This window comes from Catharus ustulatus, chromosome 14, assembly GCF_009819885.2.
Source record: "Catharus ustulatus isolate bCatUst1 chromosome 14, bCatUst1.pri.v2, whole genome shotgun sequence".
Classification (NCBI taxonomy): Eukaryota; Metazoa; Chordata; class Aves; order Passeriformes; family Turdidae; genus Catharus; species Catharus ustulatus.
The window spans coordinates 12777683-12921861 of NC_046234.1; the positions used below are offsets into that span (position 1 = coordinate 12777683).

Below are 144179 nucleotides of genomic sequence, written 5' to 3' on the forward strand. Positions count from 1 at the left end.
TGAATCAATGTTGCCACAAGCAATGGAAACTTAGTAGAGCTTGCTTTCTCCTCCACCCAGTTCTGTGTTCTGCTTTGTAACAGATTCTGTTACAATTTATGGCAAATTCTTGGAATGAATTGTTTCCAGCTCAGGTGGTGATTTCTTTTGAGATAAAATCGAGTTGTGCAATTTCAGAACAGGAAATACTGTTGCTTAATGGATATTGCTCTCTCTAATCAGTGACATCAATGCAAAGTGATTGTGGGGTGGATCTAAACCTGCTCTGCCTGAACTGGTAACTGTTCATTTTTTATACCTTTCTTAGATGCTGAAAACATGTATTATCACACCAGATTATGTTCAGTATAATTATCAAATTGTATCAGATTTGTCGGCACAAATACTTAGAATGCTGTTTTGAAAAGAACTGTAAGTAGACTTATAAAGAAAATTTGTGAATACTGTCTTGCTGTAGTACAGTATGCAATGTATATTATAATTATGTATAACACTTACTTTGTAGATTGTTTTGTGTAAGTAATTTTGTGTATTGGTCTTGTGCAATGCATATTACAATTATGAATAAAACTTACTTTGTAAAGTGTTTTGTATTAACAATTTTGTGTATTTGTCTTGTGCTGTGTTTACACTTTGAGATGCCTGACAGAGAGTCTACAGTAAATTTCAGGTGGATTTCTTGCAGAGAAATACATAACAGGAATCAAAGCTTTGTAGAAAATTATGCTTAGAACAAGTTTTCTACTGACAATATATTATCTAAGCAACGCTAGTACGTGTATTTTCAAGAACAACTCCTTAGTGACAAAGCCCAGGTCTGCTGAACAGAGCTGTGCAGCCCTCCCTGCACAGCTGGGCTCCTGGGGGCTTCCAGAGGCATGCTGGAATGTGGTGCTGAGAGGTCCCAGGTAAAGACCACGAAAATTTGCCTGTTTTTTAAGGTGGAACACTGGAGCACTATGAGCACTCGATTGATTTGCCAAATCCTTAGTAAAAAAAAGCAAAATAAAATAAAATAAAATAAAAATTCAACTGTGAAATGAGAGGGAATCTGGATTGTAAAAATCCACCTTTTTCCAGGTAAATGAGCAAAGAGGATCAGAAAGTTGCTGTGCTGTTGGAAGTGTGGGCTTGAACTTGGGCAGAGCCCATGGAGATATTGCCTTGCCTTGGGATAAAAAAAAATGATCAGTAGGATAAAAAAATAATATCTGGAGTGGCATGGGTGTTATAGCTATGGTCCATCTAAGTGGCAAATTTTGCTTCCTTTTCCAGTAGAAAGAAAAAAGCAAAAAGGTGAAGAACTCACTGTTGCAACCTTCTTTTTGTGAAATATTGTGACTGATCACATTCCCATATTGGACTTATTCTATTTGGGAGCATTTGTGTAATATGCAGTGTGTCATTCTGTCCATAACTCTTATCAGCAGAGGTGAATTCTTCCTTAAGTTTTGTCAAGATAAGTCGAGACTGGCACTAACTCATGGAAGAGATCATTTTCGGGAACAGGAGTTGGAAAAATATACACAAAAAATGCTTTCTTCTGCAACTGAGATACTGATTTTCTTGACAGCTTCAGAGCAGAAGTGAATTTGCTTCAGTTACTCTCAATGATGTGAGGAGCATAGAAGTGAACCCAAAACTGCCCGTAGCAACTTCTGTTAGAGATTACTCAACCAGAATATCTTTTACTCTGAGATTGATGCTGCACTGGCTTTGATAAGCCAATGCAAAAAAAAAAAAAAAAAAAAAAAAAAAAAAAATGTCCAGATAAAAAAGAGCTCTAAAAGCAAGTGCTGTTAGACATACACAACTCTCAGATGGTGTGTTATGGTCTCAAAGGCTGTTCAGCCTTTCCTCCAGGGTTTAAAGAACGAGGAGCTGGCTGCAGTCTTGGCTGGAAGGTTGACTATGGCTTCATAATTAGTTTTGCATCAAGTTCTGCCCTCAATAACATTGCTAAAATTCCTATAACTTCATTAGGGTTGGCTGGGTTTAACTAAAGCATTATTTGCCCTAAGATTACCTGCAGTCAAAAATTTGCTGAATGTTGGTGGTTCAGTAATTAAAGGTGTTTACAGGAAACAGTACAGGCAGAACGGCAGAAGAATGGCAGCTCCCAAATCCAAGATGTGGCCACATGAAAAAGAAGAGAGAACTGTGAAGAATATTCAGGGTTAGCATCCTCCAGCATCATGGGAGCAGGTGAAGCAATTCTGAGCTTTCCAGGAGCAAGCACTGTGGTTGGGAGAGCAGCTTGGCCTTTCACTTGGCAATATTGTTGATCCCAGATGAATCCCCTGGAGAATACAAGATGTTTTTATGTATCTGTCACTCACATTCCCTAGGCCACAAAGGACTCGGTGAGTGTCTGAGAGGGGACTGCAAGGGAGATAGAGAGGGGCTCTTCATTGGGAACTGCAGTGATGAGACAGGGGGGAATGGCTTCAAACTGAGAGTAGGCTGAGATGAGATATCGGGAAGAACTTTGAGGGTTGTGAGGCACTGGCACAGAGAAGCTGTGGATGCCCAATTGCTGGAAACGTCCAAGACCAGGCTGGATGTGGCTTGGAGCAACCTGGTCTGGTGAAGGGTATCCCTGCCCATGGCGAGCGGGTTGGAGATAAATACCCTTTAAAGTCCCTTCTAACTCAAACCATTCTGTGATTTGATGACTGTTGCTGGTTCTTTCTGTCCTTCCTGCGGTTCCAGCAGCTCTCCTGGTGCACCAAACTAGAGGCGAGCTCTGCTGCAGACAGACAGACAGACAGACAGACATACAGACAGACAGACAGACAGACCGACTCTCCCTCTCCTCAGACCCCGCCCCTTTCCCGGCCCCGCCCCTTTCCCAGCCCCGCCCCTCTGCCCCGCGCACGCGCACGTGCCGGTGACGCGGGGCCGGGCGGGGCGGGCCGGGCGCGCGCGGGGAGCGGGGCCGCGCTCGGCACTTCGGGGACGCTCCGGAGCGGGGCCGCGGCCGGGGCCGGGCGGCCGCAGCCGCAGGTGAGGGCGAGGCGCGGGAGCCCGGCTCGGTTCTGTCCCGCTCGGGGGTCCGGCGGGGCCGGGAGCGCCGCGTCCTGCGGGCCCTCTGCGGCCGCGGGGGGAGCGGGGCCGCACTCGGAGCGCGGCGCGGGGGGGCTGCTCACACCGGAGGGGTTGCCCCGTTCCCCGGGGCTGCTCGGAGGCCGCGGGGCAGCGCCGAGGGCGGCGGGGCTCCCTGCGGGCGGGACGGGAGCGGGGTGTCCCGGCTGCGCTCGGGGTCGGCGGGCGGTGACCCCGAGCCGGGGCACGGCCGGGGCGGTGCGGGACCCCGCGGTGCGGGAGGCGGACGGGGCCGCCCCCACGGCAGCGACCCCCGCCACGGGCCGGTCAGAGCCCAGCTTGCCGTGCCCGACGGGGCAGCACGGGCTCGGGCAGCACGGGGGTCACCGCTGGGAGTGGCTGCGGACACCGCGGGATGTCCCGGCCGGGGTCGCGGCTGGCGGCGTGCGCGGACCGGGCTGCGGCGCTTGTGCCGCTCGCAAAAAGTATCTGTAACTCTCCTTTTCCAGGCTTTGTTGTGCAGCCATTGTACTCGTTCCTTCATCCGGCCCGTTCTGTTCGTCAGTGTTTATTGTTCCCTGGTATTTAATAGGCTGGATGAGGTCTGGGTGCAGGAAGGAGTTTTGGGGATTAGTTCTGGGATGCAGGCATTAGAAAGGGGGACGGAGCTGGTTGTAATGAACTTGTCAGCTTCCTCTTCCCCCTGTTCGCATAAAATTTAGGCCAAGCTCTGTTTTTAGTAGGTACTGTTCAGGACTTTTCGCCTCCGTACGAAAAGTGCGATGTTCGCTGAAGAACTCTAGGAGTCTTGGCTCGGCTCCTTTGTGTAATTCAGGAGACGCAAGGTGCACATCTTTTTCAGTTTTGTATGGCAAAGGGCTCTTCAGCTTGGATGTTCTGAGTTAATGAAACTGATGCTGTCTTGGACCTGCTGTGAAATCTGCATCAGAAATACTTCCCTCACTCATTTAAATACGCCTCATACATTTGAATAGAACGCCACAGAGGAGTTTTCCTTATTCTCTCCCCAGTGAGCGACACATAGAGATAATGCTAATGAATAACCTTCAGGGCGCTCTTCCCACTTCTCTGATTTCATGGTAGAGCTTGTTCTGCAGTCCTGTTTAATACCAGAATACGCTGCAGAGTGTTGATAGTAAAAAAATATTTGTGTAGTAACTTGGATTAAATGCTATCTTGAATGCACTTCTGATCTCTTTGATTCTATGATTTTCACAATTGTGCTTCTAAACATTTTCCTTCACTTTTAAAGTTCAAAAAATTGTAGCGAGGTGCCAGCACAAATTAGCATGCTGCTCTGCTTCAAAGAACCAAGACTGCTTCTAGTGAGCCACTGACAGTAGGTGTCAAAAATGAATTAAAGTGACTTTGCCCCAGACAGTTCTTTACTATCATTATTATTACTTTAAAGAATTTCCTCTGCTCTTCTGTGAAAGAATCACTAAACTGAGTGTCATCTGAGGCCGTAGTTCAACTGCACCTGATCTGTAGCAGTAATAGCGGCTTGGAGAATTCTGTGATTCATGGTATCATTGGCACAACCCCTGGTGATGTATGAAGCAGATCAGCAGCTGTACCTGGCCAGAAGAAAAGGGTTATGCCCACATTCCCTGATCTAGTTTGCAGTGGAGTCCCCAAATGGCAGGAGAGCATGTCCATGGGGCCATGAGGAGCACTGGGACAGCCTTGGGCAGCCGTGGGGCCAAGCAGGGGAGGCAGGACAAGCAGCTGGAGTCCTGCTGGGACAGCACATGAGGCTCAGAGGGAAGTGAGATGGAGCTACTGCAGAAAGGGCTCTTCTGCTGGCACATGACCTGTCTGAAGGCAGCGTGGGATTTGGCATAGAAAGTAAAGCCTTACCTTTGCCCCCTGAATTCCAGGCTAGGTTGGATGGGGCATTGAGCAACCTGGTCTAGTGGGAGATGTCCCTGTCCATGGGTAGGGGGGCTGGTAGGGATGGTCTTTGAGATCCCTACCGACCCAAATTGTCCTATGAATTCTAGTCACAAGTGGGGTTTTTTGTTTTGTTGTCTAACAGGCTAAGAAAAATGCTGGCTTTCTTTAAAAAAGCCAAAACCCCCCCACTACATTCAACAAGCTCTCTCATGTTGAATGTATTTCAGTGTAATGCACACTCGCATGTGTTTCTTCTTCGACAATGGTGATCAAGCCCAGGTTGTTCAGATCTAAGGGTATAATCTCTGTTGTTTGAAATAAGAGATCACTGAAGTTACCTCCAGGCTGTGTGTTCTTGGTGTGGACCAGCTGTTAGAAAGGGATAATTAATCAACACAACAAAGAAAGTGTTGGTAGCCGTTCCAAAGGATCTGCAGTGTGTTCTTCTGGGAGTGTTTCTGCTAGCACTGCTCTATCACCTCCACAAACACCACAAGCAAAGATGTCAGAAGTGCTTGTGTTTTTTCATGGTTGTTAGGTTGCCGAAATAGTTGTGATGCCTAGTATATGGCTTTTATTTTTCTTTACTCTTTTAGATGATATGTCTATGCTGGCAAAACTTACTGTGAAACTGCACTATAGCAAAAATTGAACAATTATGAAGTGTTTTTAGAGTAGCAGCCTCAGAACATATTCAGCGTTTGGCTGTTTCATTGTATCAATAGTGCACAACTTTTTTCTAATGACTCTTAATAGCTTATCAGAGTTGATTTTGACAGCCTGGGGCTGGGCTCACAGGGATGAGTGCTTTTATCACAGATCTGGGATAGTGTTTATGGATGTCAGCGCGAGTGGGAGGTAAAAACTTAAATAGATGGGGCAACATGTTCTGTTTTCCTTTCAATGTTCTCTACTTTCAGGGTTTTTAACTCTCACAGCTGTATTGCATTGCCAGAGTACCAACTGGAAACATTTTTATGATTTTCTTTTTAACTATTTGTGATGCAACAGGTTTACTAAAATCGTGAGATTAGAGCTTTGTGGATAAATTAGAAACACTGCAAGAAACTCTTCTCAGTATATTGGCTAGCCCTAAGCAAAGTGTCTTTGAAAAGCTACAAAGTAATTAAACAATGTTAGACTGTAGCCCCTGGGAGCAAAGGCATGCTCACAGTGGGCCTGAAGGGGAGCTGAAACATTTTCCAGTTTTATCTGAATTACTATGAATTATGACTATGAAATTATTCATGATTATGAAGGACGATGAATTATTTTCATAAAGCTTTGTCTCTGAGGCTTTACACAGTCAGAGGTGTTTTGGGGTGAAGTGTGCCTGTGCCATGCAGTGCAGACAGCCTGTATCCTGTGTCAGGATGTTCTCACCAGGGAACCAGGCTGTGAGTGCACTGGGGTGGGACATACAGAGACCTGGAATGTGTCACTTGGTACTGCTGACAGAAGTGTTTCAGAAGTGGATTTCCTGAAGATATCTTTTGGATTTTGAGCTAGGAAGGGATGTGTTTGAGCACAGGAGGAGCTTGCAACCTGCAACAAAATTTAAACCTGACTCCTTTAATTGGCTTATGTATTTCAGAGGATTAACTAAGAAAATTTGGTTTTCCATGTTCAGTGTCCTGTTATGAATTTGATGTCTTCGATGCCTGTTCTGAGAAACTGTTTTCAAGGAGTCAGCTGTACTACTTTTTGAAGAATGCCCCAGCTACTGATTTGTATTATTGATGTTTTTGCTTTAAACTTTCTGTAGGAAATACATGATTTGATTTATTTTTGTGGAAACAGTACTTTGTTAATACTAATGACAGTGGTCATATGATTCTCTGGGGCTTTTTTTTCCACCTCCTTTGTGATTGATGCAGCTGCTTGGTGGTGTGTTCTGTAGTTGGGAAATGTGAGATTTGTTTGGCAATGCCAACTATTCTGCTTAGTTTCTTTAATCTGAAATATTTAAAATATGATCAAGCTTATGTACAGGAGAAAGTACAAATGAAAACAGCTTGTGAACAGAAGTTTTGCTTTTAAATAAGCTCTTGGAGCTTTTGCCCAGACTTGTAGTTGCTTAAGTTTTGGGTGAAACTTCAGCCCTTTCTCCAATTTCTTATTAAAGAACATCAATCTCACCAGGTGCTCCATGCCTGCTTGAACTGTTCCATTGCATATTTTGCTCTCCTTTTCCAAGGGCCCTTTGTCTGGAGGGTGCCCAGACAGTGATGTTCATGGAAGGTCACTGCCAGAGCAAAACTGCTGCTGTTCTCTGGGCAGGTGTGGATGGGACCAGAGCAGAACTGGTTGTCAGTAGGCAAAGCAGCAGGAGTGTTTGCCCCTGATGTCAGACACTTGCTTTGGCTCCTGCCTCCTGGCACATGGACTTGTTTGTCCTGCCTCTCAGATGTCTCTTTATTTGCCTGAAGTGGGAGGTGTAAGCTGCTTTAGGACAGAGGTCCTGTCTAAGCTGTTCCACCTTGCAAGATGAAAAGTTGGCACAAAGCTTATGGGAATGTGTTGCATGGATCTCATGGTTAAAAACTAGGGATGGGGTGATTTAAGTGCCTGTCCTTGCTCTGATGACTTAAAATTTTGTGTTCTAACAGATATTGCAATAGTCAGTTACTCATCATGTGAGTCCTGTTATGAATGTTAATTTCCATCTTTGCAGGGCAGTGGGGGAAGAACTTTGTTCCTTTTTTCCTGGTGAGGAAAATGAGCTTATTCTATCAGTCTATCATAGTCTATCAGAAATTGCAGGCCAGGATTTAGCATCATGACAAGTGAAAATCATGGTGCATGGTAAATGAGCTTAGTTCACACCATAACCATCTGGTCAAGGGCAAATTGTTATAAGGAAGGTAAGGTGCCATGTAATGAAAAATTCAGCAGAATGAGTGTGAGTGATTATGATTAAATATTAGACAGAATTTTGTAGACTGAAAAAAGCAAGAATAAAAGTGGATTTCAACCCAGTTCCTTTTTCCTGGTTGTTCTTTGGCATCTCCATGTGAGTGGTGTGTTCTAGTTGCATGTGTTCCACATGCATTTAATTTAGCATTGTGAGAACTTTGATTCCTTTGAATAACTGACCTTATCTGATAATGCTAACTGGAGGTATCCAGCAGTGTGTTAATATGATGATCTGAAATACCCAGGAGGTTTTTATTGTGCTGGCTTTCTAAAGGTAAAGCTCTGGTTCTGTCCTATGATTGCAGTATGCTTTTTACATTTAAAAACAATTCTGTAAGAAAACAATGCAAAAGTTCTAAAGTTTTACAAGAAATTTTAAACTTCTCCATAAACTTGTTAAGGATTAAAAATTAAGCTGAAGGTTCACACTCAGACAGCAAAATTTGATGCCAGTGGCTTTAGGGACAGTTTGGTGCTGCAGGTACCTCAATACTTGTCCCTCTGGGTGGTCCTGCCTTGTGCCCTGATCTGCTGCAGCTCCATTGGCACAGCTAATGCTTGAGTGATTGCAGGGTGATTTCTTTCATGCTGCTCAGCTCGTGGGAAACTTACCCTCTCAGTAATGCTTTTATCAGTTTGCTAACTCACCCTGTGGCTACACCTTGCTATTGCTCTCACAGGTAAGAGGCAGGAATCGTGTTGGGAGGTGAGAGGAGGGAAAGCAGCATGGCTTCTGCCAGCACATGCTGGGGATGAACCATCAAACTCGGCTCAGCAGGACCAGGGCATTGCTCCCACTTCAAACTCATTAGGTTTCCAGATGCCTTTAAAGAGCTCTTCCTGGGATTGATGCTCTCCAATTAGCTTTCCATCTGTGAGCAAGCTGAATGATCCATGTAACGCTTAAATTCCTGTTTTCAGGTAAATATTACATCAAAGCAGAAATTCTACACTACATTAAGGAAGGAGCTAACCTTTTTCTCAGTTTTGGAGGATTCAAACACAGCCTTGTGTCCTGCTGACAGATACCTGGCTCTTGAAGGGAGTTAAGAGAGAGAAATGGGTTGATCTTCTGCCTTGTCAACTTTTGGCTTCTCACTGTCTGACTCTCAACAAGTTTCACTGCTACAAAACACATGGTTCTGGGCAAGTTTATGGCTGCCCACAGTTTTTGAATAGAATTGAGGAAGTGAGTAGCACATCCGTTATTTAAAGAAAGCTGCGAGTGGCACTAGAATCCTACACACGTGGGAATGTGTTCTGTATATATATTAGTGGTTTTTTTTTTTTAGAAGCTGATTATCCACCATGGTGGTGCCAGAATTGTAGAGTTGTGTTAATAGCTTGTGCCTACCACCACTCCCCCAACATCATCTTGCAGCTCAGTGTTAGTGAGTAACTTTTGAAGTAGTAGCAGCTACAAGTTACAAAATATATTACTTGTTTATGTTGGAAGTTTTTAACAGTAACAGTGTTACCAGTTTTGCCCTTTTAAAGGTAGACTGTACAATATAGCAATGATTTTATGGTTGGAAATTTAATCTGTGCTCTAGTGTTTACTGTTCTAAGCAAAGCTTGTTTTTATACAGTGGAATTAAAGTATTTCCACCAGGGTGTGTGTCCTATGAGACGTACAAACAAAAGACTTTGCAAGCTTACACATTGAAGCTGGAAATTAGGAATTAAAGGGATTGAACACAAAGGAATTGAAGGATATATCCAGATAAGTCAGCAGTATTGAATTTACCAGGTTGCTTGAGCTGCCTTATGCTGCTCCCTTGGTGGCTCTGCAAATCTGACCAGTCTCTTGTGGTTGCTCACATTTGTCTTGGGGAAGTAAATGTGCCAGCATTCACTGCCTCTGCTCCTTACTAGGCTTGGGCAGTACCAACCACTGACATCTGCAATGACAAAGGGGCTATTGTGTGCAGTTTTGTCATCCAAGTGAGGCTTGGTGTACCATATTTTACCCAAGTCTCAGAATTTTCTTCTTAATGTCCAAACAGTGCTCTGTTATTTAAAGGATAAGAGTAATGAGATGGTCATGTTCTCACCTGTCTTGGGGTTGGTAGAAGTGCTGTTAACTCATCACTTATCTCTGTATAACTTCTGCAAGAGAGCCCATCCTGTATCTTTGCTAACCTTTTCCAGGAATGGTTTAACACTTTGTCTCAATATAAATTTTGCTATGTGGAGGAGTTTGCAGTAAAGCTCTAAATTAACCATGGTACCCCCCCTCCTCCCATCCCCCCAGCACTTCCCTTTAGCAAGAAGATAGGGGCTCTGATATTTTGTGTCCCTACTCCAATTCCTTATTTTTCCCCATAGTTTTCTAGCTGGTGTGTCTATCTGATGAATTAAGAACCACAATGGGGCACCAAGACCTTGTTGTGATAGTGCCCCCCGTGTGCAGAACAAAAGGGCAGTTTCTGTTCCCAAATATTGCTATGCTGCTACAGTCTTTCTTCCACTGGTTACTTTTCTGGTATTTGGTGGCAGTGGGTGGGATTGGGTACAATGTATAAAAGAACAGTTATTGTTGGTAACACCTTAGTGAACAAGTAGTCTAGCCTGTGGTAACATTTTCCTCTTTCTTGTAGCCATGTGGTGGATTTTACCAGCATCTCTTGCCTTCCTCCAAGGACAGGAGTTTGTCTGAAGTGTTTTGTAGGTGCTCACAGGGCTGTTCTGGCTCATGGAGCTCCAAGTTACATCTTTTCTGAGAGAAGGGGCTGAGCAGATGTGCACTGGACTTGCCCTCCTCTTAAAATTGATTTCTTCGATGATGATGAGTGTGCCAAATGCCCTGACTTCTTTTGAGATGGCAGTAGGGATTTCTTGTCTGCTGCTGGCTTTCTCTTGTTTTTGGCTATCATTCCTAGTTTGTAGGAGGAGAACATATATCAGTAAGGGGTTTGTAAACCTTACCTCTGGCAGCTGAGACATTTATGCGAGCTCTTCTGCAGAATGCCAACCAAAATAAGCTGGAGTGGTTTAAACAGCCTAAATAATCACTCTTTGTATTGGCTGATCCTGAGTAAATAGGTTAGAAGGTACTTAAGAGCAGCTCAGCTGGAGCCTTATGGCAGAGAGCAGGGACAAGCAGCCAGCCAAGGGTGCTGAGCTCTTCCATGGCACAGCTGCTCCTAGAGGAGGAGATCCAAACCTAGGGCAGAGGTTCACAAGCTCAAGGACTGCTTGGAAGCAGAAATGTGGCTTCTCCCTGCAGATAACCCTGTGATTACAGCTGAAATAAGAAAATCCCACTTGATCATCCTCATGGGGAATGAGTGTACTTTCTGGTTAGGCTGTAATGATCTGCTGGTGTGGAGTGCAAGAAGTGGTTAAATTTAGACATGTTTCATGTGGAATCAAGGGATGGCAGTGCTGGCACCCTTCTGGTGGCACTGCCAGCTGCCAGGACACGTGGCAAGGGGCTGCTGTGCAGCAGGGTCTTGTCTTCCCCTTGAGAGTACAGAAGAGTCCACATCATGGTTGTAACCACCTCCCACTACTAGTTCAGATGATTTATTCATTAGTAAAATTAATGGTAGGAGGGATTTGGGCTGGAAAATGTGAATGTGCAAGGTAAGAGGTTGCACAACAGCACTTTACCATCCTAAACAAGGAGTCAGGAATAAATAATGGCAGAAAAATAAATGGGAGGAGGAAAAAAATGAATGGGCCAGAGGAGAAAATGCTGTCTTTGTACTGACTTTATTGTTTTAGTGCCATCCCAGATGTGTCTAACAAGTCTGACATTGTTTGAGATTTTCATTACGAAGAGCCTCTCACAAGGCCCTGCAGTGTAATGCTCGTGTGTGTCACTGGAGCAGCCTGACACAGCTCTGCCACCCTGCAGGTTGGGCAAAATGTGCTCACAGGGCGTGGGGGGCAGCTGGAGCTTACTCCTGGTTTTAAAGGGACTAAGAAACCGCCAGAAACTGGCCTTCTTCACCAAAACAAACTGTGTAAGAGGCTTCCTGGTGAATTGTGTGTGCCATTCCTGACCCAATGGTATTTTAGTTCTGGAACTCAAGTCATTCTGATTGCTGCCATCCTTAGCTGTGCATAGATAAAAGCAAAATAATTTGACACACTTTAAGGAGGAGTATCAATAGCTTCATGAAATAAGACTGCCATAGCCTCTCATCTTCAGGTAAACCCTTTGTTTTGGTTAAGAAGTTGAAATGTCCTGTAGTGCTTCTGATCCATTATTATTGGTTAACCTGCACTTTCTTGTGTGATTTTGTTTTTAGTATTGCTTTTTTGTTTTACCTGGATGAATGATTTGATTGGCAAGGGTTTGTAATTTTGAAAATACTGTTCACTCATTGAATTATAGAAGTGACCCTCACTTACTGGTGCTAACAGTGTGAGAATATGGATTGCCAAGTTCAATGTTTTCATTTTTTTTATGAGAGGAAATGCAGAGGAAACGAAAGGCAGCAGCATTATTGCCAGCATTTCTTCACTCTGCTTTATGCTAGAATGAATTTTAAAAAAAAAAAAGTCTGTGCAAATAACAGCACTGCTGATTGCTCCTTGTGTTTTGGGGTAACTGTCTGCTGTTTTCCTTTCAAAGTGGTTGTGCTATATTTTCAGCATTAAAAAGAAATGCAGGGTCTCTTCCTAAATCCCTATATCCCATTGTTCAGGACTGTACAGTGACTTTTCCCTGTAACTTTGTGCTAGTTCAGCTCTCTGTGACTGGTGCTCTCTGTGCAAGCCCAGCCAGAACTTCCTGCTGTGGTAACAGCTGCTGGGGGGAATTTGTGAGAGGGGGCTTGGTTGGAATCACAGTGCAAGGTATTACTTCTGGTAGGACTTTTGTACCTCTTGTGGCTTGTGTGCATTTCTGACATGTATGACTTGTATGTCATGACTGACATGAAATGGTGCCTGTGATTCTGAGACGGTGACTGCCTGAGTGGCTTCAAAGCAAAAATTAGACCAGACTTCTGTTTTCTTCTGTGCTGCTGTTGAAATTGATTTTTATGTGGAGCTGTGATCTTGTGGGCTTCTGTATGAAGTATTCCTTACATATGGAAAAGAGCAGGATGCCACAGATTTTTAGTGAGTTATGTGAACTTTCCCTTCAGGCAAGAAGCGGGGCTATCCAATTTTCCACTTACATTAGACAGAGCTCAAAGGGCTGCAGAAGATAGTTAACTCTGTTGGAGATGCTCTATCCTGCAGTTCTTTAATAAAACATCTACAGTGGATAATAGTGTGCAAACATGTGTGACAATTTTTTTCTCTTCCCAAACCTTGTTCTAGATGTCAAAATTTACCTGGACTACTTGGGAATGGCGAAACATAGCCCTGGGATCCTGCCATGAACAGTAAGAAAGCTGAGATACTTTGTGTATGCAAATAATTTTCTTTTAGTGACTAAACCCCACTGAAACTTTTCCTGCTCAATTAACACAACCAGGCAACACATTGTGTAGCTCAGTGTGGAGATGCTCCCAGCTCTTCAGACAGTAAAGAGGCAGCACAGTAGGTCAGAGTGGGGGTCAGCAGGAGAGCATCCTTTGGGAAACTGTAGTGGGGAAGTCCTGCAGTCAGTATGGCATTGGAGGTGGGAAACTGCCATGGGTGGTGCATTAGGAAATTATTGAGGTGGTAGCTGAAGGATTCTTTCCTGTAATATGTAATTATATTGTGAGATTCCATTGCTACCTGGTGTATAATTATATCAAGACTCCATTGTCATGGGATATCGTGAGTGCAAATTAGATTGAAATGTGATTAGACAAATTAATGGAAGAAAAAAGTTAATTTTGAAGTGTTCAAGGCTGCATTCCAGATGCTGTTTGTGGGAGGAAATCCCTAAAACCCTGGCAGAGGGAAGCTGCCAGAAGGCAGTGTCCTTTCACTGTCACTGCTCCTGAATTGACTGCTGTTAAACAGATAGCCTGGCTGATACCCTGGCTGATTTGGTCTTCAGTCTGAGCTTTCCTGTCTGACTTTGTGTGGTGCTTTTCTTTTATGAAATTTACTGTGTGACAGAGGTTGATTAAACAGTTCATGTAGCCAAGAAAACACAATAGCTTTCAAGATATTCTTGAGTGTTAATCAAAATATCCAAATATTTTTGTGTTATTGGTAGCCTGAGACTTCCTAGTTTGAAGGATATGTAAATATTCTCGTGTGTACATGCTCTGTATGCTTTACATAGCCTTTTCCAGATGTTGCAGTAGACATCCTTAAATTAACACATTGAAAATTATTCTGATTAATTTTCCCAGTACAAAATAGATGACTGGAGACACAGTGTGGGTGAGTAACACATTTGTGAAGTGTTAACAGCGTCTGTGGAAAACTTAGACAACTTGTCAGCCTTCACTGGGACAGAAATTAGAAGGCTTTTGTATTGTTACATACAATAATTTGGATAGAGTCCATTGAAATGTACATCTCTGGAAAATTCCTGTAATCTAAACTTTTCACAACAGTGTAAATACTTATGTGTTATGCAAATGTTCAAATGAAAAAAATATTTTATTTTCTTTTGTAGGACTTTTATAGGATCATGTCATGTTTAATTTTTCTGTGGGAGCAGTTTTTTCCCAAGGGCTTTCCAAAGCTGCTTTATATACTTGAGATGTTAGGCACTGCTAATATCTTGAAAATATCAGAACTCTCTTTTGATGAACAAACTAGAATTGGTAATTTCTTGTAGAGCAAATCAGAGCCTTATGTTCTTTATTAGGAGAGCTGATAAAGACACAGGAAGCTTAGTGCTTTGTACAAAGTAGGGTATGTAACTCAAGCAGATTCTGCTAAGACTGGTTACTTTTGGCTTTCTGAGAAGTTTGTTCAGCTTACCTGGAAAAGATAAATGTATATATTTGTAGAACATTAAATAGCTTTGAAATCTTTCCAGAATGCAGCTAAAGCTTTGGTTTACTTTTTCTGATCATGGATTGACTGAGCTAACAATTTAAGCAGCACAGAGGTAAAATATTCCTTCATTTTGAGCTGTCTTATTTAGCAAATTCACTGTTTGAGAGGTTGGGACATCTAGAATGACCTCTTTATTTTGTTCCCTGCCAATCAGTTATCTAAAGGTTCTGTGGCTTTTCTTCTGGTTTTTCTTTCAAGGTGGTTGTTGGAGCCGAAAAAGCTGGATTGTTGGTATGCTGGTATTCAAGGTCTTTGTGTTTGGGAGGTTCTTACTTGTGCTAGAAATGGACATTATCATCAGAAATCCAAATCTCATTTTGCTTTTAAAGCTGTTGTGTTAGAAAACATCCATGTGCCACTAACTAGAGCTGAATGACCAAACATATTAAGTGCATCTTACTCAGCTCCCATGTCATTTATGGAGGTTTATGATAAGGCAGGGAGTGGTGTGAGCTGTGTTGTGCTCTGGGTACCTTTCTGACCTGGTGTGTCCTGAATTGTCAGTTCAGGGTTTGTGCTGTTTCAAGGTCTGCTCAAAATAGATTTAGAAAGAAAATAAAGGAGAACTAGTGCCTGGTGTAGAGCTGTTCCCTTAGTCTTCCCCTTCATCCATAAACAGCACTGCAAAATTAGTAAGCTTGCTGACAGTGACTGGTGCTGGAAATCATACTGACTGACTTGACTTGATCTAGGAGCATTTTTCTCAGGTCTTTTATTTGCATGTGTAGATTTTTCCTCTCCCAAGGATGTAGGCAAAGGACATTGTTGATGCAAGTAACAGCAGGTGGGAAGGCTTGGAATTCAGTGGAAAAAGATTTCAAGGTGGCTTGTCATAAGGGCACTTGAAAGGTAGCAGTAAGGAAATACCGAGGATTCAATTTCTCAGTGATGCAGGTAGTGCATACTCTGGTATGTGATACAGAAGAAGGTGCCAAAAGGTTTTACAGCAGAAAATGGGAAAATGGGCTTTGATGTTCTGAGCTCTTTTCTTGCTTTTATTGCCAGGTAATGTATGCTGGCTATTGTGAAGACTGGAAGATTTCAGTCTGCTGAAGTGCATGTGCATTGTTTCACTAGGAAACTTCACAGGCTTTTGCTTCCTGTTTTTACCATTTGTTTCCAGTCTGATGTGAACTGGCCTTGTCATTAATGATTCCAGAGTAGTAGCTGGTAGCTCAATCTGTGACACAGCCCATCCAGAACAGAGTCCCTGGCAAATGGAAGCAATCCATGGAGGGTAAGACTCCTGGCTTTGTATTGTCAGCACTCTTGGGAGACAATGATTAAAAACCTTCCTCCAGTCATGCACAGAGGCAGAAGGTCACATTGCCTTTAGGAGAGGGGTGGCATGGAAGTTGTTCTGTTGTCCAGACATGGACAAATGGGAGTTATGGGCATTGTCACTGGTAGGGGACTGCTCTACTTTGTGGCTGTAGGAGCAGCAGTAGGAGGACAACAGCATTTTGGGCAGCTGCCACCATCCAGGAGCTGTGCACAGCTCCTGAACAATGCTTGGAGTTGCTGCTGGGGTGACAGGAAGGTACAGATGTTTGAGCCAAGGGCAGAAGAGGCAGAGCAGTGCTGCTGTCCAGGAACAGAGCTGATGTGACCCCAGGTGAGTCCTTAACCTGTCAGGTCATTGTGGCTCTGGCAGGGAGCTGCCTTGTCTCACGCTTGCCTTCTTGTGTTTTGGGCCACTGGTCCCTGCTGCATCCCTGTCCCCTCCCTGTGCTGACATCTTAGACTCGCTGTCACTCTAGTGTGTCACCTGCAGCCTATTCCTTGTCCCCCTTTCTTTGGTCCCAGGCTGGGGAGATGATCTCGTTTGGGCTCAAGGAAATGGGAGAGAAGTCCATTAATTCCTTGGGACTGAATTAAGCTATGCTGTAATTGCTGAAGCTCCCAGTGTTGAGAGTATAATATAAGGGTGTCCAACCTAGGTCTGTTGGCTTAGCACAGCTATTCAGTATAACACAGCATTCTCTTCTTGCCTATGGTGCCATTTTAAACTGCAGGTGTTTTACTTAGGTGTGATTTGTACATGGTGCATTAATGACTCGACCTGCTTCAGGGAACTGTTTTCTCTTTCTGTGTGAGTGAAATACTATACCAAGAAGCTTGGGGTTTTTTAATACTTGAAGTATTACTGAAGACTTCTAAGCTTGTGTGAGCATGCTGAAGCTTGTTTTATTTTGTGTTCCTTAAATAGGTTGAAAAGAATTTTTATCAAACATATTTTTAAAGTACATTAATGAAGGCCTTTCTGTAACTGCAGCTGACAAGCATGGTAGCACTGCTTTTGGTGGGTAAGATTTCTTTTGCAAAATTTCCATTAGAATAAGATTTGTTCTGCTCCCTAGAGTTGTATTTCAGCTGTTGACTTCCTTTATGACACTTGAGTTTTCAAAATTCAGGACTTTGCCTGACTGAAACTAGTTGGTAGCTTCAGCTCTGTTTTCTGTAATATGGGGTTTCTTTTGTGTCTGGACTCGATTTTTATGGAAAATGTTTAAGTACTTTTGGTCTGTGGGTGGAAGTTAGTAAATTATTCTACTTGGTTATGAATATCAGGTGATAGTTGATACAGGTTACTGCTGCTCTTGAGTAAAGCAACTCTGATGCTGTTATAAACACTGGGAGGCTGTGCTATTGTCCAGAAATATGTACAAAGTTCATGCTGAAAACTGCCTACATCAGGCTGGTCTGCATCCAACTGCTAAGATGATAATACTTCTTTAGGCATGTATTCTCTGTATTTAGAGAGAAATCATCTTGTTATTACTTCTTTAGAGATTAAAGCCACTGTTTTTTCAATGTCAGATTTAATCAGTTGCTGTTGAAGGGGCAGTGCTGCCTCCTCCTCCCTTTGCACAGTGGGTGCTGGGGGTCTGTGGCATCTCCCTGTCCTTCTGGTGGGAGGCAGCACTGGCTGTGCTGGCACTGCTGTCCCCTGACAGCTGTTTGCTGTTGGCTTGTGCAGCTGGCTGGTTTGATCCAGCTCAAGGTGGGCAAGTGGTAGTTGGGTGTAACCAAATAACATGGGACTGTGACCCTGATACCGAAATAACGAGAAAAAGAACTAATGTAGATATAGCAATAGCAGTAGTTATGCTAAGGCTTGGAAAGCAGCAGTTCACAAGCAGGCCCTGGGAATGTACTAAGAACCACAAACTAATAATTAAAGGATCTAGTAGAGCATGTAGAACACAGTGAAATAATAAATGATAAAGGTTAATGTATAATAAATGATAAAGGGTTCTGGTGGTGGAAAGACAAGCAAGGGGGATTAAAGGGGGGTAACCTATAGTTTTGAGTAGACAAGCGTGTAGAATTTATGACTTTTAGAAATAATATCTACGAGATTTATATAACTGTATTGTCTTGAAGAATGTGTACTTTTGTATGTAGATCACTTTGTAAAAGGATATAAAAACCTGACGAAAAAGGGGAACGGTGGGCTCTGACTTTGGACACTAGTCCTCAGACCCCAGGGCCCTCAATAAAGCACCGCACTAAACAACCTAGTTGTTTCGTGTCTCTCTGTACGTTCTCTCAGTAATGTTCCCAAGTGAGAATTCAGCCTCTTGCTCCCTTGGATTTCATGAGCACTCTGTTTTCCAGCAGTTGTTTTTTAGGTTGTCTGCTGTGCTGGAGGAAGGACTATGTTATCACTGTAGGTCAGACTCAATCCCAGCATCTGCTTTGTGATTTCTGGGAATCATTTAAAACTTGCCTGCTGTAGGAGTGATGTTTGCTGAGATCTGGCCTCTGACCTGATGAGTGTTTCTCATGTTCCCTGGGTGCTCATGTTTGTCCCTCAGGCTTGTCCATTCAATGGCTCCCTCACTGTGCCCTGCACACTTTGTCACTCCTTGGCATGTCTTGTGTCACTAATTTGCTGCTGTTTCTGAAGAGCTGGCTGTAACTGATACAAATAGCCTACATAAACAGTGTGCACTATCAACCCTGGATAATCTAGAGCTTCCTGACAGATGAATTACAGGCATAAAAATAAGTTTCACAGGGTGTCCACCACGTGAGTTGCATTCAGTGACAATGCATGTAGTGTGTTTGCCTTATGGACTTGAAATTAGAAGTAGTTTAATTTGTTAGGAATGCTCAACAATTTCACATGGGTCTCAACCACACCTCATTTAAATTGTCTTCCTGTATTTGGGCTGAAGATGGTTAGAATAAATGTAATGGTTTATATAGGAAATGAATCCTTATTCATTAATATAGCACTTCTTTTTGTGTTTCTGAAAGAATGATGGCAAAATATAGCAAAAACTATAAGAGCAAACCCTGCAAACCAAGGACCTCAGAACCTTGCACAGTAGTGAGAAATTCAGCTCCTGGCAGTGGGATGCAAGTTTATGCTGGTGATCAGATTTGTCCTTTCTGTGGCAGAGGTATAAACAGAAATGTGAATTTCTCATATTCTTAGAATTTATAGATATTTATAGAATCAACGCTGAGGATGATAGAATCTCTACTGTTAAAGATGAAAGTTAGCTAAAATTTTTCTGAGATTTTATATTTTTCTGAACTTTTAAGTTGAAAATTTCATATTCATATTAGAATATGAAACATTCTAATTTAATATGGATTTTTTTTTAATCTCTTCATACTGTTGTGCAATGTTTTGGTCTCGTTAGAGGAGCCTGTGTAATGTCCACAGCATGGTAAAACAAGGACTGAGACTTAAGCACCCATCCTAATTGCAGTAACCACACTGTACATCACACAGAACTTCACAAATAATGGAGTAATGATGGTAGGAGAACAACTCAGGTGATGTGGCACTTTCTGAATGCTAGTTTTGTGATGAAGGATGGATGAAACCCATCCCATTTACCCAGCAGACTTCTTTAACAGAGGAAAACCTAAAGTTTATTTGAAACAAGAGGATGTCCTGAGGTGTATCAACACCAAGAGTAAGAACCACTGTATTCTGCCAGCTGCTGTAGTGTCAGTGGGAGGGAGTGGGCAGGTTAGGTGCTGTTAAACCATTCTGTTTGATGCTGTCTCAGTTGTGGCACGTTTAAAGTATTGCAAAGCACACACTGAATTTATAATTCATGCTTACAAATACTGTGTGTTTTCTCCTTCCACTAAATGTCTAAGTCTGCTTTAGCAAAATAAGATTTTAGACAGGCTTTTTAATTAGGAGAACTTGTGTCTAGTCTCTGAAGTCAAAATTTTATTTGTCTTGGTACAAAGCAGTTGAAAAGAGAGGATGATTTGCAGAAGTTTTTATTTTCTGTTATATATAAATTACCACTGTGACCTTACCTAAAAATTTGATTTTGTATCTTAAAAGTACTGACTAAGAAAATGAATTTAGTCTTCAGGCTGTAAATTAATAGCAAACTGATTTAAAGAAATACTCAATGCATACAACTACTAGGTTTTTGTCATTCAGTTATGTTTATAAATGTAAAATATATAAAAGATCAAAAATCTGAAGTGTGGATCTTTTCAGGGGTACTGCATAGATTATATTTTTCAATGTTTACTAAGAAATAAATGTCAGCAAATAGAAATGTTACAACTTTTTCACTGTCCCTTCAAGTGGAGGTGTGATTTCACTCACCAGGATATAGTATGTAGTCTTTCATTTTGGTTAAAAGCTGTAAGATACCATACTCTTGAGACAGAAAAAAAGAGGAGTTTGTTTATCAACTGTATTAGATCTCAGAAATGGAAGTCATTAAGATTTTGGCCTCTTTTATACAAATTAATGTGATTACGTCTTGCTTAGAAATAATTTGAGCTGTTTCTCTCTCTTAAAAGGTGCCTTTAATGAGTCACAGCTTCCATTTTAGTAAATTGTTCATGGGATAGGCAGGCTCAGGAGCAACTGGGTTAAACCAAGAGATTATTTGAAAAATCTAGGGCATGTGCTCTCTGTTCACTTGATTAGTTTTCATAATTCATCCTTGTTTCCACAGCAAAGAGCAGCCTAATGCATGCAAACAAGAAGCACTTTTCTTGCTTTTGCGCTCCTTCATCTCTGTAATTTTACCAGAGAAAGTAAGTGAAATGGGGAAACAGATAGATTGTGCTTGAATGTTTGGAACAAATCTTGGTTTGTTTTGTGAAAATCCACGGGATTGGAGAGCCAGGTGCTATTTGGGGGTGTCTGTCTGTGACTCTGCTTCAGTTCTTTTCTGTTTGACTACAGGTGCATGAAGAACAGAGGAGATATTTCCGCTTGTCAGAGATGATGTGGAGAGACTCTTTGTGAGTAACTGTGTTTTCTAAAAACCCCAAAATGCTAATGTGGGAATGATTTTATTTTTTAAAATTATCTAACTTAAAATAACTGTGCCATTTATCTTACATATTTTCATTTGGGTCTGGAAAGCTGAGAGTGTAGAGCCCTTCGTGGGAACCGTGGACAAAGCTTGTTGGGAAAGAGCTGGAGGCCAGAGCAATGTATGGCTTCATGAGTGATTAACCACAGTGCTTTACTTGTCTGTACTGATCAGTCTGCAAAGGTTTTTACCATTGACTGCTGAAAGTGTTCTAGACAGCAGTAAAACCCCTGCCGTGGTGGGTATGGGGGAACTTCAGCAGGGTTAACTCGTTACTTACAGAAGCTTATTTTGCATGCCAGGCTCTTAACACTTTATTGTCCTTGTCCAGTTTTGGATTGCAAGTCTGCTATATCTGCTGTAAAGATGATGGGAATAGTAGCAATCTTAAATATTACAGGAAAGGAAGAACTTCCATGATGGAATGTAACCGTACCTAAATATGTACTTAAAGGATTTGCTTTTGTGGAGACAAGGTCATTTTTAGAGAGCACAATTAGGTGATGCAATGTCTTTATTTTTCAGATGGATTCCATAAAAATGCTGTGCTTTTACTGCTGTAAGCTCCTCAGCCAGCTCATTCCTTTGGAGTAATTAGTCCCAGTGTTTCCTATTTTTTGGCCAGATTTCCAGTAACAGTTGTGAATTAAAGCAGCATGTTATTTTAGGATTTTTCCATTATAGTCGTTGTGCACATTTTTTTTTGTTGTAAGTATAATATGAGCAGTGTGGTCTTGAGTGCTTTCTTTTAAACCATAAACTTTGATACTCTGGAGCTGCTGCTTTGTTCTGATGATAATTATCTAGGGGAACAGTGCCTTTGTGGACAACTTCAGTGCTTTTCTTGGCAAGGAAGAGCTCAAGTTAGAAGAACTGCTCTTACCTCAGGCACCTTTATTTCTAAGTTTTCTGATGTTTATAGCATTAAAGCTACACAGTGAAAATTTTTTCTTTATTCTTTTCTTAAATTGAAGAAAAATCCTTTTATTGCAATAAACTAGTAATTGCTTTAACTCCTAGGCAGGAACCAGTTTGGGTTTCTACATGTGATTTGCCTTTCCTGTTACCTAGATCTAAGAGAAAGGTTAAATGGTTTTTAGACTTCCCTCCCTGGAGCTTTTTGGATATTTTCATAGATATGGTTTTGTGATTTGTTTAATATAGAAGACATCACTATTGCTTAATGTCCTCATTCTGGTTTGGCATCTGCAAATAGTGCCTGATGTGAAAACCTGTCTTGCTTTCACTCAAGAGAAAATCAACTTAAAGATAATGTTGGCTTGCAGTCATCTTTGCCTTGGCTTCTTCCAGGCTCTGCTTGCTGGTTCAGGAAGGCTGTGTGAGGATTTCTTTATAACAATCTCCTGGCCAGATGCTGGAGTCTTGATAAAGTAGCAGAAGAAATCCTTGTCCTGATCCAGCTGACTTGCCCAGGAGATAGTGTTGATTTACTTCACTCTGTTATGTTGAGATCTCTTGTGGACAAAGTCTGTGAAATCTTAGCTGCAGTTGGCTGAGTAACAATAATAATATGCAATAATCTTCATTATTTAATTATTTAAAAATATCTAATATAAAAAAATCTCTTTACTATAATCTGCTTAATAAAATTGCAACTTGATCAATTTTTTAAAATGATTAAACAAGAGGTTTAGGTATAAATATTCCAATTATCAGTCTATGTATCTTGAAGTGTTCTTATGGTGATGCTACAGTTATTGTAATACATACATTTTTCCTGGAGCTTATTTACAGATGTTGACTATATCTTAGTGAGGTCATTTTCAGAAAAGACTTTTTATAAAATAGACAGCAGTTATTTTGTGGGGCTAGCATTTAATTTGTACAGATGGTTGCTGTTAAGGACCTTCCAGTTGCACAGCAGTCTGCTTTTCATGGTCTTCAGCACTGGGCTGGGTGAGGTTGTGCTCTGGTACTTGAGTGGATGAGGCTCAGAGCCAATGACACCCACCAAGAAAAGTATTTTGGGATTTGCCTGCATTAATACTGCTCTGTGTCAGCATTAGTAACTGCAATAACAGGTGATATCTTCGTGACAGTTCTGTTAGGTCTTATGGCATTATTGCAAGGGTGAATGTGTGTAAAATAGAATGGGATAAGTTGAGAATTGAATTAACTTTTTGGTGCAGGATGGAGCTGAAAGAACTGTTTCCTTTTTCAGTTCTACCTGATCATAACCTTGGCTTTAAGCTTTATGCTGTAATATCTTGAGAAGTATTTATCAAGTTTGTGAGCTGTATAAAGGAAATTGCTTTTTGCCTGTTGCCATTGTTCTTTTTGTGATTATTACCATGTACTTGATGTATAGAATTTCTGGTGAAAAATGGAAAAACATTTTGCCTTTTGAATGCTAAAAGGTTTTAAAGGGCTTGAAATATACCTTGCAGCTTAGTCTATTGAGTTAAAATGTAGCTTTGCTAATGAAGAACAAATGTCCAATAAAGCTTTTTCATTTTCATGTAGTATTGACTCCTAAATGAATAAACTTCAAAAATATTAATTCTTAAGTGCAGTGGATAATATTTAATATGAAGTTCAACCAAAACTCAGACATGCACAACATTCCTGGTGCTGATGTTTTTTCTGGACAGGCTGAATGAGGGTGCCTTGTTCAACTTGACATCTGCCCATTTCTGAGTGAGTCTAATTTGTACAATAGTGGAAGGTACTTGAGCTGTGCCCTTGGTAGTCAGTAGATCAGGGGTGTATGTGACAAGCTGGACACTGGAGGGACATGCTGTATCTAAGCTATTCAGTTTCCTGATGAATGGACTAATTAATATGTTCTGTTGGCCTTTCCTCTCTGTAACCACATAAAGCTTCATGCTCTTAAAGTAATTGACAGTCAGCAGCTGGTTTCATACCAGGATTTTTTTCACTTGGTAGTGAGGAAAAGGTGGGATCCAAATGTCATGGTCCTGTTGTCTTTGTGGAGACAATACAGGTTTTTCTTTCACTTTGCTGGATTTGTTATGTACAGTTTTTTTCTTATATGCAATACTTATCTAATCAACCTTTTGTCAGCAGAGTTTACTTCATCACTGTGAATTTATTAAGTATGGGTGATGATGAATGAGCTTTAATATGCTGAAATTGTAACCACAGGTGACTTATATCAGGGAAAGACTTTATGAGGTTTGGAAAATGCAGATGAAATGCACATCCTTTACAGAATACTGAAGAGATGGGAAATCTCTAAGTTCACAAGCATTTGAAGAACACTTCTAAATTAAATTGATTAGGTGCTGTTGGGCCAGCTAATAATAATTTGATTAATTTTACCCTAGATATGTGAGTTTAAATTTGGTTCATTATGCAAATCCAAGTTGATTATCTGATTTAAAATCCAGAAGAATATTTAAGACGGTGTTTTAATAGATAAACCTCAGCATCGTAAAAATTCTGCTTTCTACTACTTTATGTTCAGTGCAGTGGTTTAAATCTGTCCTTGCACAGAGCCCTGACCTGAGGTCATCTGCTACTTGTAGATATGGGGGAAGTTTCAGATGCCTGCCCTGTTTGAGGTGAGGTGTTGGTGGGAAGAGCTTCTGTCCCTGCTCTCTCTGAGGCTGCAGCAGGCTGAGCTGTTCACTGAGACACAAGGCAGAGGATGGAAGCAGTGCCATCTTCTAGGCCATTAATATGGGCAGAAAAGCTCATTTGGAACAGATAAACTTTAGAAGTCATGTACAAAGAGAGGCCTCAGATGACTTGTGGCAGACATGGGATAGTGGATTAAAATTTTGTAGAAGTGTGTTCCAGCTATGTATTCTTCTACATCTCCCTTAATGTGTTAACAGACAAATCTGATTTTAAGCTTAAGTTACATAAATCTTTATGTACAAGGCAACCCTGTTAGCTTTGGAATTCTACAATGACTCTGGTATTGTCAGACTAGTCCCTCTTGGAGTTGAATTTAGGAATTGGCCCCTAACTGCCAAGATGGGGATTGACTTGCGAGCCAAGATGCCAGTGTACTTAGGCAGTGAAATAATCCTGTTTAGCTTGGGAGCACAGAAGCACAGTTGTGTTCTTCCAAATGTTATGCAGAGGTTGAAATTGCTGAATGGTTTTGAGATTGTAGATTAGATTTCATTAAGACTGTAGGAGGGTTTTCCTTTCTTCAAGTACAGCACAAGAGGTTTATTTTTCTGCTCTACAAGGTCTCATTAAAGGTTGCAGTGGCTATGCAGTGAAGCAGCCTGTCTTCTGATTTGGTATAGGAGTCCTTCTGAGCTGTTTTGGGAAGTGTTTTAGGGAGGTGAGGGCAAAGCAATGTATCTTCTGGAGCTTTATCTCTGCACATTGGTAATGTGTCCTTTGCTGGTGTGCTTCCTGCTTGCCAGGGTGTATTTTTCACAAACCAGGTGTTTCTGCTGCTTTAGCAATGCTCTGTGTGCTGTAAAAGCTAATTTTGCAGTAGAATGGTTTGCATAAAACAAGAATTACTTGCACTGTTTTTAAATATGGTTTTGTATTATGGAGTTCATTGTAGTGAATCCTGTTCCATTAGTCTCACTTCCTTTTTAGTGCATGTGGCTTACCTGAAATTCACTGCTTGTAAATGGCATTTCAGGAAGTCTGAGCTGATCCAACACATGCTTGCTTTGCCTACAGCTGAATTTTGATGAACTCTTCAGTGCAATGTGAAGTATGTTGGTTTTTACATTAACAAAGCTTCCTTAAAATTTAGTCTTTGGACAATTTTGCACAACTTATTAAAAATTGCTTTTTCTTCAAGGAGCCAAACTGAATAGTATTGTTGTTGATTTTTACTTTTTTGTTTTTGTAATAAGGAACAGTGTTGTAGTATTTTGAGTTAAAGAGAAAAATGCATGGGAAATATTTTTTTAAATGTTGTCTGATGCTCCCTTCAATCCTTGCTCCTAAGCAGCCCTGACTCCACAGGTGTTGCATGTGGGTCTTTGCAGCTGGGTCAGAATAGCCTCTAATGGAAAGGTGTGAGTCTCTGCTGTTACTGTGCTAGCAGAGTGTTCTGCAGTCAGCTTGCACCCCTCATCAAAGACTTGGTGGCTTTTGGTCAGAGATAACTAAGTTTTTGTAATGGGATTGCAAGATTGCAAGTGTAACCTTAACAATTGCTGCTTAATTGCACTTTTAATGCTGTGCCTGTGCTGTGCCAGCCTGGAGCTCCCAATTCTTGCAGTAAGAGCTTGTGGATTGTCTGGGGATCTGTGGAAAATCAACTTGAGTGCCTAAGAAGTGTTAGTTGCCATACATCATCACTCTGACTGCTGAGTGTCATACTGGCAGCTGAATGTTGTTTTGATGGAGAAATTATCGTTGCTTCTTCTTTTCCAGTGCCTTTGTGTGTTAGGGGTCTCCTGGAAGAGAATACAGAAGTGTTTGTTGGATGCTTTGCCAAAGGTTGATCTAATTGAGGGGAAAAGGTGTTGCAAAACGAGCAAATCTGAGCCCTGAAGGGTATCAGAAAGCAGATTTTCATACTGGATGTGATGAGAGAAGCAGGAGGATTGGATGGTTGTGCTGTTGTGAATTAATGTGGCTGAAGAGACAAGGCAGGAAGGCAGTTGAGTCTTTCGAAGATTAGGAAATGTGGGGCTTGTTGGAAGCCAGAACAATTTAATTTTGTGAAAGATGGATTTTGCCTGACTAGATAACAAGGCAGAAAAGGCTGCATCTTGAAGATGTTGTAGAAGAAGTTTTGGAAAAATGGTTGTCTGTTTGCCAGTAAGACTTTACACCTGCAACTTGCACTTCTAGAAGATGGCTTTTCCCCAGTTTATCCTAACTGATTACATAAATTGATAAAAATAATTTAACAATGAAACTGCATTTATTTAAGGCCCTTCCTGGTCTCAATGTGTAAGTTTTTTAGAGAAACAGCACCTTTCATGTTTCCTATGTCTTCACTTTCATGCCAAGGGACAGGATCCTGCAAACAAAACACTCTTTCTTTAGTGCTCCCAGCAAACAAATCACCAGTCAGGCAAAACTGCACGTCCCTAGTGATGTACTACTGCAGGCAAGATAAAAGACATGAATAAAGATCTGTCCAGAGCTCAAGGTAGCATGTGGGTAGAAGAGAAGAAATTAGAAGATTATTTTGATATAAATGCTGTCACTTTCACCCAAGGCTTTATAATATTAAAATGTCTGAAAACCTAGTTCAGCCTGTGAATTCCATTTTAATTCTTCAAGTTCTGTTGGCAAAGAGAAACACTAGTAAAGTTCAGTAGATTTTTTTCCCCCCTTTTTTATAATACAGAATATTTTTATTGTCTGGAATGCTTTGTGGCAACAAAAATAAACTAATATTGATTTTCATTGGAAAGTAATTTGGTTCTTAACATGTTTTCAAGAGAGATTTTTGATGAAAGAATGAGATAAGTATGTCCTTGTGAAGGGAACAATTCCTATCTTTTCTACAAGTAAATTTTAGATACTGGAAACTTGTGATTAGATGTGATTCTGTGTTTTAGAATGTCTCATCTGTTTTGTGGCTTTCTGTGATGTAGGTTTTTTTGAAACCACAAGGCTTAATTTATTACAGTAAACAGGAGGTGGCCTCCACAGATCTTCAGCAGTTGTTAAATGCAGAGTTGATCCCCTTAACCCAACAGAAATTCCAGCAACCTTATTTCAGTATTTTTCTTGAAATTAAATCCTCATTTAAAACATAATTGTTCTTTATAGCATGAACATAAAAGCTATGGCATTGTTTATATTATATTGTGCTGTACTTTGCACACCCATAATGGTAGTTTGGCAGATCTGGTTAATTTATGTTGGAGTGACTGGGTTCATTCTTTCAAAGAAACAAGAAAAATAATTATTTTTGTAGTGCAGTATGTTTCTGTAGAAAATTTTTGAGCTACATGCTCAGATATAAATATCTATTAGTTTTCATGAATTTTGCAATTGAATAGGGACATCATACTTAAATGGAAAAGGTAAGTTTAGGGATCTTAAGTTTATTATGAAATGTGCTGCTGGCACAAGTTTCTGACACTACTTTGTAAAGGAACTTTACATCCTGACATCCTGTCAGGAATGGTAGTTTTGATTTAGTGTTTGCCTGAGAAAGTGACAGGGATCCATCACGTGCCTTTCTTCACCACTGTAAGAAATGTAACACGTTTCATGTGTTGGTAGGATTTATTTGCCTTTATAGGTGATTGAAAATACTACTACAGCAAGAGGCATCATTCATGACTAGTTTTTCTGTTCATGCCATTTAAGACTTCCACTTTTTTCCTTTGGATGCTAATGGCATTTTAAAACTTTCATTTAACTAGATTAATATAACTGTTTTGGCATTAATTTAAAGAATAAATGCTCAATTATTTCTGTTCCAAGGAGTGTATTGACATTATGCAACCTTCTTTTAGCAAATTTAGACTGAAGAGTCTTAATAGTTTCTGTATTTGACTGAATGACTGATTTTGTGAATTTTTGTCTCAGTCTAAACAGTTAATTCATAGGACAACAGTTTAAATTACTGAAGTTATGTTTTGGCAGTAGCTAAATCAGTCTTGAAGGATGACCAAACTCATTGGTATGCTGCTCGCTGCTTCCGGGGGGATTTTTCCTTACATGTTTGATCTTGGATTAGAAGCAATGAATTTTTTGCCCTTTTCCCCCCACCCAAAACAGGCATACAAGTGCCTTTTGTCTGCTGGATGCATTTATGGTGACTTGAGCATATTCAGTCTCAAGTTTCACTTTTCAGACTTGCACTCTGGGTGCACACAACCTCTTAGCAGTATTTTGGTCAGTCACTTTTCTGGTTAGCGGGAAAAATGTCTCATTAATGAGTAATTCTGTGAAACTCCAAAGAAAAAAGTTATAAAAGCTTTCCTTAGAGCAGAGTTCTTATGTATGTGTTCTCTCCATCTCTGAAAGCTTCCAGTCTCTAGTAATCCCAAGCAGTACTTAGTCCTATTTTCTTCAAGTTAATCTTTTGTATTTCATTTTATTTAGCAGTCATCTCTGTGTCCATAGCAGTGATGCTACAAGTGCTTTCAGTCCTCACTAGGTTCATGATTTTGTCCTTTGTTCCCAGACATGTGCACTTGAATACTTTAGAAGTCCATTGCCATTCAAAATGTGAATGTTGGCATTGCCATGTGAAGCCTTTTTTAATATATTCATGTAAGAATTAAAATTAAGAGATAAAGAACAAAATTTAGTGCATTTTTAAAGGAGTTTTAACTTCTTACCTTATTTATTGGATGCTTGTTTTTGTTACATCAGGTCTCAGTATGGTGTGTTGTGACAGTGTTCACGGTTGTTAAGGGGGAAAAGGTTTCTTAATCTCAGTGGAAGAATTAACCTCTTCAGTAAAAAGTTTTTCTCCTTTAAAATGCTTTTAGCTCTCCAAATAACCTTTGTTTTTAACCAACCACTAAAATGACCTAAGGATTAATAGAGTGAATACTCACAACTTTGACTTGAATTGAAAGAAAATATCTGCAATTTTTTTCAAGATTGGCTAGGTAAAAGTAATGCTTTCTTTGCAATGGAGTATTTGATAAAAAAGCAAAAGTTTCTCTTTTGTGACTAGAAATTAATATGCAGGCTTAATGAATATATTGAAACATGACACAGGTGTACTCCTGTTTATTTTTTTCATGCAGAAAGAACAGTGATTCAAAACGGAAACATTCTCTTGCATATTTAAGAGCTGGGGTTTGGTTTGGGTTTGTTTCTGGGTTAAATGCAGTTCAGTTTCCTCTAGACATGGCTGTGGGTCCTGCCATGTGTCCAAGTGCACCTTTAGTGGATGGTTTGGGAGCCAGTGCCTTTTGCACATCAACTGTTTGCAACTTGAACTTCATGTGGGAGACAGAGAGATGTGGATCTAAAATGGTTCATATTTCATTCAAAGGAGGTCAACTGCTGCTTTTAATGGGATGTATGAGCTTGCAAACTGCCCTGGAAGGTCTGCCTGGCTTGTAGGATGTTCAGCACACTGTAAGCAGATTTTTTCTGGAAAGCTCTGACTTTGGAAAGTTCTCCATCTGATGACACCTGTTAGCAGTGTAGTAATCTCAGGCTGTAATCTCATGAGTGTAATCTCATGCTGATTGTCACTTTCCCTTTTGTTTTCTCTCTCTGCCTTCTGTCACTTGGGAGGGTGTCTGCTAGTTATAGTTGTTCTCCTGATGAGTGGTGGTTGTAGGGTTATGAGTAATTCTTTCCCTGCTCTGTTTGCTGTTTATTTGAATGTTTTAACCAAAGCAACTTTATGCTCATTGGTAAGGTGCTTTAAAGTCCTAAATCTAAAATAATTTACTCACATAGTGTGTATAGCATTGTCCCTTTGACAGAGAGTATGTTATTTGTTTGTCTACATGTAATTCATTGATTGTGACCTTATATTTAAACGGTGCATATCACTTTTGGGTACAGACTGACATAGTTCTTAAATTGATAATGTAAAAAACATTCAGAAATTACCCCTGTCGTTTCAAAAGTGAATAATTTTAATACCCAGTTTAATCTACCTTAGCTAGCAGCTGATCTTCTAAATGAACACTTTTGAAATAAATTGTAATCTTGCAAAGTTATGATGCTGTCTAAATTTCTTACTCCCAGAAAATTCTTTTGGTGCTAAAGTTTAGCTGTGGTCAATGTTCCTCCATTTAGTCAAAATGGAACAATTAGGTTATCTGCTATCTGTAAAGGGAAGGGGAAAAAACAAAATAGAACTTTCTTTTGTATGTGTCTGATCTGCTTTATTTAATTTTGCTGTTAACAGAAGAAGCAACCTAATATTGAAAAGAGAAGTGTCCCTTTCTTCATGGTTACCAAATAGCTGATGCTTCCTGTATTTAAAACAACTGAAAGAAACCTCACCCCACCCCAAAACAACTGCAGGATGTGTATATTCTTGTGTTATTTGAACAGAACCACCCCCCGCCACCTGAATCCAAAAACCCCCTTGCACTATAGAACTCAACCAAACAAAAACCTCCTACATGTACATTGCATTTTTTTTTTTATGCTAGAGGTGTTCTGCCTGTGTTTGTTCCTCTGTGTAGCTTTATTCCATTGCCATTGGACATCTGGGATGTCTCTGACTCAGGTTGCCATTCAGTTGGATGCAGAACCAGTCATATCTTGGAAAACAATCACACAGTGGTGGAGACTGTACTGGAAAAACTGCCTTACTTGTGCTTGTTGTATAGGGAGATCAGTTTTGCATCTGAAACTGATCTGTTTTAATGAGCTGCACTTTAAGCTTGCTAAGTTGTTAAGGACATCTTGTAATAATGAGGAGTGTTGGGTTATATTTGCATTAATGTCCTGTCCTGGAGAATGAAAGTTGAAGCAACTATTAAGTTTTCATGTGATCTTCAGAGGTGTTATAGAGGTATCCTGCAGGACCAGTGAAGGCTGTTCAGGGAAACTGTTCAGTTTTTCAAACTGTGTTCTACAGCCTGGTGACTTCCAATCCCATAAATAAACACACACCAAAATCCAGACATCAGTATGATTCCTGTGGATAACAGCAAATTTAACAACTGAAGATAACAGTACATTGTTTAAATGTCCATGTCTGTCATGGAAAACCTTCAGCTATAACTACTGCTGCTCTGCCTTGTCACAGTACTGTGTGTATATTTATGCCTGACCTTCCTATGGCTTTGCTGAAACTTGAGCATCTTGCTAATCTCCTTCCATTTTCCCAAGCTGACTTATCACATCCACCTCCATCCTGTTGAATTCCAAACGTTTTCAGCATGCAGCTACCCTGTCCCAAATTCCTGAATTCTGCTTTCATTCTTCTGCTCCAGCTCACCTGTTACAGGGTGGTTGAATCCAAGCTGACAGCCGGGTGGGTGGGGGTGGATCAGCCAAGGATCTGGGAGGAAACTTAATTTGAAGTGAATGTGTTAAATCTTCAGATGGTCTCATTTTGCTTCTGTTGTCCCAAAGAGCACAGAGGTCACGTATTAACAAATCAGCAAGTCTCTCAGAAGCCCAGCTGGTCGAGGAGCAAAGCTGTGTCTGCTGCTTAAATCGATGTGACTTGAGTGAGTCAGAGCAATGTGGGAGTGAAGCGGAACATGAGAGCTGAAGCAGAGGAGTTTGCAGACTTTGTGAAGCTGCTCTCTCCCGGCTGGAGCAGCATCTTTGCCTTTGTCTGGGTTCCTCTTTGCCCTCACAGCCAGGTTTTCTCCTCTCTTGTTCTGTCTCCCGGTAATTAGAGTGCCAATGTGACTCTGTTCAGTTCTGTTTTCAGATAATTAGAGCTCAGCCCATACAGCAAAGTACATGGTTGTCTGTGTTGGGCTTTGCTCAGGGCCTTTGCCAGGGCATCCCTGGTCTGTCATTGGGAACAGGAAATCCTTTTCATTGCGGTTCTGCAGTGGGGTGTGGCAAAGGCTTTGGCTGCTGAGGAGTAATTATGTGATGCTGCTGGCTTGATGTGCAGTGGGAGCAACCACCCCTCTGCTGCACATGCTTCAGGAGTAATGGGCAGTGATGCTGGAGAACAGCAAGGGCCTTGTTCTCCAGCCTGTTAACTGGGTTAGGAGACTGATGCAGAACTTGGGAGCAAAGAGGGGGAGAAGAGTAAATGAGCTGAATCACATTGCTGTAATTTGCTGTGAGAAAGAATTGTTCACTCAACACCAGAAAGCTGAGGCTCAATAATTTTAGTTAATTTTACTTCTACCCTTTGGATTCTGTAGGCTTTTATCAGATTAGAGCCCTGAATAAAAGCTTAGTCACACTGTGCCTTGTACGTTGTTCTAGGGTGTTGATAAAAAACAATTATAAACAGGCTGCTTATCTACAAATTCTGTATTTAGTTATTTTACACCCAGGTGCATGATACAATGACTGAAAATTCTGAAAAACTTCTTAACTATTTATTGAATGTAAAATACAGTTGAATGTATTGAATTTATTGAATTTTAAATACTTAGTAATACTTAGTATTACTTAGTATTACTTAATACTTAAGTACCTACTACTAAGTTTTTTCCTTTTAATACATCAGTCTTTGATTAGTGCCACCTACACATCCCCTCTTCCCTAGCAAAAAAATAAATTCTTGAATGGACATTTATTTCAAGATCCAGCAAAATTTTGTCATGTTCTAGAAATTTCTCCCCAGCAGCTGCTTTTTGGACAACAAGGTGTTGGTAGTTTGCTTTCATTTCTACTTCAGTGAAAGACTCAAACAGGAGGTATGTTTATGCATGTTGTTGCTTGATTCAGGGTATGAGCCAGAACAGAAGTTCACAGCAATTTGCTGAGAAGCACTGAAGAAACAGCAGCCTTCTGTAACAGAGTTTATGTAAAACTCCTGGGTTTGTAGTTGCTGTAACTGTTGGTTTCCCTGCAGAGGTTTATTATTCAAGTTTATTATTTCATTTCAATGTTTACAGAAACCCTTGTGGCAAATGTTCATCTTATCTTAAGCTACCAACTGCATTTTGCTTTGAGTTCAGTACTGACCCTACTAAATAAATATCTGGTTTGCTGTTCTGCCTTCCTGCCTTCCTGCCTTCCTCCCTTCCTAATCTGGCTACTGTATCCTGTGCTTTTGGAGTAGTGTATGTTTGTCTCAGCAGAGATTTCCCACATGCCCCCACAATTAATCTTGCCTTCTTTTCATGTTTTCAGTATATGCTGTTCAAAGGCTTCAGCTCTCAAGGATTTCAGCGTCATGAAAGTACCAAGTTCCTTTGAGATTGCCTTTGAATCTCTAGACACCAATACTGCTTTCAGTATAAAGTTTGAAATTTAGAATCAGTGTTCCAAGTGAGTGAAGAAATGCTTTGGTGAATTGCAGAAATCTACTCAGTTCCAGTTCTAAAGGTCTGTAGATACATGGGGAGGTAGGAGCAGGTCAGGCGTGACTGATGTTAGTGCCTGGCTTTTTAAAAAAATTATTTTAACAGTTGGTGATGTGGGATTATGGCATTGCATTTTCCTGGCAATACTTCATGCAATATGCAGCAAAACTTTGTTCAGATGGTTGCAGTGACATTCTGACTGGTCTGAATTAATTCTCATGATTCTCCTGAAGTATTATTGTGCAACTTTGCTGTTATATTACTTATTTCAGAAGTTCTTGTAAAATCTTTCAGGCAAATAAGATGTTATTTGCAGCATGACTTACGGTACAGTTTAAGATGAAAATCATATTTTGTATTTCTTGTGGTGTGTGTATACCCTCCTGTCTATTATCATTCTGTCTTGTGTGAGCAAAATTGTAATTTCAGCACCTCCAGAAATGTGAAACTGCCAAACTTCAGAATGAGTAAAATATACTGTACTTGGAAGAACACCTCAAAGCAAAGCTTTGATTAATACAAGTTTTGCTTTGTTTAGATATCCAGAAAATTATTATACCGTGGGACACATACTGCAGAGAGCTGAGTAAACATGGCTGAAAGAATGTGCAGAGGTTTGTGGGAAAGTGATGAGCAAATGGGCATGCAAATAAATGTCCTTGTGTTTCAGCTGTCTTATGTTGTTTCTGCTGTTTGTGCATTAGTACCTGAGCATGGTCTTGAGTTTGTCTGATTCCTATATGAAACTTCCAAATTCTGTTTTAAATTAATGTTGTAGTTCAAAGTTACAGTGGAAAATGATAGTTAGAAATACCTGCTATCTGTGTCAGAAATTACCTAAGATTGGAGAATCACTAAAGGTTTGTTTGTCTTGTGAGGGATTGAGAGATATCAACTGACACTTTGGAGTCAGTTATCCACTTAATTTGTTAATGTTATTTCATACCTAATTCTATACCTTCTTTCTTCCTTAACTGAAGCTTTTTCTGCTTCAGAAACTGTTGCTGGGAATTTAACATCTAGAAGCAGTTGTATATTGAAGGCATATGTTAGAAATTATCAAAATTTTCTTGAAACCATAGCTTAAATTAATCTTTACTTGTGTTTTTATCAGTACAGAGCAAATTGCATAGATCCAGGTATAATACAGGAGGAAGGGGATTTATAGCTGTTTTTACATAACCGTGTGTGAGTCCCACTGCCATATTAAGGGTGCTTTGGTAGTGGGAGGTAAGGTGGGGAAATTTGATTCCTGGCCTTACATATGAGTGCTGGAGTCAGCTACAGAGCACTGGGTACAAACCACTTCTGTTTTAAACTGTTTTGCTCTCTTTGCTTCAGTGAATCTGTGTTGTAATAAATGGTTATTGGAAAGCTGGTGGGATAGCTGCAGCGTGTTACATGAAGACATTTCCTCTGTTTTGTTTTTTCCCCACCAAGCACCTGCTAGTATCATGCAGAACTTTCTTTTTACTGTGTTGGAGAGCTGATGAACAAGGGCCCCACATTTACCATGCTTTTTGTGACACTATACTCCCAATGTATTTCTTCTTTCCTCTCTGCTATCCGTGTTTTAAGTCCAATCTAAAAGTTGATTCTTGTACAGAGGCCATTCCACAGGTTTTCTCATCCTTTTCCCTCTCTGCCTTTCCCAGTTCTTTGCTGCAGCTGGTAAGATGTGGCAAAGAGCAGAATAGCTCATGTGTCCTACCAGGCAATGTGTGAGAAGGGTGCTGTGTTTGCCAGTAGCTATCAGAGAATATCCCAAGTTGGAAGTGATCCCTAAGGATCATCAAATCCATCTTCTGGGTAGTGCTGGCTTAGGAACTTCACAGCTGGGTACAAAGTAGTCCAAGCTAGCTAGTCCTAGCTATGATGTTGTACAGGGCTAAAAAACTAGTGTTTTTCACTGGCGTCATGGATAAAGTGAGTTTTCTATTTGTACTTTTATTTTTTTCGATTTAAAATGGGAATGTATTAAAATATTTGTCTTGTCGAGTAGTTCTTGTGAATACCAGAAGGTGGCAGAACTGGTTTTCCTAAAAGCCTTCTGATTGCAAGAAAGGCTCACAATGCTACTGTGCTGATTCTAAAGCTGTCAGTGAGATTTTGATCTAAAGAGAGCTGGATCAGCTTAGACCTTAGCATTTAAAAGAGTTATTTAAAGGTATACCCAGCTGCATTTTTTCCCCCTCCAAACTGCAAAATCCTTGTGTGATACTTTTTATAGGTAAAGTTTTTGAAGGTGGAAGTAGTTTACCTGAAAATGCAGGAGGGAAGAAGGGGGTCACCCAGTATGTGTGCAGTGAAATTCTTTCCTGAACTGTTTTATAGAATCCCAGTTTCCCATGAACATATTGTTTAAATAACTTTATCAGTTTGCAAAAATGAGACCAATTCCTGTTTATTTTAAACTCTTATCAAGCACTATAAAATATTAAGTTATTGTTATGTTAACATATAAATGATAGTTTTGCATGGTAGCACCTCTGACCACAGGCAGATTTTTAGGTGCATCAACATTAAGTGCTAGAAGCAGTATGTGAAAAGAGTGTGCAAAGAAGTCCAATGAGCCTTTTAATGACTGTCTATTTTCAAATAATTGTATCTTGTTCTAACTGGGAGCTAAGCCTCTGTGCAGTGTTGCCCTGCATTTTTTGACGAGCTGATATAAGAAGGTGTTGGACACATCTCATTTGATGCTTATTAGTCTGTCTGGGGAAGTCATCTCCACTATGGTGTTGATCAAAAAGAAGTTAAATACACTTTAAAGGCAGGTATTGTGTCCATTCAGAGTTGTCAAAGGACTCACTCCTGGAGTGAGTGGACTGGGCATGATGGGCAAGGTTTTGGTGGTGGGGTGTCAGTGCAGGGGTGCCCTGTGCCAGACACAGCTGGGGTTGGTTTCACATCAAACCCCCTTTTGGTTAGAATACTTACATTAGTTGGTGTAGGACAAGCCTGGAGCTTTTGAAGGAATGAGATGCCTAGGATTTTTTCCCTTTCCTTCAGCTCCCTCTGGCAGACAAAGCCCTGAATTGCAACTGCTTTACTTTAGACTATTTCAGAGAAGGGCTTGTCCCAGGTCAAAGTTATCGTGGTTGCTCAGTGCTCTCTATGTATGCTTCAAAAAGGTATCTTCAGCTGAAGAAAAGTACATTGCTGCAGCTGCAGAAGCTGCTGAAATACAGATATTTCTTGGTTTAGCTGACTCTTGCACTGTCTCTTCATGCATCACAGCTGTGCAATACTATTTCACCCCAAGGACCTCTACACCATTCACATCTATAGATTTTAAAATTTTTTTTCTAATGTGGTCTCTCCTGAGCCTGCTGTGATTCACTAGAGCAGCACAGATGAGAATGGTGTGGCTGTTTTGCGTAGGAGCCTAGAGTTATTTGCAGAATTTAGACCCTTTTTTTTCCTGACCAAAGGAGGTGGGTGGAATGAAGTGATGCAGCTGTGCTGCTGGTGGCTGTCACTGGGCTGAGCCTCCCCCCCACCTCTCTGCAGTCTTTTCCTCCTCTGAGCATCACTGATTTCCTTCCAATTCTGTGTTTCTGAAGGGGGATTTGCCTGGTGAAGGGATGTGGCCACATGTGCAATGCTATAAAGTTGTAGAAAACTGTCAGGAGTGTGTGGAGTGCTGGGAGCAGCAGAAGTTGCCACATGGACATTGGTAAAGACACTGACCTGCACTTTTGAATAGGAGTCAGATGTCTGAAGTTTTATGGAAGAAAGGTTTATAATCAGAAGACTTTAAAGTATTTGCTTTAAACAGTTCACAGTTTTAAAAAATGCAAGTAAGATTACCATTCTTCCATGGGCGTTTCTAAAATCAGCTTGTAATTTTCTTGCTATGTACAATTATTTTATGCAAAGCAGCATGTCCTCATTTGATCCTCAATTATCCAGATTGCCACTAAATAGGGGTATTGCAATTGCAGAGTTCTTCTGGTCTGCTCAGTGAATATCTTAATACTTTGGATTTGCTTTTGGAATTGAATTAATAACATGTGTATTTGCTCACCATAAATTTCAAATAACGAACTGGCATCTTTCAAAGCTTTGCCTAGGAAATGTGGAATTTTCCTTAAATTTATATTCTCTGAGCTGCTAAAGATGAGAACAGTTTGTAATTTTCTGCCTATAATTTAATTATTACAAAGGAGTTTGGACATTCAATGATTCTGTGCTGTATTTTAGAGAAATGGACCCCATTCACATGAAGAATTGTGATCATGTTTTTTTGTCTTCTGGAAAAATCTAAATGTTAGCAAGGTATGCCTTTTGAAAGTTTCAAGTGTTTTTAAAATGTTGATGACCACTAAGATGGGGCTAGTTCTGTGGCATGAACACACTCACTGATTGTACCATGAAAATTTAGTACAAGACTCTCTTTTCCCTGCACTGTCTGTTCAGCTGTTGTGGTTTTGGTACCAATTTTGCCTGTTCTTATGGCATTTATTTGAAATGACCTGTGGTCCTGAAACTCCTTTCCTAGTGTAGAGAAATTAGACTTTTTTTTTTTTTCTCTCACTGAATGAGATAAATGGGACACTACCAATAAACATCAGTGACAAATTTGAAACTAAGCTTTTTGCTGCTTAAAACTTCCACATGTCCCTGTATGAAGGCAAGCTGAATTTCAAGGCCAAATTGCTGTTTTGTAAAAATTTGTATTTAATATACATCAGAGTATCTGAAGGCAGGTAATTAAATGGATTGTGTCTGGGTGTCTCTTCTGTGACTCCTTGGAGGAATCCAGCCAGCTGCAGTGCAGTGACCATGGGCAGCAAGGTGCAGCAGGTTCGAGTCTCCTGGAAGATGCATGCCTGCAGGTTTTGTGGCTCTCAGGCTGCACACAATGACTTGAAGCATTGCAGGAACAAAGGAGTTCTGGGCAGTAAATTAATATGATTATGCAGAAGTCAATTTATTGTTTACTCCTATATATTTTAAAACTACTGTTCACATGATCACCTTTTTTTTGGTTGGTGTTTTTATCTTGTTTACGTGCCTTGCACGAGCCTTGTAGGTAAGATGATTGGTTGCAGTTTAGAGCATCACTGTTTACTTTTATCTTGGGTTTTTTAATCTTGTTATTTTGTTTTTCAGCTGCTTCTCTCCCAATTTAGCACAATTTATGTTTTAGTAGCTTTGAAGAGCTCCAGAAAGTTTGATAGACTGCAGAAAAACACCTAAAAATGGCTTATCTAGTGCACCTGTTATAAACAATGGTCTAAACTAAAACATGTAGAAAAACAGCTAAATATAGTTTGGCTGGTGCACTTGATACAGATTATGGCCTAGACTGTTTAGATGTATTGCTACAAAGCATCAGCATCTTTCTTGAAACCTTTTGGATAAAGATAGTAGGGTTTAGAGAATGCAAGAGGGCTAACAGATTCCATGTAAATAATGCAAGAATGAAATAAAAAGCCTACAAACTTTCATCTTAAGAATATTTCCAAAGAACTTTACCCAATACATGTCTTATGCAGTTTGCTGTCTGTGGTGCAGGAAATACTGAAGTTGTTCATGGCCAGTGCTCAGTCCTGGCTTCTGTTCCATAACTAAATTGTTTAATATATTTGCAGCATTTGAGTCTGATGTGTAAATGTGTTTAGGCATACTTTAGTAAAATAAATTGAGCAGCCAACAGACTATAACAGCTGTGGAGAAGTTGTTTAGAAAGAAATTCTTTGTAGTTCACAGTTTGACCTAATAAAAATAACTGTTGCTTCAGACAATTGTCTTCAGCAGGGTCAGTCTGGCTGCTGTGACTGTGCATTCAGTTTTCTGTGTTGATTTATTAAATGTAATCACCTGGGGAAGATGAGCCAAGTTCTCTGAATAAATTGGTGCTAATTCAAAAGCATTTCTTAGCAGTGTGTTGTCAGTAGAGTACATGGACTTAGATAAAAAATTGGAAACCTTCATTAGCTCACTTTGGTTTTACCTCCTACTAAGTGTTTCAAGACCTTATTTTACCTAATAACTTTTATATAACAGTAATTTACCCAAGCAAAACTGATTTAAAAAAAAAATTAACCTGTAACTTGCATTTAAGTTAACAGTTGCAGCTTGACAAATCTTACCTCAATTTCAGAAAAATCTCTTCAAGAATTCACACAGAAAAATGTAGGATATCCGTAAGTGGCATAAAATAAAACCCATTTGCATGGTCAGAAAGACACACTTGAAATATTTCTGAGACTGTGTGTAGTTACCAAATATACCTGAGACAGGCTTTAATATTTTGATAAATGTATGCTTCCACATACTGAAAGAGTGAACACTGCAGGGATTGAATTTGTGCTTTTCTTGTCTCCCTTTTCCTACTAGTTTTTGGGAACCAGACTTAATATTTAAGCAAAATTATTTTACTTAAATAGTTCTAAATATATTTGATTGTGACCTTATAGGAAATGGCATGAGTTAGCTGTTGCTGAATAATTTCAGAAATTTCAAACTTAAACTATTAAATTTAATTTTTTTTCTTTATGAATGATGCAAAGACCAGGATTGTAGACATTTAAAGAATGTGTGAAATGGGGAAACGAATTTCTCAACATGATTCCTTCTCAGCACCTTTAGTTTGTTGAAGAACACACAGTTATTTTGGTAGTCTCAAAATCATGTGAGAATTTGAATGTCTCCTTTCTGAGATATGTAGAAGTGGCTGTGCCAGATGCAGGGTAATGTGTATTTGTCAAATATACATAGAAATAATGTATATCCATATATAGTGTGTGTGTATATGTGTACACTATATGCACAATCCCATATATATAGTATGCATACGTATTTTTATGTATAAGAATTTTCACTGAAATAGTGCATTCTAAAATGTCACTGCAGCAATTTCCTCATTTATACAGGAAAAAGTGCTGAGTGAGTGGATAGAAAACTGTAGCACCTCTTGTTAAACACATAAGACATGCCCTGACTACTTAACTTAATATTTAAAGATTTGGGGATTTTTTTCCCCCCTTATTTGAGAAAAGGTCCCACATATTGCTTTAGAGACAGGAAGCTGCATGCTTGCAGCATTTTGACAGCAGGAGGAGTTGACTGCAAACCCAGTTTATCTCCCTGCTTTATGATTTATGATTGTTCCTTGTTCCATCAGCAGTCTGCCCAGTTTAAAAGGATTTTTGAGAGTAACCATTCTGTGAGCATCTCTGATCCATTTATGAGGTCACATGGACCTTGAGGTCTACAGCACACCTGCTTCTAACTTATGTCTGATGTCTGAATGCTTTTTTACCCCCAGTTATAAAAAAATTGGAGACAGCATAGCAGGTAACAAGTCAAAGTACAAAAATATTTCTCTGAACTATGTTTAGCAGTTTTAAAGCTAATTTCTTAATGAAATTTTAAAAAAATTAATTCAAATACTGTTTCTTAGTAAAATCTTTGATGTTTCTAGAAAAGTTGCTGTTTCAGTGAAAGCATTTCCAGGTGCATATTGCCAGTCTTTTTCTGTACTTCAGTGTTTGGGGAATGTTAGTGTTGCTGTGAGAAGACTACAAATGTGACTGCAGTGGTTTCCTTTGGCTTCCTCCTCAGGCAAAGATGTGTTTTCCCTTCATATGAATTTTGGTGTGAATATTTTGATGATATATGGTCAAAGAAATTGTGTTAGTTAACTGACTCATATATAGGGCAGTACTGTCAACACCATTTTTAATTATTCTCTTCCAGTAATTGGAACAGCTGCAGTTTAATAGACTGAAAAGCCAGAGGTAGAGGCATGAGAAGCAACCATGTGAAGTGGAAAGAGCTGAATAAGGAAGCCAATTAAATTATCACAAGTCAGTTTTTTAGGGACCATGTAGAGAAATGTAATCACCCTTATTTGCACCTCTTCAGTTTCTAGACTTGTGCATTTGCAGCCATATTTCAATAGCTGGAATGATTTTGATATTGAAATGATTACTGCATTTGAGCTCCACACCTTTGAGAATATTTTACTGGATTTTGGGGGTTCTGGTTTATTTTCTTGTGTAGTCTACGATGCATCAACTCAGCAGGCTGATGGTTTGAAGTTATAGAAAAGATGAGAACAATTCCTCCCTATGTGAAATTGATTTTCTGCATTCAGTTTGGAGTGAACTCTGCTAGTGCTAATATCATAAAACAGGGATTTTATCATATAAAAAATGTGCATTTTAAAAGGAAAACATGGTTTTGTATAGATGAATTTTTACAACACAGGTGTGGGGGAAAAGAATCTCAGAAATTTGAAAATGTTTACTGGTCTTACCACTACCATTTTAAGGTATTTTTCTTGTTGAGTCTGGCATATTTTCTTATATAAACACTGTATCAGCAGGAAATATTTTGTGACACAAATATTAGGACCTTTCTGTTGTCTCCATTTCTAGATGAAAATGGGAGATGTACATCATACTGTCACTGTAGCTTTGACTGTTTTACTGTCTGGAAAGCCTAAGAAGCCTGAGATTCTGGAAGTGAGAAGACTTTTCAGGTCATGCTAGAAAGGGTTTGAAGGACTTGAGAAAGTTCTAATATAGCATAACCCTGCTTTTCACCTAGTGCTTTTGGTTCCTCTGACACCTAAGAGATGCGTAAAAGGAGAGAGGTAACTAGCCTGTTAAAGTGGAACATCAACTTTTTTAAGCAAATCACTTGGACTGAGCAAGTATTTTTCCAGTTTTGTTTTCAACAGTTTAAAAACTGAGGGGAAAAAAGTTAAGCTCATTATCTGTGCAAACTGATGAAAATCCAACAATATCTCTAGAAGTTGACATGTATTCTGCTTTGTTTTCATAGAAAATTTCAGGTGGCATTCAAAGCCTAAGAATAAATACTTTCTGACTAGCACAATTTTATATTGCCTGGGCTCTGATACAGCTTTCTGCCTCTGCCTTTTTCTTCTTTTTGAACAACAGTGAAAGGGAAGTCTTATGGGAAATGCAGAGATAATTTGAAAGTTTTGTTGTATGCCGAGAAGCCCCAGAAATGGGAACTCAGTGGGCTGTAAGAGGACAGTGTGTTGGTAATTGGTATGTGTGACACAACGTGGTGGCAGCTTTGCATTCAGGTTGCACAAAGGAAGGAAGAGGATATCCCCAGAAAAGGAAGAGAGTCACAAGGGACATGATTTTAACTGCATTCCTGCTCTGAAGATCAGGGAGACCTTGCAGAGGAAAAGATGCTGTGCTCAGTGCCCTGTGTGTGATTTGGTCATGTGCTTGCTGAGTGTGATGCTGTGTGCCTGCTCTTCTCTTTTAGGGCCAAATTTTACTTGTTGGTCAATAGTGAAGCAAGATCTAGATGCAGGGATGGAGGAAGAGGGTTAGGAAATGCTTTCCTCTCTTAACACAAGCACTTCTCAGTGTTCCTTCTCTTGGTGGGATTGGAGCTGCACTGCTGTTCAGTCCAGGCAGGAGCCTCTGGCCTCCCTTAAGGTCTCAGGTCTGTAAAATGGCACCATGGGATCTTGCCTTTGGTGGCATTATTTACTTATTTTTTTTCCTTATGCCTTTCCTTTGTGTTCCTTTCCTTCATGGCCAAGTTCTGTGCAGAAGTTCATGATATTCTGTCAGTTATTTTGTCTGTGCTCAGTGCAGCTTTGGAAACACAAACAGGGAGATAGTTGCTTAAAACTCAAGCACTTTGTCATCTTTTGCACACATAATAAAGGATGTGTGGGAGACTTGGATACTGAGTAGAATATAACTTCAAACAAGTTATAAGTAATAGATACTTTTAATTTTGAATGTGAACTTGCTTATGAGAAAACTACAGAAAACAAGCCTCTCAAATGGTCCAAAAATTCTGTTTAATCTGTGCAGTTATCATGGGATTTTCAGCATTTATGAGTTTTAAATTTAAAGCACATCTCCAATTTGTTTGCCAAGTTGATATGTTTTCAGAGCACTTGTCTGGAAATAACTGTTTTCTCAGCAAGGAGGATTCTGCACAGAGCTGTAATGCTGCTTTTGGCCCTCAGAATCCTTCATTTGAGGATAAGTGGCAAAGCTATGTAATAAGAACAGAAAATGCATATTCAGTGAGTGCAATACACTCCAGGAGATCAGATTACTTTTCTCATATTTTAAAATGTGCAGCTAAACTGTTATTTTGAAGTCTTGATTAAAATATCAGAATTATAGACTGAGATCTTCTGTTGTCTTAAGAATAGTTTATGTAAAGCACAAAATACATGATAACAGTATTTTCTTTGTGAATGTGCAACCAATCTGTGACTGTTAGGAAGAAAATGGGATTTGATTTGTTTTTTCTTCTTATGTGCAGATAGGTGATTCATTTCTCACATGGTTGTTCTTCAGCAAGTGACAAACATTTCCCTATTTTTAGAGTACCTGGCACTGCTACTTTCTTCAATTCTGTGTTTTGTACATGGGCTATTTGGTGGAGTAGTTTCTGCTGGACTTTGGGAGGGGATTTCGTTGGCAGTGCTTGTATTTAAAAAAAAAAAAAAAAAAGTTTTTCTGCAAAGGTTTAATTTATGTTGTTTGTAGAGTAAGTGGAAAAGTAAATGGGACCAGGAGCACACAAAGGAGAGCAGGTATTTGAGGACTCATGGTGCCCTCTAGGGTGAATGGTTTCGTTGGGGTCAAAAGTGAGGAGTAACTCTGATTTCTGTGCCTGTGTGGATTCACTTAAATGTCAGTCAATGTTTGGGAATGAATGTGTGGCTTGAGTTGGCTTTTATTTTACTGATCAAAAGGGTATTTCAGGAGTTTTTTCTGAAAAAGGAGTCCACTGATTGTTTTTAGCCTCATTTGTATTTTAAAAATTAGTCATACTGCTCTTAATAAATAAACATGTGAAGATCTCCTTGGGGTGCAGAGCAGTGAGAGACTTTACAGGCAGTTACCAGTTGGCTGCACTGGCTGCACTCTGTGGGAGGAAGGAAGGAACTGTGGTTCTTATTTTAAGATACTTACTGTATAATGGTGAATGTAAAAGCTAAATTGAGTATGAATGCAAATTAATGATTTTTTTAAAAAACTTTGATTGTAATAGCTGCTATCTAACATCTTTCAACTTGATTTCTCAAGCTTCAATGCAGAACTGGCATGATGTAGCAGTCCAGTGTTGTGTGTGTGATAGACTCGACACAGTATTGACCAAGTGTGCAGCCAAGCATGCCTGTTGGCATGTAAATACTTGAATTATTTTGCTATAAATATGACTGTGCTAAAACTGCATAGACGTTTTTGCAGAACTAGTGTTTGTTAATAGCCACACCATATAAACCCTGCTGTCATACTCAGTGGTGTCTGTTCAGCATCCCAGTAACTGCTCCTGTGAAATTTCTTGCCTGGGTTAATGCTGCTCATTTGTAATTTAGAACTTCAGAGGAGTGGGAGAGAGGCTCTCAGTTGTTTGTCCAAGGGGTGCATCTGGTTTTCAGTGAGGTTGTGCTGTGTTATTTTAATTCCTTGCCTTTGGTTTCGGTAACAGCTTCAAATGCTCAAAACTATCTTGGGCAAACATTTTCAGTACTGGTGATCAGGAGCAGCAATTATTATTCCCTGGTGATTTCATCCCAAAATTGAACTTAATATTGTGAAACATTTTGTTTCACAACAGCGAGAGTTAAAATGTTAAAATGAGAGTTAGAGAGTTAAAATGTTTCACTGTTACAAAAAAAAAAAAAAAAAAAAAAAAAAACCCAAACAAAAAAACCCCCAAACCTATCAGAGTGTTGTTAATGTTACCAGAATAAATAATTTTGTAGAAATTTATAGAAATAGCTCCTGGTTCAATTCTTTATTGCAAAGTGGCATGACAGGGTGTTGGCTTTTTAATGAGAGGATTAAACTGTCCTGATGAATAGAAAAATTGTCATGTTGTACAGAGGCTATTCTTAAATCTGTAAACTAAATATCTTAGTGCTGATTTGATCTACTGTGGCAATACATTAGAGGTGATGCATTTCTCTTCCTGTAAGGTAATCAGTACAGCTGAATCTCTGCCTTCTTTTCCCTAGAAACCTGCTCTGCTTCTGCATAAGATGCTATTAAATTCCCCATTCCCTTTTTAATAGCTTGCCTTCCCTGCTCCCTGCTGCTGTGAGCCCCGGGAGGTCACTGAGCAGAGCCCAGAGTTGCAGAGTGGTCCCTGCTGGGGACCTGCGTGACCATCTGCTTCGTCAGCTCTGGAGGCAATTTGGGAGCTGCTGGGGGGGGCGTTGAGAATTAGATTGTTGATAGCGTTCCTACAAAGACTGCTATTAACAGCCTGCTAGTCTCTGCTTCTCTGCTGCAGAAGACAGAGTGATATTTGTGTTCCCATATCATGTTGTAAAATGCATGAGATTTTGCTCTTCCTCCTTGGAAATGAGAATAGGAAAATGAGAGCATCCTGAACCAGAAGCTATTAGAAGAGCATGCAGAAACCTGCAGTGATTTCTGCTTTATTTTTTTCTTCCTAGCTATGGATTAGAAGGACTGATTTTTGCAATGGGCTTTTTCCATAATGGCATTCTTGTATTGTTTGGTCAGAGCTTGCACAGGAGGAAAACAGGCTGCTGAATTTAGTCACTGATCTCTATTAGCCGTGGCCTAAGGCTATGCTGAGATTTATATCCCATTTGTATTGTTGCAGCTCAAAAGAAGAATGTTCAGAGGATGACAAGTGTATTCTGAGTAGGTATGTTGTTTCATTTTCATATGAAACCCATTTTTTTTTTTTCTGCTTCCATTGGTCAGAAATGAGGTTAATAGGAACAGAATACAGTGCAGTGCTGCAGTGTCCCTGTTAAGGTAGAACAATAGCATCAGAAACAGTTCTTTAAAAATTAGCTGCTTTTATTAAATAAAGCTGCATTATGCTGGTGTGCAGAGTGCAGTCTTTTCTTTTTTTTTCTTAACATATACTGCAGTCAGTGCTTCCCTAACGAGGTGGCACTATTGTTGAGTTAGAAGGATAGAATCATCATATTGCTTTAGGGGACAGCAGGATTTAAAAGGAGATGCCTTACAGCCCTGTTTTACAGATTGGAAGCATCGGTTTAAGGGCATTGGCAGAATCATTTCCTTGTTCTTAGCAGCAGCCACTGCTGTGTCAGTAGTGTGTGGAATGGAAGTCCTAGTTGGTAGTCTGTTATGGAAACGCTGTTTACTGTTATTGTAGTACCGTGGTGACAACATGCCATTGAAATGGAAAACGAGCTCTCCTGCTATCTGGAAATTCCCAGTTCCTGTGCTTAAAACATCCAGGTCATCGCCACTTTCTCCAGCATACATGTAAGTGAGAGAAATGAGGATAATAAGGTGGGAATTCTTTTCGTGAGACTACCCTGTGGCAAAATACCCTGTTACATATTAAATGACATTGGCACTCAGAATTTTATCTTGTTTGCTATGTAGACCTTCCCCCCCGTTTTATCCTGGATGTTTTTTATGATGGATGTTGTGTCAAGTCTTTCCCTTTTTGTTAAAACGTAGAGAAATTGTGCAGATTAAGCCCTATTCTTGATACTGTGTATATTCATTTGAAAAGTTTGTGGTGTGTTAATTTGTAGAGCTCATCTTGAAATGCCAAGTTAAGCTTTGAGGCTGGCAGGCTTTCTATATAGTTTATATGTGAACATTTCCTCCTCCTGACTATTTTATTTGGAAATTGAGCTTGAAATCACCTGCTGTATTGTACTGCACTTTTGTTCGTGTGAGTTCTTGTAGAGATGAAATCATCCTGCTTTGGTCTTGTTTTATTCTTTGAAGTCTTAGCCTTAACACAAATTGAATGTCTTCATAAAAAGTTTCAATAAAAGCTTAAAATATAAATTTGAATCATCCATATCTGAATACTTATATAGTTATACAAATTGTCAGTGTAAAGTAGCTTCACAATTTGCCTTTGTCTTGCCAAATCCTGATGCAGCTTTTGTTCACCTTTGTTGCTGTGAGTTCTGTGTTATCATATACAGGTGGCTTTTTTTTCCTTCTCTGAAATAAAACTACGGAGCTTAGGGTACTGAATTCCTTCTGCTTTTATTTAAGGAAGCAGCTCTTCCAAAAGGAGGAAGAGTTGCTTTAAAATGCACAGGTAGCAGTATAGGTGACTTTTCTATCTGGAAATTGCTGTAAAGGCTGCTGCTTTCCTGTAGTATTCCAGCCTAATACCTACAATATCAGTACTTTTAAGCTTGTATTGTCTGATTGCAGATAGGCTTTTGCTTCAGCTACACTAGGTATGTTCTGTAAGAGAGAGGTGCACAGGTTCTCTAAATGTCTTTTTTTTGTTGTTGCTGAGCATGGCATTGTTATGGTGGGGCTGAAAGGATCCAGCGCCATGTGCATGGTCACTATTGTTCTCGGGCAGAAAGGCTGAGGGAGCAAACCTGGCTGTACAAAACCTGTGCTGGGCACGCTCATGGTTAAGATTAATTTTATGACAAGATGTGGATGTTCTTCAGTCTTTTTACGGGAAGCATCAAATATACTTAAGGCTACCAAAAGAGAAGCTATTTCCAATAAATTGCTGCCTATTCTTGTTAAAAAATATGACTTACATATAAGGAAAGTACCGTGGTGATAAGAGTTGTGAGACATTAGAACCTGTTTCAGGGAAACATTGCTGTTAGTATTTTATCCTATGCTGTTGTTTTTACACTGTAGTAGTCTTAAATGCAAAAAAAAAATCAGAACTAGCCCGGTCTGATCTCTCTGCTGCTGAAACAGAGTATTCCTTTTGTGCGTCGCCTTTAAAGTGCTAATCTTAGCCCTGAGAATGCTCCAGCCTTTGTGATGGGGATGGTGTGGCTGATTAGCTCAGTGTGTTCAAAGTATGAACAGGTTTAGTGATCGTGTTTAAACTATATGATGCTGAGTTTATCTGGAGCATGAGAAATATGTGATCAGCAGCCTTGATCATCTCTTGATAATGAGTCAATGTATCTCAGTGTTTATGAAGACATCTCTTTATTGGCACACAGACCTGTCATTAGGGGGACTTGTGTATCTAACTCATGTATTTTATTATAAAGAATGAGAAACATTACAAAATGGCACCTATTTGCTTTGGCAGTATAAATCAACTAATTAAAAAATCCCTTGTAATTGAGGTTGGCCAGTAAAATAGATGTTGGGATTAATTACCTTCATTGTAGAGATAACAGTAAATTTGATACTGTTTTATATAATCTGATCTGTTTCATATTCATATTTATAAGTTTTCTGTCATAAGTAGTACTCTGCACACTGGTAAAGGGCTTATGTTTTGAGTAAAGGGTTGAGAATAAGTGGTGTGTGAAATGGAACACATATTGATATAAAATAAATGACCATAAAACTCTAGAATTCACAGATGAACACTTGGTTACTAAATATTTTGAATGTGGGGTACACAAAGGTATGATTGATCTTTTAATCCCTTTAACACTTGACATCTCAATCTTACAAACAGGGGGTTCAGTGTAGTTTGGAACACTAAGTAGGAAGGTCTTAAAAGTGGTTTTTCCCCCCCTTGTATCTAAAATGAAATTCCAGTTTTTCAGGTTTCTCTAGTAAAGTTGACCTTAGCTTTAAAAGCTTCATCCTGCTTATGATCTACAAGCAACTTATCTAGAGATTAAACCGATAATCAGGACATATAGATTTTATTTGAGTTTTTTTGGTCTGTGTACCCAATAGCTGAACTTTACCTTAGTTTCCCGATCTCAAAATGCTGAGACAGGTGGCTGTGAGCAGGTTTGTCTTCTTGGATGAAGCACCTATGAAATGCTGCTGCAAAATGTTGGCTGTCATGCAGTTGTGCAGGCTCAGCTCAGTCTCTGCTTGGGAAGTTTGTGGTAGTTGCTGATGAGGGAAAATGAGTGTGAGGAGCTTGTCTTGGAGAGTTCTGTGCTGTGGGGAACTTGTAGCTGGGTAGTACCTGAAATGAAGGACCAGAAGCTGAGGTGTGATGAGTTTGTAGGTGAGGAGTGGCTCTGTCACTGGGAAGTCTGGTTGGTTTGCAGGATCTGGTATCCCTTTCCTGGCAATGGGAAGGAGGAGCAGGGACTTGCTGCCTGTTGGGAGGTGGATTTCTATAATGCCAGTTATTTATTAGGGGTATTTTCAGGACATGCTGACTGCCAGAGGTAACTCTTCACTTTATACAGAGGGCCAAGGATCCCTTTGATGGGGAAGTCACCATCCCTGACTTCTGGTGAAACTGATTCAGAGTAACTTGAACTTTCTCCCAAGCTGGGGAGATCCAGTGACATTGCTTAGGGAAAGTTAGGCACTATCAGACTTGGAACACTGGCATGTGCCAGTGTATGTAGGTGTAATGCAGCTGGCTTAGTGCATGAGTTAGGAATGTGCAGCTGTGGGTACGTGCACATGCCTTTTCAGCCTGCATTTTCTTTCATGGCACTTGTTTTGCTGGGGTTTACAATATAGATGCTGTTTGTCAAACGTTGTGAAGGTTGTTACTGCGAGTTTATGCACCACTAGTCAAATCATATTCATATTTGTGGATGTGTTGACTATGTGGAGAGAGACCTGTGTGACTTCATATATTATGTGGACATTTCAGCAAGCAAATAAGAGGAAAGGAGAAAGTGAAAAACGTGGAGAGTGAATAACATTTGAAAAGTGGTATGCCATGGCATCATAGCTGGTATTTTATATGACTGCCAAATGCTTAAAAACAAAAACTGACATAAGCAGAGGTTAAGAATTAAAGCACTACTACAGTGAGGATGAAGAACAGCTCTGAATTGTATTTAGCAGCTTTGAGACATAAAGGAACATGAGTCCCAATTACTGTTCATGGGGCACGGCATCTCATACATTACAAACTAAGAGAATTCTTTCTTATTCACACTGGTAATGTCATATTGAAAAAATCATGCACGTCTTCCATTAATGCAAATGGAAGAGATGTTTGTAGAAACTCAAGAGATTAACATACTATGATGATCATCTACAAAGAATTCAATAATGCAAAAATCCTATTTGCAAAAACACCTTACAGAGGATTGTTCTGTTAAGGTTGTGTCATGCAAGTATATTCTTCGCTGCTTTTTAGAAAGTTAAATGTTCAATTAAGTGGTTTTAGTCACCTACATGCCAATTTTAAAGATAAGTAAAATAAAAGTTCTTGATTCAGAATCTTAGTGTCTTCTATCCTTTCACATGGAATAGAATATTAATATTAAATGGAAGCTATCCTTTGCATATGTTTTCATAAATAACTGACTAATGTTAGGAGAAATAAACTGATGTGGTATTCCAAATATATTGCTATCAGAGGGTTTGCAACACAGTCTATCCTGAGTCACATGGTTGTGAAGTGTCTGATAGGAAATGCTTTGCTCTAATGGAAATCAGTTACTGTACAGAAAAGTAGAATAAATTCTTAATACTCTGGAGTAAGCAGCATTAGTTTTAGCTGCTTATATTGGTATATGGATAATGCTTTTGTGTCTTCTTCCAACTATCTGCTTTGGTCTACAATGAGCTCTTTGAATTTATGCTATACAGTGATCTATACTTAAATGGGAAAAGATGTGTGTGTAATTCATCAGACCTGTATCAGCTCTTTGGTGAGACCACCCTATGTGTGTCTGCTGCCTTCAATGGTCATTTTTAGTAAATGAACCCTTTTGTTGGGCTCCTGAGCATTTGACAGACTACATGATATTCACACTACCTGTCTTTGGCAACATTTCCATTTTATGGCATTGCTTCCTATATATTTCAAATTTCAGCATGTTGAAAATCAATATGCAGCTCACTTCAAATACTTTTTAAACGGATCTGACAATAGATGCAAACAGATGAATTGGACGAGTGGGGCTTGTATTATACTAGTAGGAGACTGCTTTTAATCACAGAAATTTTGTGTATGGAGCTCTCCTTTGTGCCTGTTGATCTTTCTCCTGCACTTTATAGGATGGGTATTTCAATAGATTATTCTAAGTTTGTAATGTGAAATGTCATTGCTGTAAGAAACTGATAAAAATGAGAAAAAGCCTCCAATTTCTTTGTCATGAAGTCTCCCAGGGCTACTGTTTTTTCTGGGGAGACCTTATAGAGGATGATGTGGCCTACAGGTCCCCAAAATTACACACTTCTCCTCACACAGCAGGATGTTGCAATACTGACATTGTGTTGTGACATGGTAAAACATCTTTATTGAATTATCTAGAATATGTTACTCAACCTGTCCTGCCAGCATGTCAGTTCTGCCAGTTTGTTATTTTTGCCCTCATTTCATTGTTGCTGTGAAAATATCTTGTTCTCCAGTCACATTCTACTCATTGACTTTTCTAGTGTAAAGTGATATTTTCTGTTGACATTTAGATGGGGCTACCTATGGATCTTCAAAAGTGCCTGCTGAATATTTTGGTTTTGAAATAGTAGTTACTTGTTCTAAATAATGGCAATTGTAGTGTAATAATGTGTAGCTATCACAGTTAAGTGGAAGTGCACATCTATATTATTGCTGTGATATTTTGTCCAGCACTAAGATTGTATCAGTGTCTAAACTGCAAAAATGTGTTTTTTCATGGGATGAACAAGTCACATGTCCTTCTTATGCATAAATCTAAATGCTTTATCACATAAGGGAAAAACACTTTATAATTGCAAGTAATTAATGCCCCTCTACATCTCTCCGTCAGACCGCAATAAAGAAATGTGAAAACATCTGTGACAAGTGACAGAGCAGGAGGAATGGTAGACAAGAACCCAAACTCTAATGTCAGAATCTTACTGATTTAAAAGGTTTCAAAATTAATATGACCAGTACACAGGGGAAAAAACCTCTAACACTCTTGAAAGGAGTTTGGTTACAGGAATGCAGTGGGATGGATGTTCTATGACCAAACAGTGAATGTGCAGGTGCCTCCTCAAGCTGATATTTGTCTCTAAGGAGACATTCTGTTAACTTCCTAATTTTTGTGTGTAAAAACTAAGGGCACATGAGGTACAACTGTAATCTAGTGGTGCATGCAGAATGATTTTTGTAAGTGTTTTGTAATACATAGGAAATATATTGAGTACTTAAGACCAAATATAAAGAGCAGAAAATAGGTGCAGTGTTAGTCCAACCTAAATTGTGAAACTTCTGACTGTTCTATTTTACCTTTTTCAATGTTAAGGAAATAAAATAGTTCTCCTTATGTAGAAAAGCTACAAAATGTATATTTCCTTTGCTTTTTCTGTTTCTAATAGTAGGAATCAACAGACAAACACCAACTTTGGCAAAAAGTCATTAACGAACTGTTTCTAATTCAGCATCATTAAACAATGCGAGCCCGCAAATTTAAGCTACGAATGACTCAATGAATGCAAACCCTTTGTCAAGCAGATAAATGTGGATGTGATACTAAGGCTCCCAGAGAGATTAAATGCTGTTAGGAACAAAAGCTTTATAGCACTGACTGAGCCAAATATTGCTTTGTTTCTGTGGAAAACAAATTTGAATTAACCAGCAGGCTGTAATTATGCTGTAAACAGCTTGAGACCTGTGATTGTTTAGTTGTTTAAGAAGGAATTTTGAAGAGAATATTTTCTGTGTGCATATTCTTGGGAAATCATACTAAAACAGTTGATGTTGCTCAGTCCTCTTCTGCTGGCTTTGGTGGCAGTGTGGCCGTGCTAGAAAGTGATACAAAAAGGTTTAGGTGATGTTGGGAGTATCTTGGTTTCTGTGTTCTCCTACTTTCCATTGAGGTGCACTGGTGCTGGGAACAGTGACAATGTCTTCAATCCCCTGAGTGCTTGAAGTAACTTTCATAATTTCTTTTGATTGGGCTTGTGTGCTTGGACACAATATGGTAATTTTATGTTGAAGTCCAAAGAAACTTAACTGGACTGAAAAAGAAGGGGGGAAAAAAAAGGAAAGGTTAGGGCTTGACATTTAAGTACTAGTCTCTAAAACTTTGCTTCTTGAAATAGCTTCAGCTGGTCACCTGGAGCCTGGCTGTGGTTAAGCACTTGTCATTGTCCCTGCCCTTCAAGAGAGGTTGTGGCTGTTGTTCCCCTTGCTGCCTTCGGTGATGGTGCTGGCAGAGCTGCTCAGGCTGTGTTGCTTCTGTACTGACTTTCCCTTCACCTTCCTCAGCTGGTCACTGCAATGAGCATCTTGTGCTGTAACTGTGTCAGAACAGCAGGTAAAGCTGGTGCTCTGCCTGCCTCTGCCCATCAGTGTGTGCCCACAAGGGATCTCCGTCCTTCTCTGCTGATTTTGGAGAGTTTGCAAGTCCTGTATCCTCATCTCCTGCTTCCCTTGGTCAGACTTGTGAAAGTAAAAAGCCACTTCTCACTGCTTTGGTCTATTATATAGAGCCTGTTTTGATGCTCTCCTTTTACAGAATACTCTCAGTTTAGAGGAAAGGTGGAAAATGGGACATTTATTTGCTTTTTAATTCAAGAAAGAGTAAGCTTTACTTTGTGCCTTTCTCCTGGAGTGGAAATTTAGAAAAGCTCAGTCTGAAGTTACTAAGCAAATATTTTTAAATATTCTGCTGTTATTGCTGCCCTTCTAATGTATGAAAAAGGTCAGGTGTAAAAAGTGAAATACTAAAATATAAACATCAGGGCATTGTCCAAAGTGAGCACTATTCAGCACTAGCTGCCACAACTGTTTTAGGAGATTGCATTCACATAGTTACAGTGCAATGATTATTCACTTGAGCCAAAAGGTTTGTAAACTTCAGGTTTCAGGTTGTGGTGGCCCCTTCAAGAATGAAATTGCATTTTAAAGAAATTCAATAGCCTGACAAATACAAGGTGGTTTTTGGTTTCAGTGTCAGCATCAAGTTCATCTAATAAAAATATAGTCTTTAAACTGCCCAGTAAAAACAGTGACATCTGAAGCTGATAGCACAGGACAACTGGTGATAGTGATAAAGGAAAAAAAGGCCTAATTCCCACTCCTGCTGTACTGTGTGTGTCACAGAGGTGATCCATGCAAAGTCATTCAGCACTGCCTTCCAGTGCTGTTCTTGTGTCAAATGCTGCATTTGGCTCTTGAGCAGCAGCAGTGCCAGTTCCTGTGTGCCCCAAAGCAAGAGCTGAGGTTTGAACCTGCTCCTTGCTCTGTGCAGAGGAGTTAACTTGCCATGTCATCTAGCTGGAATCATGTATCTGTTCTATAATGAACTTGCATTTCCTATAGAAACTTTTTTCTTATAATAAGATATCATTAGCTGTTGATAAAACTGGTTAGTTTTACTGGGTTGCTGATACCATAGAAGTATTAAATTAGAAATTCTTGATAAAAAGTAGTAATAAAAGGAAGAGATGTTATTTTAGGGGAGGACAAGTATAAAAGTAAGATCTTCACATGAATAAAGGATTTCCTGAAATTGTATGAGTAGAAGATATGGAATGGAAATGTGAACTACCATGATTGCATAATTTTTTCATCTACATTATATGATTTGAATATCTTAAAAAAATATTACGATATTTTCTTTAATACAATGCTGCCATATCAGTTCTCCTTACTGGCTCCAAGGTGCTCTGTTGGGGAATTCCTAATTTCATTACTCATGAAGCTGGAACATCTATTCTTAATGGGAAGACAGCAATATAGTCAATAACTTTTTTTTTTGGAGGGGTGGAATTAGGCCTACTAAAATGCTCTTCAGCAGATTATGTATGCAGAGTAAAAAATTTGTGGTTTTAATAACAAATGAAAGCTTTGTTGTGTTGTACTGGCCTTTTAATTAATAGGTTCATTAGCAGATTACGTGCATAGGTGCATGCATAAGATAGCCCTGGAATGTACCAGGATTTGGTGGTTTTTTTGAGGATTTTTTTTTTTAATAGGTGATAAAATCATAAGGATTTGACCTGCAATAAGAATTACCTAATATGAAATTGAAATCTGTCCTTGTTACCTGTTAAATATCAGAGTGCTGGCACGTGCCAGGGGTGTTTGCATCAGAAGCCATTTTACCAGTGACCAGAACACTTGTGGTCATGGTTCATTGAACAGTGATTTGACAGAGAAAATAAGGTTATAGTCCTTTCAAAAATGAGCTATTGAGCTTCACCAAATTAACAACTCACTCTCTGGCAAATCTGGCTTTGGCAAAGCTTTTACTGAGTTATGTAAAGACTCGGTTTTAAATAAATTGGAGAACATGCACTCTAAAATATCTGTAGCTGTAGGCTGATCTCTTTACTTTGTTTTCAAAGAGTCTCTACAGAAGTCTGAGAAACAGATGCATGGTTTACTGATGGAAATGAACAAATCCTCAATAATATTCTTAGTTGCCTTGTTTCTGTTGCATCAGAATAAACTCTACTACTACTAAGGAAAACTTCACAACAGAATATTGGTTTATTTAATTTGTGCCACTAAGCTCTACAAAATGGCAACTCCATGATTTGAGTATTCTAGCTGAGAATAAAATCTGTCACAGTTTTCATGGATCTTTGCTTATCATGGGTCACCTGGATGCTTCTGAACTGTTTTAACACATTAATATTTGCTAAGTGGTTTAGAAAGCAATTTGATTCTGTGAATCATGTTGTGACTCCAACCAGTGAAATCTGTCAGTATTTGCTGGAAAGTTAAAGCATGTTAATATCCGTACAATGAACACTCCATATTTCAGCACTACAAAAATATCAGTTGGAAGTACTTGGAGGATTAACTTGGAGGCATGAAAAAAGCACATTTGGTTACAGCCTCTAGGAAAAAACTGTGCTGTACTTGAAAGAATCAACATGAGGGTAGAAAGAAAATTCTAATTCAACCTACTTTGTGATAGCAACTAATTAACCTCTGGCACCTTTCTCTGAACTGCAAGCCACTGCTTCCCAGAGGTTGCAGAAAGTCAGGCAGCCCCTCTGCCTGCCTCTTGCAGTGTTAATATTCATTTCACAGGCAACTCCAACATTCCCTTGTTCTTACCACTGAGATGTTTAACCCTCTCCAGACCAAGTGTGTGTGTGTGTTGAAGATGGTTTTAGCATCCACACATAGAGCAACTTGTTGTGAATTCTCACTATATGTTACTGTAGTTTTAACTTCTTTTAACTTTTTTTTCCTAACTTTTTAAAACCCTAGCTAAAAATGGTACTGCTGCACTTCTTGTTTAATGATTTCTATTGATCAGAACAATAGAATTAATTAGGAAGTGAATTAACTTTCTCCTTTGGTAGTATGCTTAATTGTGATATACTGTACTTAAACAAAAAAAAAAAAAATCAATGTTTACATTCATTACTATTGAGTTAATTATAGTGCTTAGTAGACCTATGTTAATAAATGTAAATAATGCCTTTGGTAATTGTCCAAACAAGACAGATGTAGTTGCTGTGATTTTGCTGGAAAGTCAGTTGGACATTCAGTGCATTTCCCATCTGTTCTGGGTGTGAATGGCAGAGTTATTTCTGAATCTTAATGTTACAGCCCCTGCAACAGAAGCTACATTCTGAATGCTTTAGGATTTTATTGCAAGGTATACGATGCAATGCTTGGATTTTGCTCTTTGTGTGCTGCTGTTAACACAGAGCTTAAGCGCTGCAGCTTCACTTTGTCTTACAAAGAAAGGTTCTTACGTTGTGTGGAGATAAATGCTGAACTGCTACAAAGCCAGTGACAGAGGCACAATTTGTGGTTGCTCTGGGAATGCTCTTTCCCTCTTGGTGAATGTCACAGGGCTGGAATTCAGGGGATCAGTGCCTTGTTTCCAGGTGTTATTGCTGACTTGCTTTGGAACTTCTGCCAGAGCCAGCTCCTGAATGTCACTTTCTGCAGAAGGGAGAGGATACTCAACCCTCCAGAACTGTTAAGTTGTAGGTTAGAAATCAAACAAAAATCCCCAAGTCCCCACAAACAAACAAAAAACCCTCATCACAATTTTTTTTTTTGTTTATAGTTGTTTAACCATATAGGATTAATATAACCTGCTTGTCTTTATTCACATGGAATCATACACAGCCAAGTTGATGTCTGGGACTACAATTATAACAGTTATACTCTGAAGTTTTATAGTGTGAAATTTGCAGTTTTTAATACCTCATTCACGTGTGCAAGTTTCTGTCTAAATGTAACAGCAAATGTGGAAGAGAAATAGAGAAAATCTTTTCTGCAAAAGATCTTCAGGTGGTGAGCTGCTGAGCTTATGTGTGTGGTATGGAGAACTGCTCATTATATATGGAAAATCAGGTAGAGGAAATAACTCCTTATAGCCACATGACATGTCAAATGTCTGCTTTTGTGTATTGCAAGCATTTTAAGATTTATTTTATCCTCTCTGTCAACTGTGTAGTTTTAACGAGTTCTATTAGAGGATAGCTAGGACCCATAGATAACAGAGCTATGGGAAGTTGTGTGTCATGTTCAGAAAAATGCTTCCATTTTCCTAGCTGTTCTTGGAATAAATGAATAATGCTCAAGGTCTCTGCCTTCATTTGTAAAACTTATGAATTCTGCTGTCTGTCAGAAAGTCAAGGAGTGATGTGGCAAACATGGTAAAAAGCCCACTCCAAACAGCCAAGAAGGTTGGTTTATTTGACTGATTCTTTTTGTTATGATTTTGAATGATGTGTTCACTTTCTATTTTCTTCTGAGTTCAGAGAAAGTATTTTAAATATTCCTTCATGTAACATTTATCTGATCTGACATTTTGGGAAGATGCTTCAAGAGAGGAGAGTCAGATTCATGCTTGTTGAATCTGTTGTTCTTCACACCCATGCTTGCAAGTCTCCCCAAATTATTTTGTATTTCTTCTTAGAAAGACATGTACAAATTTAGAGACTGGATGTCCTTTGAAATTATGTAAGACTTGCCTCTATGTGATTGTATGAAAACTAAAATAGACAAAACCCACCAAAACCAAAACACTGTAGAATTGAGTGAAAAAAAAGAAAAGGCTTGTGAGCCAGCAACTGCTTGCTGCTCTGTTGCAAGGTTGTATTTGCTGGATGCAGAGAGAGTCTGGAGAGCCCTTTTCTAAGGTATATCCTGTAAACTGTTTAAATGACTCTGGATTTGTTTTATAAAATAGAGATAATTGTGTTTCAAAAATAGCACAAATCTTGCATGCTGCAGTTCATCCACATTAGTTGATTCAGCTGAGTACATTAGAAGTCACAGCTGTTTAGATGTACCCTTGTTCCTACAATGTTATGTCTGTGTGCATAAAATCTCTGTTTCAAACCCATGTACGTTGTTGAATGGTGAATTTGTTTTGAATATGTTTTTGTACCTTTTGTACTCATGGGTTTGAACAAGGCACATGATGCCATGAGGGTAATATGTGAGTTTCAGAAAGTGCTCTACTTGATCTTTGTACCCGAAGAAGGTGGGGGTAAATATTTTTTTTAAAAAAGGAAATTATGAAAATTATGTTTCTTCCACAAATTACAAATTTGTCCTTACATCCTTACATAGTGACCACAATGAAAGCTGGGAAAAAGGAGGGGGATTTAAACACATTCTTGTTACTTAAAGTAATTTCTGAAACTAATTTGAAGGCCAATGTTTTAACCTGCATGTTTAAAATTTGGAAACCTTTTTGTATCTGAAATTTACTGTGATGGCATCAAACAGCTATAAATCTGTTTTGAGACAGTGAGTCTTGATTAACAGTGGAGATGCCCTCTTCTGTGGATTAATAACTAATGTTTGCTAATTAAAATTGTGTACATATTCATTATACCTCTATAAAGGCTCATAGGTAGAACCTTAGATCACAGAAATTACAGAAACTAGGTGTTGTGAATATTTCTGTAGAAGAATTTTATTTGCATTTGCAATAATTGCAGGTTAGCATAGTTAGACTCTTGTATGTAACCTAATTTACATCTCAAGATTAAAGTAGTAGGCTAATAATACTGCAGTAATTCTTTAACAATTCTACCTAAAATTAGCTCATTCTGTCTAGATTTGGACAGTAATTGCTTGAAATCAAATCTTAAATTAAAATTATGAAGTGTTTGCCTGCACAGTAGCAAAATAATGGATATCATGTCCTAAAGGAATTCTAATTGTGTGTTTCAAAAACAGGTTAAAGCTGCAGCTTGAAACTCTATGATGTATATTTTCTATTATGAATAGTCATGCATGAATGAGGTAATGCAAGCTGTAAGAATGAAAATACTTTCTTTCATATTACACTTGAAGTTTCAGTGTTTGACCAGTTTGCCAAGGAGAAGCTAAGATGCTTGATTTTAGAAACCAGATGAAACTTCTACAAACATCCTACAACACTGGGTCATAGAAATAACATAGTGTGCAAGTGTCTAAATCAGGGAGCTGGGGATGGAAGGAAAAGGAAAAACTTGCTAGCCAAAAAGCAATTCTGCCTTTGTAGAGACTGTTAATGCTTCACTTTCTTGAATTAGCTGAAGGGAACCACTAAGGACCGATTCTGTTGCCTGCTGATTTTCTTTTCCTGTAGCCTGTGTGCTGTTACATTTCATCCCAGAAGACTGTGGGCTTAGAACAAAAGATCACTGAATGAAAGTGAGTTTGGTCTTAAGATTTCTGTGTTCCAATTTTCTTAGATCTCTGGTGGAAGAGGAGGATCCTCATATGAAAGTATCTCTTGGGGGCAGCGATATGGGCGTCTCTGCCCATCTACAGTCTTCAAAGACAGGAACCACAAGATTTTTCACCAGCAATACTCACAGTTCTGTGGTATTACAGGTAATTCAATATTCTCATGTCTATATTGAGCTGTACTGAGAATTTGGCTGGTCTAAACAATGAGTCCACTCAGTAGATTTTATCAGTCTAGTAATTCCTATAAAGCCTCAAACAGTCTCATGTAAGCATTGCTTGGGACTTCTTTTCCTGTGAGATAGAGGTTCAACTTTTAGCATCCGCTTGGGGAAAACCCCATGCCTTTTCTAGGGGTCATATCCCAGTCCACTCTCAAGTTCTGAGAGGCCACAACATTTAAACTCTGACATGACAGCTGTATCCAAGAAGCTTGCTTAAATATTGTTATTTTGTTAAGGCATGTTCCCAAGACAGCAGAGCCCTGCCAGGTTTGGTGTAATGCCCTGTGCTGGGTCTGACTGTGGCACTACTGTGTGGTAGAACATCTACAGAGCCAATATTGGCATTCTTGCTAGTATTAGAAAAATACCTGTTTGTAGGAAAATGTTTAATGTTTGAGCTTCTGTTTGCTCCTCAGTGAATGAAGGAGGAGAGTATTTAATCCATTTTCCAGTATCCATAACTGGGCCCATCTTTGGAGGAAATCTTGCTCTAGGATGCTGCTGTAGATGACTTTATTTTTTATTGCAGTTAAATGTCATAAGTAATTCAGAGGAGATCAGATGTATAATGGGAGTTTACTTTGGAGTTTTTAATGTGTAGTTTGGTGACAAATTTGGTAGTTATAGAATCAGGTAACAGCTTTCCTTTCAGGCCACAGACTTTCACAGCTGCAAACCCCTTAAATTGCTGTGGAACAAAATTATATCTAGAATATATATGTGACCAGAAGGGGTAGGTCCGAAAAAGATAGAAGTTCCTACCTGAAACAACTGCTATTGTGAAAGCTTACAAAGGAAACTTCTTCCTGAAAATAACTAAATTATTTGAATAAAACCACTTTCTAAGTCCTGGTGTACTTTGAATAGAGACTATTCAGATTGTTTTCAAATGAAGAATAATAATTGAATATATTACTGATAATGGTTTTAAGACGAAATATTTCTTTGTCACTTTTTTGGACCTACAGTACACATGTATATAAAAGTAAAGATATATTTACATATGGGAATTAAGAGATTCCCACTCTGCTCCCAAATCAAAGGGCTGCTATGCATTGTGCTTTTCCTGCAGGGTTTTGACCAGCTGCGAGTGGAAGGTTTGCTCTGTGATGTGACGCTCGTGCCTGGAGATGGTGATGAGGTGTTTCCTGTCCACAGAGCAATGATGGCTTCTGCAAGTGATTACTTCAAGGCCATGTTCACAGGTGGTGTTTTTATTAAAGCCCTCTACTGCTGTCTCCAAATTGCTCTCATTCAGCCACTCAGACACAAGTTCAGGGCTCCGCATGAGTCAGTCCAGGATTGCAAACACTGTGGGCTAAACATCTCTCTACTGTTACATATGGGCTTTTAAAATTATATTTTAATTCTCTCTAAATTTATGAAATCATTTCAACCCCATCAAAATGATCACATACATTTGCCTGCATGTCTGTTTCAGGAGGAATGAAGGAACAAGATTTAATGTGCATTAAGCTTCATGGTGTGAACAAAATAGGCCTAAAGAAGATCATTGATTTCATCTATACTGCAAAACTTTCCCTTAACATGGACAACCTTCAGGACACTCTGGAAGCTGCCAGTTTTTTGCAGATTTTACCTGTTTTGGACTTCTGTAAAGTATTTCTTATCTCTGGGGTAAGAATGTGTTTCCCTTTTATAATGTAAGGTTTTGGTATAAAGTTTTGTTTGTTCTTCTGTAATGACACAGACTTATGAAATTGTCAGTTATGTCTAAAAATAGCTATTATTCATAGTTTGGAATCACAGACAACAAATGTGCTTTATTTGCTTGAAAAACTTGGTTTTCTTCTGATCATTATGTGCAGTATGAGTTTGATACAAGTGCTTTACCACATTAAAATTCTTCCCTTACATGTCTGGTATGGGATGCTTCATGTTCCCTGCATGGCTGCACTCACTCCAGCATTACTCTGCTTGCTGCATTCATCAGATGTGCTTCAGTTTCATTCACTTTATTCCTGTGGTTACAGCCCTTCCATCTCAATGGGGGTGCAGTTACCTGTTTTCTGACTCAAACACAAAAAAAGCAATATCCAGGTAGGATCCCTCAGTTCCTGTCCTGCCAGCAGTGAGGAGCACCTGCTCTGTGGGGCTGTGGAACAGCAGTGGTGCAAGAGCTGTGCTGTCAAAGCAGCTCTGCCTGGAGAGGCACCATGCAGTTATTTCTAATGTTGATGCTAAATGTGCAGATACCTCACTAGAACTTTAACAGGGAGACTGGTGCTCCACACAAATTGCAAAATTATTTGGAATTCAGCTTTTGGATTCTGGAATGAGAAATAAAGAAGCAGGTATTCCTGTTGCTCTGCAGAGTACAGGCTTAGAAATGTGACCTCCCTAACTGAAAATACGTACCAGGATTTGTGCGAAACAGAAGACTCCAAGCTGGTAATAACAGCAATCTGTTTCATATATGTGTTAGAGATATTTAGGCCTGATTTTTAATTTGCTTTTAATTTGGAAATATTTTCTAACTGACCAGTTCTCTGTTAATGATGTGATAAATGTTTCGTTACGCTTAATACACTTCAATCCTACTTCACCTATTTTATGTTGCTCAATTTTTTTTCTTTTACCATCCAAAATGATGTCTCTCCAGGTTTGGCATTACTATAAATGCCAGCTTGGAAAAAGGCCTTGGTGGTGTTTTGAGTCAGGCATTTGAAAAGGGCTCCCTCTGATGGGAGCTGAGCCCTGGGGACACTGTGTTGCCCTTTCCCCTTTCTGGGTAGGGCAGCTGCTTGTTTATTTTTTGTTAAGGAAAGAACTTTTTTAATGTTAAATCATGTTATTGTTTAAAATGCTCATTCTCTGAAGGTATGTTTACTTGTGATGTTGACTCAGTCGCTGCTTTTGTTCAAATAAGAAATCTGTTTTGATACTGCATTTTCAAAGAATGAGGAAGACTTTATTAATTCTCTTAATTTTATTAGGGTTTTTTTCAGGAATACTTTCATTTAGATCTGTGTGTAAGAGGACATAATCTCATTCATGGTATAGCTGTAGAGGAAGTACAAAATTGAGGTTGTTCTGTTAGGATGCTAAGAACATATCTAGGCTTATATAAAGAATTTTTGAGTGACCTTACTTCTAAATTTGTCGAAACGAGTTGGTGAGCAAATGAGCTTCTTTTTGAAGGAGTATTTCTATAATTTAAATTAATATTCTGAGGAAGTATTGAGCTTATTTCTACTGAAGTTAGCTGGCCTGAGAGCTGAGGTAGCCATTCCCAGACAAATGCTTAATTGTCTTTGAATTGTCTGGGGAGCCCATTATTAAAGAGATTATAGAAGTCAGTTTATGTAAGGCATAATGTAATTGTGTACTTCACAAGAGGGTATTGGAAATATTTATGAAGAAAAACCAAAGCTTAAGGTAACAGCTTAATTTGTGTAACAAAAATAATGAGAATAGCATCTGTTTTGGCTCACTTTAAAGTGTTGTATTATTTCCTCTGCATTTACACCCTGCCTGTCAAGCAGCCCATTGCCTAGATTATCTTTGCTCTGCAACCAATTAGGCTCTCAGAAAAATAATGGAATACTTCCTAAGATGTTTTCTGTCTTACTGTTACTATTACTTTTAAATATACAGCTGTACAATAGACTCATGTGAAAACATCTAACTGAATTAAAATGCATAAAAATGCTGTGGAAATTTTTCAGACTAGTGAGTTCTAGACACAATACTGATTTTGCAAAAGTGGCAGCAGTGTATAAAATGGAAAAAGATGAGAAATTTACCCAAGTGAATTACAGCACTTAGGAAAATCACAGGGTAGTGGGGGAAAGGTTTGTTACACTGTAATTAAAGAAAACATTCCCAAACACTGAAAATTAGTGTTGTAGATGTACCTGCAAAAAAAAAAAAAATTCCTTCTATAACTCGGTGCTTTATGCTTTTGTAACTACTAGGAACTAGTCAAATATTGAGGGCTTAATACTTGGAAGTTGCCTTGTCAAATGAACTTATCTGTCTGAGGATGGAGCAGGTTAATCTGTTTTGTGGGACCATGGGATTTAACCTTTGCACCAGCCCTGACAGCCACCAGAAATGTGACTGTGCTGCAGGAGTACAATGGAGTCTGTTTTCCGAGCTGGTCAGATTTCTGTGCTGTTTTTTCTGGGTTTCTGTCGATGGAAGCCCACAGGAAAATTGAGGTTTTCAGGAGTGAGTTTGCTCTTTCAAACTTTGACCCTTTGAAGCACTGCATTAAGTGCTTCAGTGTCTAACAGTCATTGAAACAAAACAAAGTCAGAGACCTGACTGGTCTGTGCTACCAGCCTTGGTTTTTGAGAGCATGTTACTTTTCCTGAGCTCTTCTCCAAGGCTCTCATACTTGCAAATATTTTGTTGTGTCCGGTTTTGTAGTATTTTATAATCCGTTAAGTTTTATAATCAGTCAAGTTTTTATGAGAGCTTGGGAAGTGGTTGCTTCAAAATTTCAAAGAATTAATGAACTGCTTTCTCAAGAAAGTATTTTGGTTTTTGCTTTGGGTTTTTCAGGCTGGCATAACACGGTGCTGTGCTTGACCTTTCTTTTTTGAAAAGCTTTTTAGTGTTTTCTGCAACTTCTGCTTAGTAATGAACAATGAGTAATGTGAGTGAGCAGCTCAGTTCAGTAGTCAAAATAGGATTTATTTAAATGAAATTCTCAGCTCCTTGTGGAGCTGCTTAGCTGTTTGAACGTTTATGGCTTTTAGCTCTTTTCTTGTGAGTATTTCTATTAGTTTTTGGATACACTGTACAGTCAGTCTTATATATTCACCTGACATTTCCATTCTTCCTGTTCACTTCAGTGGGATTTCCAGAGTAGCAGATCCTTTTCTTCGCTGAAGAGCTCCTGATTGACTGATCCACACAGAACCATAGCATAAGTCAAACTTCTAAAAAAACCAAAAAACCCAATGTTTGGGTAACTGAAGTATTTCTTTAAATAATATTATTGTACTGAACTCTGTCCAGTTTGGAATATTCAAATAGAAGTAGCTATAACATTTCTTTCTGTTGAAGGATTATTTTTTGGCTCAGGATTTAAGAATCTCTGGAATATATATTTTTATGACTTTTAAGTCTTTGCAATGCAATTTAGCTTGGTACATTGTTTATTATCTTAGAGTACAGTAAAGAGGGTAATAGCAATTTTGCAAGGAAAGTAACCTCTAAGACAATATTAAATATCACTCTGATTTGAGGTGAGTGGTGGAATTTTAGTGAGTCAAACATAGTGCACAATTTCATAAGCATAATGGGAAGTACTTGCAATCATATATGAAAAAACCCTGAGTGTAGCACAGTCCCAGTGGATTAAGAAAGGGAGCATAAAGTAAATTTTCCGAGAATCAGGGGTTGACTGGAAACTGCTGATGTCATGTTCATCAGTCATTAACAGTGTGTAATGCATCAATAAATTTCTCAAATGTAAGAAGTCCAGGAATCTGCTCAGTTGCACAGATTTACAGTGTAGCATAATTATGGTAATACATAACTCAGTGTACTCTGGGCACTTGATAAGTGGCAGCCAGTCAGCAATAGCTCCAAATACTTCATTGCATCCTGAACATGTGCCAGTGGTACAGAACCTGCACAGGTTTTGCTTTGATCTTTTCAGTTCAAGTGTGTCTTTCCTGTATACAATAAGGCCTGCCTGCCTACTTTGATGTGGAGGAAGTGCTGCATCTCTCGAATTTGGTGCCAGTCAAAGTATTCCAAAATGATTTTAAATACAGTAACTATATAGCATGATATAAGATTTTTGGGATACTGCAAGTCAGCTGTTTGTTAAGGTGATTTTTCCGTTGCTTTGTTTTGAAATATAACTTGAAAGAAATTTAGAAGTAACAATGTTCTGTTTCATTTACTTAATTTATGATATTTCCATTATGCAAGTAATTTATGTAAATTAAAATACCTAAAAGAAAGTGTACAGAAATTAGAATCATAGAATGGCCTGGGTCAGAAGGGAGCTTAAAGATCATCCAGTTCCAACCCCTGTGCTGTGGACAGGGAGCTTCCACTAGACCAAGAACCCCATCCAGCCTGGCCTTGAACACTTCAGCAATGAGCAGCCACAGCTTCTCTGGGCAATCCTCAAAACCAAGTCAGAGAGTATTTTATAGGCTATTGCTAGTTGGTGTGGTTATATTTTGATATAAACAGTGCTGTCCCTCTTGTAATACAAAAAATTATTTCCATGTATATGAAGCACAAATATTTTCATAATAGAACTCCTGACAGTCAGCTGCACATTCATTTTATAGACAGGACCTGATTACAGGATTAGTAGGCATTTCAAGATGTGTGAATGAAGACTTCAGATGACTGTAGATCTTAACTCTTGGGCAAGTTAGATCAGTTTGTAGTGAATTAAGAAAATCTCCTGTTCCTGCACTTTTTAGGCATTTGAATTGTCTGGTATTAAAGGACAATGATCAGTTTGAGTTATATAGCGTTGAAATCTTCTGATCTCTGTCATGATCAGAAGGTCATTTGTATATTTTAGAATTCTCAGGCTCCAGTCAGGTCACAGTCCTCAATCTTTATAATCTTTTGAAAAATAACCATGAAATTCATAAGCTTAAATTCTTCTGGCATTACAAATGTAATGAGAATCACAAAGCTGTGGAACTGGTTGACACTGAGTAGGACTGACGTGCACAGAGACTAGAACATGTGTAAATGAAGCATGGATTGGAATAAGGTTTGAATGCAAAAAAGCTGCAATTCTCAGCAAGAAGCATTTGAGTGACTTGCTGGGCACATATACCAGAGAGCTTTCTGAAATGAGCTGACTGGCTTCACTGAAAACCCACTAGAAGTTGTGCCGCATACCTGGCAGGTTTCTTCCTCCCTGTGCCTTGGGTCCCAAGTGACCATAGAAATTCAGAAGCCAAAGATATAAAGGTAGATGCAGCTACAGATGCAGTGTAAACCAGATGATTATCAAGATACAGTCACTCAAGTACTGAGTTAAATTAGGGCATAATCCACACTGATAAAGCATTTAATGAACTGAGTATTTTTAGGGGAAATCCTCCTAGGTTCATTCTTTAAAAAAAAATTATGTATAAACTAAAATCACTAACTTTGTTATTTTTGGCACGTGATTAATTTTGAACAGAGTCTGTAAGAACATTGCCTTGATTTATTAAAGATACATTTTTGTTTGTTTTGAGGGAATGTATTTAAGAGATTGAACACTGTAAATATAAGTTGTTCGAAATATGTGGCATGCAGGGGTTAACTGTGCCATTCTCTTTGGGTTTAAGTCAATACAACTTTAATAATGTCAGAAAATGTCCAATGGTGTGACTTTTGTTTTTGCTCTCTCTAACCTTGGGCTGATCACCTCTCCCTTTATTTTATACATGTCTTTCTTACAAAGATGTTTTCAGAGCTTTTCAAAGATGAAGTGCTATAACTGCTATGTCTCATCATTGTATGAGGTATTTGACATAATATATGCCATCTGCTTGTTACTTCTCATTTCTTTCTTCAAAATAAGGAATAAATTGGGTCTCCCCATGCAGTCATGAATATATATACTGCATTGAATATTTACTCACGTGTAAATCACCTTGAGCACTGCGAAATGCTGAAATATTGCTAATTCTACAGTATTCATTAACTTTTACATTATCATTTAGACATCAAATTAAGAAAGTGTTTTGATTCCTTCTTGTGTTTATTTAATAGGTTTCGTTGGAAAACTGTGTTGAGGTTGGGCGAATTGCCAACACATACAATCTCACAGAAGTGGATAAATATGTTAATAATTTCATCCTGAAGAACTTCCCTGCATTATTAAGTACTGGTGAATTTGTGAAACTCCCCTTTGAACGTCTTGCCTTTGTGCTTTCAAGTAATAGCCTTAAGCACTGCACTGAACTTGAACTCTTCAAGGCAGCGTGTCGCTGGCTGCGCTACGAGGAGCCTCGCATGGAGTACGCTGCAAAACTCATGAAAAACATCAGGTTCCCCCTGATGACACCCCAGGATCTTATTAACTACGTTCAGACAGTGGACTTCATGAGAACTGACAACACCTGTGTCAACTTGCTCCTGGAAGCCAGCAATTACCAAATGATGCCGTACATGCAGCCGGTGATGCAGTCGGAGCGGACGGCCATCCGCTCGGACAGCACGCACCTGGTGACCCTGGGGGGAGTGCTCAGGCAGCAGCTGGTGGTCAGCAAGGAGTTACGGATGTACGACGAGAAGGCTCACGAGTGGAGGTCCTTGGCTCCCATGGACGCGCCCAGGTACCAGCACGGCATCGCCGTCATCGGCAACTTCCTCTATGTGGTGGGGGGCCAGAGCAATTACGACACCAAGGGAAAGACGGCGGTGGACACCGTCTTCAGGTTTGATCCTCGCTACAACAAGTGGATGCAAGTGGCATCTTTAAACGAGAAAAGGACCTTCTTCCACCTAAGTGCCCTCAAAGGACATTTGTATGCAGTCGGAGGTCGGAATGCAGCGGGTGAGCTAGGTGAGTCCTCCTGGAGCCAGCCCCTTGCCTTTTGTTGGGCCTGGAAATGCCCTGCTGCCCAGGGAATGGGTGGAGAGAAATAAGTTCAAGTCATTGGAGTGCTGCTGCTTTCTGGAAATACTGCAGAGAGAAATTTGTCATGGTTACTATTTGAAGTTGATTTTAGAAGGGATCTCACAAAAACAAATTCCAAATATGTATATCTTGTGTATTGATGCATATGTCTTGGCCTTTACCAGGAAACATGAAGTAAGCATGTTTGTCTGCCTGTGTAAGTGTGGGAGAATATAAATGCAGTTTTAAAAAGAAAAAATTAATCATTACTTCAGCTGAAAAACAAAATCCATTCCTAACGGATACGTGGCTCTAGCTGAAATGCACTGTTCACTGTTGAATGAACAACAGATTTTAAAAGAAACAAATTTCCTGGAATAGTATTTGAAATGCCAAGGGTTTTTTGGATGTGGGTTTTTTTGGTTTTTGGCTTTGGTCTTTTTTTTATTTTGTTTTGTTTTAGTCTAATGAGTGTGATTGATTTCATTCACAGGTTAGTGAGATTCAGTTATTCTGATGTTCTGGGCTTTTTAATTATGAAAAATGTTATATTTCAATAATGGTCTTGTGAGTATGCAAGTAATTTATTTGTATGAAAGACTGAATTACTTGGTCCTGGTGCCTCATCTTTTCCCCTCTTTCAGTTGACATTTAATTTAGTTTGAGCAGCAAAAAATCCCAACCCAAATAGGAAGAAACCAACAAAAATAAAATAAAATAAAACCAACCATGCAAAACAAAATAAAAAACAAATAAAACCCGCAAAAACACAGAAGAAATCCCCCTCATATCCGTTCTCAGGCGTTAACAAAAATCTGAAGAGGTTGATCCCTATTCATCCACTGCATTGTGCAAAGCCATGGTGGTTAGCATTCAGTCAAGCCTGGAGTAGGAGACTCAGCTGTAAATTTGTCTGTGTTTTAAAATTGAAATGTCACAGATTATGCTTGAAAGTTTTTCGTAATATTATATCTAAACCAGATGTAACTTCTCATTTAGTTTGCTGCTTTCAGCCCAATACTCAGCTGTCCTGTGTCCCTTTGTGGCTTCTACCTCTTGCTACTGAAATTTCCTTTTCAGGAATGCACAGATATCTGTAAGTGCAGTGAGAAACATCAATTGAAGCAATGCAAAACTTGATTTTCTCCTGCAGGATCTGTGGCTTCTTAAAATTACTGCATCTCTGTTATTTACATACACAGGTTTAATTCATTGTCATGTTGCAAATTTTCATAGGAAGCATACAATACACTGCTTCCACCACACAAAAGTGGCCTGGCTTTGCTAAAAATTTAAAATCCATTCCAATGTTTGATGAAATGGGACCTTTAAAAATGCCTCCTTTTCCAAAAAGATGGGAAACTGCTTAGCAATAACTTGTTTTCCCTAGACAGCCATTTTCTGATGCAGATCCTGAGGTTTTCAGAATTTTTTACTATGTATCACTTTATTTACCTAAAAATACATCATAAATAATCTCTGTATCCTATAAAAGACTTAATGTACAAACTAACATATATTGATCTTTGAATATCAGAAAACCTGATATTTAGCTTCAGTGAACTATTGTCTAACTATTGTATGGATTAATAGCAAATAATCAGATTGCTGACCTTGTGCACTGTACAATCTGAACAGAGTAGGGTTATAAAAATGTCAGTGAAAAAGTTGCAAGTCTGACAAAATCAATATGAAATAATATTGCACTAAGCCAGTGCAGCCTGGAGTATGAAGGAGGCTTTGAGCACAGTTACCTCAAATTAGATCAAGCAATATTGTTCTGCTGACCTCAGCTCTTCTCCTTTCTTTAATTAAAATACAGAATTTATCACCTATCTAAAATTCTTTTGTAAAGATATCATTAAAATGCTGTAGCAATTTCCACAGACCTGAAAAATGCCACTGGATCAGTCTGTGGGAATAGCACTTTAAATGCTAAATGTTGTAGCTGTCTGATGCTTTGATTTGGGGCTTCAGGTTCTTTCCTTGTTAATTGTGAGGTGAGTCACTTTCCATTTTCATATTTCTTTCATAAACCTTGACAACTGGAAGATGCAATCCAGCTTAAACTTCCCATTCTGTTGAGAAGAGAAAATCTCTGTCTTTTCATAGAAGAAAAGGTCAAATGTGTGTTGGACAGATATTAAAGAAGTTGCCCTTGGGTTCAAACTAATTTCAGTCTGTTGTTAGAGAGGAAAAATCCCAAAACCTGACTTGAGCTTTCTGGAAGATTGGTTCTTATGGAAAAGGACCAAAGGATTAAAGTTACTAAAATGATTTTTTCTTTTTCCCCTGACATTCATGGGAATAAAAATTATACTTTTTAAGACTTTCTATCAAGCCTTCTCAAAACAGTTTTCAGATGTTTAATCTTCTGAGAACTTTGTGGACGCCACTTTCTACATCTGTAATACTTGCTTTGATAATAATGAGCTGCTGTTTTACCAGTGATGCCACTGAGAAAAGTTTGGTTCACTGGACTGGATCAGTGAATTTCCATGTAAATACTACGTGTGTTGGAATGTGGGAAATGTATCCTTTAAATTATGATATTATAAATTCGATTTTTCAACCCTGTGACAGCTTAGGGCTGTGTAGAATTAAGCACAACTCCTGGAAGGATTGTAGATAATTCTGGTTAGTTCCCTTTAAATGTCAAGGCAGGCACCTGCCAGAGGTATTCCCAGAAGGCAGGAGAACAGCACCTGGGCACAGGGAGGAACCTGGAGAAGGCAGGTGTGCAAAACACAAAACTTTTTGGACAAAGGGAAAACCAGGTGTGGCTGACAAAGACACTTGTGAAGCACAGCACGTTTCAGATTCCAGCTGAGCACTGGAGACTGTTCTCTCTCCTGACAGGTACATTTCTGTAGCTCATTTCAGTTGTGGTGCTTGATGGCAGAAACTGTGTGTGTAAGTAGTAGAAAACTTGTGCATTTAGGTATTTTCCAATTACTTCAGGCTCTTCTGTTGATAGGCTTGAGTAGAGTTTGGGGTTTTTGTCTATGGGCTTTTCCTAAGCACTTTCGGGGATGTTGGTTTGTGACTAAACCACAGATCATTCATCACACTGCAATAAAGACAGAGAGAAAACCTCCAGACCACTTACCTGTTCTTTTAACCCTCTGCCCATCAAGTTGGAAGGTATTTATTTTCCAGATGCCCTGTATGATGTTGAAGCCTCCTTGTTTATGTAAAACCTTCCCCTGTGAATGTGTGTGCACATATATATGTATGTATGTGTATAAAGATATAGCAGATATATTTTAAATGTTATTGATTCATGTGCACCAGTACCCACTTGGGCTGTTCACTGTCAGAGGAGTATTGTGAATATCACAGCAGAGTGTGATCTAGAGGACCTCTTGTGCAGAGGCTTGTTTTGGAGTGGCTCCTTGCTATGCTAGGACAAAATTAATGAGGACTATTTAATCAAGTCAACTTGAAATTGCACAGGAACAAGCTGTATTATAGAAATTACATAACAAAATTAAGAGCCTGAGATTTGGGACATCACAGAGTTGCTAAGTGCTGCTGTAACAGATCTCAAGACACTTTAGAAACTACTGACAGAGAAGTGTTAAATATCTGTAAACTCCTCAAATAGCATCACAGATGGCACAATAAAATGAGTGTAGGCTGAACATCCCTTGGGACTGCCAAAACTTTGTGTCTTTTTGAGATTGCTTAATTCTATTAAGATGAGGCCAGTCTTCCCTGGATTATGGTAATGAACACATCAAAAGTTCTGTGTTACACATAAATAAAGCCTGGTCTGAATCATTCATGGTGTTAGAAGAATGAATCCATCACTCTCCCTTAAGTGCATTAAAGCAGCAGTTTTAGAGTGTTTAGTGAACTCTGCTCTGTCTGGAGATTTTCTAGAGATGTCTGTCTTAAATTATGGGCACCTTAAATAGCTGGAATTTTGAACGTTTTTTTTTCTTTTCAGTGCAGAGGAATATCTTGCTAAAAGAGAGAAGTTGAATGACCTTGCAAGGTAACAGGGAAACAAATATACAGATAATCTAACAGAAGAGTAGGGTTTTTCAGCTGGAAAGTGATAAACTTTGTTTTTGAGCAGAGTGGATGTGAGATTTGAGTTGGAATAGTTTGTCTGAAATAGTGTCAGACAGTAGTTTTGCTGTACTAGGAATGTTTGAGACCGTTTTGAAGCCCCATCAGAAAGTGACAGGTTTTGGAATCAGCATCATCCTTTCTCAGATAAACATCTGTACAACATGGTGATAGTGATGGTGGTAACTGCTACCAATTCTGCATGATTTGTCTTCTCTTGCTAAGGGGATATTTTGGCTATGGCTTCTCTCTTAAATGCAGTTTGTAGTGCAGAGTGAGATTAAACTGTCCAGTGTTGAATGTCATATTTATTTGGGTGCTGCTGGCTCTGCAGTTGCTTTGCACATCCTCTGCTCTCCCTGTCCTTGGAGTGTGTTGGAAATCCAGGTTCCTCCCCTCGGTGCAGAGTGGGAGCACTTTGGGAAGGGGGATGCAGCTTTTGTGGAAGCAGCAGAGTTGTGGTTTCAGCACAGAGGAGCAGAGAAAGGGGATTGGATGGGGCTGCTCTAGGGTGGAACTGGGACAACTATCATTACTTCACATCAAATCTGTTCCTGATTTTGAAATTTCTGCACATCTTTGCTTCTGATTGCTAAATAGAGCAGAGTGGAAAGGAGCTTTCATTTTAAAAAAGAATATTGGAATGGATGTAGATATTCACAAGGGCAAACCTGGGTTTATTTGGGGATTGGGCAAAAACTGCATGTGATGTCAAGGTGGCACTGCACACAAACACAACTCACAGATTTAATTTTAGGTGTCATTTGTTGAATTAGTTCATTGTGCCTATACCTTTTTTTGGGCAAGAGAGTGTCTCCAGCATTCCCTGGATTTATGGCTAAGTTCTTGATGGGACACAGAAGGCCTGCAGCATATCAAATGGAAAGGAATACAATTTTTTTTAAGAGGAGATTCTTGTCTTAATAAAGACAACTCAAACAACCAAGGCAGATCTCTTAGAGTAGACTCTGGAACTTGTCCATATATTGGGCAGATTTTTTAAATCAAAAATTTGGAACATCACCAGTACTGCAGACATACATGACTTTCAGTTACTTTGTATTGGTTTGTTATTTTTTTGTCCATCTTACACATCCCTGAGATGGCAAAACTGGGAGTCCTTGTGTGAGGCTCTCTCACAGAACCAGATGCATTTCAAGATTTCATTAACTATTTTGAAACAGTTTCAAGAATTTGTAATTAATAATTTTATACATGCAAATCACCATATATAATTTGTTTAGAAAAAAAGCAGAAATTTAGTGTGTTTTGCCTTTTTAATGAACTTAATGTTCTGGACTGTCAGTTTTCGCATTTCATAAATTTGAGATTCACCTCCTGGGTGGAGAAAAGCTGAAGCAAATCCAGCATACTGTAACAATTTAACAACTCTTATGTGCAAAATAGATTTATTTTTCACTTCTAGCCTTAGATGATACTGAACTGACTGTAAAATAGTATTTCTGACATTGTAACTGGGAACTTCTATTTTCAGTGCATGTACTTGAGCCGCTAATTGCATGGAGTTATGCATTATCATCCCGTTTTGCAGCAATAAGGAGGTTATGCAGCAACTAAACGAGAATTCAGAAGGTCACTCTAATGTGCTCTGTACTAATTTTTTCATGACTACAGTTGGTTTTTTTTTTGTAGTCTGAGACCATAGCTATACTCTTCCAAAATGATCCAGAGGATCTTTCTAAAACAACTTTGGAGTTAGGGTGAGGTGCCTTTTGTTCACTATGTAAGTGTTACTGTCTGATGTTCTTTACTGGCCTGGTTTATAATTAGGCTTAAACTAACACTAACTACATTCTGCCTTTATAATGATGAGTTTCTCAGATTCTAAGGGTATTTTCTCTCTTGGTTGATGTGTAATCCTGCACTATTAAGTCACCAACACTGATTCCATAAAGCTGACTCAAATTTTCTACCCTTGATTCAACAAAAACCTTGTTCCAGAACAAGTAAAATGTCACTTTTAAAGACAGATTTGATTTTTCTGTGTATAGTTCATAAACAACCAATAGAGATTAAGCGGTCTTTAATTATTTAAAATGAGATTTAATTTATCTTTAATTATTGACAACTGTGCATCATAAAGCTATGGGGTTTTTGAGGATCTTGTGCCCCTCTGATCATACTGTAGTATTCAGGCTGCCCATACCTACAGCTTGCTCTATTATTGGCAATAATTGGCAATAATCTGCCTTCTATTTGTATTCCCTGTGCTTATTGCATGTCATTTTCCTGCAACCTGCATCTCTCCCATCTTACATCAGATAGAGATTTCCTTCTCAGGAATCCATTCTGTGCTGGGTTTCTTCTGAACTTGGCACTGTGCTCTGGGATTTCTGATGTGATAAAACCCTTGATCATTTCAGCATTTCAACTCACAGAGGAAACTGCACAAATAGAGTCATACACCAACACAGGCACTCCTTATCTCCTGTCCAGATTCAGGGATGGTTTGGGTTTTTTAAAAAACTTTTATTTTAAGCTTGGCTTTTGTAAATTGATGTAGTGACTTGCATATGCTGTGCTGTATGTTGCTGTGCAAATCCTTAATAAAACACTGCAATATAATAGAAAATTAGTCAGCAAGGAGCAGAGTGTTCTCTTGGCAAGTTTGCTGATGGTACAACCCAGCTGGACACAACCTGTTCTTGGTGACCCTGGTTTAGCAGAGGAGTTGGACTAGGTGATTTCCAGAGGCCCTTTCCAGCCCCATCTGCTCTGTGGCTCTGTGAGAGTGCTCAGTAATTCCCTTGAGACTCCCTCAGCTGAACAAGTGTTACTTGTTGGCACTTCCTCTGTGAATGTTTGTGCCACTGCACTGAGCTCAGCACCAAACTACCATGCTGGTTTCAACACTTTCATGCTCTCCTTTGTCTCCAACAGCCACTGTGGAATGTTACAACCCCAGAATGAACGAGTGGAGCTACGTGGCAAAAATGAATGAACCCCACTATGGTCACGCCGGCACCGTGTACGGGGGGTTAATGTACATTTCAGGTAAATCATACCTGTGTATCATCTCTGTGAAACAATTGCTTATCTAACTTTTCCTTCAGCAGAAGGCAGTACAATTTAGTCTGTGGTTGCAGTAGGATTGCCATGGTTTCTGTAGTGATGCAGTTTCACATGAAGCCAGTCAAACGCACATACGCTGCAGGCTCTGACAAAATTATTATAGATAATGTTATGCTTAGTAATTGAATAACTCTGAATTTCAAAGCAGTTACTCACTTTACCAATCAGAATAAAGTTTTCTGTATCCACATATACAAATTTATATAGCAATATGATTAAATGTAATATTGTCATAATATATCATTATAATTGTGTATAACATTATTAAATATTTATAACATATATTATGATATAATATGGCAACATAATTAAACACAATCTTGCTATAAATTTTGGAATACACTGGAAATATTATTACTTTAAAGAACAACTTTTGCCTTCATTGAGTTAATGGAAAGGGCTAAGTTCTCATGTTAATCATAGTATATAAGTGATATCTGTACTTTCACCAGTTTTTTATTGGAATGTACTTGGTCCTGTATGTCACTGAGGTTGTAGTTTCATTTTTTTTCCAAAGGGGTTGTCTGAAAATCTACTATTAGCTCAGTTTTTAAAGAAGGTTCAATCTGTCTGTTGGTGATCATGGCAGAGATCACAGGCCTGTGTTCTCCTGCTGAAATTTGAAAGGATGTCCTCTTAAGAACCAAGCTGAGATTGAGGGTGGGAGGTGGGACAAGGTTGCTTAGCTGACAAAAACTGGTGGGGAGATGTGCTGGAACAGCTTGATTTAGGGGCCCTTGTGCCAGTAGACTAGGAGGAATTTGCTTTAGAATTTACTGTAAGGTACAGGTGCTCATTTTCCTGTGAGCAAGTCCATTGAGCTCCTTATTGCTTGTGCTGTTGTCAGTTATGTTTTGTCCATTTTGCTTGTTTTAATGCAGGTGGCACATGCATATGCTGCCTGCTGTTTTTTTCATGTAGATCCCACAGATTTTTCTTTTCCTTTTGTCCTGAAACCTCTCCAAGTGCTTTTGCAGGGAGCTATGGAGAAGGTAAATGTAGAGGAAACCATAGGTAACTGTTAACTGAAGAATATTTGAAATGTGTCTCCTGTCTCTATTCACTTGTAGTTGATGAAAAAGGTTTTCTGATGAAAATTATACTATGTGCTATTTAAAACACATAGTATCAAAATTTGAAAGGGAAATGGATTCTTGATGGTAAGAAACAAAACTAGCAAACTGATTGAATGTAAGCAAAGAAATGATTTTGCAAAACAGAAGCATAGATAAATTTTTGTTCTTTTAATCTGCCAGTATCAAATGTGTAAGGAGGTGCAGTATGAGACATGGCTTCTGTCCATACTCCCATTTAAAGCAACAAATGGAATTTGAAATGGGGTATTTCTGTGACAGTAAACAAAGCTAGAGTGAAGAAGTTTTAAGGAAGATGGAATTCTTTCAGTAAAATGTATTTTTTAAATTTAATGCTTATTAGGATGAGCACTACTCTAACATGTGTCTTATTTCTTTAGGGGGAATTACCCATGATACTTTCCAAAAGGAACTCATGTGTTTTGACCCTGACACAGACAAATGGACTCAGAAAGCTCCGATGACGACAGTCAGAGGTCTGCATTGCATGTGTACTGTAGGAGACAAGCTGTATGTTATTGGTGGAAATCACTTTAGAGGAACAAGTGATTATGATGATGTTCTAAGCTGTGAATATTACTCACCAACTCTAGACCAGTGGACTCCAATTGCCGCCATGTTACGTGGGCAAAGTGATGTTGGGGTTGCTGTCTTTGAAAATAAAATCTATGTTGTTGGAGGATACTCTTGGAATAACCGCTGTATGGTGGAAATAGTTCAGAAGTATGATCCAGAAAAAGATGAGTGGCATAAAGTGTTTGACCTTCCAGAATCCCTTGGTGGCATCCGAGCCTGCACTCTCACTGTTTTCCCTCCGGAGGACAATACAGGGTCACCGTCTAGAGAGTCTCCTCTTTCAGCACCTTAGAACCAGCCCTTGACTCACAATGTTGTAGTAACACCTCTGCACTGCATCATGGGGTCTGTTGTTTTTCTTCAGTAGTTTCTGTTAGGCTTAGCCTACAGCATTTCATACAATTACTGGAAAAAAGAAAAGACTTGGACATGATTTGTGCTGTTTGTTTGGCCTGGAATGTCTCTCGAGTGGTTAACAAAAAAAGATGTACTTGCCCGAGCCAAATGTTTAACAAATGAGGGGGTATTGTCTATGAAATGTATGAACTAGGTATGTTATTAATGTTGTATGTTGGGTGTGAGGTACCTTATAGCTTACATTTGGGAACCCAGTGAGTCAAATTTGTACTGAACATGTCACAATTTCATGTTGAAATCCTTTTTCCTTTCATTTTCCACTGCAGATTACAAGGGTAGGTAGACCACATCAATGTGAACGTTCTAAAGGTTGCCAAGGGGCCTGAGCTACCTCCCTCTTTACACAGAGTATTTTTGACATATCTGTTTACCCACCTGACTTTGTGGGTGCTTTCAGAGCATATGAAGTTTCTTAGGCAGAGGGAAGAAATAAAATAATTTAAAAATATTAACACTGTACAGGAGCAAACCTTGTAGAGGCTGGGAGTTTTTTATTACATATATCGAGTGTTTTTCCTGAGTCAGTTGAATGATGCTTCAAACAAAACATCCTACACATGTTTGTGTTTTTTAATTTGGTTTTATTTTTCAGGAATTGGCTTCCGCTTCCCTGGGAGCACACACAATTAACAACAGGAATTCAGTGCAGTTGTGTATTCTGTATGGCTGTACTGAATAGGGGTAGTTAAGGGCTAGAAACAGTAACTTAAGCCACTGAATTTGACCAAACTGTTCCATCCAATCAAATTGAATCTACCTTTTCTCCATTGCTGTTGAGATAACTTGCATATTGTGTCCTCTGTATAGTCTCAGTTAATAAGGTTATTTAGCACAAAGTGCAGCTTCAGTAAGAGAGCTGCTTTTGCTCAGTGAACCTGGACTACCACGTTTTACCTTCTTTTGTTCAATAAAACTTTTAACTGCAGTTACCCAGTCTAAGCTACCTCATTAATGTATTTGGTTTTCCTCCTCTGCCTCACTGTCTCCAGGATACGCATTACGTATATCCATGCGGGTAGATGAATTTGCTAGGAAACCAATGCAGAAGTGATCATGAATGGGTACTTTTGACCTACTTTTAAGAAACTATTTTGGTCTGATGTGTTCATTTTATTGTTAGGGACTGATGAAAAAACAGTCTTAATGTTTTTTTTTCCTTGGAGAACTGCTTATGTGTGCAGCCGTGCAAATTCACAGGAATCTTTACCTGCTCCAAAATGCAGTGCCCTGCTGACAAACTGCAGCTCTGATTATGCCATTGTGCTTGTTCTGAACTTCCCATCATGTTACAAGTCATTTTGATAATGAATGCAGTCACAGGGGCATCCTCTGGGGAAAACTGTTTAAACCAGCTTATTGTGTTACCTATTAATAATAACCAAGTAAAGCTTAATAGGCTTTTGTTGGGAGTTTGCTATTTCTGTTTTGTCCCTGCTTGATGCATCAAGCAGCAGGATTACTGTGATGTCAGTTTTGGAAGTACTGATATTTATTCTTTGTACAGTTTACTAGTAATGGTCATTAGCAAAATCTACATGTAAGCTTTAGGTTTCATAATTGTTTTGGTTAAAATCAAAAGCAATTCTTCCTCTTTAAAAAATGAAGTCTCAATTCTACGTGGCTGTGCAAGGTTGTTGCAGATGGAATAGTGGCACCAGTGGATACTCCTGGAAACTGGTCAGTGAAGATAAATTGACTCATCACCCTTAGAATTATTTTAAGCATCTTATTTTAAGCATCTTCTTATGCTGTGCAAAGCACTGGATAGAGAAATGTTGCTCTGTCATTTAAGGACTTGTCAGTCATTTAAGTGTCACATGCTACTAATTTTTTTTCTAGCTCAGAGACCAGATTTTAGACCCTGCTTGAGTTTAAATTCCCCAAGATCCATATTCAGTGTCTCTTATTAATTAAACTGAAAAGCACTTGAAGGAGTTGCAATTCCTTTAGGATAATGTAAATATATCCTGCTCTTTGTATGCTGGGGATGAGGGATATGGTGTTTAAAAGTGGGTGTCTTCACTGGTGTTCTCTGTTTGGAAAAAGCTTAACATGGGTTCTGATCATTCTGAGGTGGTTTAAAGCCAGGATGTCAGTTTTGTGTCTGAGCCTTGAATAACCAGGAGCTGGTGTATGGCCACAACGCTGAGGGTGTTTTGTTTTAAGTGACTCATTATCTGCTATACATAAAGTGGAAGAATTATTTTTGAACATTTTGTCATCAGTGGATTAAATGTAGTGCTTCAATCAAATTAATCTTTGGTTCTTTTTTTTTTTTTTCTTTTTTAATCTCCCTCTGGATTAAAGTGTTTATAATGACATTAGTTAACATTTACTCACTAGGATTGAAAAGCAAACATCAAAGACTTGTCCAAAACTGCAAACTGGTTTCTTCTGTAATGTGGTATAAAATGGCTTGATGCTCATTGTGTCTTTCTTAACCATAGCATAAGAACCCCTTTCCATCTCTGAATCCACAGCTGTAGGCATACACATGGGTACAGCAAATACCCATCTCCATTTCCAGTCAGGCTGCCTCTTCATAAATCTTGGATTCTCTCATGTTGCAGTAGTACCTAAATCAGAAGGGCATCTGGATAAAAAGCAATTACAACCATTGGACTTGAATGAAATTTAGACTACGTGGTGTGCCAGCTGGGAGAGCCATGGGACCTGTCTGCCCTCTCCCAGAGATGCAGACACACACTGCAAAATTCATTCAGACTTTGCTGTTTTGGTGCCCAATGAGCAGCAAATGCCAAAAGTGCTCACTTCCATATACAATTTGCCCAAAGGCCCATCTGATGTCCCTGCAAAACCCAGCACTGACTCCAGACATCCAAAATGACATTTTCTTTGTTCTGTGTTTTGAGATAGGACAAGAGCAATGGGGAAGAAGACCTGGGAAAATCCAGGTTATGCAAAGTTTCTTTGCCCTGTTAGCATCAGAGAGTTCATAATCTGCAAATAGCCATTTTTCTGTGAGTCCCCTCCCCTTAGAAAGTTGATAAATTTATTCATAATTCAGCTTGTGTGTTCTTGGAAATATATAAACATTTTAAGCTAGTGAAAAGCATGTGCATGTTGCAGGAGTCATGTGTATCCCGTTTCCTCCTGGCTTGCACCTTATGTGGTGTGTGAAGGGTTGTGTGCAGTGGTTACCCAGAGACCTGGAGGCAGAGTCAGGCTCTCATGTGGCACTTTATGCTTTCCATGCTCTGTGAAAGTGTTCTTTACTTGCACACCATATGTAGCTTATCGGGTATTTTTTCTTTTGTATTTTAGTTTAAATGTGAATAATGATTCTTTGTGTACAAATGTGGTCAGAAAAAAAGTCTTAAAGGGCAGGGTTATACCTTGCTTAATTGATAAAGTTTTTATTCCCATGAGTATTGCAGGACCCATTCAGCTGTGAAAAGGTGATTGCAGCTTGAGAGCAAGCCAGGAAATCCTGATGGTTTTCCTGCCTGCCACCTGTTCACATGTTCTTGTTGCCAGTCTTTTACAGGTCATTAAATGAACTTTTCTCAGTCCTAGGCTCCATATTTTGATGTCCAGCTCTGCTGGACCTGCTGATTACCCACTCTGGGGGAAAGTGCTGGGGTGTGTTTTCCCAACCTGTCTTACTGAAACAGCATGGCTTGATTTGTTCAGGAGTTCCATCATCAGTGACACACAGGAGTCCTCCAGAGTTCTTTAATGACCTTTAATTTGTATAGACCATGTAGCCCAGATAAGCTGGGAGTGGTGCTACAGCAGGAGCCATGAGTGGCTGACATTCCTGAGGGGATGGTCTCCTACTATATATTACTTTGGCTCAAGTGCTGTTTTTTCCCCATCTTTGGGAGTATTTATTGCTGCTGTTTGAGTTTTTAACTTTTTATTCATGAAATGAGTAATGCCTCTCTGAGTCTGTAGTGGGAGTTAAGGGTTCAGATGGTTGGTTCAGAGCTTCCTGCTGTCAGGCTATCCACATGGTTATTAAACCTTTCTGTTTGGAGCTCTGTTTCCTAAATGTTTAGGAGAAATAATTTTGCAATGTGAAGACACCTTGGATGAAAATGTGGTTGGGACTGGAACAGAAATGCATACTGCTTTAGAATTTTTTTTGTCATGGTTTAGTGGTTAGTTTGGACTTTGAACTCTCACAAACTGAATAGGGAGTGATATATATGTATTTTATTTTTTTTTTAATAACTTATAGTTGGCTTAAGTGAGTCAAAGCTCAGTTTTTGTACCTGTTTGCACTCTTGGCTGGCCTGTTGCTGTGTTCTCCCTCAGACCACAGTATTCTGTGCTGTCTGGCATCTGTTTCCTCATGTAAGAGCACCCCTTGTCTTCTCTACTGCCTTTTGATTGAGTTCCAAAATGAATCTGAGCTTGGATTCTTACATCTAAAGTACCTGGGGAGCTTAAGACCATGTGGAGCTGTGGATTGAGGGCCATGGCTTTGGCATTTAATTCCCCACCAGCCCCTCACTGCTTTGCAAGATGTTCCCAAACCCAACTAAAATCTGTGTGCAGGAGGCAAATCTCTCAGGCTGAAAATTTTAGTTACCTGGGAATCTAAAGCCCATGAGAGTATCCTCGTCCCCTTTGCAAGGAGAGTTGTGCACATGAGCAGCTGAGTGCTCTGGAAGGGGGCAGACACAGGAACTCCTTGGGTAACCACACTTTTTGTTGACCTTTGATTGTGCTCTTTCCTCTGTGCCCAGATGGAGATCGTGGGAGGGAAGGTCAGGATTGGGTCACACTTTCCAGCTCTCAGTAGAGAGCAAGTTTGTTTATTCTGATCTGTCTTCACAACTCTGCAGGAAAAAGAACTGTAGGAACAGTTCAGATTTTAGACATTGTTTCACAGAACAGTATTCATTAATAAAGGAAAAACCAGTCTGTTTTAACCATTGTTCCTTATAACCAGGATTGTTCCAAAATACTTGGCTTCTGTTTCATTAACAACTTTGCCTTTACCTCCCTTGTTCAACATTACTGTAAAAAAAATTTGCTTGGTTTCTTTTCAATTTGTTTTTCATTGCTTGTAACCTTTTCTTAGAAATGTGGAAATAATTTTCCTTACATGTTTTATGCACCGAAATAAACACACCACTGATCACCCGAGTCCCCTCCCCATGTTTCTTGCTCAGTGCCTGCCAGTGTATCTTTGCATATTTTTACCCAAACGTTTGACAACTGTCAATAAATACCATCACAGAGTCCTAAAATTCCTGATGATGGGTACTGCATTGTTAGCTGGGGTAAAGAGGGGACATCTCTTTTCTTTAACACTCCTGGAGAAAAATTACTTTGAAGAACAGGCCTGCCCTGTTTAATATATTTAAATTCAGATTGTTTTGGCCTGTGCTTGTTAACTTTAGTTTTGAATATTTGTCTCTCAGAGATGTAATTGCAATGAGTGCCTACAATACAGGACAATGTATTGAGTGTGTGTTCCCTGCTCCTTCACGGGCAAGGCACTGAGGTGTCCTTGACCCCTGCCTGTGAGGTTCCCTTCCTACCCAGAAAGACTCATTGGGACTGATGTTCTTCCACCTTCAGGGGAACAACCTTGTGTGGCTAAAAAACCTCTACCAGGGTCGGGAGCAGTGAACTTGGAAGGAAAATCAAAGCAGCTTCCTAATTGCAGTTAAAGCACAACCCAAGCTTCCAAAAAGGGGAGAGAGAGCTGCTGTCCCTAAGGCAAGTTTTGTCAGGAGTTGAGGATATTAGCAATGAAAGAATTGTTGCTGTAAATAAAGACAATAAAATAAATCCCTACATCTGTCCCCAAAACAGAGAGATTGCTTCTGTTGATATACCACATTATTAATATTTGACTTTGTGTGTATATGGGATGTCTCAAGTGCTCATATCACATAAGTGATGCCCTAGTTCCCATAAGTCACAGTATTTTCTATCTAGTCAATTCTGAATAATGTTTTAAAATTGCATAGAATATTAGAGGATACACTTTTCTGGTTTTTTTCCTAAACCTTTTAAAAAGAGAGTTTATGTATCTAGTTATTTCAGCATTACTATATTTAGTCAACCCCAGGAAACATGAAATGTCAGGTTTTGGTTCATCATTCAGGTCTTTTTTAGTTCCTACATCTCCTTTTCACTTTACAGAGTTTTAAGGAGGGGATGTTTCTTCCTGTGGCAAGAAGAAACAAAGAAAGGAAACATCAGATGCAACTGAATAATAGTGTCTGCTGTCAGCAGCTCTGCCATTTGGGACAATTTTATGATTTAAAATACTGTCAAATTTATCTTGTGTAATAACCCAGGAGGTTTCCATTTGGCCTGCAGTGACACAGTGCTGGGAAAGTAAAAACCAAACATCTTTGCATTATTCCCTGCTCTGGGACTTCTGTCTTACACCATGGAATAACAATGAGTACTTGCCTGCACCAGGGTACTGGATCCGCAAATTCCATCCTGCTCCTGTTGGGGGATGGGTCCAGTCCCCATTGTGCCAGAGCTGCCCAGAGCCAGGGACCATCTGTGACCACCTCTCTCCCAGCTGGGCTCCAACCCATGGCTCTGGGAGGCTGAAGGGATGGAGTGTGACTTTGGGAAGGCAGAGCTGCTGTGAGCAGGGACCAGCAGGGCTCCTCTGTGGACAGCAGAACCATAAAAATGCATTCATGGTATTTTTCCTCCAGCATGGAGGAAAGATTTTCTCTTTTATCTTTGATTGTTCATTAGAATACTTTGAATCTTGGCTCCCCAAAACACAAGACAAATTTGAGCCGCAATCATTGCATGTAGAGGTCTCTAAGAGCCTGTCTGAGTGATCTCATCTAGTTTCAGTACTCATCAAGCCACTGATTTTGGAGAGAGTGGAGCTTTCTTCTCCCCCCTGCCCCCAGTTTTCTGCCAAGGTCCTCAGTATTTCTCAGACATTTTGTGAGTCTGAGTCCAGGCAGGCTGGGCCATGCAGAGGTTTAAGTCGGGACATGACTGAGACCTCTTTGTGTCACCAAGTATGTGTCCTGTACTTGGGGATGCTGATGAGAAAAAAGCTGTGACCTTGTTTGCTCTCCCTGTCCTTACTTCCTCCCCAAAGAAAACCCATCCTCATTGTAAACCAGCATTTTCATTACACTAGTCATCAGATTAGGAGTTTTAAAAGGTGCCTCACATTCTTCACCTCACTCTTCATTTTTGCTGTCTTTTTGAAATTAAGACGATTTTTTGGTCTTAGCATCATGTGGCATGAGAGACCAATGCCATTCAATAAACAACTGTAGCTTGGAACTTAGGATTACAGCAGAAACTACACTTCTTAAAGAATCACATTTCATTTTCCTCTTCTATATTTATACAGTTATAAATGTGGACTTTCTGGAATTTAGATAACTTCATAGAGATGACATGTGCCATATGGTCTTCAGGAGAAATTCCTGCTCCGTTAGCATTTCACTGGCTGAAAGGAATGGCAGTCTAAAAACAGCTTGTCAATTAGCAAACAAACTAAAAATTACTGGAGTTTCTTTTTACAGAAGCCTCTGTTCTGAGCCTTTTCCCTATACCCCAGATAGAGCTGACTTTGCAGCATCAAACCATTGCACCCTGAATTCCTTGTTGCTGCTTTGCCACTGGAAATGGGTCAGGATTAAGCAGAAGAATCTCAGTGTGTTGCTAAATCTTACGGGCACAGTGCTGCGAGTGAAGAGAGGGACCTGCTGGAAGAACCCTGAATGCTGTAGCTGGTGGGCAAAACCAGTGCCCTGAGAGCAGCAGAACCATGAACCTCCAGAGAGGGGTGATGTCCAGCAGGGTGACTCCTCAGCTTCCCACTAAGCAGCACTGCCATTTGTTCAGGTTCTGGGGCTGGAGTCTGGGAGGGGCCCCCAGGGGCTGGGTCTTGGTCAGGGGATATGATGCATCTTTATTTTTCTAGTTCCATTTGTTGGAGGAAGACCTTTCTCTTCCCTGTTTCTTTTCTAAGCCACCTGGGAAGCCTGCATTCCCTTACACACAAAATGGAAACAAATAGTTTATTAGACTCTTCTGAAGTTGGTATCAGCTAAGGTTTGAAAGATTTGTTTTCTCCTTCTGTTTATTGATATTACTTATGATTTTTTTTCTCAAAAGCCCTAACATGTTGTGATCTACCTGAAGGAGGATGGGGGGCAGGTGACAGAGACTGTGCTGCCAAGGGGCTGTGTTGGCCACCTACAGAAGGCACGGGAGAATCTCATGACCGCTGGTTATTTTATGAAAACAGCTCTTGAACTGCTGCAAGTGATTGGGTTCATCACAAGAGTAAGTGACTGTAACTCTGCTGTGATCAAGCATCCAGTGCAGGCTGCCCCTCCTGGCTCTGAACTCATCCCTGTGGTTAATGCCTCTGCAAAATGCTGTGCATGGCTGTTGTGATGGGACTATCAACCCCTGAACCAACCTGTGCTACTCTTGCTGAAGGTGGGATGCTCCTTGTTCAGCTTCTAGTTTCTACTCTCTAATTGTGGATTTTATCCATGTGATTTGAAGCCTTCAGTGAAAACACTTCAGCAGAATAGTAAGTAAAGCCATCTGCCAAGGCTTGAGACCCCATTGTCTGCAGATCCTGGACAGCACATTCTCAGATGTGTGGTACTGAGGGATGGATATTGGGTGGCCTAGTGCACCTTTCAAAACTGAGGAGCAGTATTTTGGAAAGACCCCATCAAATGACAGTGAACTAGCTTCTTCTCTGGACTCTCTGTCACTTAATTGCAGGGAGAAGGGTTTTGAGAGGGTTTTGAGCAGGTTTTTTATTGAAGCATTGTAATGTAAAGACCCCAAGAGAGACCCCAGGTATCTGAATTTACCAACTACAGAAATGCTTATTTGGATTTGTCAGACAGTTCCTCAGTTTTCTCTTTGCCTTCCCAGTCCTCACCCCTTTGCTTGGAAAACACACAGATGACTCCCTGTCTGACAGCTCTGAACACTGGAGGTGTTTCCCCACAGGCAGCTCTGCCCTTGCAGCTCAGAGCAGCTGTGGGACTCTACTGCTGTTCCCACAGCACTGCTGAGGCGGCTCCAAGGACAAAGTCATAGCACACAAGCAGAACTTCAAAAAATATTTGAGCAACTCTGCTAATGACAGTGGAACTGAGCTGGAAATGTTCTTGTCTGAGAGAGCTGGGCTGCAGAAAGCCACCTACTTCTTCTCTATAACTCAACAGAAACTGGGGTTACTCCTAAGTGCATCCTGTTTTGAAACCCACCCTTGTGTGGACTTGCAGGGGTTAATGCCCATCTCCACTGTCAGATGGAGACTTGCAGGGCTGGTGGGGATGATGGAGCGTGCAGAGGAGCTCGCGGGCCCCTCGCGTGTTGTCTGCGCTGCTGTCTGCTCTGTATTTAGGCTGTCTTGTCTTGCTAATCACATCACATCTGTCAGCTCTCCGTGGCTAGAAACAAACTGTAAACAAGATGTCAAGGTGGAGTGGGATGAATTGTTTTTAAAAAGGGACAAAAAAATCAAACCATCTTGAATGACTAAAAAATAATGGGTAAATAGCTACTGAATGTTCTTTTTGAAATTATTTTTAGTGCATGTTTTGTCATAGCAAATGATTTATGCACGAACATTTGGTTGTAAAGATGTGCACCACAGTGGCAAATCTAAAGCAGTTTAATCTCTTCTCCTTCTCAAGGCCTGCAGCAGGTACTTTATCTTTTTTCCACCATGAAGACACTGGAAAGGGCTTCAGAAGTTTAACAGCAACTTTTTCTAGCAAAGAGTACAACTCCACCAACCAACACAGGCAGCATTTGCCCTGTTCACACCTTACAGAATGTCTGATATTTCTGTGCTTCATTTACCAGGTTTGCCCAGCAGCAGGACTCTGGTATCACAGACAGTATGAGAGAATATGTCCTGCAGGCACAGAGGAAAGATTTACAGTTTACTTATTCAGTAGAAGTTACTTTGGTTACTAACTAGAACTAATTTTATTTAATTATTAGAATTTCTATCAACAATAATTGTGTGTTCTCAGCTGAAAAAAAGTGATGAACAGGAAGGTTGCAACGGAGGAACTGTTTTTCCTCAGCTGAAGATGATGCAATGTTAAATACTATGTTAAATGCTATGTTTTACGTTCACTTAGGGTGAATTTTCCTTTCAGCTCCAGTGAATGATGTGGAACCAGGTGAAATGTTTGTGTGTGGATCAGAGATCAGATTTATATGTCTTGATGGAAAGTTATTTCAAATAATTTTGGGCTTAGAAAACAAATCTGAAGCATGTTTCCAGCATTATCATAGGCATATTAACAAGTTTTGGTGTGGCTATCACCAAGTAGGGACTGAACAGTTTTCACCAAACCAATTTGATAAATTTACAGGTAAAATGAGTTTTATGAAAGCAACAGTGATTTTTAAAGAAATGTTAGGAAAAATACTGCTTATCTTTCAGCCTGCTTGGAAGGTTCTTAGGGCTTTGCTGCTTAATAGTGATGGTCAGGGAAGCACACAGATCTTTAAACACCCTTGGGAAAAGCTGCTGGTACCTGTGACCCTCATCCTGCTCTTGGGCACAGCTCCTCCAGGTAGGAGAACATCTTGCCTGCAAGCTCTGCTTCCAACTGTGACAGGGGCCAGATTCAGCAGTTTTGGGTTGTCTCATGTTACCAGCTGCTCCTCACTGAGCTGTGCTTTTGGTTTGGGTGATGGACAGTGAGGGAGAAAGGGAGATCCTGACCAGCCCTGTGAGCAGCACGCTCACAGGAAATGCTTTATATCATTTTAAGAATTTCCACTTGTTTGCTTTAACACTTCATATTTTTTTAGTAAATTGAGCCTTTATGTGGCAGGGCAATACAGGGCTCATGTTGCTGGAGAAATTCTGTTGGAGTGATGTGACAGCATGGAGAAATATTCAACAAGAAACTGTCTGTAATTCAGGGCCAGCCTCTTGTGGTGAGGAGACATTGGAAAGCTGTGACTTAAACAAGAACTGAGCCTGACACAGGAGTAGAACTCTTCAGCAAGGTGATGATTCCAAGTGGCACAACCCTGCCAGGTCAGTGCAGCTCCTGACAAGGACCTCCAGGATGTGCCATAAAGGGAATAAAAGAGTGCAGCTGTGGGTACAATGCATGGTCTGAGCACAGGGAGGGGTAGGGTCTAATTTATACCTGCACACGATTATTGCTGGGTTTTGCATGTAGTGGTCTGGTGGTTCTTTTATATTCTCATAAGAAAATAACAGATTGCTCTGGTTTTATCTCTCAGAAAGCAGAAAGCCATTGTTTAGTTTCTTTGATGTATTTTTCATGTATATTAGTCTGTGCTGTTGTATTAAATAAGAGTAACCATGATTTGCTAATGAGAATCACTGTATTCCCAGGGACAAACCAAGAGTATTTTTAGCAAGGGGATAGACTAATGAGGTCACTGAGAGGATACATGGTTGAATTAACTATTGCTATTGAATATACAGACATTTCGCAAAGGATTAGACATTTTAAATCCAGTGGCCTTCCCAAGTAGGATAACTATCACTTTGAAATTATATTTAATTGTCCACTCTTGACTTTTATGTCATTTAGTGTGTCTAGCCATGCTATTAGTGACTTACGTCAGGAAAGGCCTGCTGTGACCTTACAATGCACAAGCCTCTAGACAGTTCCTCTTTATCCTTCTCTCTGGGCAGCCTGTTGTTCAGAAATAAAGGCTTGGCATAAAGGAAAATAAAATTTAGCTGTACCAGTGGGGGAGGGAGGGGCAAGATCAAAGGCTATTATGTGTAGAAGAGCCCTTGAGGCTGATGGTTTTGGAATATCTGGATGTGTCTGATGGTCTGGACCCCCTGAGCTCAGAGTCCAACCTATCTCAGACAAGGTTCTGAAACTGCCATTGCAGAAATGAACCTGCTTTAAGGCCAAGAGATCTCTGGAAAAAAAAAAAAAAACAACAAACTAGGAGTGGGGATTAAAACACTTTCTTAAAAAAAATTAAACCAGAGGTTTAGCAGTAACTGCAAAATGGGTTAATTCCCAATTGGAGTTGCTTCTCACTAAGCATCTGATGGCGTGAGAGCTGACACACAGCGCTGCCATCGAACTGCACTAAATGAACTCCTGATGACTTTTCTCCTCCAGCAGGATTACAGCTGCCTCCCCCAAATTAAAGCTGCCTTTTTTCATGTAAGGAGTGCAGCAGCAGAACTTGCTGGCGTGGTTAGCAAGCTGATCAGATGACTGATGGCCCTCGGTCATGGAAAGAATCCTTGAGGGCTGGTTGCAAGTGCTCAGCAGTGATGAGTGCATCTACCTGCAGCAGAAGGACCAGCAGAGCCCTGGAGCACCATGGCCCAGCATTGCAGAGTGAGGCCCCAGTATCTCAGCTCTTCCTGGAAGGGCCTCTGTTCCTCTGAGACCCCAGTCCTGCGGGAAGAGGCTGCAATTAAAGCACCCATTCCTGTCTGTGGGGAGCAGGAGTCCTGGCTCTGGGAGAGAGGGGAATGGGAAGATCACTGGCATGGCAGACTCAAGGCAGCAATCCACCACAGCTGCCATTGTGTGGGGCACAAGCAAAGGGAGCAAAGTCACAGGGGCACGAGTTTTAAATAATGTCAATATATTCTCAGCATGAAAGATTGCTTTATGTAATTGTTCTGGGGCTCTGGTGTTCCTTTTGCTTAAGGTGGATGCACTTGTAATTGCTAATCAATTGGTAAATACCAGTACTATGATTTTTATTGTATCAGCACAGGCACAGGCTGCTCCTCTGCAGCTGCTGACTTGGATGGAGCCTGGGACTTCAGCAGGAAAAATGATGAAAGGACCTGCACTGCCCAAGGTGCTCTTAGGGTAGCTCATGGGTACACATTAAATCATGAAAATCCCAGCAAGCTGCCAGCTCAAGCAATGCCTGTGGGATCTCTGGGGAGAAAATGCCGTGATCAGTCATCCATCACTGCACAGGGCTCTGCTAAGATAATTTTAATTCTCCTCCTTCAGGTGAGAAGACCAGAGCTCGTGAGAGGGATGGTGTGAGCAGGGTCACCCACTGCCTGCAGCAGGGAGAGAGGGAGAGCTGACCCAGCTGGGCAGCTCCACAGCGGGAGGCAAGATGAGTCTGCCTTGGTGGGAAGGAAAAAACAGAATATGTTAGAAATCTAAAAACATGAAGGGAAAAAGGGAGCAGTAACAGAAGAAAAGGAGCATTCAACAAAAGGGAAAGATGTGCAAGAGAAAAGGGTCTTTGATATCTTCCCAAGAATGTCCCAGGTGCTGGACACATCAGGCAGCATGCCCACTGCGCTTGGATATTCCCCCTCTGGCACAGCACCAGCTCCCAAATCATGCTTTGCAGAGTGTCAGTGGTCTGGGATTTCTGATCTGTGTGTTGGTGATACTAGGGAGGACAGCCACAGTGGGCACACAGTGGGCAGGCTGCCCTTGCCCAGTGCTGGAACTGGGAGCAGAGCTGAGCCCTCTGGTTCCCTCTGGTCTCTGTACTTGCTGTGGTTGTGAATCTCAAACCTCAGGACACAGTGATATTGTCATAGACAACAAAAACTGGTAATAAGGAAAATAACCCAGTGTCAAAATCCGTCGTTCTAATTACAATAATTTCACAATTATAAGCCGCACTGAGTACAAACCGCATTTCTGGGTGCCAGTAACTTTTCATTCTTTGTCCATATGTAAGCCGCACCTGATTCTAAGCCGAACATTACAATCCAGCGTGTGATAAAAGGTACCTGTTTTATCACCATCTGTTGAGGGTGGGGGCAGTGATCCTTATCTCCATGGGAGATGTTCTGCTAATGGGCCATCCATTGAAACCAGCTGGGGCAGTGTTCTTTATCTTTTCACACCCCATCCTTCCTCCAGCCAGTCATTTTCTGCTCATGGCCATTGAGTCCCACTGTGTGACTGATAAAATTACTGCATCCCATTGGGAGTTGCTCCAGCCAGGGGGAAGAGCCCAACATTTCTTACCAAGATAAAAACAGAGGTTTTGGGGCACTAAGGGAACCCTTTCTCCACTGGACTCCAGAGGAAAACCGGATTTCTCCACATCACCACTGGAGCTCCGGAGGGAAACTGCACCTTGTACAGGAGCACTGCTCCAACTGAGCCACATCTGTCACTGCAGGAGGATGCAGCCACCATTTAATGGGACTGCTGCCAACACCCTGCCTGACAGGGTGTCAGGTTGTACTCTGACTTTGTCAGGGTTTGGAGTTTGTTTCTTTGTAGTGCTGTATTTCTATTTTAATTTCCCTAGAAAAGAACTGTTATTCCTAATTCCCATATTTTTGCCTGAAAACCCCTTGATTTCAAAATTCTAATAATTTGGAGGGATGGGGTTTATATTCTCCATTTCAAAGAGAAGGTCTTGCCTTTCTCAGCAGACACCTGTCCTCCAAACTGAAACAGCAACTTTTCATTCTTTGTCCATATATAAGCTGCACCTGATTATAAGCCGCACTTCGGGTTCGGACCAAAATTTTAGTCAAAATGGTGCGGCTTATAATCGTGAAATTACTGTACTTATATGTGGTATGACACCCTAGAATTGGAATTTCCAATTTCATCTTCTCTGTTTGACTGCAGACATGAATTCATTCAAGTAGCAAAGAAGGAATTAAGTGTTAATTTTATAAAAAGGAAAGGCTACTAAGAATTTAAATTAGATTTTTAAATTAAGCATAAGCCTGTAAAAAGTCTTTTTCAGTGTTCCCAGATTGTGTTGTTGATAATTCCCTACAGGAATAAACCAAAATGGTATCAAGTGTCTGCCAAGGACTACCCCAGTGCAGCAGGGTAGGAGACAGCCCGAGCTGGGAGCATCTGGAAGTGCTGGCAGGAGGAGGTGGGTTCAAAGTATGGCCTGGGCTGAGTATCATCCCTCATCCTCCATCAGGGCTGGACTTGGCAGCGAGGTATTGAGGCTGGCATATCAAGTTCTAAATGGGGCTTTAAAAATCCTTTCTCTAATGGAGTACCCGGTTGTGCTCTGTAATTAAAGATCGCGGTCCCGGCGGCTCTGCCTGGGGAAGGGAGGCAGACCCTGAGTGCCTCTGCTCACTGCCCTCTTATCTTCCTGGCCTGGCTAAGGAGGCTTCAGAGACCTGTCACAGCACAGATAAGGACAGAAGCAAATTAAGATTTAGGAATTTCTTCTGGGACCTTCCTAGGCAAAAGAGGTTTTTAATTGGTTTTCAATTCTGCGGCAGCCAGAGGTCTTTAATTAGGTTTTACATCATTCTCTGTTATCACTCTCCTTTTCTGTGTTTAGCCCACTGTGATTTGGGTTTCTTTAAACAGATAAAAATTTACTATATGCCTTTTTTTTTCAAAAAGCAAGGTGCTGAGTGATTTCATGTAGATGCTAATCAGAAAATGAATTGTTGAAACTTAAGCCTACTAAAGACAATGCTTTAGTCTAATGCTGCTATATTTAGCTTGTCTGGTAAATGTAGTATTAAAAGCCTGATAACTTTATTTTTAATTATGCTTTTTCTCCTTGTACTATTTATCAGGTAAACTGGCTTTAAAGTTTTCAAATGAACCTCCCTTTTTTAAACTCACTTCTCCAATTTTTAAAATCTTTGAAACTGCCTGACAAATACCTTACTTTTCAGAGTTCTGTTGTAGCACTGACACTTTAAAGAGTTAATTTTGGCAAAAATACAAAAAATAAAAGTATGCTTGTATAAGCCTTAATCAATTGGGTTTTTAAGTGGAGCTCCTGTTCTGCAGAGTGATACCTGAGATTAGTGGGTGCTGGCTTTCACCCAGGCTGGTGAATGGACCAGCCCCAAATCCTACTCCCTGTGCCCAGTGCCTGAGGCAGCACAGCCTCTGGGATGCCAGCCCTGACCAACACCATCCAAAAGCAGTAAAAATGGCACTTCTGTCCTGAGCAGATTTAGGGTTGGACCACAAATCCATCTGCTGAGAGAGGGTGGTGGATGATTGCTCAATTCCAGATAATATATTTGTTAAAATCCAACCAACCAAGGGTGGAACCACACTGTCACTCATTCTGTCTGGCTGAATATGAATTAACTCCTGAGACTAAATTATTTTCTGGGTGTTTCCCTTGATTTAACTGGAATTACTATTGTCAGGAAATAAACATACTAGATGGGGAGATTTGTCTCTGTATGCTGATTTTCTCTATCCCCAAAAGCATCTTTATGCCCAAAATCTGCTCTCTGCTGTGTTCACATCTGCATGTCTTAGTAGTGCAGTTGTTCTTAATCATGGGACAGGCAAAAAAATGTGGGTGAATGTATGAGTGAAGATGAGCTTGGGGAGCATCTCAGGACAAATGCTCTGCTCAGGGGAGCATCTTGTCCTCGTCCAGAAGATGCAGCAACTCCCTGGGGTGAAACTGCAGCTGCCAGCACCTCTCCAGCACCATCCATGGACACCATGAATTCTCTTTTCCTCCTTGTGACCAGCAGTGCCATTTTGGTAACACTTCCAGTCCCCACAGCTTACACAAAACCCTGGATTCCTTGGGCATGGCTCCCCTGTGCAGGACCCACATCCCCTGTGCCTGCTCAGCTCCCAGCAGTGCAAAACAGGAGATTAATCTCAATTGAAGTAAGGATTTATGTTAATAAATAAATTATAGTACAAGGACTTTATCCAGAGGAGGGGAAAAACCCAAACCTGTGGTTAAATCTCATTAGATCCACTATTTAAAGTTGTTATTTAAAATTATTATTTGATCTGCATGGTAGAAGTTGCTGGCTTTGCTAGTAATTCCCTTGAAGAAAGCCTTTATATGTGCACCTGGATGCTGCAGGGCCTGAAGGGAAATGCTGCCTCTGGCTTGTGGAATGGGACAGGTCTTGTGCTCTAACACTGTTGAACACGAGTTAGATAATGTATTGTATTGTATGTGCAGTGTGTTGTACAAAGGGCTGATGGATGGCCAAAGTGTCTAAAGTGCTGCTGGTCTTTCTTGGGACTGCTCTAAGACATGAAGGGATCAGTTTGGAGGGTAGATTTCCTTGGACAAAATTAGCAAATTGAGTGTGCTGAGAAATTCTGGGTGTTTTGCTTTCTATCCTGGGAAATGTTTCCAGAGGAGCGGATGCTCAGCAAAATCTGTTGCTCGATGCTGACTCCACAGCTTATCTAAAATAGCAGTAATCTTTCCATAGATATTTATAAAAAGGTTTTCATGCTTAAAAAATCCTGTGGAAATACTTTTATTAATTTCTGTTTATGTCCTGTCTCGTAATTTTTTTTCCTTTTTGGCCTTCTTGAAAACTGTGGTATTTTCAGTTTAAAAATTCAGCGAGAAAGAGTGAAAAATTCCACTTGTTTTTCTTCATTTTCTCTGTGAAAACTGCAGTTTCTAACGAGCAGATGTTCTGTACCAGATGACGGAGGCTGGGTGGCTCTGCCTGCCCTTGGAAGAGCTCAGGAGTCTCTGTGCCCCAGATTGCTGCAGTTTGGGATCCTGCTCAGGTCTCTCAGATCACCTTAAAGTCACAGAGGGATTGGGATGGTTTTGGAGGCAAAACCAGCACCTCCCCTCAGCCAGAAACGAATCCTGCTCTGGGGAAGTCCTGCAGGGGCAGTGGGCAGGATTTCTGCATTCCCCACGCTGTACCTGGGTGTCAGGGAGCTCCTGCCCCAGCTTTGGTCCCTCAGTCTGGGGCTCATGGGGCAGAGCTGCTGCTGCTTTAGGAATGAGCTGCTGTTTGTCTCCGTGTTTGTCTTCACTGTCAGGTGAAGGGAGTGTGGGAGCACAATGCCTCCAGCATAATGGGAGAACATTAAAATTAATGGGCTTTGTTCCTGTAATAGGCAGCTGATTAGGGTGAGTGCTAAGCTTGTCTCACTGTGGTGCTCTGCTCCAGAAGCTGCCCTGGTTGAGCCTTCCTGGCACTGGGGCAGGACCTGCCTCAGCCTCAGGTGCCTGTCCTGGCTGTGCTGCTGCTCCTGCTCACCCCTGTTCACCCCTGCTCATGCCTGTCCCAGCTGAGCTGAGGAAATCCTGCAAACTTCCAAGGGTTTGGTGACCACAGGAAGGTCACTGCAGAGCCTCCTGGCTTGGTGCAGGAGTTGCCATCAGCCCTTTGTACCATCTGAGCCTTTTTGGTGCACCCTGTGAGAGACAGCCTTGAAGACACAGGCTTCAGCATCTGGCATTATAAAATCCCTTTTTCCTCCACTGCTCAGTCATTTAGAGGTGAAGTGTTTCTGAGAGGCAAATGAGAGCATCTTGTACTCCTTGTCCTGAACAGAGAAGCTCAGAAGCCACCTGGGCCCCAGGCTCAGCCCCAACAGTACCCTGACCTGTGCAGGGCTGGTTAGCCTGGCATCAGCCTGGCAGTGATTGAATGCTAAGTCATGTGCACTGAAGACACTTCAGCAGCAATTCTGATGGCTCTTCAAGAGCAATGGTTCTGGTAGAGTGGCTCTTGATTTGTTCCTGGCCCATACATCTCTTCAGAGTGGTGGTAGAAATTGCTTCATTATGAACCATTTCACTGCAGCAGACTTCAAAAGTTTTGGAATTAGAATAAAATTGCACTGTTGATTGCTTTTCTTTTTCCCCAGATCTTGAGTCTTCAGGAGCTGAAGTATATTTTTTATTCTTTCACATGGGTCTGTGTCAGTGATCACCTGGTCGATGTAGAGCAGAGCTGAGCCAAGCTGTGCCTCGTTTCAAGGCATTCTCTGTTTTATCTGAACCAGTCCCTCTGATGTCACCTTTTCTCTGACTCTCAGTTTCAAGGTTTTAGAAGAAGAGAAGCCTAGTAATACAGTGCAGTTTCACACAGGTTTGATGTTACATCTCCCTCTGTAAGACAGCTCTCACCTTGAACATGAGCTTGGCATGTTCCTTGAAAACCACAGCTGCTTCATGGACCAGGATCCTTAATGACATCCATGAGCTGGATTGTCATCACTGATAATGCCCTTGCTCTGAGAAGTCTCCTTTCAGCACAGCCTGCTGGCAATCCCACTGGAGCTGGTTCCTGCTCTTAATTCCCAGCCACTCCATCTTTAAGCAGTAACTCACTTAAGGAGAATTCAGTGACTGCCACACTCTGGATAGGTGAGGACAAGTGTGTTTCCCCATCCCAACAAGGAAGCTTTCTTGTAAGGAATCATGTGCTGTTGGTCAGGCATGATTTCCCATGGATGAAAACACATAGCATTTTGGTTTCCCACTTGTTTTTATCCTCCTGTTTTACAGCTGATCATTACATTCTGATAGAACAACAGAAATGCTGTTCTGCTAATCAGACTTATCACAAATGTCCAGCCTCCCCAGTATTGACAATTAGCAAGTGTTCTTCTGATGAAGGTGATTGTCCAATATGGGAACATCGATAAAGCAATAGGGTGATTAACAAAACACTGAAAATGTATGGATAAATCTGAAGCTGTCTGATCTGGCTCTTCACAAAGCAAGCAAGCAAATAATAAGGTTAGTCAGAGGACAGATTCATCACCATCATGAAACCAAATTGGTTTTTATAGGATTGTGTGATTGAAAAGATTCTTGTGGGCTGATCTGGCTGGAGGCCAATGAGATGTGACTGAAGGTGTTTGGGAGACTGCAGCTTCTTCACTGTAGCCTGCAGTAATTACTTGGAGCAAGAAAGGTAGTCAATACCCACGTACATCTGCTGTTCATGCTGCCTGTAAGTCATCTAATCTCATATGTGCATCTCTTCAAGGGTATATTTTGGTTCTCTGCACTGAAGAACAGAAAAATATATGCCTTAATAGGAGTTTGCATTGATTCCTGCACCAGAGAACTGCTGAGGGGATGGCAGGCTGTGCTGTGCCAGCAATGTTTCCCATGAAGAGTGCTTTGGGCTGTTTGGGGGAGGTGGTGTTGGTCAGCAATAGGAAAAGGATTACAAGGAAGCCTGGATTAAACTTCTCCCTGGATAAAGCTAACAACTGTGTCTAAGCATAGTGGAATTTCACAGTGCAATTTTGCCTTGTTGCTGGCTGCTTTATGTGATCCTGCATCAGGTATCTTTGGTCTCTGGAGAGCTTCCCTTAGAGCAACTCCCTGCTTTAAAAGTGTTTCTGGATCTAGGCACCTATCTCTGACCAATTAATATATTTCAGTCTATAAGATTTCCTAGATAACTTCCTGGCACAAATGAGAAATTTGACAATACACAGACCACATGGATTGTCTGATGATAAGATTTCTTGCTCTGGAAAGCAGGGAGGTGATTTCAGGTATCAGCTATTCTTGCTGTTGTCTCTGTCTTGATTTGTTTCTTGCCAAGGGCTGGAAAGTGGGTTGCTATTGTCTTAGGCTGCTCTTTGGAAGTATCTGTTCCATACCTAATTATGTATGAAATCAGACTGGTTTTTTAGACACTTTGAAGTTTTTACAAGCATGACATAGAGTAAGAATAGTACAGAAATAGACCAATATTTCCCCTTACTTTGAAGTTACTAAATGTACATCTAATTACAAAGTGATTAAGACAGAGTCACCACAATATGTCTCTTCTGAACATAGTTTTCAAGCAGTATAAATACTCTTAAATATGAAGCATTTCACAAATAGGAGAGCAGGAGCTGTGAAGTTGGGCTCTCTGTGCAGTCCGCATTTTATACTCAACTTCAAGTTGCCTTTCAGTGAGCGACAGCATTACATAAAACATCAAAGCCTTCCTGTGTGCTGCATGGAAAAAAGATCTACCTGCTTAAAAAAGCAGAATCAATGATGGAAGACATTGCTTAGTTGTCTGTTTCTACAACTTTTCCTAGTCTTTTTTTAGTAATCATTTATTTATAAGTTGTGGGATTAATGCCTGAGCTGCTTTAAAATGAGGACCTGGGGATGCTCCAAGGTTAACAATCACATATTTTTCATTTTCATAATGTTCTATTTCAGTTAATAAAAGCTATTGCACCCAGTGATAACAGTTACCCAGAACAACAGATAATTGAATAGGTTTAATGGAGCTTTGATTTCAAAATACTTGCCTTGAATGACAATATGCAAAGTTAAATAAATGATGGATGAGCAAGATTAAATGGAACAGAACTCTAATCTGCCTTACATAATATAGGAGACATTAATATAATTCTAAATACCTATAGTTAAAGGCTATGAATGTCATAGTCAAGGAGAACATGATGCCACTGGCAAACCTTAATTTGTGGTCTGGGCACAGTTTTGCACAAGCAGGAGCCCCTGAGCAAGCTGCATTTGGAATCCAAATGCCTGAACACATCCGTGGCAAAGCACACGTTCTGACTCAATGGTAGCAGCAGCTCATAGACATGTGGGTTAATGTTGGGTTAAAACCCAGCTCCTCTTGGGTTCCTCTAGACTTTTGCTCTAGATTTTTTTTCCTCTAGATTTTTGCCCCCCATCCACTGGGCCCTCAATGTTACAGGAGCTGTCCTTCATAATGGCCACTTTTAGAAAATGAATGAGATTTCTGAAGAAATCTTTAAATTACCTTTTTAAAGCCCTTTGGGTGTGAAGAGAGCTGCTGGGACAAGGTGCTCTTACCCCACTGCTGATTAAAGCAAAGGCTGTCATATCAGCATCATTTTGGAAATGATGCAAGGTTGGTGAACCTGGCAGTGCTTCAAAACTATTTTAAAGAGATCCAGGAAGGTCATTCAGGGATTTATAAATCTAAGAAACATTAGGTAAGATTAATTCCCACTTGTGTATAGCCTGGTCAAGGGAAGAAGCTGATCACTGCTCTCCTCCAGCAAAGCTGCCTGCAGCTCTGGCTGAAATGACAGACTTGTCTCACATTACTCTCATCTCAGAGAGGTAATTTCATTCTATCTCTGCCAGGAGATACTATAGAAAAACAGGCAATCTCTTCATGTCAAATTTGTTCTTTCCAGTGTTGGACAGTGGCCCAATGCTCAGCAGGTACAACTGAAGCAATTAGCAGAGTAACATCGGGTTAGAAAGGCATTCCTCTTATCTAACGATCCAGAAAAATATAATATCAAAATAATAATATGGTTAATTTAAAAAGTCACAAGTCTGTCCTGACCTGATTATGCACTGTTAAAAAGTAAAAAGGGATTGAGAAATCAAGCGCAGCGGCTTCCCAACATTTTTCAACAGGACATCCCGAGTGGGTATACAGTTAGGAGCGAAACCAGAAGTGCTGGGGAACAGAGAGCTTTAAAACAGAATGGTATTGCCAAGCAACATGTTCGTTGTGCTCTAGAGAGAGGCCGTGGCTTTATGCATATGGAGATATGTTTGTTCAGGATGTGGAGATGATGCTTGCAGGAAACCTATTTTTTTTGTCCTGATCCTTCTCTGCAGGAGCATAGTGAGCTTGGTGCGATCAGGGAATTATGTATCAATGCCTTCTAGTAATTTTGTCTATTTTAGCATTCCCAGTTTGTATAAAATTGACTTGAATCAGAAAAGAAAGATATCTTATCTGTTCATCCTATTCACCCAGCTTTTCTCCTAGACAGAACCGGCCTATCCATGCTCATACCCAGCTGGGACAATTTCTTTCAGACTCAGATTCAGTTCAGAGACATATTGCTTGTGCTCTGAGTCTTCTGGATCAAGAAAAGGACTCTTTTCAGCCACCAGATGAGGATGATAATCAAGTCTCATCAGATAATATCAAGGTCACAGGTTAATAAGACCATAAATCTCAGGGTAATTTCTCTGAAAGCTGTGGTGAAGTCATAGTCTTTGGCAAAAAATGTCAGCTGTATCATTCCAACCTTATTTATCTGAGAAAAGCAGTTATAGGTAATTTGTGAATTGTGCAAAAACATGAACTCATGCATAATAATCTTAATGGAGCTTGTTTACGTCTTCTTCTTATGCATAATTAGCAAAACATATGATCTGAGTTGTACTCTTCATTTAGAGCCCTGTTTTGGCTGGTTGACACAGCGGAGCTGGTGTTGCCAAGAGGGGTAATGTTTTCTGATAGATTTAGTGTGGGATGTCTGTGCACAGCAGTAGGGTCTGTAAATGTGCAACAAAAAGATCAAGGCTGTCATAAACAGTAATATCTGCTGCAAACCAGAGCTGTGGGTCCAGCACCGGCATTTCCTCCACACCCTGCACAAGTGAGTGTCATCAGCTATGTCTCATATAAAAGCCTAATGCTGAGTGACAGATTGTATCGCAGCCTTGAGACTGTGCCTTCTAATTAGATATGCAGAGCGAATAATTTTAGTTCAATTAGGTGTTGCTGGCTGGACAACCAGCAGTGTAATCAATATCTACACTAAATGTTATTATTAACCGGTTTCATGTCCTTGATTACTGACTCTTGGGCACGGAAATCATTATTTTGGATTGTTTGGGATTTTGTGGGTTTTTTCCTATTTTGGCATTGTTTTACAGCATTTAGCTAAATTAAAACCAGCATTAGGTGTTATTAAACGTCTTTCTACAAACTTTATAGAGCAGCAGTATTGTTTACATATTCGTAGTTGTATTGGAGGTTAGGATTGCTCCTTTCTTTTTCTTTCTCTCAGGGAATTTTCTCGCATCTGTTGCTAAGAGAAACCCAAGAAGTTGCCACAGGTTCAGAGGAAGGGTGCGGTGCTACTCTTGCTGAGGGCTTTCTCTTGGAGGGGCAGAGACACCAGAGATCTGGGCTAGGGAAGGGGCTGGGTGCAGCTCCTGGCTCTCTCACTGTTGAGGGGAGGGCAAGAGGCTGCGGTCACTGTGGGGTGAATTTGTCACCACCACTATGGGGTTCTGTCTTCTTCTACTGTGAGTGGGGCTCTGCTCCTGGGAGTGGCCATTGAACTGGGACCTTATTAACACCCGACCTCAGCAGAAAGGACCCTCACCATCTATTTGGGTACCTCAGGGAAAACGTGAGACCCCGAGCCCCTTCCCCCTCCAAGGGAGCCTCTCCCGGCCGTGTTCAGGAGCCGGGCTGTCACTGCCTAGCCCTGCCGTTACTCTGCTGCTGCTCCGGGTTTGTCACTGCACTGTAATCCCACACCCCTCTCTGCCGGAACACCCTGCAGCCCCTGCTACAGCTGTGGAGGTTCTGTTCCATTTCCATTGCCACTCTGGAGTGTTCCCACCCCTGCCGTCCCAGCTCCGCTCCGAGGTTCCCGCTGCAGCCCATTCCAGCCCCCGGCCCGCCCGCCATTACCGTGAGGGAGCCGCGGCCGAGCTCGCGCCACAGCGCCCCTTGCAGGCGCGGGGAACCATCGGCCCTGCCCGGCCGGGAGCCAGCAGCGCCCCTGCTGGCTGTGCCCGGAACTGCAGCGCAGGGGAAGGGGCCGCAGCCGAGCGAGGCTGTCCCTGGGGCTGTGCTCTGCTCCTCCTGTCCCTGGGGCTGTGCTCTGTTCCTCCTGTCCCTGGGGCTGTGCTCTGCTCCTCCTGTCCCTGGGGCTGTGTTCTGTTCCTCCTGTCCCTGGGGCTGTGCTCTGTTCCTCCTGTCCCTGGGGCTGTGCTCTGCTCCTCCTGTCCCTGGGGCTGTGTTCTGTTCCTCCTGTCCCTGGGGCTGTGCTCTGTTCCTCCTGTCCCTGGGGCTGTGCTCTGTTCCTCCTGTCCCTGGGGCTGTGCTCTGCTCCTCCTGTCCCTGGGGCTGTGCTCTGTTCCTCGGGGCTGCCGCTGCTGCTGCCTGTTCTACACACACATAGCAGCAAAGAACTGTAGTTCCTTTCCCATACCTTTGCCTGAAAGCCCCATACTTTCAAAGTTACAATAATTTGGACAAGAGGGGGCCACATTTTCTATTCCAAGGGAGGTTCCCGGCTTCCTTGGCAGACACCTGTTTTTCAAGCTAAACCAAGTTGTTATACTAGTTCTGAGACTGATCATGTGTTTGTTGCCAATTAGGATTCAGTGAACTCATACCTTTTTTTGCAGCTTTCAAGCCAGTGGTGACTCATGCAGATGTAGTAAGTTTCTGACTAGTTGTTTCTGTAGCCTGCTCCAATGGGAGGCTTATTTGCAGATAGATCTCAACAAGTTACCCCTCTCTGTTCACTCTTCATCATGTTGCAGTGTGTAATTCGCTTGCTAATTACACCATTTGCTCTCTACTTGGATTTTTGAAGCTCTTTTAGAAATCAGTAAGTTTTTATAATAATAAGGTGGATGTGCTCTTTCCGAAAAGGGTAGGAGGTAGAATGATTTTTGGGTATCAGACACTTGCCCGTTACTGAGAGTGCTGCTGAAAGGTGAAAATGTAAAAGGAGAAGCCTATGCAGAATAGATGAAGAGAGTGCAGCTGAAAGGTAGGAAAAGATCAAGCTTCACAACCCCAGGATGACCCCAGTTAAACCGCCATATTCAGTCCCACCAATTGTAGCCTCTCCCACTGCCTGGAGTTTGTGACATTCTCTGCTCAAAGCAGAGCTGAGCCAGGGAATAGGAAATGCTGGACTGTAGCTGTTCCATCTCCAGCTCATCCACATCTTCATTACCTTCAATGGCAACTCTCATTTCAGCTGCTGTGCAGGATATGCTGTAGCAGCCTTAGTGTGAGAGTGCCCTGATTCTGAAGGGAAGGCAATTGTGCTTCTTCCCTGACACCTCTGTATTTTCACTCTGCTCCAGGATCTCCCTCCTCTGGCTTCGATACTTCAAATAATGAATGCTCATTAGCACAGCAGAACCAAGCCTTAATTTCCCCAAATCAAAAGCTTTTTCTGGCTCTGCAATTTGTATGATCTGTCCAGAATGTGCTGGAGCTGTAAAGAACAGGTCTGCCTCACCTGCATCAGAGCTCTTGGTGTGTTGACAGACAAATTGCTTATTGTGCTGGATATGAGCTTCTGCAAGTAGCAAGTGAGCTCAGCGTGGGCTCTTCCCCAGTCTCATCTAAAACCTTTCACTTGGAGCTTGCTCATCCCATTGAGCCTTAGTGATGCTGTCCTGTAGTATCTGCAGCACAGGCTGCTCCCATCCTGCAACTTTGCTTCATGTACTGTTTGGAGCAGGTATCCAAACCTCCTAGATGGGTTCTGTATCATCCTGCACACTGTGGGGGTTTGGTACCTTATTAATTCCTAAAAAGAATTGTTATTTCAGATAGAGGGACAAAATTTTGCCAGTGAGGCACAGTTCAGTTAGAGATGCTCTGACATTACTGCATTGTTACTGTCCATGGGGTGGATTTCTGCTGGTTCGATTCCTTATGCTGCAGTGCAGTGACATAAACCTTGTCTTGGCTAATCTCCTCAGCACATCTCTAGGACCTGCAACACATGGTGCTGCTGCAGGACTGTCCCTGTGTCTATCCACACCCTCTGCTTCCCCCAGGAACACCATAATCCCCGGGGCCTGATGCCCATGGAGCCAGCAGGGGAGTCCCAGAGCAGAAGTGGTGAGGAGTACAGTGTGGGATTTTCATTCAGACATCCCTCGGGGTGGGGGTGAGATTTCCTCCAGCAGGGGATCATCTTCCTTTGTGCCACCACCTTTCTCCCTCCTAAAATTGCCTGCACCTAATCCTGTGGTGTATTTCAGGAGATGCCAAGCTGTTTCTTTGTAGTTGTTTATGGCTTCAAATGTTTTTCCTTTTACTGCACACTTCAGATGCAATAAAAAAGAAACAAAGGGGCCATTAAAGGGAAATGCTCTTCTCTGGCATTATCTACTCTGTGGGATGTTTCCAGCAGTGCTTCTGAAAGAATGCTGCTTGTACCCCTGCACAATTTGCCTTGTTACTTAGAGGATGCTCTCTTTGCTAACTGGTGCCCCTTTTCTGGGCTGGTTTCCCACCCCTCCAGCCTGCAGTGCACTGAGGTCCTGATCACAGGTTGCAAAAAGAGGAGACGCTGGAACTGTGGCTGGGGGCAGCTGCAGCCAAAGTGCAGCTGCTGCTCTGGGTACTTCTGCATCCTTCTTGAGCCAGGCCAGCTGGTCTCAGCCCTTGCTGAAAAGCTTGGCAAGAGCTTCTCATTGGCAAGGTCCTGCTCATTCCTGAGCTTTCTGTATTGCTACTAAGATTGGCTACTCTAGGAAGCAGGCCTGGAGCATAAACCTTATCCTTATGGTTTATGAGTAGAGCTCCTTCTAAAAGTGTAAATCATGAACCAGCTCTGCAGCATGTCCTGCATAAGTCTGGGAATCTGAGAGAAAAAAAAAAGAATCAATTAAAATTGGGCTGACCCATATGCATGTAGAGCATTTGTTGGAATGCAGGGTTTCTGCATACACTCCCCTTAGTGTTAGGGAAATTCTGGGCTGAGCCTGGTAACTCGTCAGGGAGATGCAAAAGGCACAATCCCGCTGTTAGTGCCCTTTCCCTGCCAATCTTCATGAATCAGCTCCAAAGGCATTAAAGAAAAGCGATTGGGGACTAATTAGTGGGCAAAGTGACACATCTTCCCTTTCCTAGAAACGGTTGAGCAGTTTGGAGACTTCCAAAACAACACAAGTGGATGTTACCATTCTCTGTGGAGGGCAGGGACAAGGAGCATCAAACTGGAAAATGGGTACCCTCAGCACCAACAAACAGACCCCCCTCTTTTTCTCTCCTGCACTGATGTAGAAGGCAATAAACGATGAGACCACCATTGATTTTCTATTTACAGCTCTTGCCTTGTGACTTCTGCCATCTGCTAGGGGTGAAGGTACCTTGGAGGCATCATTATTTCAAATCCTACTTCATAACAAATAAAGTATTAAAGGACAGCAAGATGACCTTGTCAGACAAATTTGACACTGGTTTTTTTATTGTTTTCTTCATAACAACTTTATAACAGGTTTATAGCAAATGTGATTGATTAAGGTAAAAGGATTGTAGGAGAGTGTCTCCCAGCCTTGCAGATCTTTCCTGCTTTGAAAATAATATCATGAAGAATTTGTAATCATCAGCAGTATACTTTGTAGTCAGCACTGGACTGGTATAGAATTAGTTGATTTTAATGCAGCTAGGTACAAGGCAAGGTACAAGGCAAAATTAATGTAGGCTGTGTAGGAAAGATAGTGAATTTGTTGCTTTAACAGAGTGCTTCAGAGGAAAATTTATGATTTACAGATACCAGATGCTTTAGTGTTTGAAATGGCCCTGGGTGTCTAACTTGGGGCTCTGGTGTCTGCTAGTGTGTGCCAAAAAACTGATCTGCTCTCTGTCATCCATACTGCAGAAGTGAGAGGTGACTGAACAGCTCCTGGCACCACTGGTGCTCCCACAGCATCATCCTGCACCTCCTCTGGCCCTTACAGATGCAAGAACTTCATCCTTGGCTCTTCCTTAGCCCAAAGGTCACTGTCACCATGTGTTGTTTTTGTTTTCAATCTAGCAAAGTCTTACAAAGCCTTCTGCTGCCAGGAACAGCTCTCTTCGTGCTGATGCTCAGAACTGTCAGTGGGGACTTAATTTGTCTTCTGCAATTTGCAGCTCTGTGGTCTCACCACTCCACACGTCACCCTGTGGCAGTCAATACTTTTAATGGGTGGAATTGGCAGTGCTCTTGCTTAGGCAAGGAAAAATCTGTCTCTGAGACTGTCATTAGGAGACAGCTTTAATAGTGCTACAGGTGAGCTCACAGGAAAGAAAGGGCTTGCACTGTATGAAAAGCCCTGGGTGAGTCTGGGGGCTGCAAGCACAAAACTGAGCAGCAGCTGTGGGTGCTCACAGCAGACTTCTCCTGATGGGCTACACTTCACTGGGAAGGGACCACTGGCCAGAATTTGCCTTTCTCTTTATTTGTGATTTGAGCCAGCCCTGGAACATTGTGGTGACAAAACCTGACATTTTCTGTCTGATAATGGCAGAGCGGTGGCCCTGGGCTGTAGAGATGCCTTTGGCTCTCCAACATTTTCTGTGATCTGTCAGCGTATTTTTGTGGGGGGGAAAAGCCCCAAACCCACAAAAACTGTGTTCATTTTTGGCAGATGTGTCTGTTTATTGCAAAAGTAACAAAGGAAAAATCCATCCTTCCTTCCTTCCTTCCTTCCTTCCTTCCTTCCTTCCTTCCTTCCTTCCTTCCTTCCTTCCTTCCTTCCTTCCTTCCTTCCTTCCTTCCTTCCTTCCTTCCTTTCCTTCCTTTCCTTCCTTTCCTTCCTTTCCTTCCTTTCCTTCCTTTCCTTCCTTTCCTTCCTTTCCTTCCCATTGCAGTTGCCAATAGATACATTAGGGGGAATTTGCAAAATGATTGAATAGCAGGACTGGCAGATAATGCAGAAAGTAATTTCGCCCTGTGCTTGCTCCAAGGCAGGAACTGCTTAGGTGTAGATTTCTGTGTGCCCTCATCTCAGGAGCCCATCCCAGGAACTCTGTTGGACCAATTTACAGAGGTCACAACTATTCAGTTCTGTGATCCTGTCAAACCCTCCCTTCCTCTACGAGGAGCAGGCATCAGAAGTGTTAATCCTTATCAGGTTCCTCAAGGTCTGTCTTGCTGACTTTTAATTTGCATTTTCCATCCTTTCCTTTTTTTGGTTGTTTGCTTGAAGTCATATTTCATCCCAGTGCTTCTCCCGGGCTCCTGCCAAGCTCATCTGAGATGAACCCTTGAATTCATGAGCGTAGAATCACTGCTGATGTTCCTTCCTTGCCTTGCACTTCTGGTTCATGCCCTGAAGTCGTTAATTTTCAAGCTTAGGCTTCTGTGAGTTAACTGGAAAAAGAAACTGGCACCCTCCACAGCTTCTGCCCACCTCAGGAATTTCTGCTTTCATTCCTTCCCCTCCAGCACCTTCAGCTCACCTTAAAAGCTGGCAGTGGAAGCTGTGCTGCAGCTTGGAGCAGTTTGTGGCTGCCACTGTGTCACCTGTGGACATGGAAGTCATGGAGTGATCCCAAATTGCCCCATTCTCACCCTGTCCTCAGCTTAGAGAAACAAGGAAAACAAGGCACTAATCACTTGGGGCGACAGGCGCTCAGACTTGTCTCAGCAGCTTCCAGCACAGGCTGTTATATCACAGGATAAAATTAGACTCTGACCTTGAAACCTATATGTGGCAGAGCAGGAGCTGTAGCCTTGAAGCCACCCACATCCCATGTAATTCTCAGGAAATTATGTACTTTGAAAATGCTTGTCTTTCATTCTGACAAGCTTAAATCTTTTCTTGTGGCACAAAGTGCTCCTGCCTTCTTTTCCAGACTTTGTCTCTCTCCCTCTCTCTCCACTGTGCACCATGCTTAGAACATTTTCTCCTAAAGCATCTCCCCAGAAAAAAATCCTTTTTATCATGCATACAGCAGCGTGAAAGAGAGTGCTGTGCCAAGCCTCAGCTCTGCTCAAGAGTTACTGCAGCTGATATATTTATCTCCCAGGCTCAGCTCCCCCTGGCAGTCCATTCATGGGGAAAAAACCCAACAACCCCCACCCCCCAAAAAAAACCCAAGAGGAAAGCAAGACTGAAGCCTTGATTATAAATAGATTTTGTGGAAAGGCAACATTATCTGCTTAAGAAGCAAGCAAACAAACAGGAATGCACACAAAGAAAGCCTGTCTCTCCTTTTGTCCTCTGAAAGCCACCTTGCTGCTCTTGGTGTGACGGTAAAAATGAGCAAACCACAGAATAATCAAAATAATGAATGTTTTGGTACTTGTATTTAGTGAGAATGTGACTGCCCCTTCGTTAACAATCGGTATGTTTGCAGTTCAGTGAAAGTGTAATAAATCCATAGCAAGTCTGGGTAGATCCCAGTGATTTCCACTTCAGTGGAAGCAGACAGTGAAATCAGGGCTTTTGTGACACCTAATCAATGGCAAACCACACAATAACGTGTACAAAAAGTACTAGAAACTCCAACAGTCCCCAGGAGTCTAGACCAGCCTGGCTGGGCTTCAGTCTAGCAGGAGTTGCTACCAGGTGTACCATTATAATTTTATTTGATTTTATGCCAATTGTAATAGGCACAAAGCAACAGGTTAATACACTGTGAATGAGGATAGGCACTGTCCTTTCTCATTTGCATTTTCACTATTCAATGCTCAGGTTTTTAATTACCAGTTATCATTAAAAAGTCAAGTTTTTAAAATCAAATACTGAAAAAAAAATGTTTTTTGCAAGCATACTCTCACCACTTTATTTCTCAGAAGATTTTTTAAAGATGTATATAGTAACTACTTACACCTGTGGTTTGGTAGAAATATTATTTACATATAACACATTAAAAAGGAATCACCTTTGTTTTGAATCTTGAAAGCTAGAAACCCTTTACTGAAATATTTACATTTTAAAGCTCAAGGTAATAGTAATGAAATCTGCATATTTAAAAAGAACGAATTTACTCTCAGCAAAAGCCTTTGATTGTTTTTCCTTGCAAAGAGAATGCTTTCAGTAAGAGTTCTGTCTCTCCAGTGGATGCAACACTCACTGTAAAATGATGGAATGAATCCAGTGCTGGAGTATCAGCATGTGAATCCATTTCTCCCTTTCCTCCTCAGTGAATATCATGCTGCTGACAAGCACTCTTAGTAATGTAGAGTATTTTTGCAGTTGCTGGAGGTGAGGACTCTGTCACTCTCATATACCCCAGGATAAGAGTGAGAGAGGGACTTGAATGAAGCTGGGAAATGTTTGCTCTTGTGTTGAAATGATTAAAATAATCTCACCATACATAATACATAATGAAAGTGTAGGTGCACTCCTGGGACAGCTGAGGAGCCCTTCAATGATGAGACATTGTACCTCTGACAGTGATGGGTCTTTTGAATTATCAGAAGAAGAATTAATCTCTGTTTTGATTTGAATGATCTGATTTATACCCAGATAAACCCTGTGCCAGACTAAAAGTGGGCCTTTGCTTGATGGAAGATTTTGTACTGGAATGTGGGAGAGGAGAGGGCTCCTGGGACTGTGCCTAAAGGTGCTTTAGTGTCTCTTGTCATGTACAACAGTCTAGGGAGACTTCTGAAAGTTCACTAGAGGATAAATTCCGCTCCCACTTTCTCTCTCTCTTGATCTCATGATCTCTTCTTGTCTATTCTCTTTTCTTTCATTAGCACTTTATATCATTTGACACTTCATCAGGATGATGGCCTGTTTACTGTATGCAAATAATCCCTGAATTATGCATGAATAATTATGAATTTGCGTATTGGTTTCCTGAACTGGCATATTGCCATGTAAAATTAGCTTCACTTTAACGTGATCACAAAAACACACCGACACATCCAATTAAACTTGAAGGAAGAGCTCACCTTGAAGGGAACACAAAGTATTGAGCCACTGCTGGGAAAGAGCAAAGTACAGCTGGCACCAGGTAGGTGCAGCCATTGATGGCTAGAGGAGCTGGAGCAGAGGCTAGGCAGAGTTAAGAGGAATAAAATGGGTATTTAATTTATTTATTTATTGAGGGCCCTCCAAAGGCCACACCCTGGCAGTACCAGTGCCACAGTCATGGCTCTGCCTGGATGGCTCCAAGATGAAAGCAAAAGAGGGCTTGGTCACGAGATCTCACATTTTTATAGGTTGTAGTCTATCTGCATACAGAAGTCCAATTAATGGCCTCAAATCATGAAGTTTCATCTTCCTTGCTTGCTTGGTGCCCACCCTCCTCTTGTCACGTTGTTTATGCTTAGGGCCTGAAGTTTGAAGAGATTGTCCTTAAGTCCCCAGCTGGAATAGGACTGGTTTGTCTTCACCACCCCATGAAAAGATCCTAGTAACCCTTAATATAAAACTAAAAGTTGCACACCCAAGCACAACAGAAAAACCTAAAACTTAAGGCATCACCATGATCCCCAGAGCTGGGGCAGTGGTGTGCAATGGAACCAGATCTTTTTGTATTGCAGCACCTCTTGTGGATCAAAGGCACCTTCCAGGCATCACCTCCACACCTGGCACCCCCTGAGCTGACCCAGCCATCTGTGCCAGGGCAGGGATTTGCTGCATTGCTTGAAGCCAAAGATGACTGCAGGACTCGACCTGCCTAGCACAGCCCTTGTGAATGGCCTGTGGTGTTCAGACTGCAAGGTGGGAAGGAGCCACACTTGGGGTTTGAACCCTTCTGCTTTTCAAGGTTTGTGTTCTTCAGGACTAGGTGCCACTTGAGTTGCTGGGGCTGTTTGGGTCAGTGTGGCACTCCTGAGCTCACACGTGTCTGTCTCTGGTCTGCCAAGACACCCTCTGTGCCATGCTGGTTGAGCTGTGGATGAAATACCCTGCATAATTGCAAAACAACTAATTAAACTTATATGTGGTCTTTAAGTTTTATTTCTCTGCCATTTTAATTGCCTATGAAATCTACTCCTGAGTAGCCAACCTGCCTCTGATCAGATGAACCAACCTGCTTAAAAGAAGACTTCAAAAGCTGAAGGCACCTTTTTTCTCTTGCTGCCAAGCAAAGGCCAGGGGTGAGCCCACTGCACTTGTGCTCTGGCATCATCATCTTAAGAAGTTTTGCTATGCAAACCCCCTCAGCAGGGCCACTTTGTGTAGCAGATCTAAGAAGGGGGCAGGAGGTGGTAGCAGCCCTTTCACAAGAAAGAGTGCAAGTACTGAAGATCTTTTTGCCTTTCTAGTATTTCTCCCAAGACGTCATGGAATATATTTAGAGAAGGGCTGAAGACAGACTTTCAGTAGGCACAGAGAAACTATTGAAGAGCTGTTTTCAGTTGGCAATAATTCTGGTTTGAATCTGTGATGCCCCTTTGAGTAAGCTCTTTGGTAGGTTTGTATTTAATAACTGCAAGCTCACATGTCTCTACATAAATGTTCTGGTTGTCCTCTCCTCTTTGAATTTCCTGCCAGGACAAAGCTGTTGATTGAACCTGTTTGAGCAAATCTTAAAACATCTGCACTAGTCTTGGTGTTACAGCACTTTGTTCTGTGATGTTTGGCAATGGCTAATTAAAACAATTGCTATTAGCTACTCTATCTGAAATATTATCTGAATTACTCCAGCTGGTGTTTTGTGTGTATTGCAGCACAGGATCCCAGGACAGAGGAATATTGCTGCCCTGTAACTGCAGGCATTCTTGGCTCTGCTCCATGTTTGGTGAGTGTTATTTTAGATCAGAGTTTGATTTTTGGTGGGGATCTGTCTAAACTCATGACAGCAGTGAGCAAAAGGACCAGTTAACATAGAAACCTATGTCCCTTCTCTCAAAATCTAATCAGTGGACATATTATCCTCCCAGTGAATCTGTTATTCATCAAAAAAACTAGTTTAAACAGTTCATGAAAGTAAATTCTTTTTTTTTTCTTTCTATTAAAAAGAGAACCAGTAAACAAATATTAATACTTTTATTACATTTTAGTGTGAATATAATTTCTTAGCAAATGAAGGCATAATATTTTCCTTGTGTGCTTTGCCTTCCTAGCACATGGTGCCATAAACTCAGTGACATCTATAGAAAGGTGAGTTGGTGCTCCTCGTTCCATCCATCAAGCAACAAAGATGATTAAATGAATCCAAGCAAATCCCTATCTATGGACAAAGTCAAAGGAGAATTTAATGGCTAATTTTTCAGTATTTTTCAGAGATAAGCCTCCTATATGAGTTTTTTCATTGTGCAGTAACACATTTCCTTCAGATTCAAAGATCTGAGGGGCTCTAGAATGCTTCCTCCTGTCTCCCTCCTTTATAAACTGAACTCTTTCACTGGGGTTTGGAATAGGGACCATCTTTTGGCTGCATCATCCTGTATAACTGAGCTGTAAATGCTATTGGGGTGCTCTGGCCAAGTTTTCCCAGTGTCTTGTGCTGTGGCATTCACAGGAGTCTTTCCATCTTCCCTCCTTAAATCATTCCTTGCTCTCTGCCTGGTTGAGGCTTGGACGATGCTGAGCAGGGATGGTCCTTTCCTCAGCACTGAGTTGTGCTGGTTTCATGGTCTGATCCATGTCGCTCCCCTGCCAGCTCCACAGGCATTGAGGTGATCTGCACTTGGGCAGGAAAGCAGGCTGGGGAGCTGGCAGGGCTGCTGTAAATTGTGTCTGTGGGGTGGCACTGAACTAAAAACAGGGAACGGGGATGCTGAGCCTGCAGTGCCCTTCCACTGCATTATTTTCACCAGTGCTGAATATCCTCTTGATTCCAGCTCAGAAAGTGATTCCTGGGGTCTGTGATCAAGCTGCTGCTTCTACTCACCTTTCTCCCTCTGCAATTTATCCTCTGACTCCTGATAATCCCTGTGGCTGAGGCTGGTGGGGCTGGAGCAGGCTGTGCACTCAAGAGGGCTTTGGGCACCCACCCAGACCTGGATCACCTGCCCCATTCCCTGTCTCCCTTCCTGCCAATTCATATTTCACCTGTTCCAAGTCCTGTGGGTGCTCTGGGCCAGCGTTAAAAGCTCCTCTCTTGATCTTTGCTATGATTTCATTAACAGAAACTCGGGATGATCCTCTCGGTGCAGACATGTCTAATCTTCTGCTTGGGGATTTGAACTGGGCAAACACAGACATCTGGCACCAGATCCAACCCACAGAGCTTAGTGAGAGGCAGAGAGCAGAGGAAGAAAAGGGGATTTCTGTTCCCACCATCTAAGGATGGAAACAGGCAGGCTGGGAGAGGGCTCCTCCACCAGTGCCAATGGGCACAGCTCGCTGGAGGGCTGAGTTTTCACCTGCTGACTGTCTGTGCCTCTGCCAAAGCAAAAGGATGTTTAATTGCTATGGAAATAAGCCAGCAACATCCTACATCTTCTTTTTTCTTCCTGGAAGCTCATAGGGAGGGTGATTGGGGATTTGAGCTTTGCAGAGATGTGAGATATTTTCCCCCAAAACACACATTTCAGCCTACTCTGCTCATGCTCTGTTTTTTTAATATTTTCCCTGTTTTTCATCTGCTTTCCATGTTTTTCTTATCATGACAATGGTAGTGAAAAATAAACACTGCAGCCAACAGTGCTGTTCTAATAAAGCTGCAGTTAAAATAGCAAAGAGAATACAAATTAAATACCATAACCATTTAGAAACTGTATTTTTTATTAAAGATGAGTACTTTCCATCTCAGCTTTAAAACGTGGGTGGATTCTATTAAATTTAATCATTTTCCTGGAGGATTGCAGGGTAAAGGTGTTACACAAATGCACAGACATAACAAATGAGGGTGATTTTTAAAAACAGCACAGAAAGGTGCGGTTGTTAAATATATGGATCATAAAGATGCTCTGTTGTTGACTCAACCTCTCCCTTTTCTTTTCAAGTCTGCTTTCTTCTTGTGTTGTGTTCTCCATGGCTCACAGAATGAATTTTCCAGAAACATTAATTATGTATTTATAAACATAAACACCAGTAAACTTGGCTTTTTTTTGTGCATTGCAGAGAGCTGTCCTAGGTTTCCTTTTGGCTTCAGTCAGAGCAGGATTGAGCATCCAGGAGCTGAGCCTTCAGGCTTGGATTTCAGTGCTGACATCCAGCCTCTGCTCAGGCTGCTGTCTGTCTCCAGGGGCTGGAGATACAACATTTTTCAATTATTATGGCTTGCACCTAGACATGTGAATGCTGTGGCCAAGTCTTGGCTAACAGGATATGTCTGCTTTTCTTTCAGGTTCTTGCAGGCAGCTTCTGTGCAAAACCACCCAGCTGCTGCAGAAACCATCCTGTGGCCACCTGCTCTCCCCAGGTGTCAGCTTATATTGCAGTCAGCACCCAAATCCTTCTGTGGATCTGGACTTTGGTGACCATTCCCCAGGTAATTCCAGGAAATTGCCATCCTGGGAATCTTCACAGCCAGTAGCTACATGGCATTGCTTTACAGCAATCCTGAGCAATGCTGCAGTTTGGTGAGCGTGGCTCAAGGTTGACTGCAGTTCACCACAGCTTCCTGCTGCCTTCCAGTTGGTTGTTGATTCTTCCAGAACCATCCCTTTCTTGGCAATTTCTCTTGTCTATTCCTCTGGAGGACTTATGAAGCTCTAGCAGTTGCAAAAAGCTGTGATGATCCTGTAGCTTGTTTGCCTGCCAGTGCACCTGAATCACCTTTGCCATTTCATTTGTTCTGAATTTGCCTTCTGAGGAAAAATCAAGAAGAAGAGATGCTGGGGGGAATACTCATGCCTTTCCTGTGTCTGGCTCACAGAGCTGTGCATGCTGAGCTGTATCCAAGATCTCAGTGCTCATCCTTTCAGGCCTCATGGAGCTCTCCAGTGCCAGGAATGGCTGCACTCCAGAAATGGCCATGCTGAGCTGGGATGGCTGTAAAACCTCTCATTTTGCAGGTGTTTGGTGCAGTGTGTGAACACACAGCATCACCTGCACAGGAGCAGCAGCACACCAGGAATCAAAGGGCACCACAGAGTGACATTTGCCACAGGAAGTTATCTCCTGTCAGAAATATAGAGAATTTGAGACAAAAATACGCCAGGCTGGATGGTACAATTAAATTATGCATGATAAGGTATGCTGGTTTATCACCTGTTTTTTGGTAGTGGGGTGTCTTGATTTGAAAGACAGGGAAAGGTAGGAGCCTCACTTTGAAATGGAAAATGTAAACCCCCTCACTCCAAATTGTGCTGCATGGAGTAATTATATCTGTGTTCTTTCCCAGTTGAGTTTAAATGAAGTACAGCAACTTTGCTGACACCAAGCCTGAGATAAACAGGGGTGTGTGAGAAGAAAATTACCTTCCAGATAAATTTATTCCCTGTAAGCAAAACAGTAAGAAGGCCTGAGGATATTTTTCACTGTTTTATAACAAAAATACAGTGAAAAATCAGATAGTGGGAACTGTCAGTGCTAAACATCATCATCTGTGTGTGTGAAGCTTGGAGAGTAGCTGTTAGTAGATCTTTCAAGGTTAATGTAAGTGATCTTGTTTTGTTGATTGAATAAATGATTATTTCCAGAGGGATTAGTTATAATCCAGAAGTTAACATGTCATTTCATCTTTGATTGTGCTCCTACAAATCTTCTATATAACCTCTCAGGCAGACAGCTCTGTAAGCTCAGCACTTTTTACAGAGCTATTTGTTGCAAATCAAACTATTGTGGTGTATCCTTGTACGAGATCTGAAGATAAATATTGTGATGATGCGTTTTCTCCTTTGAAAATGCCAATTCATTGAAAATTGAAGGTTTCACAGAACTTTGGCCAAGACATATGACTTCCTTATTTTCTTCCAGCTGTCATGATGCTGAGAGTCCTGGGTTTCTATGCCCATTTTCCTTGGAACCCTGGCTTGCATGTATCCTTTTAGGTATTTGTAGGAGGTGGCAAAGGGCAAATTCTGTAAACCTGGTGCTGAAAAGTTCCCCTGTGGGACTTAGTGCATAGACAAATATGAGTTAGTAAGTGTAAGGAATGCAAAGTGGGGGCTAGAAGAAAGATAAAGGGTGGCTGGATATGTATCTTCTCCAGGAACACCTGCTGTGCTATCAGCCACATCTCTGGAGCTCAGCTGGAATGTGCTGCAAAGTGGAGTCACCTTTGGCTCTGTGCACAGGGACAAAGAAAATATTTTCAAAGCAAGGCACCTTTCCAAACTTAATCAGCCAAAATATTTTTAAGCCTCACCAATCCAGCTTGCACAGCTTTTTAAATGTAATTTCCATTATTAATCTTTTAAAGAAGGAGGAGAAAGATACACCATAAAAAAATTTGAATATCAAGATAGCTTCAGGATATTTAGAAGTGCATCAATTTGCCTCTGAATAGAAATATCAGTGGAAGAATGTGGCCTGCATAATGCAAAATCTTTGCTTTCTCATCAGGTACTGCAAGAGGAATCACAAACATTAGAAAAGCCCAGGAAGTCACAGCATCCCTTTCTGTTTTTCAACTTTGCAGAAGTCTGTGTTTTCCAATGTTGAAATATAGTTTACTATATATTATCTTTATATTTGTATTAATATAATTATATTTATATTAATATTTTCTATATTAATGCTTATTTTTTTTAATGTGATGGCACCTCAGAGAGATAGTGGGTTTTAAGTGTTGCAGCCAGAGAAAGGGATCTGCTTCAGATGAGTTTATCAAATGGATCTTGGCACAGGAGCAGCAGTGCAGAGCTCATGCACCAGCCCAAAGGGATCAGGGGCGCTCAGCACCCAGGGATGGGCTGCAACCTGCACTGGGACCCTTGGCAAATAATTTGCCATGAATGGCATGTCCTGAGAGGCTGCTGAGGTGTGTTCTAGGATTTACAACTCCAGACCCTCCTGTTCATCCAGAGGTAATCACTGCTTCTGTACTACCAGGTTTTGCCTCCACTCCTGGTAAATCAACATTTCTCTGAGTACTTCTCCCCCTGCACTGCCTTTTTGTGCAGCACCCCCACACTACCAGCAGCATCTTCTCTCTCTCTCTGAAAAAGGTTTATCTGGCAGATGTATTCCTCCCCTCATCCCCCTGGGGATGCTGCCTTTGCTTCCACCCCTCTTCACATCTCAGACTCCTTCCTGCAGAGGGTGAGCTGGGAGATCTGCTTGTGCATGGCTGGGGCTTCTCTGCTGCAGCCTGGGTCAGGCAGGAACCCATAAAGAGGAGTGCAGCAGAGGTGAGGCTGAGGTGCAAATTGTTGCTGGTTCAATGTCCATGGAGAAGTGAGACCCTCAGGTGGATTTGTTGTTGCTGCAGGACAATCCAGCCAAGGGGTGGGATGTGCTTCTGATCCATCCCCTCATCCTTCCCACCCCTCCCTGTGCAAGGTGCCTGCTGAAACCTTTGGCACAGGCAGGATCTGTCTGCCTCTGCTGCAGCTCTCTAGGGCTGCTGGGGCTGGCTTCAGATTGCAGTCTTGGATTTAATCACTGTTTTGACAGGCTGCAAAAAAATATTGCTGCTGGCACCAGGAGCAGAAGGAACATGAGCAGCCCCAAACAGAATGAACTGATGAAAAGGAGCTTGTTTAGTTGGGGGCTTCTCTCTCCACTAAATATCAGCATCTGGCAGCAAGTGGCAGAGGTGTGAGACCTTCTCAAAAATAGGTGACAGGCATAATTTCTAATAGGAAGTATTAGACAAACCCCAGAAATGGGCTCTAGGGAAAGGTGAGTGCTCTGGGCTCGTTTGCTTTCAAACACAGTGCCCATAAATAACAGCTTCCAAGGCATGAGGTGTGGTAATGATTCCTGTGTTCCTGTTAGGGACTAAATGAGCTGACACCCTGCAAGTTTCACTGCCTAGACTTGCATATCTAATATTTTGTAAGATGTGAAGTCTTCTCCAGCCCTTTCTATTTACTTGTGCACATAAATAAGGAAATATATTGAACCTGTTGCATCTGTCAAGACATGGTCCTTGTGGGGAAGATCCCCCTGTGTGTGTGTGTGAAGATGAACTGAAGGAAAGGGAGGCATTCCCAGCCAGTGTTAGCTTGCTGCTTCTTATTTTCTCTACCAAAATTTATTATTTTTAGGCTCAAATTTCTCCTTAATGTTTGTACCTAAACAAATTTGTACATCTGCAATGCAGAAAAGAGTGGAAGCTACACTCACTTCTGTGTTCAGCAATATGTTATACAGGATTTTCCATAATTACCTTCTTTCAGCTGTAGTTTTTCCTTACAGTTTTCCATCATCCAAACGGCATTGAAAGTACCCTAACATTATTACAGGTTAACAGATTTTTTTATACCAGTGGTACAAATTCAGATCTATAATTGTGCCTGTAGATCCTCTTCTGTGATTTTAATTTTTAATACTTGTTATGGAATTCTTATATGGGGAAATAGGTATTATAGATTACTTTTATTGCCATTGTGGTGTGTTCCACTCTTCTTAGCAAGTTGGGCAGTTATTTTTAGATATCTATCATTCATCACTTGCCTGATACATGCAAATGTGGGTGATTTTCAAAGGCCATTTAAAATCAACAGGTTTTAAAATTTTGCTGCTGGTTTCCCAAGAGAAGCTGACTCAAGGAAAGTGCAAGCAATCAGCCAAATAGTTAAAAAATTCTTCCTGTGGGATGATCAATCTTTCTCAAATAGAATTGTGACCCTTGGTAAGCTTAAATTACTATTGATTTACTGGTAAAAAATACATTTTTATTAGTTTTTATTTTATTTGTCCTTTGCACTGAGATCGCCTAAAACTGTAAGTATTTGTACAAACAGTTTATGGTCATATAATAAATAGTCTTCACAATTTAATTAAAAAGTCAAAACAACATAACTATTTTTCAAGCCAAATGAGTAAAGATCCTGCCATTTTAATGCCATAAATCAGGATACAGACTGTCAGTTTAATCTCCTCTGTTCTCAGCTGATGCACCCATGGCATAATACTGTGTTGATATGAGCACTTGAGCTTTCTCTCAAATGCTGCAGAGTCCAGGAGCTAAGCCCAGGTTGTGTTTGTATTTCTCATTGCCCTCAGGAGTGGATGATCCCTGCTCCTTGCTGGTGTGTCTCTAGGCTGAGCCAAGTGTGGTAGCTGTGGTCCCTAAATAAACACCTCTGGCTCTGGCCACAAGTGACAATTTTTGGATGTGGATGGTTGTTCAGTGATACAGAAACCCACCAGTGCCCATTGGCATATTGCCATTTCACTGAAAATGAGCAGTTTTATTGCTGTAAAACCTTTCAATAATGCTTTTAATGCATTCTATCATTTGTCACAGACAATTTCTGTGCCTGTTCTCCCGTTGTGCATGGAAAGGTCAGGGACATGTGGCTGCCTGGCCGGGGTGTGGTGAGGGCAGTGCTGGCTCTCTCTCCTTCTGCCAGCACTCATTAGGGTGCTGTTTATTACACAAGCTTATGAAATTATCTTCTGCTTCAGGCCTGGCCAGACTGGCCCCTTCTGCAGAAATCATCTGTTAAGTGCATCTGTCCTTTCCAAAGGGATCCTCAGAGCTCTGCAGGATTTCTGGAAAAGGGTGCATGGAGCACAGCCATGGGGGGTGTCTTGGTTTGAAAGACAGGTGTCTGCTGAGAAAGGCAGGAGCCTCTCTTTGAAATGGAAAATGTAAACCCCCTCCCTCCAAATTATTATGATTTTGAAATTAAAGGGCTATCAGGCAAAGGGATGGGAATAGGAATAACTTTCTTTAATAGGAAAAGTTAAAACTGAAAATAGGAATATAATTTCTAAGGTCAGATACTGGGCTGAAAATGGCACATGTGGGCACCTCCACATGGGCTCTGTGGGACCTGCTTCAGGCCCCTGTCATTACCTGGATCTAGCTCAGATGGTGTGGTTTACAATGGGAGCTTCAAGAAGTTTTCCAGATTTCCCTTGGGCTGCTGGAAAGTACCATTCTGACAACCCCTTAGCACAGGGTTTAATCTGGAGAAGACTGATTTGGGATCTTGTCAATGCACATAAATATCTCAAAGGCAGGTGACAGAGGATGGTGACAGACGTTTCTGTGATGTCCAGTGACTGGACAAGGAGCCATAAACTAAAATATAAGAAATTTTACCTCAGCACAAGGAAGAACTTCTTCAGAGCCCTGGGACAGGAAGGTCATGCAGTCTCCCACCATGGAGACCTTCCAAACCCTCCTGGAATTGTTTCTGTGTCACCTGCCCCAGGTGACCCCGCCTTGGTAGGGGGTTAGATGTAAATGGTGGGTGAGCAGGTAAGAGATGCTGCCTGGAACCCTGCCAGCCTGATCATCAGAAAAATCTGTAGCTGAAGCACCCAACGTGCAGGGAATTGAAATGAAGTTCAAGTGAGGCTGAGTAGGTGTTTGTTCAGCAGCTTGTTTAGACTTTAATCACGGTTAAATCTTTTAGTTGGATAATTGTTCTATCAGCCGATAGTTTGAATTGTATTGAAGAACAATATGCTAAAACATCTTCAGTGGGAAGCAGCAGAGGAGATGAGTTTGGATTCCTTCTTGTTATTTCTTGCATATCATTGTATCAGTTCCTGTGTTTGCTGATTACTTGACTTGTGTGGTGTGCATTTTCCTCTACAAAAACTGGCTCCAAATGCACATTTACCACCACTGCCTGACACAGAGCTTGGGAAGCCAGGACTCATTATCAAAGGTCAGGGCCTCTGTGTAATTTGCCTTGGATCAGGAGCTGTTGTTACACTTCCAGCTGTGCTGTGGGAATTGGGACTAATTTCCTAGTGATGATATGCCTGAGTTTTTCATTTATATAGTTTTAGGATTTAGGATCTGTGTTTCTCACAGGCTTTGCTCAACTAAAAGCCAAGTTGCTTGGTGGTTTCAAAACCCTTGAAGTAAAGCTACATACATTTGTTTTTTAAGAAGAAATTAATTTAAGCTGTGCTTCAAGCAATGTTTTCTTCATTTATGGCATTGCTGTGTGCTGGGACAAAGAACATTACAAGTCTAACAGCTTTTGTGTGTTCTCTCTGTAGAACACAAGCCATCACAGGAAGTTTTGTCCCCCCAAAAGCTGTTCAGTGCATAGCAATGAGCCTTGGGATGTGCTGGGCTGGAGGCTTTCCTGTTTCCAGCTGCTTCCCTGCAGCTCCCTGGGCTGAAGCTACAGTGAGGAATTCTGTGCACACTGCAAATCATGAGATGTACCAAATTCTCTGTGCTGCCAGGGAAGCATCCACTTACAGACACAGCCCTTAAGCTTTTTGCTCAGTTTGCTTACTCTCATGGACCACCAGTCTGGCTGTTGGTGCAGACTGGGAATGCTGGAAAATCTCAGGGGAAAAACTGACTTTGGAGACCTTGGCAAAGAAGACTTAGAGAAAGGAAAAGGGAAACAAATAAGCAAAAATTGATGCATTTACTGTTGTTTTTTTGGGTTTTCTTTTCCCCATAAGAAAGGAGGGCTTTGTTTTAGTTTGTGTATTTGTGCATTTTGGGATTTACCATGCAGGTGCCAAAAATAGAGTGTTCCTAGGCAGGGGGGTTGCAAAGATTTGGTGGCTCCATCCAAAGCTCAGTAATTCCCCACACAGACCTCATGAGAGCAGGTAGAACTGGTGAGAAAAGCACCAGGACAGGGGGCAGAGCCCAGATGTGTGGGGTTGCCCCAGGGCACACAGCGAGCTTTGGGAATTAGAACGAGCTCCACGCTGAGCTGACAGCTGGGTCTTGCTGCCAATGAAGCCAATGGCAAAGTTCTGGCTGTTTTCAGGAGCAGGCAGGCTGAGCCAAAATTGGCGGCTGCTGTGTCTCATTTGCATGGAAGTTAATTATCTGCATCTTCAGGTTCACTTATCTTTATGGAGATGGGCATTAAATCTGGCCCCTGCTGTGTCTCAGTTCCCTTTGGATTGGTTTGCATGGTCTCTGAGGCAAGACCCATTTCAGGTGTAATTTTGTCTTACCTCTGCAGAAAGAGCCTTGGTTGGTGACAGTCCTGTTGTTGTCCCTGCTTTATTATTCAACCTGTATGGAATTGTGCTTAGAACATGGCAGTGAGGTGGAAAATCCACTTGGACAGGTAATGCATCTGCCAGACATGAAACTTGTGAGGGCTTGTCTTAACGCAGCTCTGACCAGGGTTTCAAATGGAAATGTTCTCTGAGCATGCAAGGCCAGGAGCTTTGTCTGTCTCTGACTTTGGCCCTCCTTTTAGCAGGGGATGGACTAGAGAATTCCAGAAATACCTTCCAGTCTAAGTTATTATTGCAACCTGAATTATGATACTATGAATTTGAATTAGTAATAATGGTATGACATATATGAGCTCTGGGTGAATTTAATTGGAATATATTCCATAGCATCCTCATTTTCCCTCTCCTCAGTAAAAGTGAGATGATGAAAGTTTGTGGGCACTTTGTATAGACAAATATTTATGCAGAGCACTTGCATAAATTGAAGTCTAAAAATCCAGTTTCTGGTTATTCTAAATAAAGCCTGCAGTGTTTGAGTTTTTTGTTTGGCTGGTTGTAGGGTTTCTTGGTGTTTTGGGCTTTTTTATAATTGCAATTTTTTATTTGTACTTGAATTCACTATTAAAGAGACTTTTTTTTTAAAAAAAAACATGTCATATGACAAATCACAAATCTGGTAATGAACGTTTCAATGAATGATTGCTCATTGCCCATGGCTCTCTAAGCTCATTTCAAGCTGTCTGCAGCTGTGATTCTGCTGTGAAACTTTTTATCATCCAAGTAAAATGTGAGTTCTGATGTGGGTCTTTAAGATGAAAGGGAAACCCTCTCCTTAGATAAGCAGCTAATTTTCCGTGTTGGTGTTTCCAGTGGTGAGCAGCCAGTTAATCATGCAAGTCAGAGACTTGCACTGGGGAAAACTGATGCCAGCTATTTCTGCAATGTTATGGGGTGTCACTGGAGTTTGTGGGGCAGCAGGGCAGTAGCTGGGCTGAAATGGCTTCACCATACACAGAACATCTGAAAGCAGCCCAGAATTTGGAATATTTTATGCCTTTTTCTGTGTCTCATCTAAAAATATATTTTCCCCTATTAACTCTGCTTTCCCTCATTCATTTATTGCTTAACTAGTTTCATGGATTTAATATTAAAGATTTACCATTAAGAATCAAATGTGGTTTTCCTGAAAGATGATGAAAATGATGTATCCTGTTTGCAGTTGGACTGACTCTCTTCAGGTGCTCTGCTGTCCAGATTGATTAATGGGTGGCAGGTTCCTGCTTGCTCTTTTCCTTTACTTGGCAATGGATGTGGAATAGGAAGGCAAATGAGAACCAAAAACCTCAAGTTAGATTAACAGAAAGATTAAAGCTTTTAAAGAAGAACTGATACTGTGTGCACATGGTAACTATTAGAAAATGCATGCACAGATTAAAGAAATCTGGATAAGAGTTGAAAAAAGCTAGGGAAGCAGCTCCAGTGTTTTTATTTATAGAGGAAAATACCTGGTGTGGCAAAGGAGCAATATTCCCTGGGCTGCTGTGAGTTAAGGACTGTGGAAGAGGTTGGTATTTAATCCTGTAGGCAAAGGAGTGCTGGAGATACAAAAAGCCAACTAGGTGAAAGGTGCACAACAAGACAGTAAAAACTGTCCAGAGGAAATAGGTAATATGAGGGGAAACATGCTTCAACCTGTTCTGAATTACCCTAGGCTGGTTTGTACTGAATGCTCCCTTTTTCTTCCCCTCTTTGTGGCTTTTACTAGCTTCTATCTATTTCAAGGTTTAAAATATGTATATCAATTTCTTTCCTAAGCACAGGAAATCAAAGAGCTGAATTTCAGCTGTTAAGCTAAAGCAGCCTAAATAAATGATCACTGCTGCATCAGGCAGGGAGTGTGCACCCATCCATGCGGCCCTGAGAGGGGAAAATTACTTCTTTTTCATAGGAGGACTGAGTTGGTTAAAATATTTAGTAGTTTTTTCTATTCAGGCTTTATCATGAATATTCACATTCTCCTCTCAGCAGGAAGAGAGCTCGGATTCCCTTTTTGGCAGAAATTGTAAAAACAGCCCCCCTCACCTGCCCCACGTTTGGTGGGTGCTGTGCTGTGGCCAGGGGTTCATGAGATGTTCTTGCCTGTCCACTGTTCCATTCTGTCTCTATCCTGCAGTTGCTGTTTTGGTCAGGGCATCCATCTGTGGGGTTTAGCCAGGCTTCACCCCACACCTTCAGGATCCACTGGATCCCCAGTTTGACAGGAAGGAGTCTCCAGCCACCCTCAGAGAGCGTGGCTTTACTAGACCTGAGTGCCTCTGGACAAAAGCTGTTTTCCATAGACCTGTCTGCTCCCACTGATAGATGAGATTTATTGGAGAAGTTTTGCAAGCCCCTCAAAGGACACACTCCTGACTGCCAGCAGGGGAGGTGCAGGAGAGCCATTTCTGCCTGCAATTGTGATTCAATTTGTCCAGTCAAAATTCCTTGGAAACACTCCTACCTTTTTTGTCCTGACAAATATAGCTTAAGACATAGAGCATAATTCAAAACACCTGAGTGATCACAGTATTAGCACAGTATAAAGAGTTCTATCATTCATTGTCACCTCATTGCAGCTCAGAGAAATGTAATGCCAAAAGTAGTGCCAGTGACAAATGCAGAATAACTCCAGCTGCTGATGGTACAAATTGGATTCAGCTGCAGCTTTACACATGCTCAAGAAGCTGGAGAGAATCAAAAAGTCTGTTTAACATACTTGAGTGTTTGGGAGTAGTTATAAGCTAGATGGTTTTTTATGCTCATTAATCAGGAGTTAGAGGAGAAACTCAATTGTTCAACACTGATTAAACCTGTCCTTACTGCTCTAACTAAAATGCATCTTCACTTTGGAGCCTTCCTTAAAAAGATAATGCATCTAGGTGGTGTTAAACAGAGAGTCATGTTTGGGTTTTGCTGGGTAATATTTTAATTTGCAAAATTGCAAGAAGGGCAACATTTAGCTGATACAAACTGTGAGATAAAGTCTGTGGTGTGAAAAGTCCTCTCTTGAACTGACCCATCTGAGGTCAGTTCTCCCCTCTGGAACAAGTAGGGAAGCCAGGGAACAGAGGAATCATGAGACAGGTAGGAGAGGGAGAGGCTCTCAGGCTGCTCCAGGGTCTGCAGGGGCAGAGCCCATCCCCTGGGACCTGGGAATCCAGCTTTGCCTGTGCTGAGAAATCTGGCCACTGTAGTTAAACACAAACACAGTTCCAAAGCTGTTTCAGTGAGCAGAATGGGCTCAGTTAGCAAATGGAATTCATGCTGGCCTTACACATCTCTGCTATTGTGTTTTGCCAGCAGAGAAATGTGGCAGATAGATGCAAGAGCATTTTTTTTTTAAATTCCACCACTAGTAGAGTCTGGCAGAGCCTGGTGCAGACTTGGTGTGAGTTGCCAACCCCATGGCTCCAGGAATGCTGAGGGAGGGATTGAAGCAAACGCCAGACCTTTCCTGAGCTCACTGACAAGCTCAATGTGGGCACTAAGCAGAGGCTAAACCTCTCTCAAATTTCCTGCCAAAGGACTCCTCACTCCCAGGGCCATCTGGGAGAGGAAATATTATACAAACTCCAATTCTCCAGCATGTTTTTAGGAGTATATCTGCTAAATTCGGGGGCCTGGGGATGAGGGGAAGATCTCCACAGGCAAAACATGGCAAAGGAGCGTCCAGAGCCTCTGCATGCTTATGTCTCTGTTGGGTTCCCTTCCTGGGTGGGTCCAGGGGCCATCAGATTCCCCAGAGCCATGCATTTCAAGAGGAAAGAAAGGATCTTAAATTATTTTTTTCCTACCTTTCTGTGGAGTGTGATATCCAAATCCCTTAGGAAAGGGAAATTGCATACTCTTTTTCATTGTTGGGCATCATGAGTGGGGCATTTTTTCCTGCTCTACAGTGCAGCATGCTCTGTTTCTCACAGCTATTAACCTTGTAAATGTGGGTGTTTGAGACTCAGCCACTTAAGCAGCTTTAGCTCTTTCCTGGGGCTTGATATATTTTTCCTGAAAATGCATCATTACAAAAGTTTATTAGGAGAAAGTGCCATTGGCAGAGCTCTCTTCCACCACAGCCCAGGTCAGGTTTGTGATGTGTTAAGGTTTATTTTCTCATCTCATTGCACACAATTTTAAAAGTCAGGCTCTTGGACTGGGGAGGGAGAAGTCTGCCCTCTTTTACCTGCTGAAATTAGTGCTAACTAGAGGCTGTCAGGTGGTTATGGGATGGGGATGAATCTGAGGAAGGAATAGAACAGGGCTACTCCACAGCAGTGTGCTAGCAGAGCCAGCTCCCTTCACCTTCTGCTCTTCAGGGATTTCTGTTATTAAAGTAGAAAACAATGAAAGCAAAGAAAAATGGCTCTAGGCTACTTAATTAGTGAGTCTGTGGCAAGTGCAGGAGGTCAGAGCAGTCCTTGAGACATTAATGTTTGTTTTTCAGGGCAATTTTTCTTTTCTACTCCGTTCCTTCCCAGGTGAATGTGTGGGTTAAACTCTCTCTGCATTGTTTCTAGGAGAGGATAGCTGCAGCAGCTTGATTAAAACCTCTCAGAAAGCTTCAGTGCCACCCCAGCCCTGCAGGTAGTGGCTCTTGGGGTGTTTGGGGGGTGTGGATTGTGGGATCCCACTGGAGGATCTTGCTGGGCTTTGTGCTGCTGTGGGTGTGGCTTCTCTGCCTGGTGACACATGGCATGAGTTCTTGTGTTGTGAATACCCACCTCTTCCTGTTTTCAATTTTTTCCTCTACTTTTCCTCATCTTTTAACATTTTTACTGTTATTCCTTAAAAATAAGAAGAATGACTACAGTGGAAAACTCTATATATATACCCCCCATAATCCCCTAACAATTTAATAATCCAAAATGCTATTTATTTGCCACATCCAGACCTTATCCACCAGCAAGCTGTTCTGCTGGACTCTGCCAGCAGCACCCAGCAGTGAATGAGAGGGGTGTGAGAGTGAGAGGGATGTGAAAGAAAACACACAGAACATTGTGTTTGTCTAAAAGCACAAAAGAAAGTTCCCCTAGAGCAGAATGAGTGTTGGATTGTCCTGGGCCATTCCCATTCCCAAGAGAAGTGCTTCAGAGAGAGCCAGAGTGGCTCTGCCACCCAGGTATTCTCCAGGGTATCTGAGTTATCAACATGATTGGAAATTGTCCATGGTGCAAGGGACAAAACCCTCTGACCCCATGCACTGATGAGAAAACTGGAAGTTTTGCTTCATTGCTGGGCAAGGAAAATCAGGAAAGAAATGTCAAGAAAGGAAGGCTGAAAAGAATGGCAATTCATTTGCTTGCTTTATGAGCCAAGAAAGACTTGTGGGACATTCAGAGGAGTTTGTTGGATGAGATGCCACCTCCATGTCCCAGCCCAGCTCCCTTGCCTTGAGAGCAGAGCTGTGGTCCCTGGGAGATCAAAGCCATGGGGCACTGGTGCAGCTTTTGCTGCTCCCATTCCACTCAAGAGGCAGAATTTTCTTTTCCCATTTTAATTGGTGCCTCTGCTGACAGCAGCATTTGCCCAGGCAGAAGTTGCTCTTACAAGAATTATATTCCTTCTCTAAAATTGCTTCCACCACTGATTGCTTAAATACAATGGCTGCCACACTAGCTCTTAAATGAGAGCTGCTCAGAGAGCTGCTCAAGAGGTCTCCAGAGAAGCAGCAAATAAAAAGTCTCTTCTGCTTCTGGATTCCTGTTCTGCTCTGAAGCAGGGCTGTGAGCCAGCAGGGTGGGGGAGCCCTGGCTGCAGATACAGAGCCAAGGACTGGGCAGGCTGGCTGGGCTAACTCGTGCTGAGAGCTGGCTTGCTCCTTCTCCCTCCATTCTTGGCTTTCTTTTTGGTTTTAAAAGCTCCCTTTGGAGCCAAAGCAGCAAATTGGAGGCCAGTTGTGTGAAGACAGGGTGGGGAGAGACCTGGAGCAGAGCAGTGGCTGTGAGCTGGGATGTGACTGCAGGAGAAGGAGAAAAAAAAATAAAAGCTATGGGTTGGAAATAAGGTTGTTCTTTTCTGCCTTGCCTGCCAGAGGGATGCTGGGGGTTGAGATCTACTGAAAAACAGAGTTTTTCTGGCAGAGGTATGCAAGCCTCCTGACTACACCCCACTGCGAGGAGGATTTGGCACCCAAACAAAGCAATTCTGTGCTGAGGCGTTCTCTCCCAAAGATTTGTCTGAGGGGAGAAAAAGAAAGGGAAGGAGAAGAAAAACAGCCAGCAGAGAAAACCCTTAGAAAGAGCAACTCCTGGTTAATGCTGCACTGCAAACTTTGCAAACCAGTGGTGGCAATTGCAAGGTGCTGCAGGAGGAGGAGAGCAGAGCTCCAGGGTTCCTGCAGACACCTGGGCCAGGCTGCTGCAGCTGGGTGAAAAGCCACGGCTGAAAATGCAGAAATGGAAATGTCATGGTGTGAATCATGGGACAGGTGACAGCTCTCCAAATGTTACAGTGACACTGCTAAATAGGAGGCCCAAGGTTTAAGGGAGCCTGGGGAGAGGAGCCTGCTCCTGGCGTTTGGTGAACAACCACAGGGCTGTCACCTGTCCCATGGGCATGCAGTGACAGGACAAGGGGGGATGGCTTCCAGCTGAAGGATGGCAGGTTTAGATCAGATATCAGGAAGAAAATGCTGGCAAAAAAACTCCAGAGAACCCTTTTTTTTTTTTTTTTTTTTTCCAAGAAACTCTTTGAATAGTTCTTTTCCATATCCATGCAGATTGAAATATCATTTTTTCAGTAAGGGGGTAGAATTAGCAAAATTAAATTTCTGACTTTGAATCTATCAGATTGTAGGAAATGGAAGCAAAAAATTAATTTTAAAAAAGGAATAGAATGGGTGTTTGCAAACATGATGCTGATTTAATATTATTTTTCTATTCTCAAAACCAGCATGTGGACTTTATTATCAGCCAAACCAATTACGCTGTCTGTAAGGTAATAATGGCTGCTGTACCCCCCCTGCATATCTCCCAACAATTTTTGGTTGCTGCTGAGAAGACATTGCTGGAAATTCAGGACTAGGATTTCAGAGAACACTGATTTTTCAGCAGAATGTTATGGAGTGCTGAAGAGTTACTGTGAGCCACCAGTCTAAGGCTGATGTTATTTATATCCTCCATGTCTGGTACAAGTGATAAATCTGCAAAGACAGTGAGGATCATATCCTGCAGCCCATATTGTAAGGGCATTCCATGCCCATACAGTGAAAACTAATGTTTATTCCTCCTTAATTAAATACTCCATTAGCCACAGATTGTGTTAAAATATTTAAAAGGAATGTAATCAATATACCAACTGTGCCACTGTAAACATGTCTCATATGCAGTAAGTGCCAGGTTTTCTTTCTTCGCTGAATTGTGAGTGCTTTGAAAAGAGTAGATGGAACACTGTGGGTTGAGATGATCTGTAAATGCAAAAATAGTATTTTCTCTCGACTCTCATGAGGGCACTTCAGCAAGCTGGTGTCTTGGTAATGCTCAGTATATACTTTTTGGTAGGCAGCATTTCTCCTAAAATCTTCATCTGCCTCTTAGGTATGTTTGTGTGTGTGTATGTGCATATAGATAAAATTATTATCCAAAGCAGAGGATTTTGTATTTTGTGCTCCCCTTGGGTTTACTCTTCATGTCGATTACATTTTTTTTATTTTGTTTGTTTTGTTGTTTGTTTTTTTTTGTTCTTCCTTGCTTGGGCTAGAGGCTGATGGGAGCACTGCACAAGGTGTTGGTGCAGTGAGAGGTTTCCTGTTGCAGGGGGCCTGGGTGGGATGGGTGAATGCCCAGCTGCTCCCTCCTCCCTTTCCATGGGGATAACAGGCTCCTGGTCCTGCTCCTGTGGGGCCATGATGGCAGAAGGGGCTTCACATCTCAGAGACACCAGGGCCTTTCCAAAACATGCCCAAAATAGAAGGAAAGGAGGAGAAGGTTGGCAGTAACCAGGTGGAGAAGGACAGAGATTATTTTCTGCTTTGGTCATTAGGGAACCAGGTGAAAATCAGGCTTTAAACCACTGAGGAAATGAATTCTTTTTTTTCCCCCCTAATAAAATAAATATTCTGCAGACCCTCCTCTCCCTTACTGGTACTTGGAGCAGCTCAACCAGAAGCATAAAGGGCCTGATTTAGTGTCCACATGTTCTCAGCAGGTACTTTCTCTCCTCTTGTTATTGCCTTGCAAAGTGTCCATTGTACTGAAGTAATCAAGGGGAATTTTTGCAGCCACTTTCTTTTCTCAGAAAAATATCCCTAGCAGTGTGATGATAGAAAAAAAATGTCTTTTGTGAAGATAATCTCTCAGTTGAATTAGTTTACATGTGCTTTTAATGCCAAGAACCTCCGATGCTTAAAAATAATAAAAATGAAATGTCAGGCAAATAAAAGTTAATTAAACACATGGTGAGAGAGGCTTAATTTTAGTCCTAAAAGGAGCTGAAGCCTTTGCAGAACATCTCTACAAAGGTAACAAAATCCCTCACTGCAAGGTGTAAAACATCCCCCACTCCCTAGCAAGAAATGAGCACAGCACCTGAAGAGGATCTGTACCACAGACACCACCAGATGTGCAAGAGGTCATTTGCTGGGCAGCTGGGGAAATCAGGAAGCAGTGAACTCACACAGGCCCTCCATGAATTGTTGTGTATTACCAATATTCTTGAAAATCTTCATGCAGAAAGAGCTCTGAGTTATTCCAAGCCCAGTGCAACACAAGATTTAAAGGTCAGCTCCTTTTCCCATGGCAGTCCATGGAGGTGTGTGTTCCACTGGAAGTCAGGCTGAGCTCTAGGCTCTTCCTAGAATGTTTTTGGTTTTTTTTAATTCCAGCATATCAGCCATGCTGAAGTGGAGAGCCAGAAGAGCAAATGAGACAAGGCAGCAAATACTGCAGCATGGGCAGGTGGGTTTCTACTGAAATAAATATTTGCCTGACAACAACAGAGGTTTTCATAGAAATGTCCCCTTCCCTTGCTGAGACTCCTAACAAAGGTAATAAAACTAATTAAAGCTTCTCAGTCATCACAGCTCAATCAAGGATGCAGACAACAGGTTTGTGCTGTGGTGCAGGGCAGCTCCTGGGGCTGCAGGGTCTGGGTGGGGAGCAGGGCTGCAGGAAGGGGGCACATCCAATATCTGGGTCTGTGCCTGGCCCTTCAGGACCACAGGTGGGATAGGAAATGGCCTTAAAAAAGTTTTTAAAAATGGTATGAAAGCCCACAGATCAAGGGCTATCAAACCAAAATGAAGGGATAAAGCAAAACCACAGTGGTGGGTGGGGTTCTACTGGTGGGAAACCTGCCCTGGCCAGGACTCCAAGCCTGCTTGGCTTGGCCAGTGGAGGAGGCTTGAGGCTACAGCCAAAATAAAGATGCCAGGACTTGTTCACAAACACTCCCAAAACTCACCATGAGGGTTGCATCTTCAGGCAGCCCAAATACCAGGAAGAGATGAAGAGAGAAGAGAGGTTTGCTCCCCGTTTTATTTATGTTAAAGGGCTGTATGCTACATTTCCTGATTAATTTTGAATAGATACTAGTTAGCAACAGAAAATATGTGACATGCTGTATTTAATCTTGGACTCTACAAGGCTTTCCTCATCCCTGACCTATCACTGATTTATGTGTGCTGAGGAATGTGCTGATTTTCCTAATGGATGGGTGACATCATTTCATATCCCAAGAAGTGATAAGCTGCCGAAAATATCAGAGCTTCAGCCTGATGGGTTTCACTCAGACTCTTTTCTTTAGTCTTTCTCTGCATTCTGAATGCTTTCCCTTAGCACCATCTAGGAACCACCTGCACAAAGGGGATGGTATTTTGGTGTTGGAGTCTGTAAGTCAAGAGTCTCTCTGAATTCTTCAGAGAGAAATCAGAATGCAGGGATTGAATTAAAACCTTTGGATGGATTGAAGTATGTTAAAGTCACTCACACATGAAGTAGAGGTGTAAATTTAAGTTTTAGAGCAAACAAGTGAGTAAGTAAGAATATGTTTCAAGTGCTTTTATTGGGTAGAGGTCTCAGATGCCAAGGCAGAAGTGCAAGTTCTAGTAAAAGTTGAAATACATAGTCCTAAATACTAGTGTTTCCATGGAGGCTCCAAGAACAAAGTTTTAAACATCATAAAACTATAGTAAAAATATTGCTTACATTTTTAAGATAAAACAAAATCGACCATATGCATCGTTTATATGTAACCTAACTTACTAAAAAACTAGAATTCTAATAAGCTAAAGAGTAGGAGTTGAAGTTTGTATCTTTAGCTTATTGAAAAGTTTGCATATAAAAATCTATACATTAGAAAAAGTTTTTCACTCTTTGCCCTTTTACTTTTATCTTTTGCTTTTGTTCCTGCTCTCCTCACCGTCATCACCCCAAAAAATTAAAAGCTGCCTCGACAACATCGGCCCCACTGGAACCTTCAAAAATAACTTCTGCTTTTATTTAAAACTCTATACCAAAACTTTAAGAAACTTTAACACTTTTAATTCTTTACCTTTCAAAACTAATGTGCCTTTCCAATAAACAACTTTATAACAACTATTAACTACACAACTCTTTAAAAAAAAAGCAACAACAACCCAAAAATAGTGCCCTAAGCACCAAAAAATTAACCTACATTTTGGTAAACACTTCACGTGTAATCCTCAACAATATAACAGCTTTGTTAATTGCTGTAACAGATTAGATGCTCCTTCTGAGCTGTCCTAATTTGGAGGTTAAAATTATGTGGCCTAAAAGAAAAAAAAAATGAGGGGAAAAAAGGTGCTCTCATTCTGTATTGTTTTGCAGTACAAAAAGAAGAGAAGAATCATCAGGAAAGCAGACTTCATCTTGACAAGTAGCTGTGTTTTGAAATGCAATTATTTAGCCAGACCAGCAGCATGGGTAACCCCTAAGGTTGTGTGTCCTTGGAGTGTGGGAGAAGGAGCAGGGATGAACAAGGTGATAATGGTGCAATGACTCTTTTTTCATTTGCTTTCTCTGTACTTACAAAGAAGTAAACCCTGTTACTCTGTTGATGAGCTGTTAAATGCACAGTGCATTAAATGCATGAAGACGTGAGCATACAGGTACATGTACAGCATACCTGTACATCTTTATATGATCACTTGGTTAAAAAAGGAGCACTTTGGTGGCTTTCCCACCCGTGACAGAGGGGCTGGCAATGGGAACACAGAGTGATGCTCTCCTCTCCATGACACAGAGATCTTTCTGTGTCCCCTGGCTGCTCATGGCTCTCAGCTTGCAGGAACCTGCTCAGAGGTGCCAGCCAGTCCAGGGCAGCCAAGGGTGGCCCTGATTAAATGCCTTTCATAATGATGTGCTGTTAGAGGGTTTTAACCAATCCTGGGAAAGGACACTTGTTTTGCTGTTAAGTAAAGATCAGGCGATATTTGAATTACTGCTTTACCCCTTTCATTTCCAAAGACTATGAACATGTTTGCATTAGTTTCCCCACTCAAGAGGTTTGTACACCCCATATCCTGTCTGGCAGGACTGGCCATCAGTCTTCCCTGATGCTGTCTGTTGTCCCAGTGTCTCCAGTGACTGTGCAAATGCTGGATGCTACATGCTCATTCCAGATTTATCAGTGCAATTTGCATATACTTAATATTTGTGCTTCACTGATGTAAAACTTGAATATTATCAGTTTATGAACTTTTTTGGGGGGGGAAGGCCATTACTCTGCTTTATAGAGGTGTTTAAAATGTGCAGAACTTGATGTCTACACTTTGATTGCATGCATAAAACTTGTAGGAAATACTGTAATAAAGTTTATAGAGCAGACAGTAAATGTCTTCATGTTTGGAAGGAATTTTATGTGCTTTTTGTTTTCTAATGAGTGGTTCATCCATGTTAAGAAAAGAATTTCCATTAATCAGGGTGTATTTCAGCTGCAACCTGCCCCCTGTGTCTGTGTGGGTAGGTACAGGAGCAAGAATCACTTTTTGTGAGCCTAGGTTGCTTCTGGGAATTTTCCACCAGTGCTCCTTCTCTCATATATCATGCAATTCTTCAAATTTTCTCTTTCAGCAAGCAAGCAAACTGAAAATGTTAGTGCTGAAAATGTTTTCATTCTACATGCTGGTAGGATATCGTTGTGTCAAAAAGATTAAAAAAAGGAATTGTGCTTGTTGGAGTAAGAGAACAAATCAGAACAGCATGCAGTAATACAGGGAAAATTCTCCTGCCAGATGCAATGTATCCATCCAAACAGATCTTTGTGTTTGATCATGCAGTGCTGGTGATCTCTCACGGCTGCTGAGGGTGCAAGATGAGGAAGGATTGGACTGGACAAGGTTAAACAATCTTTCAATCCTCCTCTGGTATTGAACTCTGAAATAGCCTGAAAGATCCGTAGTTTATCTTTCATATATAGAGGTCTGTAGTGACTTATTTTCAGTTTGTGTGTTCTGAACTAGTGAAAGGAATGAATGTTGTGCAATTAATTCATTTATCAATCACATTCAGTAAATGGATAGCCTGATCTGAAACACAGAGGGAGAAATTAAACAGATTAATGTCTTTTCTCAGCTGAAGCAAAAGAAGTGATCAGAGCTGGCTGAATTAACCTCAAAATGAATTGACACCCTTTCTGCAGACACGAGTAGTTTCTGTCATGTTTAGGGTCATGTTATTCAATCTCCATGAAGCAGTCAGGCATGCTGGCAAAGCTGGGACTTTTCAGAACATCAGCCTGTGTGGTAATTCACGCCAGCCTGCCAACATCCATCTTTTATTGGCCTTTATCTTTTCAGAGGAGGAGGAATGACTTGGTGTTTTCATCCCTCTCTGTCAGTGCTCAGCCATTATGGGAGAAACTGTTGATGGAGCCAAGGTGTTTAATTCACAGATCATAGGAGTGCAGCAGGGAAATCTCCCTCCCTCCCTCAGGAGGAGCCTCCATCTGCCTCTCAGCCAGGAGCCCAAGCACTGCCTGCAGCACTCAGGGGTAGCAGGGGGGGAGCTCACACATTGACAGAACTGTGTTCAGAATTTGGGGCTCTATAAGGGAAGTGTTTTCTGGGCAAGCTGAACCAGGTATGGTCCTGGAAACAGACACTGCTGGAGGTAGCAGATGTTCCATGAGCCAGGCACAGCATGCCTTACCTTTATCCCATCACTTATTGGAGGGGGCTGGCACAGCACTGAGCTCACCTTCCTGGTGCCCCACTGCTGGGAGAGGGGGTAACACCTGCTGTGGGAGTGGAAAGCAGAGGGGAGAGTGGCTGAGAATTTGGGAGATGCAAACTGAAGGACTTGAGTTCCTGGTGAGCTCAGAAAATGCATTCAAATATACCAGTGGGGTGCAGCCTGCCTGCTTGTTGTCAGCTCCTGTGGTGGGAATCAAAATTTGTGAAGAGACCTGACAGGTCTGATTTTGGTTCAACTGGTGAATGCAACAGGGAAAAACATCCAGCAGAGAGGAGCCTGCACTGGGCAGAGGCAGTGACTTCCCTGCCATGAGGGATGGTGCTCAGGTGGTGCCCAGAGCCTCCTGTGTCACCTCTCAGGAGCCAGGCAGAGGGGACAGGAGCAGCCAAGCTGCTCCACTTGGCTGCCACCTCCCTTTTTCTCCCAAGTGAGCTCACAGTCAGCAGAGCTCCCAACAGCAAGAGCCTGCCCAGAGCTGAGCAGATTGTGCCGAGCAGGGACAGAGCTGTCCCTGCCAGCCCTGCTCCCTCCCTGCCTGGCTCCCAGGGATGTGCTGCCAGCTCAGCTGCTCCTGGTGCCAAGCTCTGGCTTCACTTTTGTGCAAGCAAGTTACCCTCTGAGAACACAGAACTGCAGAGCTAATCTCTGTTCTTAATTTGCCATTAAAGTTTATTTTCTGCAAATTATTCAAAATATCCACAGCACAGCTGTTCCACATTAATCTCTTCCTTCTTGCATTTTTTTCCTTTGGCAGGAGGCAGTTTCTGTCTCTCTGTTTGTTACAGGGCCATGTACAAGAGACAGGAGCCTGATGAGCACCTGGGGAAGGGAGAGAGTCTGTGGAGGTGGGTTTTACCTAACGGGAACTTCGAGAGGAGGTGGGGAAGGGTAACCCATAACCTGAGACATCCCTGGAGAGCAGACACAGCAGGCTGCTCTGAGGCCTGGGGAGAGAGGGCTCAATCTGAATTATCCTGCCAGCCTCATCACTAACAGCTGAAAAGGCTGTGCATGGGCCAGCTCATTTCCTTCACTAATGACAAAAGGAATTAAAGCTGAATATTTCCTGAAAATCAGGTTAGTGCTGTGTTAGTCAGTGGGCAACAGAGGATTGCCTCTGGGTAACAGTGCAAGGGCAGAAATTTGGTTTTAACTTTTGAAATCGCCCTTTGGGCAGCTAAAAAATGATGCTACAATAGCTCATTGATACTGTAGTCTTGAAAGTAAGTTCTGTTTACATAGGTCCCTTAGATATTAAATTGGTGACTTGAATTAACCATTAACTATGATTTAATTATTTAATATTTGTGTTAAATAATAATAATTTAAAGTAATATTTATTTATAATATAAATAATTATTTAATTTTGTTATTGAATTAATTACTAACTGTAATGGAATATTATTAACCACTACTTGAATTTACTACTAACACAATACAAATTTGTGCCTTTGAATAGCACAGGCCTAATTTGTAGTGGAAAGTCAATTTGTCCAGGTTTGCAGTTGTCCCCTTTCTCAACCCAGTTACTCAGAAACACGCCTGCACCACTGTGATATTTTTTAAAAAGTAATTTATTTTTCTGAGCAGCTCTATCTTCCCCTGTTAACAGACTCTAAAACAGTTCAAAGCAGAAGGTGAATGGGCATTCAGTCCAAGTGGGAAATGTCAAATGTGTAAGCTGGATGGAGAGTTTAGCACAGAGAAGAACTGGAAAATATGTACAGCATCATTTTTCCTACTAATTTAAGACTGAACTCTTCTGACCCATCCATCCTGTGTGCCATACTATTAGATGCAGCATGATATTGGCAGTACCAGAACTAGGAGGGAAATATTTGTCATCTCAGAAAGTGTATCTGGTTGGAAATTGGGTTCATCTATTGCATTTTTTAAAAAGAATCATATGATCTTTAGCATTCAATTTGCATTTACCCCATTCAATAACCTGAAATCCATGGGGTGTTTCAAAAGGGATATTTTCTTGTTCATTAAATCCCACTGGAATCTAAGACAGAGCACTGTGACTTTCAACCAGAAATGTGTGGCAGTGCTGTTTGGGGAGTGGAAGCCATGTACAATAACACTGAAATAGGACCAGTCTAGAAAAAATACATTTGAGCAAATTTCATGTCTGTTAGTTCAGACTCCTCTTAGGACCAAAACACTCATGAGATACTTGGATGGGAAAAAGGAGGCAGATCTTGATTTCTCCTCCCTCATTTGGCTGAGAAGATGCTGCACAGTAAAGGTCAAAATTTCTTCAGCTGCTTTGAAAAAGCAAAAGGAAAAGTGAAAGGAAAGGGCAGCAGCTAAAGATACACAGCAGATGGAGCAACGTGGTGCCTTGAAAATCAACTTCATAAAATACATCTTAAATGGAGGAAGGATTAAGTTAGGAGGATGGCATGTAAAAGCAGAGGAAAGAGGGATGCTAGAGCAGGAAAATGCAAGTGCAGAAAGGCAGAGATGTGGCCAATGTTTCAGGAGGAAGACCTGGTGCCTCTCAAGTTTATGGGAATTTTTTGTAGGATTCCATGGAGCCAACATTTCCATCTTTTAGCTGGTGGTGCCATGTTTTGAATCATGAGCAAGATGCTTTACTCCATCTGAGCACAACTTGCAATGAATAATAACACATCTCCCAGAACCAGAGGTGATGAAATAGTCTTTAATATGTTTGTACCTTCCCTTTAGTTCAAAGGTTTAACCTTGGCCTCTGAACCATTCAGTCTCAGAATCATGTCCTCCAAGCAAACTTAGTTCCTCCCCTTTTAGGTCTGTGTGAATAGCTACAGGAAGAGAAAACTCACCTGATTTTCCTGTCTAGAAAGAGTGGTTGGTAAGCATAACCTGGGATAACAGAGCTCTAAAGGTTTTCTTGTCTTAAATCTGTTCCAAAAATCAGAAAAAAAACTACCAGATGTCAATTTTGATAAAGTGAATGAAAAAGTGGTTCAGGTACAATTTTATTAAATACATTTCTACATTGATTAGTTAAACAAAATGAATTCTTTAATTAGAGGCAGTAAGAGGAGCTTTTAAAAAAGACACAAAGTCCAATTTGAGCCCATGCAAATGAAAGAAACTTCAAGAATTTAAAATATGTTGCATTCTTTCTGCAGTTTTAGTTATATCTTGGTATTTTTGGTTCATTTGTTGTTCTGAGCTAAAGCGTTCATGGGTCTAGGAGCAAGGAGAGACCTGCTGGGGGAAAAGGAGCCTCTCCAGAGGATTTGTAGGAAGGTGGATTTTCTGCCATCCAGGTTGTTGTGGAGAGCTTCTCCATCTCCCCAGTACTCCTCACTGAGACCAGGGCTCTGTGTGCAAAGTTCAGCACCCAAATTCCTGCCCCAGTCATGAAGTGTTGGCTGCTCTAGGGACCCTTTCTTTCATTTGGGGGAGGAATGGGAATGCTTTGGAATCTCAGACAATGCTCAGGTTAAATCATACCCTGCTGAAAGTGCAGGAGCTCCGTAGCACCTTATCAAACAGCACAGCAAGAATGTGCCCTTTCTTTAGGCAAGTGGACTCTTTCCTGAGCTGTCCTCCTCTGTATGTCAGAGCAGAGCTGAATCTCTCCAGGTAAAATGGAAATAATTTCCTCTTGACACAAGTTTATCCTGATGTAAGGCTTAATTGATAGCTCGCAGGGCACTTGTGTTTTCCAGGCTGTTGGTTTTGCTGTAAGCACAAATTTACTCAGTGATGAGAATATTTTGACAACTCTGCCTATCTGTGCTCAGGAACTGCAGTTTGGTGTGAATTTTCAGGGTGTGTTGACCCAGTTTTAAAGTCTAAAATGAGCATGCTCTAGATTGATATGGAAATACTGTAGCTGGCAAAATAAAACAAAGAAATTGTAAATAATCGGAAGTAGAGGACATTATGCACAAGAACTTTTAGGAGAGTTTTGCTTAGCTGGCAGAGGTGTGGTTTTGTCCTTAGACTTTCTCCAGAAAGTAATTTTTAAAACATGGTGCAATTCAGCTTGAAGAAACTTGTCATTCTGACCCACTTGCATGTCCTCATGGAAACCTCTCTTCAGCAAATCCCTGCCTAGCTGTAAACACACAAAAATCAACATGTCAAATCAAACAGAATTAGTTTTCACATGTTACTTCATTATTCCTTTGCCATCCCAAGTCTAATAAATGTCTCATTTCGAATTCTCTCTCACTCATATTTGTGGTGTTTATTTTTATGTGCTTATCAAAGCTTATTTTTAGGCAACTCATGGCTCATTCTTTAAGAATAAAGGAATTTTTTTGTTTTTTTTTTTTTTTGTGTTGTCGTGTGAGCAGAGCTGGGAAGCCTGTGCTTGTTTTCTTTAGAGGATGTAACAAGTTAGCTTCTTCCAAAATATTGTGCTCTGGGGACTGTGACTGGAGGAAGCATGAGAGAACATTTGAATGCATTACCAGATCTCTGCAGTACATATGTGTGTTTTCTGTGTATAGAACACCGTTTTAAGTAGAAGTGTTCAAACCATTTTGCTGCAAATTCTCCTGACAGTGTGTTTGTGCTGTCCATACAGTCAGAAAAACATTTACATGCTGGAATATAGTTGATTTTGTACATGATTTGAATGTGGAAAAATATTTGTACTAATTATACACACACAAAAAAAAGAAAAAGCAGTAAGGAAGTTCTGTGTTTGTCTCTTTTATTTTTGTGATCCAAAATCTGGCTATAAATAAGAGTGCATTTGCTTAATAAAGAAGTGCTATCACTTTGCCTCACCATTTCCCTCTTAGGTAAAATTAGCTGTGTTGCTAAGCCATCCAAATGCAGCTGAAAGGATAACAATGATGAGCCCAGCTGTGCCCCTCGTGCTCCCACAGAGCTGCTCCTGCTCCCTGGCTCATCACTGCCTTTTGTCTCTGCTCATTGAGGAGCACACCAATTATGGTTTTGCCATTAAATATAAATTCTCCTTGGCCACTTTTTATTCCAGTAGTGCTGGGAAGGGGACATGGATACCTGCTCACAGCTCCTCCCCAGAGCCTTTTTGACAGGGGCAGAATGAGGAGTAATAACTAGATTATTGCTGCTGTATGAAGGCAACCAATTACTGGTTGAAGCAGGTAATTATGATGCTGAACACAGCTAGGAAAGTTAACATCTTGGCAACTAGTTGAAATTTAAAATAAAACCTCACCCCCGTGATGTTCTGTATGTAGACAACTGAGCAGATAGTGTTTGCTCAAGCCAAAATAATAAATTTGGATTCGACTTCCCTTGCATTGGGATAATAAGTGTGGGATTTCACATCTGGCCTTTCAAGCTGGGCTTGTTTTAAAAAAAGCATCATCAGTAAATTCTTTTTTTTTTTTTTTTTTTTACTAAAGCCTTCAGAAATTGCTTACCAGGATTTTGCAGCGGGGTGAATATTTTCTTATGACTTCTGACTTTGGCTTGATGAGTTTCCTGTTCACCCTGATAGCTTTCAAAATGGAAGGGAGAGTCTGAAATGATAAAAACAGCGAGAAATAAAAATTGTATAAATAAATTGTGTTGGCAACTGCAAGCTGTGTGAACATTCAGACCGCCCCAAATGTGGGTGTCTGCAGAGTTACTGCAGAGAACAGCAATGTTCATAAGCAGATTACTGAGTCATGAGCATGTTTTGAATGTGATTACAAGCAGAGAGACAGAATTAGTCTTTGATTTCCATAAAAAATTAATGAGAGAGACAGACAGGGACAGACAAATTGGAGAGTTCACTTGGTTAATTTTCTACCCAGCAGCTATTGTAAATGTTCCTCCTATTTAGCAAAGAAAGATACTAAGTCTATATTGGTTGTGTTGGCCAAGAAAAACTATTAGTGTGCTGGAGGTTTACCTGGGGCAAACTGTCACAAACTTAAATAGTGACAGTGTGCTCATTTTGGGACATTTTGATGCATCTTTCACAATTGCAATCAATTAAGAACTCCTTTGGAAATTATGTTTGGCTTTTGTGCTCCTGAACCAGCTCTGTCTTCGTGTGGGCACCAGTGGATTGACTCCCTCCCCTGAAAGTAAAGTCTGGTAGTGTTTTAAGAGGTACTAGTGAAATTCTGCCCTGCTACAGAGGGGATAAGGTGGGATGAAATCATCATTAATGCTACAGATGCAGCAAGTGCTACTTCTCTAGGATATAATTTTATTTCTTTTATTCATGGCTGCAGGGCAGTTTATAATTGAGATGATACAACCCCAGCAGTGGGTCTGAAGCAGGGCTGTGAGGTTCACACCCTTTCCCATGGATTCTGGTTTCAATCTGCCAAGACCTAGCTACTGACTTTAGCTAGTATTTAAGTACATTTTACCTCAGCCATGCTCCCTCAGCTTGCACTCAAGGCAGCCAAAATGCCACCATTTGGCAGAAATATCTACTGTTCCAGATAATTTGTGAGGAACAAAGAGTTCTGATGTTGTCTACAAAATGGAATTTGCTCTAATTTGCACTAAGTACCAATGAACATTTTTGCAGAGATTTCTTATCCAGATCTAATGTCCTGTGTTTAGACTATTTACAGATGGTTAAACGGTGACATGGTGAGTTCATCCCCTATTTAAATGCAACTCACAACAGAACATTGGAAGCTGTACTTTAAAAGGAATAATTGCCCTGACTATAGAAGACTTTGTTCCCATGGAAAATGGCTATGAAACTTGTGTTGTTTAATTGTTTTCAACTTCTCCTTTTTCTCTTTTTTTTTCTTTAGATCTTGCAAAATGCTGACTTTTCAATGAGAGGCAATAAAATTGTTGTAAAGCTTATGATGGAAATGGGCATATCTTCTGTCTGAGTGTAGCCAACAGACATTTTCTCTGTACAATAACAATAATAAAGATTCAGCTTTAGAGTGAGAATATTTAGTGTGAGTATATTAAGGTATTCTAGTTGACTTTGAGATGAGATACAGGAAAACTCAGGTCCACTGTGTATTGGGAGGAACAGCCTACTATAGTAAACAAGGTGCTATTTCTTTAGATATCTTGCAGGATTATTGGCAGGTAAGACATGTTTAGTTTCTGCTTTTGTATTCTCTGTTATGATAGCGTCTGCATCAGCATCTTTGTGTTACAGAAATGCCATAAATAATTCATATCTTTATTTAAATAAATGTGGGTTTATTTCCAATTGGCATGGAAAAGACCTTTATTTTCTGTATCATTGTGCACAGTTGTCATACCACCCCTTATTTCAAAATGTTTGTGAGTCACTTAGAACACATCAGTAAATCAAGCTGCAGCAAACTTAGCTTGAAATTTAATTAGATGATCAACAATCGTTGTTCAGTACTTTCCGAATAAAATGCATCTCATTTCAGACAGTTTACAAGGCATTGTCACCTCACCTGAACCCATTGTTCCTGAAATAACATGGAAAACATGGAGCAGTTCTGTTCACTGTGCTCTGTTGAGTAACAGGGGTCCTTGAGAGTCATTCTAGATCAGCTAGTGATGTGTAACTCAGCAAAGCAGGAAAGAGCACAACTCTGGCAGTCCTTGCTCCTGTGGGATGGGAACCACATTAAAAATAATCTCCATGGTCAGCAGGGCTGGCCTGGGTAAAGGATTCACTTAGTTATGTGAAGAGAAATCAAACGGGTGAATTGAAGCAATCAGGGGTGGGAGGCAGCTCCTGCCACACACAGCACTGTATATCTGGAACACAGACCCTTCATATCCACATTAGTTTTGCTGAGCTAGAAAGATGGATATCTACATGAGTTAGAAGATAATGAAAAATTCCACAGATTAAGGCATGCAGGGTAGGTCAGAGCAGAATGGAAGCACAGGCAGGAAAAAGCAGCACAACCTAGAGGAATATGAATCAATGGAGATTGGCAAAAAAAAGTGAAGGGGAACACGTGCTTTGATTTCATATTGCAAAGCCTAAAAAGACCTCAAAATAAAGTAAAAACCCTGCTGACCAACCCGTGAGGAAACAAACAGTCTTTCAGTATATTTAGTTTTCCTGTTTCCAGGGAAAAAGCAACACAGGGACTAGGATTTTCCCTAACATTCGCTTCCGTTTTTATGATCATGGGAAATTGTTTCACTGTTTTTCTTATATGTCCTTCTGGACTTTTTGTTTAAGTCTCTTAGTGACTATTAGACTGTAAGGCTTTCCTTCTTATGGATAAGAGTGCTTCTCACAAAATTTATCTCTGGTGCAATGACTCACATCTAGATCTCAAGTCCTAACTCACTGGTAAGAAAGAGTAAAACCTGGGTCTTGTGAGTGGACCTAAAAACCTGCCAGGAACAGGGTGCCAGAGAGGAGCCATTCTTTGGAAGTGGCTTGGAGACCATCCCTCCAGCTGGGGTGGAGCTGCAAATGATGGGAACAGGGAGCTGCTGCCTCTCAGTGGATGCCTCTGAACTCTTAATCTTGTGATTTACTGTGCACAGTCTGTCTGCTTCTCCTCTTCTATAAATATTATAACTTCTCTTCCTCTGCTAAAACCCCTAACCTAAAATATGTCAAATGGTCTAAGCCTTGATTATATATGCCATCAACCTTTC

The 144179-nt window shown here is 40.9% G+C and overlaps 1 protein-coding gene across 8 annotated transcripts; it reads left to right on the top strand.

The window, feature by feature from the left end:
• Positions 1-2943: 2943 nt before the first annotated feature.
• KLHL13 (kelch like family member 13) lies at positions 2944-79372 on the top strand. Of its 8 annotated transcripts, none has more exons than XM_033072168.1 (9): positions 2984-3006; positions 13159-13246; positions 20978-21036; positions 60403-60544; positions 61694-61826; positions 62063-62259; positions 68341-69136; positions 76169-76282; positions 77835-79372. In XM_033072168.1, exons 2-9 carry the CDS (start codon positions 13217-13219, stop codon positions 78320-78322), a joined length of 1959 nt encoding a protein of 652 aa, XP_032928059.1. In that variant the 5' UTR covers positions 2984-3006; positions 13159-13216; the 3' UTR covers positions 78323-79372. The 8 variants fall into 8 exon arrangements, with proteins under 8 accessions (XP_032928061.1, XP_032928065.1, XP_032928059.1 ...); XM_033072173.1 differs by having other exon boundaries at positions 2985-3006; positions 13159-13223; XM_033072170.1 differs by lacking the exon at positions 20978-21036 and having other exon boundaries at positions 2944-3006; positions 13159-13223.
• Positions 79373-144179: the final 64807 nt, after the last annotated feature.

What these genes read in the sequence shown, in the direction of transcription:
- KLHL13 (XM_033072167.1), top strand. Translation starts at nt 47,084, where the DNA reads ATGCCATTGAAATGGAAAACGAGCTCTCCTGCTATCTGGAAATTCCCA. An exon ending in AAGTATTTCTTATCTCTGGG is followed by an intron (nt 62,260 to 68,340) that starts GTAAGAATGTGT and finishes TTTATTTAATAG; the next exon opens with GTTTCGTTGGAAAACTGTGT. An exon ending in GGGGTTAATGTACATTTCAG is followed by an intron (nt 76,283 to 77,834) that starts GTAAATCATACC and finishes TTATTTCTTTAG; the next exon opens with GGGGAATTACCCATGATACT.